The sequence below is a fragment of the Callorhinus ursinus genome, unplaced genomic scaffold, assembly GCF_003265705.2.
Source record: "Callorhinus ursinus isolate GAN/ISIS: 27379988/994484 unplaced genomic scaffold, GSC_fseal_2.0 scaffold87, whole genome shotgun sequence".
NCBI classification, from domain to species: Eukaryota; Metazoa; Chordata; class Mammalia; order Carnivora; family Otariidae; genus Callorhinus; species Callorhinus ursinus.
This window is the reverse complement of record NW_027397149.1, coordinates 300,316-405,624: the sequence shown is the minus strand read 5'-3', so window position 1 is coordinate 405,624 and position 105,309 is coordinate 300,316. Positions and strand designations below refer to the sequence as shown.

The 105,309-nt window shown below is 53.5% G+C and overlaps 9 protein-coding genes and 1 pseudogene across 17 annotated transcripts; 5 read left to right on the top strand and 5 right to left on the bottom strand.

The window, feature by feature from the left end:
• Window positions 1-11,115: 11,115 nt before the first annotated feature.
• STX4 (syntaxin 4) lies at window positions 11,116-16,258 on the top strand. The gene is made up of 11 exons (XM_025853896.2): window positions 11,116-11,403; window positions 11,592-11,693; window positions 11,807-11,906; window positions 12,042-12,116; window positions 12,627-12,697; window positions 14,253-14,361; window positions 14,434-14,510; window positions 14,732-14,869; window positions 15,607-15,717; window positions 15,813-15,911; window positions 16,007-16,258. The coding sequence occupies exons 1-10, from the start codon at window positions 11,374-11,376 to the stop codon at window positions 15,891-15,893; spliced, it is 894 nt and encodes a 297-aa protein (XP_025709681.1). The 5' UTR covers window positions 11,116-11,373; the 3' UTR covers window positions 15,894-15,911; window positions 16,007-16,258.
• A 5,381-nt stretch (window positions 16,259-21,639) lies between these two features.
• Window positions 21,640-22,417, top strand: LOC141371687 (10 kDa heat shock protein, mitochondrial pseudogene; annotated as a pseudogene).
• A 10,730-nt stretch (window positions 22,418-33,147) lies between these two features.
• Window positions 33,148-42,228, bottom strand: ZNF668 (zinc finger protein 668). 4 transcript variants are annotated; one of them, XM_025854144.2, is made up of 3 exons: window positions 42,114-42,228; window positions 35,136-35,805; window positions 33,148-34,585 (listed from the first exon to the last, which is right to left on the bottom strand). In XM_025854144.2, the coding sequence occupies exons 2-3, from the start codon at window positions 35,786-35,788 to the stop codon at window positions 33,373-33,375; spliced, it is 1,866 nt and encodes a 621-aa protein (XP_025709929.2). In that variant the 5' UTR covers window positions 35,789-35,805; window positions 42,114-42,228; the 3' UTR covers window positions 33,148-33,372. The 4 variants fall into 4 exon arrangements, with proteins under 4 accessions (XP_025709929.2, XP_025709927.2, XP_025709928.2 ...); XM_025854142.2 differs by lacking the exon at window positions 42,114-42,228 and adding an exon at window positions 41,765-41,893 and having other exon boundaries at window positions 35,136-35,810; XM_025854143.2 differs by lacking the exon at window positions 42,114-42,228 and adding an exon at window positions 41,765-41,878.
• A 285-nt stretch (window positions 42,229-42,513) lies between these two features.
• Window positions 42,514-51,060, top strand: ZNF646 (zinc finger protein 646). Of its 2 annotated transcripts, none has more exons than XM_025854064.2 (3): window positions 42,514-42,803; window positions 43,976-49,382; window positions 50,680-51,060. In XM_025854064.2, the coding sequence occupies exons 2-3, from the start codon at window positions 44,048-44,050 to the stop codon at window positions 50,799-50,801; spliced, it is 5,457 nt and encodes a 1,818-aa protein (XP_025709849.2). In that variant the 5' UTR covers window positions 42,514-42,803; window positions 43,976-44,047; the 3' UTR covers window positions 50,802-51,060. The 2 variants fall into 2 exon arrangements, with proteins under 2 accessions (XP_025709849.2, XP_025709848.2); XM_025854063.2 differs by having other exon boundaries at window positions 42,514-42,905.
• Window positions 51,061-51,483: 423 nt separating this feature from the next.
• PRSS53 (serine protease 53) lies at window positions 51,484-57,063 on the bottom strand. Its single transcript, XM_025854065.2, is given in 12 exon segments — window positions 51,484-51,618; window positions 51,919-52,135; window positions 52,371-52,516; window positions 52,600-52,746; window positions 52,749-52,843; window positions 52,929-53,079; window positions 53,848-54,067; window positions 54,233-54,387; window positions 54,512-54,777; window positions 55,120-55,282; window positions 55,388-55,408; window positions 56,344-57,063. Coding segments are annotated over 12 exon segments (1,659 nt in total). The 5' UTR covers window positions 56,402-57,063; the 3' UTR covers window positions 51,484-51,598.
• A 722-nt stretch (window positions 57,064-57,785) lies between these two features.
• Window positions 57,786-59,864, bottom strand: VKORC1 (vitamin K epoxide reductase complex subunit 1). Of its 2 annotated transcripts, XM_025853956.2 has the most exons (3): window positions 59,611-59,851; window positions 58,733-58,842; window positions 57,786-58,244 (listed from the first exon to the last, which is right to left on the bottom strand). In XM_025853956.2, the coding sequence occupies exons 1-3, from the start codon at window positions 59,781-59,783 to the stop codon at window positions 58,036-58,038; spliced, it is 492 nt and encodes a 163-aa protein (XP_025709741.1). In that variant the 5' UTR covers window positions 59,784-59,851; the 3' UTR covers window positions 57,786-58,035. The 2 variants fall into 2 exon arrangements, with proteins under 2 accessions (XP_025709741.1, XP_073744278.1); XM_073888177.1 differs by lacking the exon at window positions 58,733-58,842 and having other exon boundaries at window positions 59,611-59,864.
• Window positions 59,865-67,495: 7,631 nt separating this feature from the next.
• Window positions 67,496-71,707, top strand: BCKDK (branched chain keto acid dehydrogenase kinase). 2 transcript variants are annotated; one of them, XM_025854148.2, is made up of 13 exons: window positions 67,498-67,590; window positions 67,934-68,011; window positions 68,174-68,553; window positions 68,652-68,720; window positions 68,812-68,922; window positions 69,240-69,287; window positions 69,368-69,487; window positions 69,570-69,668; window positions 69,865-69,938; window positions 70,235-70,363; window positions 70,454-70,543; window positions 71,000-71,158; window positions 71,251-71,707. In XM_025854148.2, exons 3-13 carry the CDS (start codon window positions 68,359-68,361, stop codon window positions 71,393-71,395), a joined length of 1,239 nt encoding a protein of 412 aa, XP_025709933.1. In that variant the 5' UTR covers window positions 67,498-67,590; window positions 67,934-68,011; window positions 68,174-68,358; the 3' UTR covers window positions 71,396-71,707. The 2 variants fall into 2 exon arrangements, with proteins under 2 accessions (XP_025709932.1, XP_025709933.1); XM_025854147.2 differs by lacking the exon at window positions 67,934-68,011 and having other exon boundaries at window positions 67,496-67,590.
• Window positions 71,708-75,309: 3,602 nt separating this feature from the next.
• Window positions 75,310-85,570, top strand: KAT8 (lysine acetyltransferase 8). The gene is made up of 11 exons (XM_025854092.2): window positions 75,310-75,540; window positions 76,879-76,953; window positions 77,037-77,212; window positions 80,833-80,886; window positions 80,987-81,151; window positions 81,947-82,036; window positions 84,235-84,375; window positions 84,475-84,568; window positions 84,689-84,839; window positions 84,979-85,133; window positions 85,397-85,570. The coding sequence occupies exons 1-11, from the start codon at window positions 75,330-75,332 to the stop codon at window positions 85,459-85,461; spliced, it is 1,377 nt and encodes a 458-aa protein (XP_025709877.1). The 5' UTR covers window positions 75,310-75,329; the 3' UTR covers window positions 85,462-85,570.
• A 155-nt stretch (window positions 85,571-85,725) lies between these two features.
• PRSS8 (serine protease 8) lies at window positions 85,726-89,818 on the bottom strand. 3 transcript variants are annotated; one of them, XM_025854160.2, is made up of 6 exons: window positions 89,472-89,818; window positions 89,181-89,198; window positions 87,590-87,752; window positions 86,993-87,264; window positions 86,737-86,903; window positions 85,726-86,613 (listed from the first exon to the last, which is right to left on the bottom strand). In XM_025854160.2, the coding sequence occupies exons 1-6, from the start codon at window positions 89,554-89,556 to the stop codon at window positions 86,305-86,307; spliced, it is 1,014 nt and encodes a 337-aa protein (XP_025709945.1). In that variant the 5' UTR covers window positions 89,557-89,818; the 3' UTR covers window positions 85,726-86,304. The 3 variants fall into 3 exon arrangements, with proteins under 3 accessions (XP_025709945.1, XP_073744286.1, XP_073744285.1); XM_073888185.1 differs by lacking the exon at window positions 89,181-89,198 and having other exon boundaries at window positions 86,993-87,285; XM_073888184.1 differs by lacking the exons at window positions 89,181-89,198; window positions 89,472-89,818 and adding an exon at window positions 88,382-89,097.
• Window positions 89,819-92,578: 2,760 nt separating this feature from the next.
• On the bottom strand, window positions 92,579-103,676 carry PRSS36 (serine protease 36). The gene is made up of 15 exons (XM_025854039.2): window positions 103,580-103,676; window positions 103,239-103,274; window positions 102,997-103,032; window positions 102,611-102,773; window positions 101,902-102,182; window positions 99,229-99,395; window positions 95,904-96,144; window positions 95,666-95,795; window positions 94,962-95,218; window positions 94,715-94,878; window positions 94,110-94,347; window positions 93,836-93,977; window positions 93,297-93,562; window positions 93,099-93,220; window positions 92,579-92,857 (listed from the first exon to the last, which is right to left on the bottom strand). Exons 1-15 carry the CDS (start codon window positions 103,614-103,616, stop codon window positions 92,579-92,581), a joined length of 2,559 nt encoding a protein of 852 aa, XP_025709824.1. The 5' UTR covers window positions 103,617-103,676.
• Window positions 103,677-105,309: the final 1,633 nt, after the last annotated feature.

Here is a 105,309-nt window from a genome sequence, read left to right as displayed (position 1 = left end):
CCTAACCCATCCCCATAATGCTGCCATGTTCTGAGCGTCCACTGCATCCTAGGTGCCATGCTGAGTAGCTCCTAGAATCTTCCCAGTGGAGCTGCTACTGCCATTATCCAAAGTGCACAGATCAGGAAACTGAGGCTTGGAATGCATGAATAATGGACCTAAGTTCACAAGGTTAGTAAAGGACAGGGCTGGGGCTCTCGCAGGCAGCCTTTGATTACAAAGCCTGTTCTTGTAAAACCACAGTGTTATAGCTCCTCCCTCAACTGCCAAACCCAGAGCTGCCTCCTGGGTCCTCTCCCTCCTCACCACCTCGGGTCAGTCTAGGCCCTCATTGGCTTTCACCAGTAGCATCACAACAGCCTCCTCTCTGGTCCCCCCACCTGCAGCCCCTTCCCTGCATGTCCCATTTTCTCCCCAGGTGTTAGTGTGATTGTCCCCTAAACAGATGTGGTAATATCAGTCCCCTGCACCAGTGACTCCACCCGCCGGGCCATGGCCTCCCGGATTACACTCAGTAGCAGCTCTGGCATTTGAATCCCACCACCCTCACCTCATCTCTCCTACCACTTCCCTCCCTGGGCCACAGACCCCAAGCCTTAACCACACCACGGGATCCCGGACCCTGGACACCCTGGAGCCTTTCACCGTGCCATCTCCCCTCTGCCCAGGAGTCTGTCTTGCCCCTTCTTGGATAGTCAGACTTCCCACCCTTCAAGCCTCTCCCAGCAGTCTAGGCAAACAACCTCAGGAGGTGTAGGCTGAGTCAGCTTCTCCACGAGACCAGACTGGGCCTGACTCATGTCTTGCTTCTCTCCAGCAACCAAGGTCAGGCGCAAAGCAGATGTTCACTAAAAATCTCAATGAATAAATGAATGAATGAATGGCGTATTCCTTCACACCTTTACCCAGGCATAAGGACAAAGGAAATAAGTTCCACGAAGGCAGGGACTTTTGTGTATTTTGTTCATGGCTGGTTCTCCAATGGCACGATAGGCACCCAGCACATAGAAGGTGCCCAAATATTTGTGAAATAAAGGAATGAGTGAAAGGTGTGCATCTCAAATCTGGCTGCAGCTCCAAAGGTGGACAAAGGAACACACAGTGTGGTAACAGTTGTAATTCCTCTCGTTGTTCAGCGATTCTTAAAGTCCACCCAATAGGGGCGCCTGGGTGGCTCCGTCGTTAAGCGTCTGCCTTCGGCTCAGGTCATGATCCCAGGGTCCTGGGATCGAGCCCCGCATCGGGCTCCCTGCTCCGTGGGAAGCCTGCTTCTCCCTCTCCCACTCCCCCTGCTTGTGTTCCTCCTCTCACTGTGTCTCTCTGTCAAATAAATAAATAAAATCTTAAAAAAAAATAAAGTCCACCCAATAACCCTGTGAGATGGGTCGCCTGCACCATACCCCAGCCTCTCGCGCCGTCTCCCGGCCTGACTGGCCTTTCTAAAGCATCAGGACCAGGCCGGCCCCTGCTCGGAAGGCCTCCGCATGTTCCCACTGTCCATGAGAGAAAGCCCAGACCTTCTACCCTGCCTTCCCGCTTCAGCACACACCACCATCACTCACATACTCCGATTCCAGTGACACACCAGTCCCCGTATTTCCCCACCCCATGGTTTTCCTCATGTTCCTCCCGACCCCTGGAACACCCCTTCCCTCTCACATCCCGAAGCCCCACTCCTACCCTTCCCTCCAGTTTAGCTGCTCAGTCTTTCTTGACCCTTCTGCAGATGGAGGGGAGAGACTGTTAAATATGCAGATTACCAGGCACTTCCCTGGAAATTCTGATTTGGTAGATCTGTGTTGCAGCTCAGGAACCTGGGTTTTGAGCAACTACCTCTAGAAATTCTTAGGTTTAGTCAAGTTTGGAAACAACAGTGTATCTAGGCAGAGCCAAGGCTATATTATGCTACATAACAAACATCCCCCGAATCTCAGTGATTTAATGCGACCAAGGCTTATTTTTGCAGTGCGCTTGGGTTATTCCTGTCCTTCCATGAAGATTCAGTACTTCAGGTGGAGAAATTTCCACATAGCTTATCAGCCCAGTGGACTCTGAGGGCCTCATGTTCAAGGACCCCATCTGATTAATCTCTGCCTCCTCATGGTACCTGGCACAGGACCCATCTCTCACACCTGCTGTGCTCAGGAACAGAAGGATGAAAACCCACTTGACCTATTCATCCATTAACCAGTGAGTATTTATGCTCTTTTTTTTTTTAAGATTTTATTCATTTATTTGAGAGAGAGAATGAGATAGAGAGAGAGCACGAGAGGGCGGAGCGGGAGAGGGAGAAGCAGACTCCCCGCTGAGCAGGGAACCCGATGCGGGACTCGAGCCCGGGACTCCAGGATCATGACCTGAGCCGAAGGCAGTCGCTTAACCAACTGAGCCACCCAGGCGCCCACCAGTGAGTATTTATGGAGACCCTACTATTTATGGAGTATTTATGGAGACCCTACTATTTATGGAGTATTTATGGAGACCCTACTATTTATGGAGTATTTATGGAGACCCTCCTCCTTGTGGCAAGACCCTCCTCTTTGCTGTGGTGCTTCAGGTAGAGTGGTGAGCAAAACAAACATCAACCTGTCCATTTCCATGGAGCCAGTAACCTAATTTCTCTAAGTCCTAGGTCCCAAGTCCATAAAATGGGCCATAAGTTTCACCACCACCCACCTCCCCAAGGCACAGTGTGAAGATTTACTGAGAAAGCAGGCATGGAAGCCATCTGTAACTAGAAAATCTGAATTCAAGCAGATGTGAAAGAACATTGTTGTCCTGTTCTTCCACCCCTCACATCCAGCTTTCGGGTTTTATTCATCACAGCCCTGGAATTTGGCCGCACACCCTTCTCCCTATTTCCACTGCCCATTCGAACCATCGTGAACCTGTAAAATGAACCTAATGTTAATAACACGGATACTAGTAGTGATGGTAATAGTTCAATCTCACATGGTGCCGATCACGTGCCGGGCCCTGCTTTATGTGTTTTATCCGTATGATTTAATCTTCACAACAGCCATCTAAGGTTACTGTCACTATCTCCATCCACAGACAAGGAAACAGAAGTGCACGGGGTTTAAGTAATTTATTCAAGGCAGGAGCTGGGATCCAATCCCGACAGAAATCCTGGACTAGTGAAACATTCTCTTTGCCGGTTGGTATCCAGCTGCAGCGGGCCTCATTCCACTGTGAGACGCTTAACGGCTGAGCCACCCAGGCGCCCCTCTTTTGATAAAATTTTAAAATGTTCTGTCATGGGGCAGCTGGGTGGCTCAGTGGGTTGAGTGTCCGACTCTTGATTTCGGCTTGGGACATGATCTTGGGGTCGTGAGATCAAGGCCCACATCAGGCTCTGTGCTCATCAGGAGTTGGCTTGAGATTCTCTCTCTCCCTCTCTGCCCCTCCTCCCTCTAAAATAAGTAAATGAAATCTTAAAAAAAGTAAAATATTCTGTCATAAAAGACGTTAATGTATTTTTAAAAGGTTTACTTATGGGGCGCCTGGGTGGCTCAGTTGGTTAAGTGACTGCCTTCGGCTCAAGTCATGATCCCAGGGTCCTGGGATCGAGCCCCGCATCGGGCTCTCCGCTAGGCAGGAGGTCTGCTTCTCCCTCTCCCACTCCCCCTGCTTGTGTTCCCTCTCTCGCTGTCTCTCTCTCTGTCAAATAAATAAATCAAAAATCAAAAAATAAACAAATAAATAAAAGGTTTACTTAGGCACTATATATTTCTATAAATGGTATTTTTACACTTCTTAATAGTCTGTTGTTACGATTTATAAAGGCAGTTTATTTTAAATAATTTCTCTTATTCCAGCAAACTTGCCTCCACATATAGCAAGAGCCAGATATCCAGGGGTGATCTAGGGCCCTCCTACTCCCTTACCAATTTTTCCAATGGGCAACCATGTCTGATAGACTCTGTCTCTTTAATGGATGTTCCATCCCCAACTCCAGGCCTCATTATTTGCTAACTGATTTCCCAATCAACCTTCACCTGGCCAGGGCAACTGCCAACCCTAATTGTGCCTTTGTGCAAATAGAAAAAGATGTCCCCCTTCCTCAGGACACTCTACCTCCATCTGTCAGACGATTGTAATAAATATTCAAATATGCGGATGTCCACGATGTGGTTGGTGCCTCACTTGTGTGATAGCCATCTGTGGTGGCCCTGCACATGGCCACCAGCAGGATCCTTGTAAAATGAGTTTGATCATAGTATTCTGTTATGGGCTGAACGTGTCCCCCCCCCAGATTCATATATTGAAGCCCAAACCCCCAATGTAACAGTATCAGGGGGTGCGGCCTTTGGGAGGCAAATAGATTTAGAAGAGGTCACAGGGTGGAGACCCTGATGGGATTGGCACCCTTATAAGAAAAGGAAGAGACACCAGAGCTTCCTCTTTTTGCCATGGGAAGATGCAGCAATCCATCTGCAATCCAGGAAGAGACCCCTCACCAAGAACCAAATCTGCAGGCACCCTGATCTTCTTCCAGCCTCCAGAACTGTGAGAAATAAATGTCTGTTGGTTAAGCCAGCAATCTGTGGTATTTTGTAACAGCAGCCTAAGATGACTAAGACATATTTCTTTGAAATTATTCAAAGGTACCTTCTTTCTTTGATAGTTATTTAAGATAGGTAATACTTTCACCTGGTTCAAAAATCTAAATGACATAAAACATTTACAGTGAAAACTCTTACTCTTGACAACTGTGCTTACCCCCTTGTTCTCAGGAAACATCTGTAGGGAACCACTTTTATTAGTTTCTTCTGTAACTTTCCAGGATTTCTTTGAGGATACAAGCATACACTCACGCGCACACACACACACACACACGTGCATGGCCCACAGACACACTTTTCTTATACCACAGTAGCATGATATACTCATTTTACACCTTGATATTTGACTAACAATATATTTTAAAGCACTCTCACATTATATGTGATGAACATCCTCATCGTTTTTGACAGCTGCTTACCTGCTGATGGACAAATTTGCAAACAAAATCCAATGAGTAACACTGATATATATGTCATTTCATACATGGGCAGATATAGTGAATTAAAATTCTGTTTCTCCCCCTCCCCTTTGCACTGGCATGGACTTGGGACTTGCTTGGACTAATTGAATATGGCAGAAGTAATGTCATACAGCTTCTGAACAGGGCCTCAAGAGACCTTGCAGCTTCTACTCTTACCCTTTTGGAACCATGAGGACACTATGCTATGAAGAAACTCAGGCTGGGGGCACCTGGCTGGCCCAGATAGTAGAGCCTGCAACCCTTGATCTCAGGGCTGTGAGTTCAAGCCCCACATTGGACATAGAGCTTACTTAAACAAACAAACTGAGGGTGAAGTACCACATGGAGAGAGTGGCTCAGCCATCCCAGCTGACTCAACCATCAGAGCTAAGGTCTCAGACTAGTGAGTGTGACAGCCACGACGGGCCATCCAGCCCCAGCTGAGGTGCCCGCTGACTCCCATCACGTGAGTAACCTAAGATAAGATCAGCAGAAAAACCACCCGGCCATCCTTAGAATCTGGAGAAACAATACATCGTTGTTGTTTGATGCCAGTAAGCGTCAAGGTGGTTTCTTGGGAAGCAATAGCTAACTGATACAGGTAGCTTTTCAGATAGATTTTCACAAGTGAGAACACTGGCTTAAAGTGTGTATACGTGTATAATTTTGACAAATATTGTCTGGGTTGTATCATTTTGCATTCCTGCCAACAAGAGGTGAAAGTCCCTGTTTCCCCACAGTCTTGCCAAAAGAGTGACAAAACAAAATGTTTTGTCAGACATAATGGGTTATTGCTAATGCAATAAAGGAATAAAAGGTATTTCAGTATTTCTTTTCATTTCATTTCATTGTCTTTTCATTTCTCGCATTATGTGTGAAGCTGAACAACTGCATAAGTGTTTAAGGCCTTATGTATTTTTTCTTTTGTGATCTGTCATGTTCTTTGCCCATTTTTTAACTGAACTGTTGGTCTTTCTTATCAATATGAAGAAGCCCTTTAAATAGCAGAGAGATTACCCTTTGTATATAAGAATTGCAAATATTTTTTCCTAGTTTATTGCCTTTTGATTTTGCTTTGATGTTTTTTTGCCATGCAGATTTTTTTCAATGTAGACAAATGTATCATTCTTTTATAGCTTCTGATTTTTGAGTTGGAGTTGGAAAGACTTCCTCACTCTAAGAGTTACAGAGCATTTTGCCCATATTTTCTTCCAGTATTTTTAGGGGAGCTTATCCTGACAAACTGTGTGATCCATCACTTTTAAAATGAAGTTCAAGGGGCGCCTGGGTGGCTCAGTCGTTAGGTGTCTGCCTTCGGCTCAGGTCACGATCCCAGGGTCCTGGGATCGAGCCCCACATTGGGCTCCCTGCTCTGCGGGAAGCCTGCTTCTCCCTCTCCCACTCCCCCTGCTTGTGTTCCCTCTCTCCCTCTCTCTCTGTCAAATAAATAAATAAAATCTTTAAAAAAATAAAATAAAATAAGATGAAGTTCAAGGCCAGGGTTATGGCCCATGTGATCAGGAGTAACCCACGTGGAGAGGCAATAGGAGAAATCGAAGCTAGGTTAGGAGATTCTCAGGGGGAGACGATGCATCCTGTTTGAAACATGTTGTTGAATTTAAGGTGCCTATGGGACCTCCAGGAAGGGATGTCCGCGAGACAAGTGGATTCAGGGATCTGGAGGTCAGGAGAAAATGTGGGCCTGGAGATAGGGATTTGGGAGCCAGCATATTGCACGCCAGTTAAAGCCACAAGACTGTGTGTAGGGTCTGAAGAGGAGAGGTTCTCAGATGGAACTCCAGGGAGCGGCCAAAGTCAGGTCACAAACAAAGTCATGAGGAGAGAGCTGTGGGGGCTTCATCTCTGTGCGCCTTGGGGCTTGGCACAAAAACCGCCTCAGAGACTTGGATAAACAGAAGCCCTTTATGTGAAACACGCATGGATATCTTTGGCTCCTGGGGACAGAGCAAACAGGGAGTGGGAAGAAGACAAAGAACCTCCCAGCGGTCAGCCCCACCCAGCAGGTGTGGAAGAGAGACCCTGTGACAGGGGAGGGAAGAAGGCTCAGTCTTTTTTTTTTTTTAAGATTTTATTTATTTGACAGAGAGAGACACAGCGAGAGAGGGAACACAAGCAGGGGGAGCGGGAGAGGGAGAAGCAGGCTTCCCGCCGAGCAGGGAGCCCGAGGCGGGGCTCCATCCCAGGACCCTGGGACCGTGACCTGACCTGAAAGCAGACCTTAATGACTGAGCCGCCCAGGCGCCCCAAGAAGGCTCAGTCTTGCAGGCAAAGTCTTCCCCCTCTCCTCCCCACAGATGATCTAAAGCCGGGCATCAACAGGTGGCAGCAAGTTCCTAAGGGTAGGTGGACACAGTGCGCCTTCCCCCGGCCCACGTTTTCCTTGGATTATCGTGGAGTGGACAAGAGCACAGAACCTAGAGCTCCACTTTCTGGGTTCAAATCCCGACTCTCTCCTTCACTAGTGTGTAACCTTCGGCAAGTTACTTAATACCTCTGCGGCTCAGTTTCCTCCTCTGTAAAATGAAGACAGTAACGGTACCTATCTCATAGAACTGCTTATGAAAGTTGAATGAGTTAATATTTACAAAGTGCTAATATTGGTGCCTGGCACATGGCAAATGCTCTATAAATATTACATTAAAAATAATAATAATATTCATTCATTCATGAATATTTATTGACCAGCTACCATTTGCCAGGCGCTGCTGGAGGTACTGGGGACACAGCAGTGACTAATGCAGGTGAGGATCCCTGTCCTCGTGGAGCTTCCATTCTGGTAGGTGGAGAGGAGCAGTGAAGACAGACAATATATAAAATAAATATAAATAATATAAAAAATACATGGTGTGTCAGATCCAGGTGGAGACATGAGAAGCTGGCAAGGCGCCTAGCCTCGTACCGGACGCACAGTAGGGCGCAGGAGATGGAAAGCGGAAGGAGACCCTGGACAAGGAGCAGAGAGGAATCCGTGCAGAGACACTGGGGCTGCTCACCTCCTCAGGGTAACGATCATCAGCCATATAATAGCAGCAAACACTTACATACCATTCATTCCATACCAGGCTCTGTTCTATTCACTTCACATATAACATCTCATTTAATCCTTCTGGCAATCCTTTGAGTTTGGTACTGTTATTGTTCCCATTTCTCAAATGAGGGAACTGAGGCATAGCAGAGTTATGTAACTTGCCTTAGAGAGTTGTATGATGAGGTGAATGAGCTGGGATTCCAGCCCAGGTCATCTGGCTCCAGTTTGGGTAGGATGTTGGTAGGATGGATCTGCAGGTGGAGGGGACCGGACCGGCTGCCATGCCTTGGGACTGGGTAGGGCCTGACCTTCCCACAGACTGAAAGGAACACACATACACAGCCCTAATACCTACACATCCAAGACCCAATATACTTAACATTACACTTCAAGCTTGTTCAGAGGTCCCAAAAGGAATAACCCCCAAGCCATGAAATACAGATAAGGACTCAGCTCTGGAGAACTCCATCTCCAGAGCCATTCTCCCTATATGGCCCCTGCGCCCCACCCTCTCCACATACCACTCCATGAGGCTTTAAGCCCAGCTTCCGGTGACCTTAAGCCACCATTCCAAACCCTGTGATCCCACCCAGAGACCACAAATAAAATAATGAGTATCATAATCCTGGGAAATTTAACAAAGGCACCAACAACTCCAGGTCACAGCTGGGAACTGAGAAGGCAAACCATCAAGAGGCTAACAGAGAGGCAGGTGGGACTGGTGGTCCTAGAGAGAGCTGGAACCCACAGTCATAAAAGCCCACAGAGGGGGCAACCCTCAACAGTTGGCAAGGGCGCCTGGGTGGCTCAGTTGGTTAAGCGACTGCCTTCGGCTCAGGTCATGATCCCGGAGTCCTGGGATCGAGTCCCACATGGGGCTCCCTGCTCTGCAGAAAGCCTGCTTCTCCCTCGGCTTGTGTTCCCTCTCTTGCTGTCTCTCTCTCTGTCAAATAAATAAATAAAATCTAAAAAACAGTTGGCAAGACGCTTCCATAGTCTTTCTCACCTCATTTGATACTGTTCAATTCTTACCTTAGGCAAGGCAGAAATTACCAGACCAAGTTGTCAAATGGAGAAATTAAGTCCCAGAGAAGAGCAGTGAGTTATTCAAGACCACATGCAGGACTGGGAGTCAGATGTCCAAAAGCCCTTCCCCTGTCCCACTCAGAGAGACAGAGTGTGAGAGAGAGAGAGAGAAAGAGAGAGAGGGAAGTGGGGGGAGGCAGGGAGGCAGAGGCTGATATAGAAGACCCCAAAGTGGAGAAATCCTTCCTCATGATCTCCAGGAGACCCCAAGGGGCAGGGCTTGGCCTCCTGAAAACCCTCCAACCCTTCATTCCTCCTGTAGGTTGATCAGAGCTGCACACCATCTTCACTCCTTCATTCCCAACCCCAGGTGAGCTGGGTTCTGAAGGGAATAGAAGGATCAAAGCCCTTCGAGTAGAATGAGACAGCATTTTTATAGTTTCCAACCTCATAATCAATGAACTTTAGAGCAGGGAACACACATAAAGATGATCTCCCCATCCCTCTAGGCCACCCATTGTATAGATGGGAGGTTGAGGCCCAGAGACAAAGAAGTCACTTTCCAGAGGTTGAGGCCCAGAGACAAAGAAGTCACTTTCCAGCAATCCATACCAACTCAGTCACAGGAATCTAGATTTCCTTACCGGGGCATACTAGAGAGGGGCCATTCTTTCCTTTGTTTGAACCTTCATGTAAGTTCCTTGGAAAGAGCTTTGGGATCCAGGAGACCTGATCTTTATTCTGGCTATGCTGAGACTCACCGAGGGGCCTTGGGGACTCCTCTTACATAATGTAAGTTTCATAAGTGAAAGGTGTTTTGTCTCGTAGGCTCTGATTTATCTCTGACCCCTAGAACAGTCTCTGGTCCATAAGAAATGCCCAATAAATATCCACTGAATGAGTGACCGTCTAGAGGGCTAGGGCAGTGTCACCACGAGAGGCTGAAGCCTGAAAGACTAGGGAACCACGAGCTTTATCTTCAGATATATGAAAGGCTAAATTTCTGTCCACAGATATTTATTGAGGACCCATATGTGCTGGGTACTGCGGATTCAGGTAAGAACAGGACTGCCATGCCCTGACCTCAAGAGCTCACAGTCCACTATAATGTGGAATGTGTGCAGATTTTTTTGCGGGCTTCAGAGGGTAGACCCAGATGCTAGGTAGGGAGTTAGATGTAAGTGGCAGACTGCTCAATGTAATACAGACACTTTTCTCAGCTTTAGTTGCCCTGAAATGGTCTCATGCTCAGAAGGTGGTGAGTGCGGCGGAACTGCAGTGTTCAAGCAGGGCGCCAGCCGCCCACTTGTCAGAGGCTGCGCCAGGAGTATGCGGGAGAAGAGATTTCTGCCTTGGGTGAGGTCACTTTCCACCCCCAGATTCTCTGCCTACAAAACCCTGCAATTCTCTGACTCTGGATCTTATTATTCTCTGAATTTCAAGGTCCCATGATGCTGACAGCCGCGAATTCTAAGTTCTCTGTCTGCCCACACCCCCGGACCCAAAAGAAATGAAGCCGAATTCAGCAAGGGGCCTACCACCCACTGCCTCAAAAGGTCTCTGGGGATAGCCAGCAGCCCCCTCCCCGCTTCGTGGGGGCTGGAGGGGCGTAGCTTGGGCGCCAGGGTGCCGGAGACATCGTGGGGAGAAGGGTGTTCCAGAGACGGAGCTGACAGCGCCGAGACACATGACAATCAAAGCGTCACGTTCTGTGGTCCGCGAAGGTGGGACCGGGCTGGTCATGTGACATGGGAGGAGGGGGGCACCATGGGGTGATGTGAGATGCAAGGCCTCTTACATTACGCACCAATGACGCATTCCCACCCGGTTTGGCAACTAGATTTCCGTTGGAAGATGCGACAGTTCCGGCAAAGGGGGCGGGTTCTCACGTCCTGGCAGCTTTGCTTCCGTTCGGGGCGCTCCAGCTTCCGACCTCAGCCTCTCCCTCGGGCGAGGAAGAGACGCGACCCCGTGCGCATGCCCCGATCATCCCAGAGGGGCGGGGCTGAGGCTGCGGGAGCGGGAGGGGGGGGGAAAGAAAAGGGAATTCCAACCTGTGGAATCTTGGGGGGTCCCCGAGGTCGGCTTCTTCCCATTGACTGTGGATGGTGCCCGGGACAGAGCCTCTGGTGGCTCGTGGGGGGTTTGGGGGTCCGCAGGGTGAGGGTGGAGGGGAGCGTCAGTGTCAGAGTGCGAGTGGGGTACGGGAGTTCCAAACTTAGTCTTGAGGCCCTCGGGGCTTCGGCGCCGGGGAGAGGGAGCTCGGGCCACCATGCGCGACAGGACCCACGAACTGAGGCAGGTGAGAAGTGGGGGCTGCAGGGTTGGACACGGGCGGACGGGACAGGGTCTGGCTGGAATACAGGACTCCTGGTCTTCGGGGCAGGGAGGGGTGGTTGAGGGCTAGGAAGGAAAGACCCGGAAGTCCGTGAGTCCTGCGGGGAGAGAGCAACAGCAAGGAAGTGATGCCAGTGACCCCGGCCCTGGCAGGGGGATGACAGCTCGGACGATGAGGACAAGGAACGGGTCGCGCTGGTGGTACACCCGGGCACGGCACGGCTGGGGAGCCCGGACGATGAGTTCTTCCAAAAGGTAAGATGCTGGGGTCTCTGCCCTGTCTTCGCGAGGGGGCTGGATGACCCGAGGAGCAGCGCGGTCTGGAGTACCCCCATATCTCCTTCAGCCCTCTCGGTCACCTTCCCCAGGTCCGGACAATTCGACAGACTATTGTCAAGCTGGAGAATAAAGTCCGAGAGTTGGAGAAGCAGCAGGTCACCATCCTGGCCACGCCCCTTCCCGAGGAAAGTGAGTGAAACCCCAAGTGCAAACGCAAGCTCAGCCGGAAGGATTGTGGGGATTGTAGTTCCATGCAGGTGGTGGCCACGGAGGTTTGTTGAGGTAGGGGCTGCTGTTTGGGAGTCATGGCTTTCTCTTGTCCAGGTATGAAGCAGGACCTGCAGAACCTGCGTGAGGAGATCAAACAGCTGGGGAGGGAGATCCGATCGCAGCTGAAGGGTAAGCTCCTAGGACCTCAGACAGATCCTTCCCTGTGGTCCAGCCCAGCTCCTGGTATATCTGGGGAGTGTGTGGCCCAGAGAGGCCAGTGAGGTATCCAGGTCACACAGCAGGCCTAGACCTAGAATCTCTTTCTCCTGGCTTCCTACTTTCCACAGCACATGCCTGCCTCTCGAGCTCCTTTATTTGAAACGAAACTATTTACTCCTGCAATTCTTGCTGCCCAATGTGCATCCTTTGGACAGGCAGATGGGGGTTTCTCAAGAGGCCTCTGTATACCTGTGGGAATTCTCTGATGTACTGCAAAGAAAAATACACTTTCTCCCATCAGAGGCTCAGAATTAGTCATTTATGATCAATTATAATTCCCAAAAGAATCCCATGGAGATAAGCACCTCTCTGTTATATGGATGGGGTATGGCCCTGGCCCTGTGTCCTGGTTCCCACATGATTTTCCGAAATCACAGATCAAATCCCCTTCCCCACTAATACCCTTGTATCTTCCCACAGCCATAGAGCCCCAGAATGAGGAAGCTGATGAGAATTACAACTCAGTCAACACAAGGATGAGAAAAACCCAGGTGGGTTATTGTTCCCAGAACTAAGACATTTTGCAAGGCTTTCATAGATCATTAGATGGCCGAAGTAAGGAGGAAGGGCTCTTAGAGATCAAGTCCAACCTGATGGTTTTCAAATGGGGAAACTGAGATTGAGAGAGAAAAAGGACTTGCCCAAGGTCAAGACTCCTGATTCCCAGTCCACTTAACATCCTGTCACCTTCTCCATTTAACGAGAAGTTGCTGAGTCCCCAGATATGACCTGGGTTTGGCTGTGGAAGGCATGCTTTCTAGAAACCAAGATCGGGAGTCAGGCTTGACTAGATGACAAAGACATTACTCAGATAGGGTTTGGTAGCTAATATCCCTGCCCAGGGAAGAAGGGGGAACAGTCATAAGTGACTGGGAGGTTTCCTGCCCATGTGACAGGGACATCCTCTGCCCCATGGGTGGAATTCAGGAAGTCAGGAAGAGGAACTTCTCTGGAGGCGGAAGGTCACTGAATCAACATCTTAGTAAGGAGATTTGAGGTGATCTAACTGCCCCCCCCGGGGTGCCCAGTGAGGAGTAATTTGACTTCCTGGAGGTCAGAGTTGGAGTAGGTGGGCCCAGAGCTCAGCAAGTCCCCTAGATTGAAGGTAGAGCAGTTTTGGCATCTTGCAAGGGTGCAGCTGAAGGCCTGAGAGCAGATATGTCTCTGAGGAAGGAGCTCCAAGGAATGAACACATTGAAGGCGGCAGGGGGATGGACAAGATGAGAGGACGTTTCAGGGGGAGCCTGTGGTGGTCATTGGTGTGAGAGGCTGAGGGCCCAGCTGGACCTGTAAAATCTAGGCAATGGACTGACTTCCAGGTATACTAGCACTCCTTTAGTCTAAGCAGTGAGGCTGGTGTTCAGCAAGCATTCACAGGTATTTATTGAGTGCCTGTTGTGTGCTAGACCCTTTTCTAGCTGTTTGGGATCCAGCAGTGAACTAAAGAACCCTATCCTCATGGAGCTTATGTTCTGGTGGGGAGAAACAAACGCCATAATAAAGACGTACGTTATTTTAGAACATAGTTAAGCATTACGGGGAAAACTGAGAAGAGGGCTTGAGAGTGCTGGGAGAAGGCAGGTTGCAGTTTTAGTAAGGTAGAGAAAACCTCATTCAGAAGGTGACCTCAACCCAGAACGCGCCCGATCTCATCTGATCTGGGAAGCTAAGCAGGGTCAGGCCTGGTTAGTACTTGGATGGCAGAAGGTGACCTCTGTGGGGCATGAGCATTCTAGGCCCAGGGAGCAGTGAATGCAAAAGTCTGAGGTGGGGGTGGCTTTGGTGGGGGAGGGGGGAGGAGTCCACCATGGCTGGAGGGAGTGAGTGAGGGAATGGCTGGAGGAGGTAAGGTCACAGGGGAAATGGGGGAAAGGGAAGGTCATGCAGGGCCTTATAAGCCCTGGTAAGGGCTTTGGCTTTTACTTTGAGAGAAGGGTGGTCAAGGGGCAGGCACCTAGAACAGCTTACGCTGTTTGTTCACTGTACCTGTGGGGCTGTTGAGGCCAAATCCTTCCGGGGTGCCCAGCCTATATTCTCTACCGCTAGCACGGGGTCCTGTCCCAGCAATTTGTGGAACTCATCAACAAGTGCAACTTGACGCAGTCCGAATACCGGGAGAAGAATGTGGAGCGGATTCGGAGGCAGCTGAAGATCAGTGAGTTGTGGCGTCTGGCCTCCAGGGTCAGGTAACCTGACCCAGCTCTGAGCCTGGCCTTTTCCTTCACAGCGAATGCTGGAATGGTGTCTGATGAGGAGCTGGAACAGATGCTGGACAGTGGGCAGAGCGAGGTGTTTGTGTCCAATGTGAGTGGCCACAGCTATCCTCCCTCTTCTGGGACTCTCATCTTCTCTGATTGAGGGGATACGGAGGCCCGGGGGGGGGAAGGAGTTAGCAGGCCTAGAGTCACTCATCAGGGCCCTAGCCCCAGTTCTAAGCCCGAGGGCTGCCTGAGAGCTCAACAGGAACTTCTGACCTGCTGCCGGGTTCCCAGTGACCTGTCTGTCCATTCCTGTCCACTCCCCAGATACTGAAGGACACACAGGTGACTCGACAGGCCCTAAATGAGATCTCTGCCCGGCACAGTGAGATCCAGCAGCTTGAACGCAGTATCCGTGAACTTCATGAGATCTTCACTTTTCTGGCTACTGAAGTGGAGATGCAGGTGGGCACCCAAGAAGGCCGACTGGGCTTGACGTGAGACTGTGTTCAGTCAGAACCACCCCCCCCCCGCCGGGACTGTCGGCCCATCTCCACCCTCCAGCCTCTCTCCCCGAGGCTTTCATCCCCCCGCCCCCCAGGCTGGCCCTCACTCCTCAGAGGGCCTGCCTCTGCAAATCTGTATGAGGTTGGGGTGGGAGGTGGTGGTCTTCTGCTGCACCTGGTTTCATGGGGGTGAGGTAAGCTTCCGGCCCTGTCCTGGAACTGACCCCTAGTGCTGCAGCCAGTGGCCTTGGGGCCACTGGGGGAGGGATTTCATTCAGTAGGGGTACTAGGACCTGAAGGCTGGCGGTGCCATGAGGAGGCAGGGATGGGGAGGGCTTCACAGCTGTTGAGAGGCAGGCCTAGAAGAATGGGCGAATTCAGACAGATTTACGAAGGGACAAAAGTTCACCCTCTGTGAAAAGGTATGAGCACTTGCCTCCAAACCACCACAGCAAATGAAGGCTGTAGGGGGTAAGGGAGCAGGGCGGAAGGGACCACATGACAAAAGGGAGCCCGGAAGCCACCCTCAGGTGTGCGAACTTTTGTCAGATGTGGTCCTGCCCCACACCTTTGTTAGTGCTGTGTTTGCTGCCGGAAAACGTCCTTCAGGCGGCTAGCGTGAGCAAGCAGAGGGGCTGCTGGGCCCTCCACCCCCGGTCATCCCTACCTGCCTGAACCACCCCCTCCTCTGAGCAGGGAGAGATGATCAACCGGATTGAGAAGAACATCCTGAGCTCAGCAGACTATGTGGAACGCGGGCAGGAACATGTCAAGATTGCCCTGGAAAACCAGAAAAAGGCTCGGAAGGTGAGCCTCCCCTCCCCTCCTGTCCCCTCCCCTCCCTGGCCCTGGTGGCCTTCCCTCCCCTGCTGAGTGAGTTTCCCTGAACTCCTCTCCTGCAGAAGAAAGTCTTGATCGCCATCTGTGTGTCTGTCACTGTCGTCATTGTGGCAGTCATCATTGGTGTCGCCACATTGGTTTGAGAGCTTCGCACATTCTCGGTGAGACACTGTGGGCCTGCCCCCTGGCCTGCCTCATCCCAGGCCCCAGCCTTTCCCTGTCCCCTCAGTTCCTCTTCTCCTGCCTTCCCTTGCAGGCACTAAGAGCACCAGAGACCCAGGTCTGCCGTCTCTCCGAGCAGCTGAGGGGGGAGGGCAGGACAGAGCCTCCAGCTGGACCCCCTTCCTCACACTGGCCCCCGAGCAGAGGGGTGGACGGTTCTCCTGCGGTTGCCAGCCTCTCATTCATGGGGGCTTCCCCACTCAGGCCCCGGTGCCTGGGGGAAGGCCTGCAGCGTCCTGTTTGGCTGGGACACACGGTTTTGTAAGAAATTAAAAAAAAAAAAAAAGGTGCTTGGAGACTGCCGTGTGCATGTGTGTTCCTGGAAGGGGCAGCTCAGACCCTTCAGGCATCCAGCCTCCCCTTTTCCTGGCCATCCTTGGGGCCAGGCCCAGCCCAGGGAGACTCAAATCAGACCGTTCTAGGTGCTGTGGCCACAGCAAGCTGGCACTGCCCTTCTCTCCGTAGGAACAGGTGGGACAGGGAGGGGCTAACACCCGCATCTGGCTCAGTGTTGTCCTTGGGGAAAGACAACTGGGAGTCCCTAACCCCAGAGCAGTGAAGCTGGGCCAGGCCAGGCTGGGACATAGGTGAGGTGTGCGTGGGCTTCGGGTATTCCTGAGGCCAGGAAGAGGCACCGTGAGTAATGGAGGCTGTTACTTCAGATACAGTGAACAGGGAAAGGCCTGTCTCAGAAGGGGCAACATTTGAGTGGAACATTAAATGAGGAGGAGCCAGTATGGGAAGAAACGGGGAGAGTTGCCAGGCAGAGGGGAGCAGCCCTGTGCCCAGAAAAAGGCGTAGCCTTTGACCGAAGAGTCTGGCGTAGAGAGCCAGGGACTCTGGATCAACACACCCGGTTACTAGGGAGTTATGTGGCTGGAGCAGTAGAAGAGGCGGAGGAGCCTGAGCCCTGGTTTCTCTGAGGCACCTAAGCTCCAGGCCTCAACTCTAAATTTCTAAGAGTTCCGAGTCCAGAAGCCTGGTTTCCAGAGCTGGGTATGGCACCCGTCCCCGGACACCTGGTTTCAGGGGTAGGCTAGCTCCTGGCTCCGAAGCCTGGTTGGAGTGGGGCGGCGCCTGACCCCAAACAAGGTCTGGGGGCCGGGTTCCAGCCACCGCCTCGCGTCCCCCTTTCGATGCCACGGGCCCCTGCTGCTGCTGTCGCCGCTGCTGCTCCAGGCTGCCCTTGCCCCGTCCATCTGGCCGCAGTAGCGCTGGCTTCGAGTGCTGGGGTGCCGCGAGTCACAGAAGGGCTGGACGAGATGTCCTCGGTGCAGTCTCGGACCCCGCCCCTGGACCCGGCCTGGGGGAGGAGCCAGAGGGCCGGATTAGGCCCCAGGGACCCCGGCCTGCTTCGCCTCCAAGCACCTGGGCACCCGCCTGCAGCGCCTCCCAGTGGCCCTAGAGCGACGCTGGCTTGGCGGTTGCAAGGCGCCTGCGCCAGGTCCGAGCCTTTGCCCGGCCCCTCGTGTAGGGGGCGTGGCCTGGTCGCAACTGGAAAATGATTGGCCCGCGGAACAAATGTTGCTCCTAAGGAGCATCAGGATTGGTCTGTAGGACTTCCAGGGACCTCCTGGGGGAGCGAGCCCTGGGTATTAAACCACAATTAACCTTGCGCGGATATGGGAGGGGCCTCAGCGAGTCCTCCGTCGCACCCAAAAGTGATTGGATCACAGGGCGGGGCATGATCAAACCTCTAAATGACGAGGAAGGGGCACGGGCTTGAGAGCGTCTGACCCGGGTAGGTGAGTCAGGGACCTCACCCGAGAAGGCGTGGCTGGGTCCCCCCCTTAACCGCTGAACTTGGCAGCTGCACGAGTCTGGGAGGGTACGCACGCCTCCGTCCTGCCTGAGCTCATGTGCCTTATGTACAGATGAAGCCCTAGATACCTCAGGAAAGAGCTCCTCATTCTCACCAGTGTGCAAACACAACCTGGATGTCCACTCTCTGGGAAAACTGCAGGGCCAGACGGATCCTGCCCCACTAGAAGACTAATTTGGATACTGGGCCTCCGGGCTTCCCTAATTCTCCATCTCTTCCCCGGCGGCCTGCATCTTCCCCGGAATTCTGCCCTATTGGTCGCCTTTGTCCACCCCCTCACCTTTCTGCCTTCAGAGGAAAACTGCACAACCCACTGGCACCTACTGGGATCTGACAGAGATTATCAGATCTATGCCGGGACTGCGTCACATCTACGCACCTGGGTGTCAGTGTGCGGTATGTGACCTCGGATTGGCTTTGCTGGACGGCAGCACCCCTGAAAGCCTGCTTACCTGTCTGTCTCACCCAGGAAGTGGTCCAGAACCTCCTGACAGACGTAACTAGATGGCCAAGTGAGGCCTTGGATGCCAGGCCCAGTAGTTTGAACTTTTCCTGGGGGCTAGGGGACACAGGGAAGGTTTTTGAACAGGTGAGTGGCAAGTTTGGGGCAGATTTAGCCGTCAGGTGGACCCATGCACTGGAGATTTCACAGGCTCCCCTGTGAATACCCTTTCCCTGGGGGGAACTGACCTAAATGAGGAGTTAAGGGCAGGTTTTTCACTGAAATCCTGTCTTGGCTGCTGTCAGCCCAACTTTCAGGGAACAGGGTCTTGGTTGGGTGTGGCTTTTCCAAATCCATCTTGCATCATAACTTTTCAGCTCTAGCTCTCCCCGCTTATTGCCTCATTGACTTGATATTTTATGGTTCAAATTGCCAGGAAAAAGAACCTGACTGGTCTGGGTCAGGCTACTTTGACCAACCTATAAATTGTCTAGCTCAAGTCAAGACTTTACCGTTGACCACGATGTATGTGAAGTGTTTACATGGTACAAAACACTGCCGCAGAGTGTGTATAAAGGAGTAGTGGACGGCCTCAGTGATTGACATTTCTTGTGCAGCCCTGTGATAGACTGTATTATTGTTCCAAATATATACTGTCCTTTCTACTGGACCACTCACTATAGGATTATATCCATTCGTGTAGGCTTGGCTATATGTCTTGCTTTGGCCAATGGGATGTGAGTAGAAATGTAAAGTTATCACTTTCAGATATTTAAGTGTCAGTAAGTAGCCTGGCGGCTTGCCTTTTCTTTTCCCACTTGCTGCGAACCACTGATATTTGGAGAATAGTTTTTGCCACATCAGAATAAGTCTAAACCAACTGTCACAGAACTAGTACCCAGAAGTGGGGTGCTACCACGTTAAAAATGAACCTGAATTATGTGCCATTGGCTCTGGAGCTAGGCAGCGGCTGATGAGGAAACCATTAGTGGAAGTTGGAAAGATGGTGATGTGTGTTAGGCAGCGGTGAAGCATTTGGTTAAACGGTAGGCTGGAAATAAGTAAGAATATAAATAATGTCCAAATGAGCTTGGGGCTTTAGGGAAAAAAGAATTTGAGAAAGAATATTGGTAGCATGACTTGATTGCTTTGGGGGTGCATTTGACAAGTTACTGTAAGAAAGAGATGACTCCGAAAATAATTGGCCAGTTTTTAAGCAGAAATGGAAGAGATGGGCGCGTGGGTGGCTCAGTCGTTAAGTGTCTGCCTTCGGCTCAGGGCATGATCCCAGGGTCCTGGGATTGAGCCCCGCATCAGGCTCCCTGCTCCACGGGAAGCCTGCTTCCCCCTCTCCCACTCCCCCTGCTTGTGTTCCCTCTCTCGCTGTGTCCCTCTGTGTCAAATAAATAAAATCTTTAAAAAAAAAAAAAAAGAAAGAAAGAAATGGAAGAGATTATAGAAATCCCAGGAAGGTGATCTACATTTTTAACCAGTGAAAGATACAGTTGACAAGGCCCTTAAGCTGAAAAGTTTGAGTGAAATTCATCTTTGTGGCAAGGGTCTTATCAAGTGTATGGCTCTCATGCCTTTTGTAGAAACTTCTGAATTGGTCGGTGTGGTTCCCAGTAAAGCCTTTCAGTTAGTCAAGGTGATTCAGAAAAGCGAGATTAAGAGTACAACTCCCAAAGGAGTTAGTAGGTTCCATTTGCTTACAATTAAGTCTAAAGAGAGAGGCATGTCTGAAAAGAATTGTGGGTTTGGCAGTTAGCCCAGAGAACTGACTGGAATCAAATAGATAAGAAGCTTCTTTCCCTCCACACAAAAAGCCACTAGGTTGGGTTTTTAAAAGACCATGAATGTTCAAGACCTTGAGGGTTCCCAAATTTCTATGGGCATGAAGGAGACGGAAAGCTGCTTTGCCTCAGAAGGGCATAATCTCCAATGTTTTCTCAAATGTGGCCAAGGAGAATAAACGGGAAAGGATGAGCTACTCTATGGGAACTAGGGAACTGGTCCCAGGAAGCAATCCCACTCCCAGGTAAAGGTGGGGGGCCTTTGCAACATTTGCTCAGCAGGATGTTGCAATTACTCTGGACCAGTAAGTGCTGTGTGTCTCCCATTCTTCCTTCTAAATGGGAGTGTTTACTGCTATTATCCTGTCCCTGTTCCACTTCATCTGTTGGATGTGTGTGAGGAGGTGGGGGCAGAGATAACTTGTGATGATGATGATGGTGATGATTTTGGTTCATAGGTCTCTGGATCAAGAGAAGCCACCTCTGGACCTGATATAGAGACCATTAGTGGTCCTGGACTTGAGCCTAATGCCATGATTAGATGGGTCATTTGGGTGGTCTCCCTGGGGAAGGATATGTGTTTATTTTGCATGTAGAAGAAACACAAAGGCTGTATTTGTGACAGAGAAGGCAGACTAAGAGGATTTCACAATTGTTCAAAAACCTCATTCATTAACCCTCTCTGTGGGGCCCCGCCATATGAAAAGATTATATATCCCTACTCCACTGACATCAGCTTTGGGTGTGTGGCTTGCTTTAGGCCATGGAACTCGAGTAGGAGTAACGTGTACCACTTCCAAGAGGAAGCTTTAAGAGCCATCATGGGGCCTGACACCTTTCTTCTCTTCTCTGTCTTGAGATTGAAAATCCCAGATTGAAGCTGTTCCTTCAGACTAGATTCTGGAATGAAGATGATGTAGAACAGAGCCACAGCTGTCCCATGGAAGATGTTGGCTCATAATATCCTCAGGAGCTTCCCAAGTGAAATCCGAAACCAGCCCCTGTACACAGAGAGCACGGAGAGATTGAACAAAGAGGCAGGCCACTGCAGATCGGTACATGGCGGGGTTAAGAAGCAAGGGGACTTGAGGCGCCTGGGTGGCTCAGTTGGTTGAGCGACTGCCTTCAGCTCAGGTCATGATCCTGGAGTCCCGGGATCGAGTCCCGCATTGGGCTCCCTGCTCAGCGGAGAGTCTGCTTCTCCCTCTGACCCTCCCCCCTCTCATGTCTCTCTCTCTCTCTCTCTCAAATAAATAAAATCTTAAAAAAAAAAAAAAGCAAGGGGACTTACATGCAAGGCTTGTCTTGGGCAGCCACCAGATGAGTAGATCTCTGCACCTCCTCCCACCAAATCTTTTTTTTTTTTTCAGCTCCCACCAAACCTTAAAAATTTATATAGAGGCCTTGGGTGCCTGGCTGGCTCACCGGGCGTGGAGCCTTCTTAAAAAAAAATGTTTTATATAGAGCCTTAACTGGGTTCAGGCATGTATACCATCCAGATGGTCTCAACAGCACAGTGCTCTCTCAAAGCTGCATTCTTGGGGCAGTCTCTGGGTGCAGGGAAGGCAAGTACATTCCAAGGACAGGGGAGGGGTATGAGGAACCTTTGATTATGGGGGTGCTGCTCACAGGTCAACTGGCAGTCATATCCTCTCGGTGACCTCCCCCAACAGAGGACATGGAATATGAGTGAGAAAAACACATTTGGGGCGGCAGCTCCAGAGCAGAGTACAAACTGCGGCGGCTGGAGTCATGGCAGGGCAGGCGTTTATTTATTTATTTATTTTTAAAGATTTTACTTATTTATTTGACAGAGAAAGACATAGCGAGAGAGGGAACACAAGCAGGGGGAGTGGGAGAGGGAGAAGCAGGCTTCCCGCGGAGCAGGGAGCCTGACATGGGGCTCGGTCCCAGGACCCTGGGAGCACGACCTGAGCTGAAGGCAGACGCTCAAGGACTGAGCCACCCAGGCGCCCCAGGGCAGGCGTTTAGAAAGTTTCTTGCCCTCTTTGACCGAGTTTTAGTTGAAAGGAGTGCAGCTGAAACTGTAACCAAAGGAGGTATTATGCTTCCAGAAAAATCTCAAGGAACAGTGTTGCAAGCAACAGTAGTAGCTGTTGGATCCCGCTCTAAAGGAAAGGGTGGAGAGATTCAACCAGTTAGCGTGAAAGTTGAAGATAAAGTTCTCCCAGAATATGGAGGTACCAAATTAGTTCTAGATGACAAGGATTATTTCTTATTTAGAGATGGTGACATTCTTGGAAAGTATGTGGACTGAAATCATTACTAAAATGGCACGAAGTGAAGCTGCCCATTCCAGTGAAGTTGTGAAATCTCTCATCATGTAAATAATTTTCATTTCTCTCTTTTATAATAAACTAATGGTATCCAAACTAATGATATCCAGTGTCTCTAAAATTTAGTTTTAGTGTACTGATATAAACATTAGCAAATAAAAAAAATAAAAGAAAAACACATTTGTTGTGAGCCACTGAAATTTTGGGATGGTTGTTATTGTTATTGCAGTATAATTTGATCCTAGCTGACTGATAAAAGCTCCCTCCATGTTGCAGAGATTCTCTATTCAGGTCTCCTTTCCTATTTTTTTTTTTTAAAGATTTCATTATTTATTTGAGACAGAGAGCACAGAGGGAGAGTGTGAGGGAGAAGCAGATTCCCCACCCAGCAGACAGCCTGATGGCAGGGCTCGATCCCAGGACCCTGAGATCATGACCTGAGCTGAAGGCAGACGCTTAACCGACTGAGCCACCCAGGTGCCCCGTAGTTCTCCTTTCCTATCATCAAGACAATGACATACCAAAATGAGCTGCAGTGGCTCTCTAAGGTCTGAGGCTTGCCCCTTGTTTGGAGATATTTACCCTCAGGTCCAGTGAGCCTTCTTGATTCTTGCTGGTTCTTGGCAACTTGTGGTAGCTGCTTATGTGAACTAGAAAAACATCTGGGGGATGGGGCCCCAGACCTTCTAGCATCAACTTGGTGCCTAGTAAATGCCAATCTCACATATGTTCTAAGACCACCATGGCACCATTACAAGGGACTTGTCCAAAAGGAAAAACAATAGAACCCAAACTTGCCTTAATTGCATGGATGTCTGCCCTTCCAAGAAGCCCCAACATAATGGATAATAAGTGGAAATTCTGTATTTTTGCCTATGGGTACATCTGCATGAAATAGAGACCCAAACTAACCATGGCTTACACAAGGCAGGAGTTTATTTCTCTCTTATATAAAAGTCCAAATTAGTATGATGGGTCTTTGCATGAAGTCATCAGGACCAATGAATAATAATAAAAATTTTTAAAGGTTTTATTTATTTGACAGAGAGAGAGCGCAAGCAGGGGGAGTGGCGGGCAGAGGGAGAAGGAGAAGCAGACGCCCAGCTTAGCAAGGAGCCCAATGTGGGGCTCGATCCCAGGACCCTGGGATCATGACCTGAGCCAAAGGCAGACGCTTAACCAACTGAGCCACCCAGGCGCCCCAATAATAAATTCTTTTATTTATCTTGTTTTCGTTCCATCCCTGGGATATTGCCCTCACCCACATGGTCTAAGATGGTCCCTCACCACTTCCACAGTTTAGCCCTTGTGAAGCAGAAAAGTCAAGAGGGTGGCTTATTCTTTACCCTAAATTGCAGAAGTTGCACTGAGAATTTCTGCTGTAATCCTATTACCAGAATGTAGTCACATGGCCAAGAAATACAATCTTCACCCTGGGCAAGCTTTTTGTCCGGATAAAAGTTCTAGGGGACCTGGGGAACTACTCCCAGGAAACAAGCTAACCTTGGAAGGATGAATATTGGGGGACCATCAGCAGTCACAGCCACACACTACCTGTGTTAACCCATCCCAATTGTATTAATGTCCTATTACTCCTGTTACAAAGTACTACAAACGTAGTGGCTTAAAACAACACGCATTTATGCTTTTACAGCTCCGGAGATCAGAAATCCAAAATTAGTTTCACTGGGCTAAAGTCAAGGAGTTGGCAGGGCTGGCTCCTTCTGGAGGAACTGTTTGCTTGCCTTTTTCAGCTTCTGTTGGATGCCTGCATCCTTGACTAGTGGCCTCATCCTCCACTTCAAAGAACATTTTCCATGCTCAGCTTCTGCTGTCACATCACCTTCTGCTCTGATTCTGACCTTCCTGTCTCCCTCTCATAAGGATGTTTCTGATTACTTTAAGCCCATCCAGATACTCCAGGATAATCTCCCATTTTACAATTCCTAATTACATCTGCAAAGTCCCTTTTGTCATCTAAGACAACATTCTCAGGTTCCAGGGATTAGGATGTGGACATGGTTAGGGGGCCATTGTTTCGCCTACCATACCACCCCATTCCACATTTAAGTCATTCATTCATTTATTCATAAAATATTGAGCAAGAGTTATGTACCTGATATTATGGAAAGTGCTGGAGAAATAGAGGTGAAAATACAGACAAGGTCTCTGCCTTTCATGGAGTTTTTATTTTAGTGGAAAGGACAAGTAAAGAAATAACTAAGATATTCCAAAACCATGACATGCATGACAAAAAATGGCAAGGGGTTGGAGATGGCTGTGCTAATAGGTAGTCAGGAATGGCTTCTTAGAGAAGGTGACTAATCCAAAGGACAGACCTGAGAGCTCAGGGCAGAACAGAGCCATGGAGGAGGATTCCTTCTAGAACTGGAAACCTAAGAGAATTTGCTCAGCTGGATTTTGGAATTGCTTTGGATCAGTGACTCCTTTTTACCTTCCATTTCTCCCCATTTTGAACCAGAATGTCTATAACTATTATCCTATGCATGTCCCACCTTTGCACATTGGGAATACACGACTCGTTTAGTTTCATAGGTCCAAAAATGGCAGGAATTGTGCTCTAGGAAGGATTACACCCAGAGCCTCATCTGCATCTACTTTTAGGTAATGAGATTCAGGACTTTGGACTTGATAAGATTTGTATGAGATTTTTTTGGGGCTCTGACTTGATGCTGTAATGGGATGAGACTTTTAGGGACTTTGGGAGGAAGTGAATGTATTTTGCATGTGGAACAGACAAATCTTTGAGGGCTAGAGGGTGAACTATAGTAAGGAGAGTAATGGCCGCCAAAGATTACGTGCCCTAATCTCTATGAATATGTTACCTTACATGACAGAATGGACTTTGCACATGTAATTAAGTTTACTAATTGGTTGGGGCACCTGGGTGGCTCAGTCGTTAAGCGACTGCCTTCGGCTCAGGTCATGATTCCAGGGTCCTGGGATCGAGTCCCACATCGGGCTCCCTGCTCCGCGGGAGGCCTGCTTCTCCCTCTCCCACTCCCTCTGGTGTTCCCTCTCTTTCTGTGTTTCTCTCTGTCAAATAAATAAATAAAATCTTAAAAAAAAAAGTTTACTAATTGGTTGACCTTAAGATAGGGAGAGTATCCCGAATTATTCAGGTGGACCCAATGTGATTACATGAACTCTGAAAAGCAGAGAAGCTTCTCCAGCTAGCAACAGAAGAGGAAGACAGAAGTCAGAGAAATTTGAAAGAGGAGGATTTGATGTGCCATTGCCAGTTTTGAAGGGATCCCAGCCAAGGAATGTAGATGGCCTTTAGAAGCTGAGATCAACCTCTGAATGACAGCCAGCAAAGAAAACAGGGACCTGATTTCTACAGCCAAATGGGACTGAATTCCGTTAATAACCTTGTTAAGTCTGGAAGTGGACTCTTTGCGAGAGCCTCCAAATAAGAACCCAGACTGGCCAAGACCTTGACGACAGTTTTGTGAGACCCTAAGTAGAGGACCCAGCTGAGTCAGCCTGGACTTCTGACCTATAGAACTATGAAATAAGAAATGGGTGGGGCGCCTGGGTGGCTCAGTAGGTTAAGCATCCGACTCTTGATGTCAGCTCAGGTCATGATCTCGGTGCTGGGATCGTGCGCAGTGGGGAGTCTATTTCTCCCTCTGCCCCCTGCTGGTGTGCTCTCTCTCTCAAATAAACAAATAAATCTTAAAAAATGGGTGTTGTTTTTAAGATGCTAAGTTTGTGGTTATTTAATATGCAGGAATAGAAACCTAATACAGTATGACTGGAGCTGAGACTTGAATGAGGAGAAAGAGCATCATGGATGGGCAAATCTGGGGCAGTGTGTTCCATCCCCAGGGAGGAGCAAGTGCAAAGGCCCCAAGCCTGGGAAGAAACAAATTTGTTTGCTGGAGCCTGCTGAGTAGGAGTAGGTAGATGAGGTCAGAGCAGGGAAAGGGACTGAAAGGAAGTCAGGGTCCAGGTGGAGGGATTTCTGTTGAGAGGGGACTATGTGTAGATAATTGAGAACTGGCCTCCAAATCTTGGTTGAATTCAGAATCACTGCCCTGCCCAGAAAGCTTGCTGCCTTCCCCTATCTCATCCTCAGCCCTGGTCCTGGAGCATTCTCCTGTGAGAAGCCCGTAATTTATCCAGCCATTTGGCTGGGTAGGGGGTGATGACTGTAGTCTATAGTACAGACTGACGAGGGATACCAGCTGCTGCTCCAGCAGCAGGGCCTATGATATGGCATTCCCAGGATGTACTCACTACCTGGGACAGTCCTGCTAGAGAGCCAGGGAGGTAAAGAAGTTAGGGTGGAAGAAAAGTGAAGGTCAGAAGTTAGACCGGACATTATCCAGATAATAAAACTGGACAAAGACATCACAAGAAAAGAAAACTACAGGTGTATTTCTTACAAAAATCCTCAACGAAATACTAACAAACCAAATCTAGCAATATATAAAAATTATTATACAGCATTACCAAGTGGGATTTTTCTCAGGAATGCAAGGTTGGTTTAACATCCAAAAATCAATTAATGTAATTTTTTACTTTTACGTAACCTCTACACCCAATGTGGGGCTCAAACTCATGACCCTGAGATCAAGAGTTGAATGATCTTCCAACTGAGCCAGCCAGGCATACTTCAATTAATGTAATTCTGAATATTTTTTAAAGATTTTATTTATTTATTTGAGAGAGAGAAAGAGAGCACGAGCAGGGTATGGTGCAGGGACAGAGGGAGAGGGAGAAGCACACTCCCTGCTGAGCAGGGAGCTGGACCCATGGCTCGATCGCAGGACCCTGAGATCATGACCTGAGCCGGAGACAGATACTTAACCAGCTGACCCAGGCATCCCTAAATAGATTTTTTAAATCCCAAATTCATGGGTCAGAAGATTTAATATTGTTAAGATGGCAATACTTCTCAAATTGATCTACAGATTCAATGCAATCCCCATCAAAATCCTAGCTTCTTTTTATTTTTCGCAAAAATTGGCAAGCAGATCCTAAAATTCATATGGAAATGCAAGGAATCCAGAAAAACTTAAAATAGAGGAATAAGTTGGAGGAATCACGGGTCTCGATAAAACTTACTACAAAGTTACAATAAGCAAAATAGTGTGGTATTAGCATAAAGGAAGTAAAGAGATAGATGATGATAGATAGATGATAGATAGATAGATAGCTTTGTATATCTTCATGGAATACAATTGAGATTCTAGAGATAAACGATGTGTACAGTTAGTTTATTTTCAACAAGGGTATCAAGAGAATTCAATGGAGAAAGAACATTCTTTTTAACTAATAGTGCTAGGATAATGGGATATGCATGTGCAAAAGAGTGAAATCAGACCCCTCTCTCAAACACATACAAAGGTTAGCTCAAAATGGATCCAAGATCCAAATATAAGAGCTTTTAGCTATAAAACAATTAGAGTTTACAAAAAAAAAATTTTTAAACATTTTATTTACTTATTCATGAGAGACAGAGAGAAAGAGAAAGAGGCAGAGGGAGAAGCAGGCTCCCAAGGAGCAGGGAGCCCGATGCGGGACTTGATCCCAGGACCCTGGGATCATGACCTGAGCCGAAGGCAGACGCTTAACCATCTAAGCCACCCAGGCGCCCCTACAAAAAAAATTTTTATAAATTTTTAAAAAGGATTTATTTATTTTTAGAGAGAGAGAGAGAGAGAGCACATGGGGCTGGCGGGGAGGGGCAGAGGGAGAGGGAGAGAATCCTCAAGCAGATTCCCTGCTGAGTGTGGAGCCAGTTGCAGGGCTCCATCCCAGGACCCTGAGATCATGACCTGAGGCAAAATCAAGAGTTGGATGTTTAACCGACTCAGCCACCCAGGTGCCCCAAAAGTTTTCTAAATTTTAAGCTTATAAGTTTATAACTAGGTTGTAAACTTTATGTTTCTAACACTCTTAGATAAAAACAGGCACAAATCTTCATCATCTTAGATTAGGAAATGGTTTCTTATGTATGGCTCACAAAGCACAAGCAACTAAAGAACAAAATAGATAAATGAGATATTCTCAAAATCGAAAACTTTTGTGCTTCAGAGGGCACCCAGAAAGTACAAGGACAATCCACACAATGAGAGAGAATTTTTGCAAATCATAGGAAACTTCTATCTAGCATATAGAAACATTTTTGCCACTCCACAGCAAAAAGTCAAATAGTCCAATTAAAAAATGGGTAAAGAAGTTGAAAAGACATTTATCCAAAGATGATGTACAAATGGCCAATAAGCACACAAAAAGATGTTCAACATTGGTCTACATCAAGGGAATGCAAATCACAACCACAAATTCACACCCACTAGGATGGCAATAATAAAAAGAGAATAGGAGCTGTTGGTAAAGGTATGAAGAAATTGGAACAGTCATACCCTGTTGGTGGGAATGTAAAATGGTGCAGCCACTTTAGAAAACATTCTGACAGTTCTTCAAACAAGAGAATTGAAACACATGTCCATGTCCAGGAACACCTGGGTGGCTCAGTCGGTTAAGCTAATGACCTTCAGGGCGCCTGGGTGGCTCAGTTGGTTAAGCGACTGCCTTCGGCTAAGGTCATGATCCTGGAGTCCCGGGATCGAGTCCCACATTGAGCTCCCTGCTCAGCAGGGAGTCTGCTTCTCCCTCTGACCCTCTCCCCTCTCATCCTCTCTCTCTATCTCATTCTCTCTCTCAAATAAATAAATAAAATCTTTAAAAAAAAAAAAGCTAATGACCTTCAGCTCAGGTCATGAACCCAGGGTCCTGGGATCGAGTCCTACATCGGGCTCCCTGCGCTGCGGGGAGCCTGCTTCTCCCACAGCTTGTGTGCACTCTCGCTCTCTGACAAATAAGTAAATAAGTAAGTAAGTAAATAAATAAATAAGAAAAACATGTCCACATAAAAACTTGTACATGAATGTTCACAGCAGCATTATTCATAGTAGACAAACAATGGAAACCCAAATGTGCATCAAGTGATGAACGGATTAGAACATGTATCTCCATGGGGTGCCTGGATGGCTCAGTTGGTTAAGTGTGGGACTCTTGACTTTGGTTCAGGTCGTGATCTCAGGGTTGTGAAATCAAGCCCCTCGTTGGGCTCTTGCACTGGGCATGGAACCTGCTTAAGGTTCTCCTTCTCCCTGTCTCTCAAAAAAATAAATAAATAAATAATAAGTGAAAAACATGTATCTCTATACAATGGAATATTATTCAGCAGTGAAGAGGAATGAGTACTGACACGTGCTACAGCATGGCTGAACCTTGAGAACATTGTGGGAAGTGAAAGAGGCCAGTTACAAAGACCACATATTGTATGATTCTGTTTGCACGAATTGTCCACAAGAGGCAACTCCAGAAAGATAGAAGGTAGATTAGTGATTGACCAGGGCTGAGGGAAAGGAAATGGGGTCGGGGACAATAGGGAGTGACAGCTAATGGGTGTGGAGTTTCTTTCAAGCAGGTGAAACTACTCTAAAATTAGATTGCTCGAGGGGCGCCTGGGTGGCTCAGCGTCTGCCTTTGGCTCAGGTCATGATCCCAGGGTCCTGGGATCGAGCCCCGCATCGGGCTCCCTGCTCGGCGGGAAGCCTGCTTCTCCCTCTCCTGCTCCCCCTGCTTGTGTTCCTTCTCTCGCTGTGTCTCTGTCAAATAAATAAAATCTTTAAAAAAAAAATTAGATTGCTCGATAACCCTGTGAATATACTAAAAACCACTGAATTGGATATTTTAAATAGATTAATTTTATGGCATGTAAGTATTATCTTAATAAAGCTGTTAAAATAATTTTTTAGAAAAGTCAGACCATCTGAGTCCTTAAGGAGCAGGAACTGGGGTATAGGATGCCTGGGGTAGCAGAGAAAGGGAACCAAGGCATGGGTGCACTGTCTGGTCTGAGAAAGGGAACAGAGGCTGTGGATTCCTTCTAAACATCCATGGGACCCACTTCATCCTTCATTGTAGATAGATACCATGGGTATCTATTGATTAATTAGGGTATATGGATCTTGCTCAAGGTCACAAAGCAAGTTAGTAGTAACCAAAACCCCAGTCCAGTCTGTTTCTTTCCTGGACCCTGTCAGTCTTTGGTTCCAGCCTGGACAGGCAGAAAGCCTGGGGTCAGTGCTTGTCCTGCTTTGGGCAGTGAGTGTCCTTGGCCAAACTGGTGTCTCTTCCTGCAGCCACGACACCCTGCTCCCTGCTGTTGCCATGGGGCCCTCTTGTCCTGCAATGGAATGCAGGAATAAGAACGCTTTCTAAAGCTAATGTCTGAGGACCGGGCATGACAACTGTGGGTGAGGTCCCTGACGTCAAGGGAATACTTGATACTTCTGTTCTGGAGCTACTGGGGTTCACAGTCCTGACATTGCCAGCTGCAAAGTCCCCTATGACTGGCCTGTGGGCCTGGAGAGGGGCTGCCCAATGGTTACTTCCTGAGGCTGCCAGCTTGGTCTGGAGTTGGTAAGAGCAAGTCTAGAGATAAGAGCATGGAAAGGGGGATCTGGTTCACTCTGATCTTTGGATTCATTTTGGCTTATAAATCAGGAAGGCCCTAGTGGCTGGACTTTATAATCCAGCATCAGTTCTTGAGTATCCTTCTAAGAATATTCTAGAGGAATTTGAGCTACTAAGATGTAATTAAGCCCATACTAATCACACTGCCTTGCACTTTATTTTTTTCACTTGACATATTTTTGGGATATCTTTCAACAACATGGGTTAATAAGCCTCATTTTTTAAAAAAAATAGCTGCATAATATATTTTACAGCGGCTAGCCTTATTTAATTAGTCCTTTGCTAATGGACATTTAGGGTATTCCTGGTTATCACAAATTTTGCTGCACTGAACATTCTTTTTTTGTTGTTTTTTAAAGATTTTATTTATTTATTTGACAGAGAGAGACAGCGAGAGAGGGAACACAAGCGGGGGAATGGGAGAGGGAGAAGCAGGCTTCCCGCTGGGCAGGGAGCCCGATGCAGGGCTCGACCCCAGGACCCCGGGATCATGACCTGAGCTGAAGGCAGACACTTAACGGCTGAGCCACCCAGGCGCCCCTGCACTGAACATTCTTATCTTCGATTTTGCCATGGAACATGGAAGTGGAAAAAGAACTCTGTGGTGTAATTCTTTGACGCATGCTTGCCAAGTCCTAGGGTATATGCATTTAACTTTTTAATAAACATGATCAAATCATCTTCCCAGGTGCCTGGGTGGCTCAGTCGTTAAGCGTCTGCCTCCGGCTCAGGTCATGATCCCAGGGTCCTGGGATCGAGTCCCACATCGGGCTCCCTGCTCGGCAGGAAGCCTGCTTCTCCCTCTCCCACTCCCCCTGCTTGTGTTCCTGCTCTCACTCTCTCTCTCTCTCTGTCAAATAAATAAATAAAATCTTAAAAAAAAAATCATCTTCCCAAAAGGTTATACCAATTCACATTAAACATGGGCCTTTTTTTTTCTTTAAAAAGTTGTGTAGCCTTTCAGAATATGGATATGACTATAATTTAACAGCCTATCTTTCTCCACTGATTTAAATAATCACATTTATCGTAAACTAAATTCCCAGAAATAGGGCAGTTTCTAAACCTTTCTCCCCCACTCCATTGGCTAATGGATTCTTGTGCCAATAACTTATTTTAACTTCAGTGCATTGCTGTTTATCTAGTATATCAAATATATCACCTCAAACATGTATTACATAGAATTTTGGGTTTTTAAGTTGTGTTAAAAACCTTTTTGGGGGGCGCCTGGGTGGCTCAGTTGGTTAAGCGACTGCCTTCGGCTCATGTCATGATCCTGGAGTCCAGGGATCGAGTCCCACATTGGGCTCCCTGCTCAGCAGGGCATCTGCTTCTCCCTCTGACCTTCTTCCCTCTCGTGCTCTCTATCTCTCATTCTCTCTCTCTCAAATAAATAAAATCTTAAAAAAGAAAAAAGAAAATTCCATACTGCTGTAACTTTCCTATAAAAAAAACCCACAAACCTTTTTGGGGGTGCCTGGGTGGCTTAGTCTGTTAAGCCTTCAACTCTTGATTTAGGTTCCGGTCACAATCTCAGGGATCGAGCCCCAAGTCAGTCTTCATGCTCAGTGTGGAGTCGGCTGGAGATTCTCTCCTCTCTCTCTGCCGCTCTGCCCCCTCCCCACTCACACACACCCTCTCTAAAATAATAAATAAATAATCTTTAAAAACAACAAAAAACCTTTTTGGATGACAATGAATCTAAGGATTAAACTAGGAAGAATCAACATTTTTAATGTCTTTCCATTCAGGTACATGGTATGTCTCCATTCAGTTAGGGTTTAGAACCTTCAGGATGATACCATGTTTTTCATATATGTTTTGCATGTTTCTTGTGAGGTTTACTTCTTCATAGTTTATGGGTTTTGTTGTTACTGTGAGTGGAACTCCTTTGTCCCCCAAGTGGGTTTTCTAGTTTGTTATTGCAGTATGCAGGAAATATTCTAATTTTGGACCTCAGTGTATTATCTGTAAAAGGATAGAATTACGCAATAAAAGGTTTCCACGATGAAATAACTATGGGCTAAACAAAGATAAATAGATTTGTTCATTGTTGGACTTATCAATGACTTTAGTACACTTTTGATCACCAACAATCCCCAAGAAGAGCATACGGAATTTCCTGTACTTCCTTGACCAGGGAACCCTTTGTCAGGACATTCTGAAAATATACACTGGGAAACAATGCAGCCAAAGACCCTTCTAGTTTCTAATCTGTCAATCTAGGGGTCTCCACTGAACCTTACCCCATGCCCAAACTCCCACTCCCTTTCCCCCAACCAAAAAACAGAAGACAGCCCAGTGTCAAAGTGAAATGCTTTAATGAGTGTTACTCAGAACCACACGTGTCTCTCAACAGCGCTGCCCGCCTCCATTGTCCCCAGCTCTTTGTTGGCAAGGAGAGCTAGCTGCCTGGGGTGGGGGGGGGGCAGGGATCTGGAGTCTAAAGAGTGAGCTGGGGCAGAGAGGTTCAGGAGACACCCTGTGAGGTCTGGGCTCTTGGGAGTGAGGTGGAGGGGGCGATGGGCCTCACGCGGGTCCCTCTTCAGGCATTCCTAGCAAAGCCACAAGGGGCTCGAGGGGCGTGGGGGTCCCGATGGGCACAGGGTGGGTGCGCTCGTGCTTGCGCAGGTCGCTGGCACTCAAGAAGGCCTTGGGGCAGTGGGAGCAGGTGTAGGGGCGCACAGAGCTGTGGGTGCGGCTGTGTTTGCGAAGCCCTGCCCGGTCAGAGAAGCTCTTGCCGCACTGGGTGCAGGGAAAGGGCCGGAGCTCTGGGTGTGAGCGCTCATGCCGTCGCAGCAACGTCAGCGTGGAGAACGTCTCCTTGCACTCCCGGCACACAAACTGCGGTGGCTTCTCATCATTCTCCTCGCCCCCCACCTCGCCTGCTCCCCCCAAGGGACCAGGAGCCTCCCCAACCCCAGCATCTTGGCACTCCACATGTTCCACCGTCATGCCCACCACTTGCCACTGGGTGGCCATCACACCACCTGATTCCGGGGGCAGCCCCAGCAGCCCTGCTGGGGGGTCCCCTAGCCCTGCACCTGCTGCCGGGGCCGCGGGGCCCTCGCCTGCCACGCTGACTGGCAGTGCCAGCCCCACTACCAGCTCCTGCTGTGGGGGCGCCCCTGCGGCCTCGCTACTTCGATGGGTCCGCTCATGCTTCCTCAGGCTTGATGATACCACGAAGGACTTCCCGCAGGCGTTACAGTGGAAGGGACGCTCGCCCGAGTGCACCCGGCTGTGCTTAGTGAGACTGGCTCGCTCGGCGAAGGCTCGCCCACACTCCTCACAGCGGAAGGGCCGCTGGCCCGAGTGCACCAACGCATGGCGCTTGAGGTCCCAAGATGCCACAAACGTCTTGTCACACTGCAGGCACTTGAACGGCCGGTCACCCGTGTGCACCCGCCGGTGCATGGCCAGGTCTGCGGGCTGCCGAAAGTCTTTGCCGCACTTCTCGCAGCGATAAGGCTTCACGCCCTCGTGCGCCCGCTGGTGGCGCCGGAAGCTCGAGGGGTCGGAGAACATGCGGCCGCAACGCGGGCACAGGAAGGGCTTCTCGCCGGAGTGGGTGCGCTCGTGGCTCTGGTAGGAGCTGAGCTGCGTGAAGCCCTTGCCACAGGCTGGACAGCGATAGGGCTTCTGAGCCGCATGGATGCGCTGGTGGCACGTGAGCGAGGATGAGCGGGAGAAGCTCTTGCCACACTCTGAGCAGAGGAAGGGGCGCTCACCGGTGTGGGACCTGTGGAGGACGGAGGACCGGACGTGAAGGTGGCAGGCCTATCACCTGACCCCTGCTGCCTGTCTGCCCTGTACAGTAGGGGCTCCTAACATCCTCGGGGAACACAGGGCTGCACCCCGGAGTCAGAAACCTTCAGGCTGGGTGTCTAGATCCCAGATAAGACCCCCTCTCTGCAGACCAAAGGCCAGGCTCCACTCCCACCTACGGGCCTCCACCAGAGATCCTCTGGGTGGCACGACTTCCGGCCCTGCCCCCTATCCAGCTGTCCAGGGACCCAGGCCAGTTAGATCCCAGCAGAATCCTCCAGGGCTGGCTTCCAACACAGTCTGCCCCGCCCCCCGCCCAAGCTGGGGCACCCGCTTCTCGCGTTCTTTCACTCGGCTCTCCCTGCAGCCCCGCCCCCCTCACCTTCCATTGGCTCTTTTCACTCTGTGAGACTCAACCCCTGTTCCCATTGGTCACAGGGCAGCCTTGCCCCACCTCCGCCCCATTGGCCGGCTCTTCCCGAAGCTCTTCCCAGCCGGGATCACCCACAGCACAACGCCCTCACCGCTCGTGGTTGCGCAGGTCCTTGAGCTCCGCGTAAGCCTTGCCGCAGCGCTCGCAGCCGTATGGCCGCAGGCCCGCGTGCGTGCGCCGGTGTTTGCGGAACACCGAAGGGTCGGCGAAGCTCTTGCCGCAGTCGGCGCAAGCGTAAGGCCGCTCGCCTGTGTGACCACGCTGGTGAATCTTGAGCTTGGAGAGCGCGCCGTAGGCCTTGGGGCAGTGAGCGCAGCGGAAGGGCAGCTCGCCAGCGTGCGAGGCCAGGTGCACGCGCAGGCACACGGGCTGCATGAAGCGGCGGCCACACTCGGGGCAAGGGAAGGGCTTTTCACCAGTGTGGCTGCGGCCGTGACTGCGCAGCTCGGGTGCCGTCTTGTAGGCCTTGGGGCACAGCGGGCATGCATAAGGCCGAGGCTTAGCCGATGCACCTGACACCTTGTCCCCGCCAGCATCCTCTGCTTTGGGTTCTGTCTCCGGCTTCAGCTTCGCTTCCGCCACCTCCTCTGCGCAGTCTACAGGACCGTGTGTGGCAGCGTGACGTGCTGCCCTAGGCGCATTTGGAAATGTCTTAGTACAGGACAGGCACTTGTAGCGGCGACCCGAACGCTTGTAGCCGGGGGCGGGGGCGGAGGACCGGGCCTCCGTAGACTCCACCTCCATGCCTCCAATGGGCGGAACTTCTCTAGGAAAGACGCAAAGTTAGACTCAAGCCACATGCCTTTGCCGTTCTCCAAGGCCTCTCCTTGCTAAGGTCTCAAAGGGGGGCTCTGTCTTATCTGCATTTCTCTCACCAGGGATGGCTATATCTTTCCCTCTAAGCATTCCTGGCTCTTACACTCTGCCCTTGAGTTTCCTCTCTGGTCTGTTCATTGATGAAAGAAGTTGGACCAGGTAACCTCAGGGGGGCCAAGAGAGGTTGGCGTCATCAAAATGCCCCCAGCCTCTGGGCTTCTTCAAATGCTGTAGCATTCCCAGAAGGCCCAGGTTCCATCCATCTCACCATCTTCCTTCTTCAGCTCAGAGGCTAAGGCCTTGTGCCAGGGCACAGGGTCCTCTGCAGGGCTGCAGACACAGAGGCTATCTGGATGTGGGTCTGGCCTGAAGGTTGCCAAGTGCCCAGGGAAGACAGAGGTAGGTCCAGAAGAAGGCAGAATTAGTGGGCTAACTGGTAATTGGCACCGTCTGTCTGAAGCGAAAGGTCCCCAGTGTATGTTTTTTGTCTTTCCCCTCTGGTTAGTCAGAGGCAGCAACTGTTTGCACACAATTCTGGCCTTGCACAGCTGGAAGGGACTCCACCCCAGGCAGGAATCCTGGTCCACCCTCTGCTCTGGAATTGCAGTTGGGCTCATGTTCCCAAAGCTCTGGAAATGGGGAACTCATTACCCTCAAGGCAGCTTGGGCCACTGCTAGCAGTTAGAAGTGTCTCAGTCATAATATGTCTGATTTAGCCTGGCCTCCTGGGGCACCCGCTCTAGTTAGGCCCCTTCTTTCTCATTCAGTGCTTGGACACCCTCCACCCAGCTGCTCCTGGGGATCATGGCTGGGAGGAAATAGGATTAATGGCTGCATTAGTCTTAACACCAGCTCATCCTCCCAAGGGGATGAAAAGAAGAGGATTATGGGCAGATCCACTTAGGGAGTACTCAGCAGCAGCTGCTGGGGGCGGCCAGTGTGAGGGGGTAAGGACGCTGCCATAGGCAGGGGAGGGAGCCAGGTGGGTCCCGAAGCTAGGCTGGGAAGAAGGAGACCTGAGTCTAGTGCTCCTTTCTAGGCCTGTTTCTTCATCTGTATACCTCAGGGTTTGGTGGCTTCCAAGTTATGACCCACAGGGAGCCCTTGGGGTAAGTGGCAAGGGCTGCATCTTTAGAGTTAGTACCCTTATGCCCAGTGGCCCTGCCCCAGTCCCCTGCCCCTAGACGCATAATATGCTTTGTGTACAGGCAGCCAGAATCTTCTTCATAAAGTATCATGTCATACTTTGTCCCCTGCTCAGTAACTTTCCATGACTTGCATCACACCATGCAAGCTCCCAGGTCCCTCCTGGCTGTTACAAATCCCATCAATCCTTCCTTTGAGCCCCACTTCCCCAGGATGCTTTTCCTGCATCTCCCCTATGGTTTTTGGCCCCAATCCCACACAACTCTGTTCCCCCGCCCCACGCCCCCCCCCCCACTTTTCCCACCAAGTGCTGGGGCTGGAAGGTGAGTTAAAGGGCATGAGGCCTAACCTTCCCCGTGGCTTGAATTCCCCCTAGAAATTCCAGCGGATTCTTCCCTATCTCTAGATGAGGCAGTCACACTACCTCCTTTCCAGACCATCTCTGGATAGTCTGATAAAGTTTCCCTTTAATAAAAATTATAGCTCCTATAGCACTTGCTAAATAAGAGGCAGTATCCTAAGCTCTTTACATGTATTAACTCAAACTTCATGTCAACACCACGAGAAGAGTTCTATTATACAGATTCCTTTTCTACAGAGAAGGAAACTGAGGCCCAGAGAAACAATGTAGCACTGTAGTTAAGTGTCCCATCTCTGAGGCCAAACTGCCTGGCTTCCAGTCTTGCCTCATTCACTTCCTAGCTGTGACCTTGTGCTATGGTACCTCGATTTTCTCATCTGAAAAATGGAGGTAATAATAGTACTTACTTCACAGTGTTGGTTGAGTTATATGAATAACTGCCCTCAATTATTGAGAGTCTTCTTAGAGCCAGACACTTTGCTGAGCGTGCTACCTTATTTCTCTCACAGCTTCCTGAGATAGAGATTCTTGTCCTCATTTTACAAACAAATGAACTGAGGTTCCAAGAGGTTTAGTGACTAGCCCATGGTCACAAAGCTAGACTCACAGCTGGGACTTGAATTCAGGTGTTTAACTTGCCTTGAGTTACTGGGATCTTTATCAGCTGTCTGGGCCCCCCAGATTTGTCTGCTGCCTGGGCCTGCCCTACGCTGACCAGAACCCAGAGTTCAGGCCACATCTTCATGTTCTCTCATCCCTGTGGAACTGCCTTGAGACCAGAACCAGCACCCTTTATGTTTCTGTGTCCCTCTCAGAGGGCTTGACCCCTGGGTTCCAAGCTCTGGGCTTCAGTGTTCCTATCTGTGAACCAGAAATCAGAGAGCTGGAGGTGTACATCTCTCCTCCTAAAGCACTTCCTTGGGGGAAAAGGTAGGGAAGCACCAGGTTGGTTGCAGCAGGTGTCCAGCTCCATGAAGAGCAGGGGACCACGTAGGCTAGGCCCCTATCTAAAATCCCACCATTAGGTCCTCACTTCATGGTTTACCAAGGACTCTTCCACCCACCACTCTCTAGACTGATGTTTCTCCCAAGTCAGGTCTGTGAACACCCTGCGTGAGGATAATCACCCAGAGAGCATGGGCTGGACTCAGAAATCTGTACTTTAAACAGGCTCTTGGGGTCATGACAGCCAACACTTAACACTTAAGAACCAAAGACATGGGCGCCTCGGTGGCTCAGATGGTTAAGCATCTGCCTTCGGCTCAGGTCATGATCCCAGAGTCCTGGGATCGAGTCCCACATCGGGCTCCCTGCTCCTTGGGAGCCTGCTTCTCCCTCTGCCTCTCTCTCTCTCCTGCCTCTCTCTCTCTCTCTCTCTCTCTGTCTCTCATGAATAAATAAATAAAATCTTAAAAAACAAAAAAACCCCAAAAAGAACCAAAGACATATCCTTAGGTCTTCACAAAGCTTCTAGGAGAGAGGCATTTTTACTAGGCCTCTCTTCAGATACGGAGATTCACCCCCCCACCCCCCACCCCCTTAAGGGAAAACACTTGTATAAGGACACCAAGCTACTCAAGAGGCCAGACTCAAATCCAAGTCTTCAGGCCCCTGGGCTGGGTTCTTTCTCTACCAGTCTGTATTTACTTCAGGTTTATGAACCAAATCAGGAGATTTTCCACTGCTCCTAGAACAAAGACCTGTATCTTTTCCATGTGGAAGGCTACCTCACCTCCCACTCCTCTTTGTGGTCTTACGAGGCTCCACCCACACAGGCTCCCTTTCTTTTCTAAAAGAGCTATGGGGCGCCTGGGTGGCTCAATTGGTTAAGCATCTGCCTTTGGCTCAGGTCATGATCCCAGGGTCTTGGGATCGAGCCCCGCATTCGGCTCCCTGCTCACCGGGAAGCCTGCTTCTCCCTTTGCCCCTCCACCTGCTTGTGCTTTCCCTCTCTCTGTCAAATAAATGAATAAAATCTTAAAAAAAAAAAAAAAAAAAAGCGAAATTCCTTCCCACCTCAGGGCCTTTGTACTAGTGGCTCCCTCCACCAGGACCACTGTTCCCCAAAGATCATTGTGTAGCTATCTCTTTGATTTCATTTGGGCCTCAGCCCCCTGTCACCTCCTCAAAGTAGGCTTTCCTGACCACTTTTCCTTCTTTTTTTTTTTTTAAGATTTTATTTATTTATGTGAGAGAGAGAGAGCTTAAGGGGGTAGGGTCAGAGAGAGAGAAGCAGACTCCCTGCTGGGTAGGGAGCCTGATGTGGGACTCGATCCTGGGACCCCAGGATCATGACCTGAGCGGAAGGCAGTTGCTTAACCAACTGAGCCACCCAGGCGCCCCTCCTGACCACCTTTCTTAATGCTGTTTGTATTCTCGCTAATGGGCCAGGTCTCATTCTATGCATTTTGTGGGTACTCCTCAAGCTAAGCCTCACAACTGCCTAGAAATTTCTTATGGACTGAATGCACGCATGCACAGAGGATATAACAAGAGGGTGGACATCTACAGGCCAGGAAGAGAGTCCTCACCAGGAACTGAATTGGCCAGCATCTTGATCTTGGACTTCCCAGCCTCCAGAACTGTGAGAAATAAATTTCTGTTGTTTAAGCCCCTTAAGTCTGTGTGGGGTTTTGTTGTTGTTGTTGTTATGCATAGCCTGAACAGACTAAATTAAACAGCATTATTTCCGCCATTTTACAGACAAGGATACCGAGGCACACAGACATGACGTCGTGGCCACAACCAGTGTTCAAAGCCAGGTGGTCCGGCTCTCAAACTTCTGCTTTCTGTCCTGATTGTTGCTCTGGTGCACTTACACATCTTATGGCTGGATTATTAATTCTCTGTCTCCAGCACCAGGGTCTAGGCTGGCAAAGAGCCAGGAACCTTCATTTTTTTGGTATCCTCTACACCTAGAACTGTGGCTGATGCCCCAAAACAAAGTGAATGAATCAACCTCTGAAACAGAACTCAAACCCACGTCTATTGCCTCTGCCTCCTCCATAGTAGGAGTTTGTGAGAATTTCTGTAAACAATTATTTATTAACTGAATTTCTCTGCCTTTCCAAGTTCACAAGGTCCAAATATCACCCAGTATCCTACAGTGGGTTCATTGCTCTGGTGAGGGAGGCTTGTCTTTGCTTCACTACTGGCTTAGGAGGGAGATGCAGGCCTGCGGCCTGAACATGCCAGAGATGCACTGATTTCATTCCCAGACAGCTTAGGCTAGGACCCTGTGAGCTGGGATGAGGTAAAAAAAGAATTACTTTTTATCTCCCCTGCACCTTGGTCTCCCCATGTGTAAACAAGTAGACATCAGTAAGGCCTCACCGGCCATGAGACCTGGTGAGATGGTGAATGGGGAACTGTAAACCGTGCAGAAGTGAGGGCTAATCATCTCCTAGGCCTCCAAGCTGGTCAGTTCACAACCTAATCCTAACCTACTTTTTCAGCCTCAGCTCCAGCGGCAGTGTCCCCCTCCCAACAGCAAACTAAGCCCCAGCCTCAATTCTCAAAACTTTCTCACCTAAATGCATCTCCACTTGCAGTTCTCGCTGCCTCGGGAGCCCTTGCTTACCTTCTCCCATGGGAAAAACTCTTTTGCATCCTTCAAATACCCCCTTCCTCAGTGCCCTCAAGAATGCCTAATAGGCAGTAGAGGTAAGGACGCCACGGCGCTTTGGGCCTCAGTTTTCTCATCAGTAAAATGGGATCTCTCAGGTACGTGGGAGTTTGAAGGGCTTTAAGGCCTAAGACACGCTAAGGGGCCTAGAGCTGCAGAAACCCTGCGCCTCCAGTTCCCAGCAACTATCTACACGTCGGCGCCCCCACCAGACAGCCCCGCAGGGCAGATCCCTGGGCTGACTCGTCTCGGAAGGCTGGGAAAACGTGGCCTCGGAGAACGAGTCAGGAAGGAGTGAACGAAGAATGAGAGATGAACAAATGAATGGGCCAAGGGCCGGACGCTGGACAAAGGCCTGCAAGATGGCGTTCTCTAGGACCGCGGGAGGGGCGACTAGCACCTCGGCCGGGGAGGGGTGCCGCCGGCGCCGGGGACCTTGTGAGGCGGGCCGCGCGCCTGGGACAAAAGCCCGCAACATGGCGGGCTCTAGGACCCCCCAAGGCCCGCACCGTGCGAGGCTGGCAGCCGCGCCGGCCGAGCCCAGGAGTCCGCAGCAGACGGCCCGCGGGGACAGCCGGCGGGTTCTAGGACCCGCTGGGCCGGAGCCCGCCGGCGCCCTCCCGGGGCCGCACTCCTCCCGCCCCGCCCGCTCTGCTCGCGCCAGGCCAACTCCATCCGTCCTCTGCACCCACAGGGAAACTGAGGCCTCTCGGACTGCGTCCGCGCTGGGGCGGCCCGGGGGTCCCCGCGGCTTCCCGCCGGCATTTCCTACCTTAACGAACTTGGGTTGGCTCCGTGGCGTCAGCGGCAGCTGCTCTCGCCGACGGAGCCCGGGACACTGCCAGGGAGGGGCAGGCGCTAGGACCCAGTGGGGGGAGGGGGAAGGCGGGGCCCGCAAGCGGAAGTGGGCGGGAGCTTCTCCCGCCCGGGAGGAAGGCAAAGTTGACCCGAGCAATGCAGGCGAAGGTGGCAGAGAGACATCTTGCAAGGGTTCTCTGTGGGTGCTAATGACAGGGGACGCCACACAGGTTTACGGTATACACCGGGCTATTGCTAGCTTGGGGCCAAGTCACCAAGAAGAAGGCGGGAGGACAGAAGGGCCATAGCAAGCTTTGTAGTACCCAAATCCGCTTATATTCCACCACATTTCCCTCAGCAAAGAGTGAATGAAACTCCCTCCATCCGTCTTGGGAAGGTTTTCAGGGAGCTCCACGAAACGTGTCGCTAAAGTACCGAGGCCAGAGCAGCAGAACGCATTTTTTCCTCGTCGGCTTTCAGCCAATATGCACCGGAACAATTTTCGCAGCTCTTGCCGGAAGTGTGGCTAAGACTAGTGGCAAAACAACCCAGCGCTTTGACCCCCCTGGGCGGGGTCACAGTCCCGTTTCAGCTACCTCTCCCTTAGCCCCGGAAGTGTGTCTGTGTAGAACCGCTGCTTGGAGGCGGCACAGGAAGTGTTCTCGAGGCAGAGCTTTCGAGGGGAACCTTTTGCGGCTAGGACACTTCCTGTTTCCTAGTAACAATAGGAAGTGTCCGCGGAGCTGGGGGTGGACTCTGGCTCCGGCCAGCTGCGCCCTCTTTCCTCTCCCTCTTTCCTTCTCCCTTTTCTCCTTTCCTTCTTTTCCTCCTTTCCCGCCTCCCAGGAACCCTGGCGAAGTGTGCGTGTGTGGGAGCGCGAGAGCCCCCCGCAGCCACCCCTTGGGGCGCGCGGCTGCAGTTAGGGTGAGGGTCCCAGTGCGCAGGCGCGCTCCCGTTCGCGGTCCCCAACGGACTCACCCGCGGCGGGAACGAAAAGGGGCCACCCGAGCGAGGTAGGGGTCCTGAGAGGAAATTGGCCGAGGAGATGAGTGAGGCGAGAAGACCTGGTTGGTGGCTGATCAGGAGAAGGGGCTCGAGCGAAGGGGCTTTGTGAGGTGAGAAGTCGGGGAGCAGGTTCAGTGAGGGGGTTTAGATCCGGAGATATGAGTTGTGTGTATAGAGGTCCCATGGGAGTGAAGAATCAGAGTCAGCGAAGGCCAAGGTGATGGAGGAGGCATAGGGGCCTGCTAGGGAGAGAGTAAGGGCTTTGGAAAGAAGATTGCCCCAGTCACTGGGTTTGCTCCTGTGTAAGCTGGGATAACAGGCGCTGCAGTGTGTTTCGAGGATTCAGTGACACAACGAATATTCTTTACTTAACACAGTGCCCCGCACATGGTAATGCCCACTTAGCATGTGTTGATGTCACCATGCATATTTTGAGAGGAGATAGAAAAAATGAGAAGGGTAAGAAAGAAAAAGGTAGGGGGTGAAGAACAACCAGAAATGAGTTGGAATTTCCAAGATACAAGATAATTTGGGTTCAGGGGAAGTAGGTGAAGGAAGTGGCCAAGAGAGTCTTAGGAAAGAGACCTTGTGACCCTGAAAGGAATAGGGGAGGTGGGGGAACAAGCCAGCCCTTTCTTTGAAGAGGGTCTGACCCTACCTCTCAGGTCCTCAGCTGTCAACTGAAGAAAAAGACTGCTTTTCAGTGTCTCTAGGCCACTCTGTTTAGCGGAGGGGTCAAGGAGAGAGGATTGGACTTCGCCCATTTGAAGGTCCTAGAAAAGGTTCAGGTTTCCTTTTAAGAGGTCACAAGAGATAGGTTGGTTGGTTGTTTCCGAATTATACAGAGGAGAGGGTTAGGGACAGTAAAATTTTTTGGATTTGGTCTGATGAATAGAGGTAGGTAAGTCTGTGATCAGAGATGAGGTTGCATCGCTCTAGACTTCAATGTCCTTATCTCTATCTCTAGGGATGAGTTAGGCCTAGGGGAGCTTCCATATTTGGGGAGATTTTGTGCAGGGAGGCCTTAAATGATGGGTGCTTTCAGATCTAGCAGAAAGCAAGTCCCTGGGCATTACTGCTTGGGGACCATTTCTGTGACCTCTGATGAGCTTGTTGCTTGTAGAGCCAAGAGGCAAAGTTAACTCAGGCCTTCCTTCTGACCACCACCTCCTCTTCCTAGGCCTCCCAGAGGAAGATGCTGCTGCCACCTGCCTGGTGTTCCTGAACCTCCAGGTTTCTGCCACACTGCCCCATGGAGGACACGCCCACCTCACTCAGCTGCTCTGACTGTCAGCGCCACTTTCCCAGTCTCCCGGAACTGTCCCGGCACCGCGAGCTGCTCCATCCGTCTTCCCAGCAGGACAGTGAGGAGGCAGACAGCATCCCTCGGCCCTACCGCTGTCAGCAGTGTGGGCGTGGCTACCGTCACCCAGGGAGCTTGGTCAACCACCGGCGGACCCACGAGACTGGTCTTTTCCCCTGTACCACCTGTGGCAAGGACTTTACCAATCCCGTGGCCCTCAAGAGCCACATGAGGACTCATGCTCCCGAGGGCCGCCGTAGGCGCAGGCCTCCCCGCTCCAAGGAAGTCATTCCGCGCCTGCAGGGGGAAACAGCATCCTCTGACTCTAGGGACCAGAGGCTTAGCCCTGGGGAAAGCTGGACAAGCCAGAAAAAACATGCCGAAGAGACATCTGGCTGTGAGTCTGGGCCTGACCCCAGGGCAGCTCTGAGCGCTAGGGAGGATCCACCCACCAGACAAAGAGAAGGCTGGGAAAGACACCCAGATTCTGCGGAGGGTGCAGAGGGCTGGGGGCCCACTACCAGTTCTGCCAGAGCCACCCCGCTCCCCACCGCAGCCAGCAGCCTCCTTAGCAATTTGGAACAGTATTTGGCTGAATCCGTAGTGAACTTCGCCGGGGGCCACGAGCCCCCTCAGTCAACTCGTGCTGAGGAGGAACGGCGGTACAAGTGTGCTCAGTGCGGCAAGACTTACAAGCATGCCGGGAGCCTGACCAATCACCGCCAGAGCCACAGCCTGGGCGTCTACCCTTGTGCCATCTGCTTCAAGGAGTTCTCGAACCTCATGGCCCTGAAGAACCACTCCCGACTCCATGCCCAGTATCAGCCTTACCAGTGTCCTCACTGTCCCCGTGCCTTCCGGCTCCCCCGAGAGCTGCTGGACCACCAACAGTCCCATGAGGGTGAAAGGCAGGAGCGGCTATGGGAAGGGAAAGGGACGCCCGCCACCAATGGGCACGTGGAGGAGAGCAGCCAGGACCAGCTCCCGACTACACAGATGCTGAACTGCTCCGGGGAGCGCAGCGCCTCTGGGGAGCTGGAGGACGGTGGCCTAGAGGAGTACCGGCCTTTCCGCTGTGGGGACTGCGGCCGTACTTACCGCCATGCTGGGAGCCTCATCAACCATCGCAAGAGCCACCAGACAGGTGTCTACCCCTGTTCCATCTGTTCCAAGCAGCTGTTCAACGCGGCTGCCCTCAAAAACCATGTGCGGGCTCATCACAGACCCCGGCAGGGAGCTGGGGAGGATGGGCAGCCATCAGTGCCACCAGCCCCCCTGCCTGTGGCTGATACCCCCCACAAAGAGGAAGAGGTCCCTGCCACCACCCTGGACCACCGCCCCTATAAGTGCGACGAGTGTGGTCGGGCTTACCGCCACCGGGGGAGCCTGGTGAACCACCGCCACAGCCATCGGACAGGAGAGTACCAGTGCTCACTCTGTCCCCGCAAGTACCCCAACCTTATGGCCCTGCGTAACCACGTGCGGGTCCATTGCAAAGCTGCTCGCCGCAGCGCAGGCCCAGGGGCTGAGGGTCCCCCCAGCCACCTCAAGGGAGAGCTCCCTCCTGACCAAGTGGAAGCAGAGGCAGCCCCACATACAGATCAGGGGCGTGGGTGCAAACACGAAGAGGAGGCGGCTGCGGCCGATGTCCCCCCAGCAGCAAATAGGACAGCACCACAGATCTGTAGCGTGTGTGGGATGCTCTTTGAAGACCCTGAGAGCCTTGAACGTCACGGCCGGACCCATGGGGATGGGGAAGACAGCAGGACAGAAACCAGGGCGTCCCCTCCTCGGGCATTTGCTTGCCAAGATTGTGGAAAGAGCTATCGCCACTCAGGCAGTCTTATCAACCACAGGCAGACCCACCAGACGGGGGACTTCAGCTGTGGGGCCTGCGCCAAGCACTTCCACACCATGGCCGCCATGAAGAACCATTTGCGACGCCACAGTGGGCGGTGGGGCCGACAGCACGGGAGGCGGGCCAGCAGTGCTGGCAGTGGGGGTGAAGCCAAACTCCCGTCAGGCGGGAACTGGGCCCAGGACTTCGTGGGAAACAGCAAGGGCCTGGACTGTGCGCGAGACCCTTCAGGGGGAGGTCCTAATGGAACCGCAGGCAGCTCGGAAAGCAATGAGGGCTGTCTGCAGACTGAAGCCGAAAGGGCTAGATGTGGGCTCGAGCGGGCGGAGGCCCGTATCCAGGGTGATAAAGAGAGCAGGGGTACTGAGGAAGGGCTGGAAAGGAAGGAGGCCTGTTTCCTAGACAACTTGGACATCCCAGGCAATGAGGAAAGCAATGGGACTCGCTTCTGTGATGGTCTCCCTGGGGTGGACGAAGACCGGAAACGAGCCCCTGGCCAGCCCAGCTCCCCGCACCACTCTCCTGTCACTGGCTGGCAGGCGGAGGTCTCCCACACGTGTTCGGACTGTGGGCATTCTTTCCCTCATGCCACTGGCCTGCTGAGCCACAGGCCCTGCCACCCCCCGGGCATCTATCAGTGCTCCCTCTGCCCGAAGGAGTTTGACTCTCTGCCTGCCCTGCGCAGCCACTTCCAGAACCACGGACCCGGGGAGGCCGCCCCTGCACAGCCTTTCCTCTGCTGCCTCTGCGGCATGATCTTCCCGGGACGGGCTGGCTACAGGCTTCACCGGCGCCAGGCTCATGACTCCTCTGGCCTGACCGAGGGGGAGGAGGAGGAGGGGGAGGAGGAAGGAGCCGCAGGGGCAGCCTCCGCCCGGAGCCCTCCGCTGCAGCTCTCGGAAGCAGAGCTGTTGAATCAGCTGCAGCGGGAGGTGGAGGCGCTGGACGGAGCTGGTTATGGGCACATCTGTGGCTGCTGCGGTCAGACCTATGATGACCTAGGGAGCTTGGAGCGTCACCACCAAAGCCAGACTTCTGGGAACACCACAGACAAACCTCCCAGCCACTTAGGAGAGTCAGGCGATGCCATGGGAAGGGTTGCAGGTGACGACCGTGTCTTTGAGGGCACGGTGACCTCTCTCTCTGGGGAAGGTGGGGACACAAAGTCTGGAGAGGGAGTGGGTGCTATGGTTGTAGACAGCCTCTGCACGCGGGGGGAGGAAAGTCCGCCAGAGGCCCAGCCCCGCCCCTTCCGCTGCAACCAGTGTGGCAAGACCTATCGCCACGGGGGCAGCCTGGTGAACCACCGCAAGATCCACCAGACTGGAGACTTCATCTGTCCCGTCTGCTCCCGCTGCTACCCCAACCTGGCTGCCTATCGGAATCACCTGCGAAACCACCCGCGCTGCAAGGGCTCCGAGCCCCAGTTGGGGCCCGCCCCGGAGGCCGGAGGCAGCAGCGAGCCTCGGAACGTGGCAGAAGAAGGGCTGGGGCAGGCAGATGGCGGAAAGCTCCGGGAAGAACTTAAAGTGGAGCCCTCGGAGGAGGTGGCAAGGGTGAAAGAGGAGGAGTGGGGGGAGGCCACCGTGAAGGGGGAGGAGGTGGAGCCGAGGCTGGAGACGGCAGAGAAGAGCTGCCAGACCGAGGCCAGCTCTGAGCGGCCCTTCAGCTGTGAGGTGTGCGGCCGGTCGTACAAGCACGCTGGCAGCCTCATCAATCACCGGCAGAGCCACCAGACTGGCCACTTCGGCTGCCAGGCCTGCTCCAAAGGCTTCTCAAACCTCATGTCCCTCAAGAACCACCGGCGCATCCATGCAGATCCTCGGCGGTTCCGCTGCGGTGAATGTGGGAAGGCCTTCCGCCTGCGGAAGCAGCTGGCCAGCCACCAGCGGGTCCACGCCGAGCGGGGCGCGAGCGGGGGCACCCGGAAGCTGACGCGGGAAGATCGGCCCTTCAGGTGCGGGCAGTGTGGGCGCACCTACCGCCATGCCGGCAGCCTCCTGAACCACCGGCGCAGCCACGAGACCGGCCAGTACAGCTGCCCCACATGCCCCAAGACCTACTCCAACAGCATGGCCCTGAAGGACCACCAGCGGCTGCACTCAGAGAGCCGGCGGCGGCGAGCAGGGCTGTGCCGGCGGGCAGCTGTGCGCTGTGCCCTGTGTGGCCGGGGTTTCCCTGGCCGGGGAGCTCTGGAGCAGCACCTGCGAGAGCATGAAGAGGAGACCAAAAGTGGTCAGAGAGGCACGGAGGACAGTGAGGGGACCCTGGCCGATGACCAGGGACTAGAGGAAAGGTCGGGTGGTCCTGAGTCAGTTCTCCAGCTGGAGGACAGAGCCAGGAGGCTGCGGGAGCAGAGGCCGAGCCCCACCGGGGCAGCAGGTTCAGAACCCACCGAGCCGGGACCCGGGGACGTGGGGAATGCCGAAGGGAGGCAAAGAGACGGGGGGCCAGTGAGTCGCGGTGGAGATTGGGTTCCTCGGGGTCATGTACTGACCAAGCCAGCAGATGAGTCAGAGGATAGTATCCCCAAGAGTCCTTGCCATCTTGGCAACACCCAGCCCAACGGACCTAGTCTGAGTTCCGTGGCTGGCTGGCACAGTGCAGACAGCCGACCTCAGCTCCAGCCCGAGAGTCCCCCATTTTCCTGCAGCCGTTGGAAAGGCTGCCAGTCGGAAGGCCCTTTGAACCGCCACAGCACCCCCGAGACAGACTGCCACCATTGCCTGCCCTGCTCCAAGGAGTTCTCGAACCCTGTGGCCACTAAGAGCCACAGCCGCAACCACGTAGCTGCCCAGACCTTTGCCTGCCCCGACTGTGGTAAGGCTTTTCAGGCCCATCATGAACTAGCCAGCCACCTGCACACTCAGGCCAGCGGCCTCAGTCAGATGCCACCCCAGATACGGGAGGCCACAGGACCTGAAGGTGGGACTGTGGAGGATGAGGTAGATAGCCCCGGCCAAGGGGAAATCCAGAAGTCCCCACCGGAACCCCCCAGGGCCCCAGGAGAGAATGCTGGGAGAGCTGATGGGGGGCAAGGAGTAAAGTCCACAGTGGCTGAAGACGAGGAACGGCCCTTCCGCTGTGCCCAGTGTGGGCGGTCCTACCGCCACGCCGGTAGCCTGCTGAACCATCAGAAGGCCCACACCACTGGACTCTACCCCTGCTCCCTCTGCCCCAAACTTCTACCCAACCTGCTGTCCCTTAAGAACCATGGCAGGACCCACACAGACCCCAAGCGCCACCGCTGCAGCGTCTGTGGCAAGGCCTTCCGGACAGCTGCCCGACTGGAGGGTCATGGGCGGGTCCATGCACCTCGGGAGGGGCCCTTCGCTTGCCCTCACTGTCCCCGCCACTTCCGTCGCCGAGTCAGCTTCCAGCAGCACCAGCAGCAGCACCAGGAGGAATGGACAGTGGCCAGCTCTGGTACGGGGGCATGAATGGCTTGGGCAGAGGACGGAAAGGTCCCAGAGGAGGTGGGCACAGAGTGGGGGGGGGGGGGGCGAGGAATGAGAGGAGAGGGTCCTATGGCTTCCAAGAGGTGTCGGGGGGCAGGGGGGCTTGGATGTGGAGAAGAGTAGTTTGAGGATCCTGCCTTGTGAGGGCTGAGATTGAAACCCTGGGCCAGGCCAACAGCATGGTGGGTTGGACAGTGGGGTGGGATAGGGTGTGCGCAGGGGCAGAGGCAGCTGCTGTGCAGGAGCCGAAGAGGAAGGGGCTTTTTGTTTGGGGAGGGGAGGCGAGGCGAGGCAGCTCTCTGGCTACTACCTCTGGGAACTCCCCTGATCCGGCCAGTAAAGGAATGATTTCCAGAGAAAAATATGGTCTAGGTGGTGCTCTTTCCTTGAGGGGGGCAGGGAACAGGAGAGTGAGGAATGGGGCGTGGGAGGCACCCCCAGACTAGACTGCTCTGTGGCTTTTGTGCTGACTTGGCCAGGGAAACCGGGCCACCGGTTGGCCCCCAGCTCCCTGTCCCTCTTCCCTGCATCTTGTCTCTGGTCCCCCTCCTCATTTCTTGGAAACTAGACCTTTGGTCCTTTGCTACTGCTACTGCCCCATGTCTCTTCTTCCCCTTATTGAACCCTTTCTTTGCTGCGCATCTCCTTTTTAGGAGCCAACCAAACCACTCCTTCTACCTGCATACCCTCCTTCCCACCAACACACCTTTAACTGGAGAACTGAGTCACAGATAATTGTTTCTTTGAAGCCAGGCACAGCTGTAGCAACAACAGTCATTAGCCCCTATCTCCCGTCCTCTATCAGGGGGAATCTCCCTGGAAAGTCACTCCACCCAGCCCAGCTGGAGGATGAAGCTGCGGGGGAGTGGGGCGGCCTGTTGTTGAGCCCTGGGCTCACACCTTCAGCCTCCCCTAGAGATGTATAGGCCTTCTCCCAGGACCCATTCCATTTAGCGGCCACCAAGGGTGGGCGTCTCTGAGACGGCAGGTCCTTGACCAGAGATTGTCAGGGAAGGAGGGAATGGTGGGTGAGAGTCCCCTGAGAGAGCTGACGAGATAGCTTTCAGGGTAAAAGATTTCTTGTGACCTCAAGGGAATGAGCAAGAAGCCAGTTAATCAGGCCTGGAAAAGTAATTGGGAGTTCTCATGCAGGCCTCTGGGGCCACGGGGGATGGCGGCAGGATGGCCTGCAGGCCTAGGGAATGGGGTGCAAGCTGTGTGGGGTTTGCCACCCTCAGTCAGTGACCACCTCTCTTTCTCCCCAGGAGTCCCAAAGGCACCAGCGGCGGGGAGAGGGGACTTGTCAGTGCCCCCTCCTCCCACCCCCACGACCTCACTTCTGGATCCTTCACCCCAGTGGCCTGCAGACCTCAGCTTCTCCCTCTAAACTTCAAGTCTCCAAAGATCAGAATACGGGCGGGGTGGGGGGGGGGTGGCGGGTTGCAGGGAAAGGCTTGATCTCCATGTTTTGCTCAGGAGTAGTTAGGCATCCCCATCTCTCACTCTCCTCTGCCACTGTGCAGAGGGCCCAGATCTGGCTTCTTGCCCAAGGAGGGGGTAAGGTATTCCTCATGTCCTTGTCCTTGAAGGCTCTCCTTTCCCCAGCCTTTGTCACTATGCTCTTCCCTATGACCAGCCCTGCAAGAAACCCGGTGCCAGGCTCTGCCACGATGTGGGGCCACGGTCACCAGCCAGATTCCAACACCAAGGAGAGGCCGATTCAGAGAGCCACAGGTGGGAATGTTGCCTGTGGAAGGGGAGCCTTTTGCTACAATTTGTAACTTATTTTCTAAAGTCTATTTTGTAACAATTTATTTAAGTTTTAAAAAAAAAGGAGAATTGCTCCCCCACCCCCTTAAAAAAAAAAAAAAGAACGAATTTTCAAAGTAAGTGGCTGGTGTGATCATATCTGAGGGGATGAATAAGGAAGGCTGGGGACGCCTGCATCGCACAGCAGAGCTGGGTGTGGGGGAGCATCCACAGGCGACATCTCCCTGTGCTGCAGGGTGGGGAGTAAGGGCAGCTGCCGGTCCAGGCAGGCTCCTTCCCAGAGCCCGCTGGGCTGTTGGGCCCACCCCAGTGCCTGGGATCCCGGGGGGCTGCGGGGGGGTGAGGATGGGAGAGGGGCAGGGGCAGTGACGCAGGATTTGTCTCACTGTGTCTGCAGCATCCCAGAGCCACCTGTCAACAGCCCGCTGGTTTGCCTGTCAGGAAGAGGAAGGAGGGTGGGGTTGGCCTCAGCCTCAGAACTTTCCTCCCTCCCTGGAAGGAAGAGGAAGAAGGTACTACTTAACCCCCATGACAGATGAGAAAACTGAGGTTGGAAGAAGTTGCGAGGCCTGCTCCAAGTCACAATGATGAAGAACCAGAATTTTGTCCACTTACCCCCCGCCCGCCGCCCTCCGGGGCAGCTAGAGGTGGGTCAGAACAGATCTTTTCCCTGGATTGAGAGAGCGTGGGTCTGGAGAGGGACGGGTCAGCGGGGAGGCCCCAGGGCCACATACTCGTGTTGGCGGAGCAGCTCTCGGGCTCGGCCTCGGGCTCCGGCTCCTCAGCAAAATAGACCTGCCAGTCCAAACTGCTGACCCAGTTCTCATACGCAGGGAGCGCCACGAAGACCGCAGGCCTTGCGGGGCCTTGGCAGGCATCTCCAAAGCTGTGTAGCCCAGCCAGGAACCATGTGCCCCTCACCTCGTGCACCAGGGGTGCCCCGGACAGGCCCTGTCAGGGGGCAGGTGACACTGGGTGACTTCCTCTTCTCCCTAGGCCGCTGTGGGGGCAGAAGGGGCTAGGGGCCGGGCCGAGGCTCTGGCTGTTTGGGAGCCAGTTGGCAGAAAGGCCCCGTTTCAAGTGAGAGGCAGGTCTGGAGGCCAAGCCTGGCAGAAGGTCTGTTCGTGAGTTACAGGACAAAGATGCCAGGGGTTGGTGGGGTAAGGTTTGGGGGACCGGGGCTCACCTCACAGTGGGGCGGCTCACCCACAACACTGGAACACACCATCCCTGGCAGAATGGGGACGCTGTCGCTCCCGAGAGTTGCATGCAGCCGGTTGCAGGCCCTGGGCCCCAAGAGGGTCACAGGCACTGTCTGAGGGGATCTGGCGCCTGTAAGGCCAAGGGAAAAGACCCAGCTGCCCCAGTGGCTTCTGAGATGGATGGACGGTTGCTGGTGGGCCTGTCCTACGTACCTGCTCCTTGGCGGGGCAGCCCCAGGACCCAGCCACGTTCCCCATCGGGCAGATGGTGGTCGGAATAGGGCAGGCAGAGCGGCCGAAGGCTGGGGCCTAGTGTCACGGGTTGGGCCAGCAACAGGAGGGCCACATCGTAGCCCCCTCTGGGTGGGTGTAAGCCCCATGCAGGATGAGTTGCTTCAGGCCCCACTCCTCTGGTCCGGCCCCCAGCCCGATGCTCCATTCCTCTGGGGTCTGGCGCCTGGGCAGAAGCAGCATTGACGGCATCGGGTGGCAGGGCTGCCGACCAGGGCGGGGGACACAAAGGCAAGAGAGACATGGCTCACCCGATGAAGCAGTGGGCAGCAGTCAGCACGACCTCCTCTGACACCAGGGCTCCGCCACAGGCCAGCTTCCCCTGGTGCTTCAGCCTGGCATCCCAGGGCCATGTGGAGGGGGCTCCTGCCTGGGGACCTTCTCTCCTCAAGGATCCACAGGCTGGAACAGACGGGATGACATCACCTGCCTTCTTGCTAAGTGCTCCCTGCATGCCTGGCCCTGTGCTAAGCACCTCCCACGTACTATCAAATCCTCACAATATCCTTTTAAGTTGGATTTTGTTACCCTCGTTACTGAAGTAACCACAGTCCCAGAGAGGTTAAGTGACTCTCTAGCTCAGCAACCACAGGCAGGTAGCCCACTTGAGACACAAAAGGCGGGGCCCAAGCTTTTACACCCCGATTGTCTAGCCTCATGAGAGTGGCCCCCATCTGTCTGCACCCCTCCGGGCTTGGACTGGCCCCAGAACTCCTGGCTCACTGGTACTTCTCTTACCATCAAGACACAGCTCTGTCCTAGGAATTCTTTCGCATGCAGTTTGCGTGTCAGTCGGCCTGGCATCCCAGGGCGTGGCTAGAATTTTGAGTGGGAGCCCTGCCCTGTCCCATCTCCCTGGGTCCCTGCTTGGAAACCTGCAGTTTGCTCCCACAACCTTCAATTAGATCTCAGATCCCTCTTCTTACCTAAACTCTAAATGCACGAAGTTCTAAAGTATCTTCTGCCTCTCAGCCCTAAATGGGGCTGTTCCTCTCTTAAGGGCCGAAAGGGGCCTCAAAAGCCCCCTAATTAGCCCCTGACAGTATGTGAATGCCTTGTCCCAATCCTCTATTCTGAGCTCAAATTTCCTTCACTGTGCTGCCCAGAAGTCCTTATGACGCAGGCCTGGGCGTCCCCGCCTGTCCCACTGCTAACGCCCCTTGCTCATACCTACACAGCTGTCCTCGTCACTGATCTCCGGGGTCCCCGGGTTCTGGGACAGGAAGGCCGCCCCCTGAGCTCGAGCCTGCAGCCAGGAGCTGTGAGCAGCCGTGCTGGTCAGCAGCACAGGGGTGTCTTCTTGGGCACAGCTTGATGCGAAGCTGATGATCCCAGCCTGAACCCAGTGTCCGTCGGGCTCACGGCACAGCACGGGGCCCCCAGAATCCCCCTGGAGCCAGGCAAAGGAGTCAAGGGTGGACAGTTGAGCCCCAGCCATGGGCAGACACCCTGTCCTCTAACAGTGACAGCCCACCCATCCCTGTGGACTTGAGCACCGAGCCCACGGCTAGGCCCCCTCCCCTTCTGTTCCCTTGCCTTGTCTCCCGCATCAGACCTGACAGGGCCCCTGCACCCCAGGCTGGGCGCCCCCGCACAGCATCCCCGGCCGAGCTGGGTTGGCCAGCAGCCGCTGGTGCAGTTGGTTGTAGAGGCAGTTACACGTGGGGCGGCTGATGAGACGCAGGCGCAGATTCCGCAGAGTCCTGGGAGCTGGCACGAGAAGGGGGGTTGGGGGGGAGCAAGGGAGACAGCAGACGGACAGTTGGCAGCTGGGGCTGTGTGACCTTGGGCGAGCATAGTGCCTCTCTGGGCTTCGGGCTGGGCCAGCACTTACCACCATTGGTGTCCTGATCCCAGCCAGTGGCCCAGCAGGAGGTCCCAAAAGGAAAGCGATGGGTAGGTTGGGGCAGGCAGAGGGGTGTGTGGGCCGTGGGGTGGGCAAGTCGTAGCAGGGCCAGGTCTGAGCCCTGGCTGTAGTGGTTATAGGCCCTCGGCAGCTGCAGAGCCGTCACCCCCACCTTCTCGGCCCCTGGGCTCAGCCCCTCACGTTGCAGAGAACCCAGGACAACTGACCAGGAGTTCAGTTCTGTCATTGCTGCCCTGGAAGGGGAGGGACAAGGCCGAGGCACTGAATGCAAAGGGGGACAGTGACACCATGGGAGACACTACTGGGTAGGTGAAAGATGGGCAGAAATCAGCCCAGAGCTTTAAGCCAGGTCCTTCCCTCTCCCAAAACTCTGTTTTCTCGCTTGTAAGGCTTCTACCACAAACGGTTCAGATTAACTTGATAACGTGTACCGAGCACATGGCACACTCTCAGTAAATGGTACTTTGTTATTCTAGGGGCAGGGGTCAGTTTTACGGGGTTTGGGGACATATCACCCACTCCCCGCCCCCCCCCGCAAAAGCCGGAAACTCAGCTTGACCCCAGCCATGACTCACTTTTCAAAGCAGTGAGCAGCAGTGAGGACCCAGGTGTCGGCCACCAGGGATCCACTGCAGATGTGGACCCCCTGCCTCCTCACACTCGCTTGCCACGGCCACTCGCCAGGTACTGTGATGCCCTCCCGAGGCTCAGGGGGGCCAGGGCCACGCTGCCCACATACTGTAAAGAGGGGTGGATCAGACTGGCAGAAGACCCTGGTCCTGCCCTCACCACAGGCCTGAGCCAGATCCAAGAAAGGCCTGACCCCATGTCCCCAGAGCTTACCGTGCTGAGCCGCTTGAAGCCCTGGGAAGAGAGAGACACAGGTGAGACAGGGGAGCCTTACCTGCTGGGCCCAGCCTTGGTGGAAGGCAGAGGTTGGGGGGGATGGGCCCCAGGTCCTTGTCTATGACTGTGCGGCTACCTTCCCAGCCCCTCCCAGAATGAAAATATATGAGGTCAAGAAAGAGCTTTTATTAGAACCTATTCAGAGTGTACACTCAGTAATTAATTCTCCTCCTTCAGCTGTGCTCAGCACTCCTAGGCCTGAGAAGCAGGGCCAGGGTTCAGCTTGGGACGGGTCCAGCCCTCCTCCAGGCTTCAGAACCCCCAACTCCAGCCCCCGCCACTGAGTCAGGGAGGCGGCCTATGTATGTGCAGAGCATTAGCTTAATTGTGCCCTCAGCCTCGATGGCTAAGAGGAAGGATTAGAGGCCGACGTCATGTCCAAGGGGGGGAGGGCTCCAGGAGATGGAGACTCACCCCACCCCTGTTCTGACGACTCAGACTCCCCCACCTTTCCAGAATCTGCCAGAAACTCTACCAAAGGATCCCCTGCCCTGCCTGTGTCCCATCACAGGCACATCAACATCTGGGCCAGGAGAGGCCAGGAGAGATGGGACAGAGAGATGGAGAGACAGAGCCAAAGGGCTCCCAGAACCTGCCGAAGGTCATTCTGGAAGTAGAGAGGCAGAGAGGGACACAGGGTACACACAGGCACAGTGACTACAGGCACAGACTGTCATCTGGCCCAAGAAAGTCCCACCCGTTTTGTCACAGGTGGCCACATCCATTTCCCCTCCTCCACAGCCAGACAGAGGAACATCAGCGAGGGCCGACTGTCGCCCCACAGGCACGCGCCCTCACCCACACCGAGCTGCAAGGCTGCTGGGACAGAGGGCGGCTGGCCCCTGAACGCCCCCCATCCCACGCCCCTCCCCGCTCACACACCGGTGGCTCACCCTCGACGAGGACCACTGCTCCCAGGATGAGCTGCCCTGGTCCCCAGCTCTGCTGCATGCTGCTCCAGGCCACTCTGCCGCCCGTGGTGCTCCGCTTTTCGGAGAGGCCACCTGGGTCTCCCTAGCTCCACCTCTGCTCCGCCCCCGGTTGGCTAAGAGTCAGGTGTCATTGCTTTTCCTCAGGAAGGGAGCCAGCGGCTCCTAGCTCTGGGGCTGCGACTGTGTTACCCCAGGCTCTTCACCATCCCTCCGTGCGGCTCAGCCGTGGCCAGACTGCGTGGGTTCAAATCCTAGTTTCCCTAGTTACTGCCTGAGCGACCTCGGACAATTAGCCTGTCCGTGAACTCAGAATTGCTGAATGTGAAAATGCCCGAACCAGAGCCTGACATAGAGTAGACTTTGCCCCAGCGTGGAAGCTGTCCTCTGGGGACTGGCAAGGGCACTGTGGGCAGACTCCCAGGTCTCACTTTATTTCAGCTTCCCCACCTCTCTCCCAGGCCCACGTGCAGGTGGGTCCCACATACCTTCTCCCACCTTGCTTCAGAGGCCGCGTGTGCAGGGCTGGGGACTGAAGACCAGGGCTCTCTACCGGCAGCATGACTGACAAATCTCAGCACCTCTCTGCTGCCTTCCCAGGGCCCAGGGTTACAGCAGCGCCCACCTTTCTGGCAGGTGGTGGAAGACTCAGTTGGGAGGGAAGAACACTCAGGGCGCACCCTTCTTCTCTTCCCCACTTCTAACTCAGGCCGGCCCAAACTGCTCAGGAACCCTGACCGCAACACAGAGACACGAGCCAGATGGCCCCGATGGATCCGAATCCCGAGGGCTCCTTAACCCCCTCCCTGGCACCAGCTGTGTGATCTTAGGTAAATTACTCACCCTCTCTGTACCGCAGTTTCCTCATCAAGATAGGGATAAGGGCATCTACCTCATACAACTGGATATGTAAGGGCTACATGAGTTAACATACGTCATGTTCTTCAGCAGTGCTTGGCATGTGGGTAAGGTGCTTAATAATATATCAGGAAAAATAAAACAAATACTCAAAACGTGTCCCTGGTCCCCCAGGGTTGCCAAGGCTGGCTTGGGGTGGTGGATAAGGCAGCTGGAGGGGTTAAGGTTAGACCATAGGAAGAACTTCCCGGCTAGCATGCACAGAACTAGAAGGGTAGTTTGCCCTTGCAAGTGTGTGCTTGGCCCTCCCAGAAGAGAAAGCCTGGCTCTCGTTGGGCAGCAAGGACGAGCTGCCAGCCTGTTTTTTGTGGGTGGGGCTGATGGCGCCCCAAGTCTTACTCCACACCCCGGAGAGGGGACTAACCACCCTTTCCAGGCGGGCCCTCCACTCTCCCTCGGACTCACACCCTTCCAAGTCCAGAGGAGGCAAGACTGGGGGAGGCCCAACACTAGGGTCCCTCGCAGACAGATGGCTCAGACTTAGCCAGTTTATTTAAGAAATTTTATTGCTCAGAACCTTCCCTCCTTGGGCAATGGCAGGAGCTTCGGAAACCAGCCCTTGGGGACAGAGCCAGAGGCACTAGTGTGGAGGAAAGAGTGGCACATTTGGTCCATTGTCCTATGTGGGAGTGTGGTGGGGTCGGGTTGCAGACTCCTCTAAGGACCCAGACATGGCCCCCTTGGGCAAGGCTCACATGCCAAAGCAGGGCATGAGGTCAGCCTGGCTTGGGTGAGGGCTCAGTGCCCCTTGACCTTGCCCTGCGGTTCCTGGACCTTCCGGAAGCTGAGCACCACCAGGCCCACATTGATGGCATAGGTGGTGATGCAAACGATGCAGAAATCATAGAGTACGAAGAATAGGATCCAGGCCAGGTAGACAGAACCGACAAGAGACACCAGGGAACTCAGCACCAGCAGGAGAGATGCCCAGCGGGCCCGGAGGCAACCTGCAAGGCAGACAAGGCTCAGGCATGGGCTTCAGGGACTGGCCATCTCTGGAACACTGCCTTGACTTTATGGTACCACCCAGATCTCGGGGGCTGCTGGGGAAGAGGCTCTGATGGGCCCCTCACCAGGCCTTGGTTCTCCTATCTGTTCAATGATCCTTGGAACCCAAATAGTGAATTTTCCTGCTGAGCTCTGCATGTGATGAAAGAGAAGCAGTCCTTGGAGTCCCGTCAGAGAGTAACTTTTGAGATTTTTCCACAAAAGTGGAGTGAGTCCTAGGAAGTCTTTAAGGGCCCTTCTGGCTCTGACAGTACCGAAACCAAGGGAAAGACTCGTTAGTTCCCGCCCCCAGGAGGCTCAGTGATGAGCCGCTGGCTATCGGCCAGCTGGGTCGCCAAGACTGCAGGGGACCGGACTGGGCTGGCCCAGGGGGAGGTGGCCTGTCAGGAAGAGGTGGGGCCTGCAGGGAAGGGGCGGGGCCACTCACCCAACAACAGCTGTAAAGTGTAGAAGATGCAACCGAATATGCTATTGGATTGATTGAGGATGCTGTCCTGGCCGAGCACGTGTTCCACCAGTCCGAAGCCCCGGCCCCACCTGGTGGAGGGCAAGACCCAGGTTAGGAGTGGCAACGCAGGGCCTTGGCCCTGTCCTGGTGGGGTGATTTCCAAAAAGCCACCTAGGCTGGCCTTCCCCTTCCCTCCCCACGCCCTCCTGAGTCCAAGGGTCAGTGAGCTCCTGGCTGGCCTCCCTTTGGCCGCGACAGGATTCCATGTCACTGTCCCTGTCCTCTCCTGTCCCCAGGCCAGGCCAGGCCTGGCCATGGCTCCACCATATGCCCCTCTTTTCATCTTAGACCTTCAGTAATTCTTAAGATGGCAAAGTAGGTAGAACGGCTGACCTTCCTTTACAGGGAATCAGGTGCAGACTCTCTCTGCCCTGGACTCCTAAATCTCCAGCTCCCTGGCCGCCCACTCCTCTCCTCTGTATTCGGTCAACCCCAGGCCCTCAAGCATAGACCTGGACACCTTATCCCCAGTCGCGGCCATCCTCAAGACCTCAAAACCATCACCAGTCCCTATACGCTATCCCATTCCCCCTTCTACCCCGGTTACCGTTATTCCTTGGCGTCAGGATCTCCGTGCTACTCCCCAGAATAACCACAGCGCCCAGCACTACCTGCCCCACCGCGCCCCCGCCCCAGGCCCCACACTCCTATCTCGGACACACACCGTCTCCGCCCAGGCAACGCCCCCTCGAGCAGCCCCGCCGCCATGCGGCCGATCCCCAGCTCCAGAATCATCTGGCAACCTGGCCGCCAAGACGAGCAGCCCAGCCTCTCGAGCCTGCCACTCCCGCGCGCACCTGGAGGAGAAAACGCGCGAGCAGCTGATGGCGGTACCCACGTCGCAGAGCGCGCGGTAATCCCGGTCCCGGGCGCGCGCCGCCTTCACGTGCAGCGCGTAGAGAGACAGCACTAAACCCGCAAGGCACAGTGCGAGCCGCACCCATCCGGGGTTCCCCCAGGTAGCGCCCATGTCGTCTGGTCCCGCCCGAGGCACCCGCCGCAGGGAACCAGCCACGGAGCAGGGGCAGGGCAGGATGTGGCCACGCCTTCTCCCGCCCCTCTGGCCGGGCGATTGGCCTGCCGGGTCTCGCACTCCCTGATCCAATTGGTTGTTCCTACGACTTTGACAGGCGTTCTGTGGCAAGGTAGGAAAACAGAGAGGAACGCCGGGATTGGAAAACCAGATCAGGGACGGGTAATTACAGAGCACAGGGCCTGCCAGACATAATGGGAGTTGTAGTCGGAGCGGCCGCAATGCCTCGAGGGAAATGGAGTCTCCGAGGTTTTAAAAATTATATTAATGTAGCTAACAGCATAGCGTTTACGCTATGCCGAGCTCTGTTCTAAACTTTGGAACATCCAGGGACTGGGGACAGGCGGACCAGGGAATCCAGCGAATACTGCCATCCGATCAAGAACCAGCATTTTCTTTTCTTTTTTTTTTTTTAAAGATTTTATTTATTTATTTATTTGAGAGAGAGAATGAGATAGAGAGAGAGAGAGAGAGCACGAGATCCAAGAGGGTCAGAGGGAGAAGCAGACTCCCCGCTGAGCAGGGAGCCCGATGCGGGACTCGATCCCGGGACTCCAGGATCATGACCTGAGCCGAAGGCAGTCGCTTAACCAACTGAGCCACCCAGGCGCCCAAGAACCAGCATTTTCACTGAAATTATTTCAGATACTCTTAGGCTTCTAATCTCCAGTCGTCCTATCTTGCTCAGCTGTTCCCTCCTGCCTCATCAGCGCCGCCTGCAGGCCAGTCTCTCTCCCTCTCTTCCTCTCGCTGTTAAATTCCCCGCTCTATTAGCACCTCCACACCCTTGACATTATCCTAACCTATGTTCTGTCGTGGCTCTAACCTGGCAAAACCTGAGTCTGGATCAACCCAACGGTCCCTCTTTTCCAAGCCTTCGGTGGGCTAGCTGCGCGCTTTCCCTTCGCAGACATCCCATCTATTGATGACCCATCTCTCCTACACCTCTCCTTCCTTCTCATCTGCGTTGAAACTTGCTTGCTTCTCTTTCCCCATTTTAGAAACAGTAACAAATCTCCCTTCGCAATCAAGGTTTTGGGAAGATTTTTACACTTCCAGTCTGTACTTCCTCACTTCTTCCTTGTTGCCCAGCACACCATAAACTAGCTCCTCCCCCAGAGGGAGGAGCTGACGACTAACGACTGACGTCACCTCGATGCTAAATCCACTGGGTATGTATATGTGTGTGTATATGTATATAATCTCTACACCCAATGTGGGGCTCAAACTCACGACCCTGAGATGAAGAGTCACATGCTCCTCCTACTGACCCAGCTAGGTACGCCTCCAATGGATTTTTTTTTCCTACATAAAGATTATATTTTTAAACTTTTTGCAGCAAAAGGAAACTGTAGTATTTGTACAGTATCCAAGTGAATAAAGAGCGTGCCTAAGGCTATCTCTGATCTGGTTCTTTCAGGGCCCCTCCCTAAGGCTATCTCTGATCTGGTTCTTTCAGGGCCCCTCCCTGGAGTTCTGCTCGATTGGTGTGGGTTGGGGCGGGTTACCTTTCTTGGAAAGGGAGGTGTGGCTGCTCTGGCGTCTGGCCCTACCAATGGATATTTTTGAGTTCTTACCATGCTTGACCTCTCAACGGTATTAGTCACTATTGCACACTCCTGCCCAGGAACTCTCTTTCTCTAGATTCTGTGATACTTCACTTTCCTACTGGCTCCTCTCTCTCTGGCTGCTCCTTCTCAGACCCATTCTTTTCTTTTTTAAGATTTTATTTATTTATTCGACAGAGAGAGAGAGGGCGGGAGAGGGAGAAGCAGGCTTCCCCCCAAGCAGGGAGCCCGATGCAGGGCTCGATCCCAGGACCCTGGGATCATGACCTGAGCCAAAGGCAGATGCTTAAAAACTGAGCCACCCAGGTGCCCCTCAGACCCACTCTTCTTCCAGGCAGCATGATCAGCAGAATAATGGTTCCCAAAGATGCCCAATGTTCTAATCCCAGTGACTCGTGGATATGTTAGGTTTCATGGCAAACAGGAATTAAGATTGCAGATGGAATTAAGGTTACTAATCTGCTGGCTTTAAAACAGATTATCCTGTGCAACCAATATAATCACCTAAAAGTGAAAAAGGGCAGGGGAAAAATGAGAAAGGGCAGCAGAAGAAGGGAGTCAGAGGGAGGTGTGACTGCGGAAGGAAGACACAGAGAGGATGCAGTGTTGCTGGCTTTGAAGATGGAGGAAGGAGGTCATGAACTAAGGAACGTTGGGTGGCCTCTAGAAGAAAGAGAAGGCAAGGAAATGGATTCTGCCCAAAAGTGTCTGGAAAGGAACTGTTGATTTTAGCCTCGTAAGACCCTTGTCAGACTTCTGAACTGCAGAACGACAAGAGAATAAATTTGTGTGGTTTTAAGCCACTAAATCTGTGGTGATTTGTTATAGCAGCCCTAGGCCTGTGTCTCTTCTCCATTATCCTACGGGGTCACATCAGCCCTAGTCAGTGCTGGAAGAGACTACAGCGTGGTGCGAATACCAGAAGGCGGGAATCATTGAGGACATACTGCTGTTCAACAAATCATCACAAAAAAAGAATGGCTCGGGCGCCTGGGTGGCTCAGTTGGTTAAGCGACTGCCTTCGGCTCAGGTCATGATCCTGGAGTCCCGGGATCGAGTCCCACATCGGGCTCCCTGCTCGGCGGGGCGTCTGCTTCTCCCTCTGACCCTCTTCCCTCTCATGCTCTCTATCTCTCATTCTCTCTCTCAAATAAATAAATAAAATATTTAAAAAAAACAAAAACAAAAAAAGAATGGCTTGAAACAAAAGTGGTCATTTAATTTTCTCTTAACAGATTTTATAGGTTGGGAATTTGGGAAGCGAGTTTTGGCTGAGAATTCTGGTTCCCATAGTTGCAGTCAGATGATGGCTAATACTGGAACAATGGGAGATTGAAGTAGCTGAGGGCTAACCTAGGAATTCTTTCTCTTTCTCTTGTAGTCTCGGGATCCATAGAGTCTCTCTGTAGGGGCTAGTTTGGGTTTCCTCGCAGCATGGCAGTCTCCACGCTACAATAGCCAGCTTTTGAAATTGTCCTGAATGATTTCCATTTTCTGGCATCCATATCATTCATTGTGTGGTCTCTTTCCACACTAGACAGGGCTGACCTGGGCCCATAGAATAATCCAGAAAATATGGTGTGTCACTTTCATGGCTAAGTCATAAGGAGATTGTGGCTTCCATCTTGCTCCCTCTTAGATTGCTGGCTCTGTGTGAAGCCAGTTGCCATGTTAGGAGGACACTCAGGCAGCCCTAGGGAATGGACCACTTAGTAAGGAACTGAGGCCTTTTGCCAACAACCAGCATGACCTTGCCAGGCATGTGAGAGAGCCACCCTGGAATTGGATTCTCCAGAATCAGTCAAGCCTTTAGGTGGCTCTAGTTTTAACCAACATCTTGACTGGAACTTCATGAGAGGTCCTGAGCCAGAACCACCTAGCTTAGCTGCTTCCGGATCCCTGACCCAAAGAAACCGTGTAAGATTCTAAATGTTTATTGTTTTGAGCTGTGATGCTGTGGGGGTAATTTGTTACACAGCCATAGATGATTAATACAGGGCAGTCAGACTGCTTGCATGGCAGCTCAGGATTCTAGTACAAGGGCTCCAGGGAGCGAGGGGGAAGCCATATCATCTTTTATGATTTAGCTTAAAAGTCACACAGTAGGGTGCCTGGCTCAGGTGGTGGAGCATGTGACTCTTGATCTTGGGGTTGTACGTTTGAGCCCCACATTGGGCATAGAGATTACTTACAAATAAAGTTTTTTTTTTTTTAAAGTCACATAGTATCCCTTCCACTGTAACACAAACGTCCTGAGTTCCAGGGGGAGGAACATAGAACTCCATCTCTTGATTTGAGAAGTGTCAAAGTCGTATTCTAAGAAGTTCATGTGGCGTGGGCCATTTTTGGAAATACAAACTGCCACATGGGACAGCATTATTTTCTCCCCTGTCTTCTCTTACTCCCTACAGGTCATGGCTTCCAACCTCTGCCCTGAGCCTACGTCTCTCTCCTGGGCTACAAACCCCACAGTGGGATCACCTCTTGGCTGTCACCACCTGGATGCCTCACAGGCCATTCAGATGCAATGCAATGCACCCCAAAGTGAACCCCTTAAACTTCCCCAAACCTGTTCCTCGTCTGGGGTTTCCCATTTTAAACATGGCCCCTTCATCCACCCAAGCCACTCCTCCTGGATTCCTCTCTCAATCCCTTTAATCTATGCAGACCACTACCCTGGTCCAAGCTACCTTCACCTCCTACCTAAATAAATGTCTCCTCACTGGTCTCCCAGGTATACTTGTCCCTCATCCACAGATTGATTCTCTACACCACAATCAAAGTGATCCTTTCAAAAAAAAAAAAAAAGAATGATTGTAGGGGTGTCTGGCTGGCTCAGTTGGTAGAGCATGCGACTCTTGAACTTGGGTCGTGAGTTCAAGCCCCACTTTTGGCCTAGAGCTTATTTAAAAAAAAAATAATGATGTAGTTGTGTCACTTTCTGCCTTTCAATGGCATCCCATTTCAATAGCTCAGAAAATAAAGCCCCAAATTTCCTTCATTTTTTCTTTTTTTTTTTAAGAATTTATTTACTTATTTGAGAGAGAGAGAGAGAGAGAGAGAGCACAAGAGGGGGGAGGGTCATACAGAGAAGCAGACTCCCCGCTGAGCAGGGAGCCCGATGCGGGACTCGATCCCGAGACTCCAGGATCATGACCTGAGCCGAAGGCAGTCGCTTAACCAACTGAGCCACCCAGGCGCCCCTGGTCTTACATTTTAGAAGAGAAGAGAAAAGGGGCACCTGCGTGGCTCGGTCAGTTGAGCATCCAACTTTTGATTTTGGCTCAGGTCATGGTCTCAGGGGTCGTGGGATGGAGCCCCACAGTGGGGCTCAGGGCTCCATGCTCAGCAGGGAGTCTGCTTGAGATTCTCTCTCTCCTTCTCCTTCTGCCCCTCCCCCCGCTCTCTTTCTGTAAAATAAATAAATCCTTTTAAAAAAAGAAATGAAAAAGTGCGCAATTGGGGCGCCTGGGTGGCTCAGTCGGTTAAGCCACTGCCTTCGCCTCAGGTCATGGTCCCGGGGTCCTGGGATCGAGCCCCGCATCGGGCTCCCTGCTCGGCGGGAGGCCTGCTTCCCCCTCTCCCGCTCCCCCTGCTTGTGTTCCTGCTCTCGCGGTGTGTGTGTCTCTCGCTCTGTTAATTAAATAAATAGAATCTTTGAAAAAAAAAAAGAAAAGAAAAAGTGCGCGATTAATACAATCAATACATAAAGTATATAATATGTTGTTGGTGACAAATGCTACAAATAAAATAAAAAGTAGAGCAGAGTGGGGAGAATGGAGGTGACTGCAAGTTTAAATAGGATGGTCAGGGTGGTCTTCATTCAGTTGACATTTGCGCAAAGGCTTGAAGGAGGTGAGGGGTAAGCTATGTGGATATCTACGGGAAGGGTGTTCCAGGCAGAGAGAACAGCCAGTGAGAGGCTCTGAGGTGGGCTGTACCTGGTTTGTTTAGGGAGCAACAGGGAGGGCCAGTTTGGCTGGAGCCGTTGTGTGTGTGTGTGGTGGGGGGGTAAGGACGGAGAGAAAAGAGGGGGACAAGTCTTTTAATCTTTCTGTAAAGGGAGAACAATAACAGTACCTGCCTCAGAGAGTTGCTATGGAGAGAAAATTAATACAACCCAGGGCTCTTGGAAGAGTGCCTGACCTGCGGTGAGCTCTGCAGGAGTGTTAGGAAAGCCCTGGGTGCATGTCCACCCTCGGCCGCTAGGTGACAGCGACGGGTTCAGGCGGCGCGCCGCTCGAGCGAGCCGGGTTAAACGGGGTGAAGTCCTGCCCGACGTCTTCCGCCTCTGTGCCACCGTGACAGCTCCCCTCTCCCGGACACGCCGCGGCCACGTGAGCACGGAGCTCTGGCACACTGCAAGCACTCCCAGTCCTCTGCTTCTCGGCGCGTGCTGTCCTCCCCCCCGGAACCACCCTTCCCCTCTCCCTTCTCCCCACCGGCTCAAGCCGAGCCCGCCTCCGGAGCTGAGTCGCCGCCCGGCCTCACTCCAGGATATTGCCAGGATGCTGGAAAAGAAAGGGTGGGAATGGTGTGGGGATGAGGGGGCACAGAGGAAATCTAGAGACTCAGGGAGCCCTATCCTCATGGTCTACGGAGACCTTCCCCCAATTCCTCAGGCAGGCCAGCCATGGTAAAGGGTCCCACCTCTGCTGAAGTTTAAAGACAGCCTTTGGGCTCCAAAGATGTTGCCTGCTTCATTTAATCCCTTTTTAATTTAAAAATTAAAAAAAATAGGGGGCACCTGGGTGGCTCAGTCGGTTAAGTGTCTGCCTTCGGCTCAGGTCCTAATCCCCCGGGGCCTGGGATCCAGTCCCATATCTGGCTCCCTGCTCAGCGGGGAGTCTGCTTCTCTCTCTGCCTTCCACTCTTCCTGCTTATGCTCTCTCTCTCTCTCTGACAAATGAATAAATAAATAAAATCTTAATCAAAACATATTAAAAAATAATAAAACTAAAATTAAAAAATTTAGAAAATATATAACCATGGTAAAGAAAAATCCAGTACAAATACAAGTACACACACACACACACACACACACAGTAAGGTCTCTCCTCCATCATCTCCTGCCTGGAAAAAGTAAATTGTTTTTTCACTGGTCTCTCTGCATTTGGTCTCACCAACACCCAATCTCCCAAACACTACAGCCACAGGGTTGTGTCTAAAGAGCAGATCAAATTAAAACCCTTCAGTGACTTCTTACTATCTCAGGACAAACGCAGACTTCTTGCCCTTTATGATCTGGTTCTGGTCACCCCATTCGGCCCCTCTTCTTCCTAGACTCCATATGGCTGCAGTATATCCTCAGATTATCCAGGCTGTTCTCTGTCTTGTCATGCCTTTCCCACTACGGCTTGGGCACCTGGCCACGACCTACTCAAGCTGCACCTGTACCAATGTCCCAGACCCTATTTGATGCTTCCATCCCGTGCAGCCCTCATCAGGATTTATGACACTGAAACTGTCTTCCTCTGTGGGTCAGGGAAGAGTCTACTTAGTTGATTCAATGCCCAAGCTCCTCTTCTGGCACTGAAAAGTCACCCAATCAGAGTGACAGGCACGAATGAGTAATAATAACACACTCACATAGTGCTAATTCCATGCCTGGCACTGTTCTAGGTACTTTACATATATAAATTCATATACGCACACAACCCCAAAGTTGATAGATCCTAATTATACCAACACAGAAATTAAAGCATTGAGCAGTTTAAGTAAGTTGCCCCAGACAGTAAAAGTGGCTGAACTAGGGTTTGAACCAGCAGTCTGGTTTTTCCACAAATGAGTCAAGAAATGGAAGGAGAAGGATGGGACCGCAGGGAAGGGAACCAGGTAGGGTTTGGTCTGTGTGCTTCACATCTAAGGGTCTTCCCGCCCTCTCCCATTTCGCTCCCAGGAAGCCCATTTTATAAAGCAGGAGACAGAGACCCAGGGAGACCACAGATAACTCCGAGAGACCTGTAGAAGGAGCCGTGGAATTTATTTGGGGGTCCAGCAGCAGGGGCATAGCTGGGATGGTCCCGCTCCAAACTACAGCTCCCAGGAGGCACCGGGCCCCCAAGGCCACATGACGTCACGGCGGCAGAGGGCGCAGGCGGCTCGGCTATCCCGGCCGGTCGACTGTTGGGCCGTTCCGCTCGGCCCTCGGCCCTGGCCCTGGCCCTGGCCCCGCGGTAAGTGGAGCAACCGGCGCGGACCCCGCCTGCGGAGGCTTGGCGGCGCGGGCTCGTAGCCTCCGCCATCGAGCTGGACCGCGGAGTGCGCGTGGACGGGGATGGCATCTACCATATAGGGGGGATGCGGGCCGAACCAAGTGACCCTGCGGAGGGGGAACCCAGACGGCGACTCCAGGGACGCTACTTCGATGCAGCCGGCCCCCGGGGGCACAAAGCTGTGTGTGCCACACACGGGCAGGCCACGCTCCTGGGGGGCCCGGGTCTGAGGGTGTTGGGTAGGGGTCAGCCCCGCCCCCTGAACGAGGGTGCCCAGAACCACCGGGAGGGGTGTTGTTTTCAGGCTGGACGGGTCTGAGGATCCCCTCCCTTCCAGGCACCAGATAGAGCGTCAAGTTGAAGAATAGCCCGGGAAAACAAGGTTGTACAGGCTTGGCCTGTATGTGTTTGGGGAGGTGGTTGAATGGGTGGGTCGAGATTGCCCAGGTCTGATGATACCAGTGCCACGTGGAGAGATGGTGCGAATTGTTTGGATTCGGATCCTTACAACTCCCCTCTTCCCTCCCCCCCCCCCCCCCGGCAGATGGGAGCTGCTTCCTGGGGGCTGAGCTTGTCAGCATCCTTGACCTGCAGTCGCTCCTGAAGTCAGAAAAGAGCCCCTGCCCACCCAACACCCCCCTTGCTCCGCTTTGGGGTCGCCTCGGTGTATCTGGTCCTCTGCGCTAGCGGCCACCTAGTCCAAAAAGAAACAAAGGAGCAGAGAGGACGATGATACTGGCGTCCGTGCTGGGGAGTGGTCCCCGGAGCGGACCTCCACTCCGGCCCTTACTGGGGCCTGCACTCTCGCTCCGGGCCCGCTCCACATCAGCCACCGATACGCACCACGTGGAGATGGCGCGGGAGCGCTCCAAGACTGTCACCTCCTTTTACAACCAGTCGGCCATCGATGTGGCAGCGGAGAAGGTCCGGAGCTGGAGTGGATGTCCGGGGAAGGGGTGGGGCTGATGTGGTGGGGGCGGGGCGTTGCAGATCCAATGCTCAAAGCCCATCTGCCCCTCCAGCCCTCAGTCCGCCTCACTCCGACCATGATGCTGTATTCAGGCCGCTCTCAGGATGGCAGCCACCTTCTGGTAAGATTCCAGCCCCCTATTTCTGTGTTGGTTCCTGGAGCCCTGGCACAGCCACTCAGGCCCTGGCCCTGACTTCCCTCTTTTTTCCTAGAAAAGTGCCCGGTACTTGCAGCAAGAGTTGCCAGTGAGGATCGCTCACCGCATCAAGGGCTTCCGTAGCCTTCCTTTCATCATTGGCTGCAACCCCACCATACTGCACGTGGTAAGGTGGCCTCTGGGGGGCGTGGGTTTCTCTCGAGGGGACTGTAGATCAGTGTGCCCCCAACTGCCCAAGGGACATATTGGGAGACAGGACCAGAGTGGCAGAAACTTGTCTGCCAAAAGGTTTCAGGGCCAGAGGGCTCAGACCCAGGCCTTAAGAGGCCAAAGTTCCATATTCATTGAGGCTTAAAAGGCCATGATGGGGGTTTAAACCAAGTGAGTTGGGATGGATGGCAATCCCCATGGGTAAGCATGGGTGGCTGTTCTCTACCCAGGGGCCACGGCATCCCTGTGAATTCCTACACCTCTTCCTTGCAGCACGAGCTGTACATCCGTGCCTTCCAGAAGCTGACAGACTTCCCTCCGGTGAGGGCTGGGCCAGGGCAGGGTGAGGGGCTGAGAGGTCAGGGCTGAAACATCCAAGCTCATGACTCTGTGGCCTATAGATCAAGGACCAGGCGGACGAGGCCCAGTACTGCCAGCTGGTGCGACAGCTGCTGGACGACCACAAGGATGTGGTGACCCTCTTAGCTGAGGGCCTGCGCGAGAGCCGGAAGCACATAGAGGTCAGGGGCAGCACAGTGGGCACCCGGGCCTATCGGGGGGCCTGGGAAAGGCACGGGGTTTCTGAGGCCCCACTCTTCACAGGATGAGAAGCTTGTCCGCTACTTCTTGGACAAGACACTGACTTCGAGGCTTGGGATCCGCATGTTGGCCACACATCATCTGGCGCTGCATGAGGACAAGGTGGGGTGCTGGGATCTGAGAGACCTACCAGATGGGGCAGAGGGGACTGAGCCAGGGTCTCCCTTGGGCTGGGGACTGGACCAATGGCCTGGGAGAGGCTTGGGGCTGCTTCAGCGGTCCAGAGAGATTGCAAGCATTTGGTGGCCGAGGTGTGGGTCAAGGTACTGCTTAGTCCTGACTTTCTTTCTCCTGCCAGCCCGACTTTGTTGGCATCATCTGCACTCGCTTATCGCCAAAGAAGATTATTGAAAAGTGGGTGGACTTTGCCAGGTGAGGCTAGAACAGCTAAGGGGGTGGATGTCTTCTGGGTGGGAAGGCTTGGGTCTGAGCCCTTGCCTACGGCAGGGTTTCTCAAATGTGGCATTTTGGGTCAGATAATTCTTAGGGGCTGTCCTGTGCCTGTTAGGATCTTTAGAAGGATCCCTGGCTTCTATTCAATGCAACTCCCGGTTGTGGCAAGGAAAAATATCTCTAGAAATTGCAAAATTCCTCTGGGGGTGGTGGGGGCAGAATCACCGCCATCTGAGAATCACTGGTCTAGGTTTGAACTTTGCTCCTATCCACAGACGCCTATGTGAGCACAAGTATGGCAATGCCCCCCGCGTCCGCATCAACGGACATGTGGCCGCCCGTTTCCCCTTCATCCCTATGCCGCTGGACTACATCCTGCCTGAGCTCCTCAAGAATGCCATGAGGTGGGCTGGCTGGATATGTTGGAAGGGGGCAGACAGGAACTGGGATGAGGCTGGGGTACCACCACCTACTGGTCTTTCCTCCCCGCGTAGAGCCACGATGGAGAGTCACCTAGACACTCCTTACAATGTCCCAGATGTGGTCATCACCATCGCCAACAACGATATCGATCTCGTCATCAGGTTTGCCCTGAGTGGGAGTTAGGCTAGGATACGTGGGGGTTCCAGGCACTGTTTCTTCCTTGCTGCATGACCTTGAGCCAGGACCTGCTCCACTGGTCAGACAAGATACTCTCTGGTTCTGAGAATGCCATGAGCTGGATATGAATGGATCTGGGGCCGGCTGCAGGTGCCAGGGCCCTATCCTTGTCAGCAACTGAGGGGCCTAGAGTGGGGAGTTAGGATGTTGGGTTGACAGTTAAGTGTAAAATCCCGTGAGAAGGTATAGCAGCCAGTGGCCCAGGCAGAAGTGAGGATGGAAGGATGTTGCTTATAAAAAACAAGGCCCCAGGGTCTAGGTGGATCACATTCCATCTTTGGGTGGAAGGGGCAGGAAGGCAGACTTAGCACTGTTTGTTTGGGAGGTAGTGAGGCCCCCACCAAAGCTGAGCCCAGCCCATGTTATCACCATCTTGCCAGGATTTCAGACCGGGGCGGGGGAATCGCTCACAAAGATCTGGATCGGGTTATGGACTACCACTTCACTACAGCTGAAGCCAGCACCCAGGACCCCCGGATCAGCCCCCTTTTTGGCCACCTGGACATGCACAGTGGCGGCCAGTCCGGGCCCATGCATGGGTGAGGCCCCACCTGGCTAGGAGGGAGGGATGGGGGGGCCCCAGGAGACTCAAGCCTCTGAAGCCTCTGTCCTATCCCCCTGCCCATCCCAGCTTTGGCTTCGGGCTGCCCACCTCACGGGCCTACGCGGAGTACCTCGGTGGTTCCCTTCGGCTGCAGTCCCTGCAGGGCATTGGCACAGATGTCTACTTGAGGCTCCGGCACATCGACGGTCGAGAGGAAAGCTTCCGCATCTGACCCCACAGCCCTTGGCCTACTTGCCTGCCTAGCCTGGGCCCTCCACCCTGCCAGGACCTTCTGGGTGAGGCAGGGTGCCACCCTGCTCCACATGCTGCTGCATCTTGGGTCTTAGGGCCCCAAACAGATGGAATTACATGGAGCCCGGTGCCACCCCTCCTCTACAGAGGCCCACTGCTTCCCTGCCTCCAGGCCTTGGAGGAGAGGAAGTGGGGACCCTTGAGACCTCCAACACCAGCTCCGTTATTCTCGTTTCTGGGGAACCCCTACCTTGACCTGCTGTTTGTTATTAAAGTTCACATTTTGAATGCCCTCTTGGGCCCCGTGTGTGGGGAGGGCAGGTGGGCTTTTGTTTCCACCCTGTTCTGGTTCCCTGGGCCCTTGGGTTTAAATAGCTCGTGTCCCAGTCTCGAACTGTCCAGACAGCCTGTCAGGCCAGGTATAGAATTGCCCCCAAATCTCTTTTCATTTAGCAAATGCTAAATTTCATGTAACAGATGTTTCTGGGTCCCAGGCGATATCGAAGGCCCAAGTTGGCCCAGCTTCAGGCCTCAGTTCTGACACTTCCCTTATTGAGTCACAGGTTCTGGAGGTGAAGGTTACCAGACTGGGCAACCTCCTGAGCCACCTGATTCCTGAGCCTGAATGAGGTTAAAAATACTGCCTGCCAGTTGTGCCTGCTTCTGCCAAGAAAAAGGAACACACAAGATTATATCCCGGCATGCCCCAGGGGACAGTGGGGCCCTGGTAGGGGGGGCAAAAGGAAAGGGCTCCAGACAGCAGGTGGCGACCCAAGGGAGGGGGAAGAAAGGCCTGAAAGCCTGCTTGGTGGGACTGGTGATGGAAGTGGGGGGTTGAGGGGAGACAGGAATTGTATCTGGATGTCAAATGTGACTTACCAGGCTGAAAATCCTGCTGGCTCTGGCACGGGGGTGTTGAGGCTGGAATCTGGCCAGGAAGCATGGGCTTTCTCCTGTAGGCAGCAGGAATCCATGGACAGATCTTCAGCTAGAAAGGGATGTTTCCAGTTGGATTTCCCAGAAGAAGACGCTGAAAGGAGGGTTTGTGTCCATGTGATTTGTTGAGAAAGTGCTCCAGTTAGGGAGTAGGGGAAGCAGGAAAGGGAAGGGCAGGAGGCCAGACAAGGATGTCATCTCAGGCAAAAGTTCAGAGCCAGCTACTAAGTTCTGCCTTAGAGGTGGAGGCAGAAGAGCTAAGTTCCATAGTCATTGATGAACTCTGCTTGACAATCATCCGTTGGGAAGTAGGGGTGGGTAGGTACTTAAACTTTCAAGCTGAAAACTTCCCTTTGCAGTTTTTTTTTTTTTTTTAAGATTTTATTTATTTGAGCATGCGCAAGAAGGGGGGGCGCTTGGGTGGCTCAGTCGTTGAGTGTCTGCCTTCGGCTCAGGTCATGGTCCCGGGGTCCTGGGATCGAGCCCTGCATCAGGCTCCCTGCTCGGCGGGAGGCCTGCTTCTCCCTCTCCCACTCCCTCTGCTTGTGTTCCCTCTCTCACTGTGTCTCTCTCTGTCAAATAAATAAAATCTTAAAAAAGAGAGAGAGAGAGAGAGAGGAGGGCGAGAGGGAAAGGGAGAGAGAGACTCCCAAGCAGAATCTGCACTGAGCCCGGAGTCCAACGCAAGGCTCAATCTCACAACCCTGAGATCATGACCCGAGCCAAAATCGGAGTTGGACACATCACTGAGATCTTGACCTGAGCTGAAAGTGGGAGTCAGATGGACACTTAACCAACTGAGCCACCCAGGTGTGTGCCTGCCCCGTTCGACCCCCCCACCCCCACACCCACCTTTTCAACTTTTTTAAGGCAAAACGGCTCTATTAGCCCAAGGGATAGTTTGACAAAGAGCCTCTGGCTTTTGAAAGCACATCAAAGGTAATCTGGATCTGAAGAAGCAACAAAAAGAAATTCCAGAGGGTCTGGGTGAAGCATCTACACAGTTCTAGAAGTAACAGATTTGCACATGAGAAGGAGGATTAGAGGGAGAATAGTGAGGAGGTTGGTGTAGTAACCTGGATCAGGGATTTATAAAGCCCAGGCTAATCCTCAACTAGAAAGGACAGCAACCCTGTAACAAGATGTTGGGTGAAGTCAAAAGTGAGGCACCAGAACCCTGGGTGGAGAGAATAACAGTCTTGAAGATGGGGGGTGGTATGGGGAGTGGGAGAAGGCATTGGAATTTTTTTTTTTAAGATTTTATTTATTTTATTTGAATGAGAGAGAGAGAGCGCACATGAGAGGGGGGAGGGTCAGAGGGAGAAGCAGACTCCCCGCTGAGCAGGGAGCCTGATGCGAGACTCGATCCAGGAACTCCAGGATCATGACCTGAGCCGAAGGCAGTCGCTTAACCAACTGAGCCACCCAGGCGCCCGCCCCTGGAATTTTTTTTAAAGATTTTATTTTTTGACACAGAGAGACAGTGAGAGAGGGAACACAAGCAGGGGGAGTGGGAGAGGGAGAAGCAGGCTTCCCACCGAGTAGGGAGCCCCATGTACGGCTCCATCCCAGGACCCTGGGATCATGACCTGAGCCAAAGACAGAAGCTTAACAACTGAGCCACTCAGGTGCCCCTGGAATTTTTTTTTTTTTTTTTAAGATTTATTTTAGAGGGTGAGGCGGGGGAGAGGGAGAGAGAGAAACCGGCTTAGGCAGATTCTGTGCTAAGCATGGAGCCTCACATGGGGCTCGATCTCATGACCCTGAGATCATGACCTGAGCCAAAACCAAGAGTCCAACGCTTAACCAACTGCACTACCCAGGCGCCCCAGGGCATTGCAATTTTTTTTTCTTGCCTGACTTATTTCTTTGGATTCTTATGCAGCCAGACACTTGGCATTCACTGCCCACTCTCCCCCCAATTCTTTAATTTCCCCAAAGCCAAGTTACCAGTGCTTCCCACTGCCATCACCTCACCCCCAACGAACTCCACTATTTCTTGATCTGAAACCTGAGCCCCATCCTCAGGCCTTGAACATTCCACCCCGTTAGAATTGCTTCTAATCCCAGTAACCAATTTATAAGTCAAAGAAGATTCAGAGAATGGCCAAAATGTTTATTGAGCACCTACCGTGTTTGACACTGTGCAACACACTTATATACAGAAGAGACAGGTAAATATATGGCTTACCCTTTATATAGCTATATGGATTATACAGTTATATGTAATTTAACCTTTACGGTCGCTCCGAGGATGGACACCCTTGTACAATTTACCCGGAGTAGGGTCAGAACTCTGGATTCCTCATTCACTAAGCCCAAGACGCTCTCCAGTATGTCCCACTGCCTTTGACTAGCTTGTTTAGGGGATGTCTGTTGTAGGGGACCTGGTCCTTTCTTTAGAAAGGTTTCATTCTATGAGAGCAATTTACTCGCTATCCCTGGACAACAGACGTCCTGTCTCCCTCACCCTGAACAAGGAAGGCAGCTCCCTCAATCTCTATAAAAGGGGTGATCTGGGTTAGTCTGGCGGAAACGGGCGGCGCGGGGGTGGGTGTTAATTCCAGGCTCAAAGCCCTAATGCCAGGCAGCCAGGGAGGCCGCTCTGGCTCGCCCGGTACCGGGTATAGTGGGGGCAGCGCTTCCGGTAAGTGGCACATCCTGGCTTCCTCGGGTACCAGGCCCTTTAAAAAGATCGGGCTGAGTCATCACATCAGGAAAGTCTTCCTCCTCTTTCAACTCGGGGGTTCAGCCATATTTCCAGACGGAAAAAAAAAAATTCCAGGGCAATTGGCACAGAAAGGTCAAACTTGTCCGGGGGGCGGGGGAGGGGGCGGCTGGAAAGCCGCACTAACCAATGAGCTCTTCCCACATCACAGACCCCACCCTCAAGCCGGTAGCGGCCTCCGCCACGCGTCGCTGACCCGGAACTAAAGGGCTGCGTGGCGCCGGATTCTGGCGTCATCTCCACTACAGCGATGGCGGCACAGGGAGCAACTGCGGCGGTTGCGGCGGCGGCTTCAGGGGTCGCGGGGGAGAGCGATCCCGGGCCCGGGGAGAATGCGGCGGTCGAGGGGACCGCCCCATCCCCGGGCCGCGTCTCTCCCCCGACCCCGGCGCGCGGCGAGCCGGAAGTCACCGTGGAGATCGGAGAAACGTACCTGTGCCGACGCCCGGACAGCACCTGGCGTGAGGGCGGGGCCCAAGGCCAGGGGGCGGGGTCTGAAGGCGGGTTCTCTCAGGGGCTGGGCGTCGTGAGGGCGGGGCTTGAGGGAAGAACGCGGAGTTTCGGGATCTCCCGGGCGCCGCCTCGTAACCGCAGTAGTCACCACAGTCACCGAGTTCTTCTAATGCTGTGTAGGGCTCCCATTCCACTTGCTTGTCCAATCTTAGGCTTCATTGCCTTTTCAGACAAAACCGTGGTTCCTTGCTGGTGTGTCTTGTCTCTGCGACTTCCTCTTCCAGCCCTCTTCTACAACTGCCAACGGAGAGGACCTACGGAAACACAAAAACGAGCTTCCCTTTTCCTTCCCCGCCCCCTCATCTTCAGAATAAACCCCGAATTCCTTAGAATGGCGTGCATCTTTGTGACCTCTCTGGTTTCTAGCCACTCCTAGCAAAGGCCATTGCCGGAGCAGACCACATTGTACCCACTGAAGACCATATGCCTTTTACCGCCTGTGCCCGCTGCTTTGAATGCCCTTTCTTCCCTTTCTCCTGCCTGGTTCACCTGGCTAGCGCTTACTCAACCTTTTAACATACCATAACTCCTGTGATGCCATTGCTGATTTCCTTCAGGCAGAGTGAGTCGTTCCCTTTTGTATGTGCCTGCAACATTTTCTTCATACCTCAGTCAGCCATGGTATATGTGACATTATGTTGTCATTGTCAGTCTGCATCTTCCCCTATCAAAGTGGGAATTTCTGGAGGGCAGGGCATCTTGTGATTCACTGCAATGTCCTCTCTACCCAGCAATAACACAGCATAGGACCAGACACGCAGTGGTTGCCTTACTCATTTGTTGAATGGTCTGTCAGTTGTCAGGCACTATGCTAAAAAAGCTTTAGCGGCATTGACTCTCCCTCTGAGGTGGGCACTATTATCCCTATTTTGTAGATGAAGAAACTGAGGCTCAACCAAAATAATTTGCCGTTAAATAAAGGAAGTGGGGAGCTAGGATTATATATAAACCCAGAGCCAGCCCTCATGACTCCTGAACAAATGAACAACTGAGTATAACACAAGCATTGAATTTGAAGCCAGACTTAAACCCAGTTAAGTGTTAGCTTCTTAGCACTTTTCACATACGTGAGCCTGGGTAAGTCTCAGTTTTTCATCTGCAAAGTAAGAATAACAGCTCCAACCTGGCCCACTTCACAGGCAGTGATCGATGGAATGGCAGATGTAGGCAGGTGATGTTAGCCTATGTATGGCCCTGGCATCTGGAAACTGCTCCTCGGTGTGAAGGATCCTTCTCGTCCCATCCCTGTCTGCCTTCCTGATGATCCTAGCCTTTTTCTTTCACAGATTCTGCTGAAGTGATTCAGTCTCGAGTGAATGATCAGGAGGGCCGAGAGGAATTCTATGTACACTACGTGGGCTGTGAGTGACTTGGGGGCGTCGGGCCTGGGTGGGGGTTGGGGAGAGGGGTGGAAGGGCAGCACCCTCATGGCCCATCCTCACAGTTAACCGGCGACTGGACGAATGGGTAGACAAGAACCGGCTGGCGCTGACCAAGACAGTAAAAGATGCTGTGCAGAAGAACTCAGAGAAGTACCTGAGCGAGCTGGCTGAGCAGCCTGAGCGCAAGATCACTCGCAACCAAAAGCGCAAGCATGATGAGATCAACCACGTGCAGAAGGTCCGGGCCCCCTCCCCTTCTCCAAGGCCCCAGGAGGCTCAGCTGCCTCTGCCAGCTCCCTTGAGTCCCAGTGCCCAAACCACAGCAGCTCCCGTTTCTAAAGCTCCTACGGTGTGTCAGGGACTTTACCTGTGTTTTGTCAAATATTCTTCACAGAAGAAAAATGAGGCTCAGAGAGGGCAAGCACTTGGCTGCAGTCTCCCAGGAAATGGCACAGCTGGGACTGGAACTCAGGCCTCCTGCACCACTAGCCTCCTTTGTCTCCTATTTGCTGTGCCACCTTAGACAAAGAATTGAAGTCCAAAAGGAAGGAAGAGAATGAATGATATTGGGCACTTGCTGCTGCCAAGCACCGTGCTGAGTCCTGCACGTATATAAGCTCATCATATCCTTCCTAACAATTAAAGTGCCACGGGGATAATGGTTTCTGTAGGTGGGAAGGCAGGATCAGAGAGGTTAGGTAACATGCCCAAGGTTACGCAGCTAGTAAAAGGGTGGGCTGGAATTAGAATAATAATGGCAAACATTTATTGGCTTGTGAGCCAAAGTTTTAGGCTAAGTATTTTAATACATGATCTCCCTGAAGTTTCACAGCAACCTTGTGAGGTAAGCATCATTATTGTGTCCAGTTTATAGGGGAAGAACAGATAGGTTTAAGAACCCGGTCAGGAATTAGATTTGCCAACTGGATTGTCCGACTTCAGGGCACCAGCCCTTAACCATGACTTTGCCACGTCCTGGAAACTTGGGCCACTTGATCCAAAACCTGGAAGGATCCTTCTTGATCCAAAACCTGGGTATTTTTCCCCAACCCATGCCACCCCTGGGGGTTATTTCCCCCCACTCTGAGCCTCAGTTTCTTGATTTGTAAAATGGGGAGTGTAGATGAGACCGGGGTCTATTGAGTTCTCAAGCACTTAGACATTCATTAGTTTCAGCCAGTGTGACGTCTTCCTTCTGAGTGCTCATTGTGTGCTTTGGGCCAATGTTTTTTCCAGCTGTGGGGCATAGCCAAATTAGCTCAGTGGGTTGTAACAGGCTTTTAAATTTAAAAATGAAAGAGAGGGGCACCTGGCTGGCTCAGTTGGTGGAGCATGCAACTCTTGATCTCGGGGTTGTGTGAGTTTAAGCCCCATGTTAGGTGGAGAGATTACTTAAAAAAAATAAAATAAAAATATGGGGCGTTTGGGTGGCTCGGTCAGTCAAGTGCCCGGCTCGATCGCAGCTCAGGTCTTGATCTCAGGGTCATGAGTTCAGGCCCCGCGTTGGGCTTCACGCTGGGTGTGGAGCCTGCTTTAAAAAAAAAAGAAAGAAATAGGGTAAGATAGGCAATACCACAGTACGTTGCCCTTTATTAAAGGTAAGAATTATTTGTGAGAAGCTCTTATTTCAAGTACAGATACATGTACTGTGTATATACACAGATAGGTCAACTGGTTTACAGTGCTGACTGCATTTCAAAAGAAATTTGAAATACCCTAAGCTAGAAAGACCCCTCAGGGTCTAAGGCAGCAGTGTCCAGTTGACCTTCCTGTGATTAGTGGAAATATATCTGTACTGTCCGATCGAGTAGCCCCACTAACCATATGTGGTGACCGAGCACTTGCAATGTGTTTGGTGTGGCTAAAAATTCATTTTGTGTTCAACTTAACGAATTCACATAGCCACACGTGGCCAGGTCTAAGTTTCTCTTAGTTCCTCGACCAGGTTGCGCTGGCAAATTTAAATCTTAAAAATGTACGTCGAAGCTGGTAGTCGGCAGGGCGGATGACAATGGGCCAGAGGTGATAAAATCAAAGGATGGATAATCGGCGAGTTAATAATCAGCAAGGTTCTTCGGAGCCTAATTAATGTTTAATTCTAAATAAATTGCAGCATTTAAGAAAAGTAGTGTTTTTGTAGTTCTTTAATGCATTTGCAGAAGAGGATTGTCTTTTATGAGAGTTGGGAAGTGGGTTTTTAAAGAGGCACATGAGGAGGAAGATCTTTCTTCTCGCATCTTTGCAGGGGTTAGGCTCGGAGTTAGACCAACCAGGGGCCTGTGCTCAGTGGTGCTGGGTACCAGTTCTGTAACCTTGCCGCTCTTTGTGCAGTGTGGATAATGAGCACTCTTGTCTCAGGGGCTTTGTGAAGACTAAAGAAAATGCTGCCTGTGGAGTGTTTGGCACTTGGAATAAATGGCAGCTAGCTAGTCCCCAAGGGCAGGTGACCTCACCTCTCCCTGCCTATTTACTTCTCTGTAAAATCAAAATAAAAAGGCTACATCTCAGGGTGGCCGAAACGGTTACATGAGGCCAGACAAGCAAAGTGCTTTGTGGAAGGGGGTCTGGGTAAAATGCTGACTCCTTCCTCCCTTCTCAACTGCAGGGCGAGGCTGCTGTCTCCCCTGGTGTAGGTCATAGGCCTTCTTGGGCCCTCTCTCCATTATCAGGCTGTGCTTGGTTGCTCCTACAGAGTCTGGCTGAGGAACAGGATGTGCTGGGAGTGTGACATGGCTTTTAGTCTCTGCCTTCTAAGGACTTGGGAAAATCAGGGAAACTAAGTGGGAGCAGTCAGAGGGGATTGCTCTTAACCAGTGTGTTCCCGACTTGGAAAGGAGAGGGTGTGTTGTGTGTCGGAAGAATTCAGTCAGGTCTCCGGGAGGGGGCGGGCAGGGCGCGGGCCGGGCGCGAAGCCTTGAAGGACAGGAAAGAGCCCAGTAAAAAATGATTACACACGATGGCTCACAAAACTGCCTCATCTCACACTCCCCTGGCTCACGCTCTGCTCGAGGTTGAGTAAGTGTTTTTTGGCGGCGAAGGAGAGGGAACTGCATGCTCACAGCACGAAGGCCACAGAAAGAGGGGCCTTGAGAGTGTAGACCTGGAGGGGCTGCGACGGGAGGCTGGGAATCTGCGGAGGCGTCGTTAATGGTCCAGACTTGAGATGGTGGCAGTGGCTCTTTGGAGTTGGACAGAGGAGAGTTCCAGAGAGGGACCGATTGCAGAGACATCAGGGAGGTAGAACTGACGGACCGTGGCCCTTGATTGAATGCCAGGCTGAGAGGAGGAGGAGCTACACTGAAGGTGATGCCCCCAGTGAGACGGGGACCCCGGGAGGATGAATAGGTCTGCAGGGAGGACGGGTTGAGTTCCTTTCCGGACACCTCGAGTCTGATGTGGCTGCAGGAGGGACCTCGGGAGCAGGCAGCTCCCTGGACCTGGTGCTCAGGAAAGAGGTCAGGTCACGCTGGGGAGTCCAGCACCAGTTCCTGCTATGGGCACGGAAGAGAAGATCCATTCTTCATCTGCCTCATGACAATTTTGGCAGAGCTGGATTGATCCTTTTGTATAGCCCAAGGACCGGAAGCGGGCCTCCTGCTCCTAGCCCTGTTCATCTGGCAAAAGGTCCAAACGTGGGCATCAGGGATGTGTGGGTGGGTGGGTGGGAAGGCAGGAGAGGAGCTTGGCCCAGCCAGCTTCAAAACCGAGTCAAACAAGTTAGCTGTTCGTGCGGTTATTATTGTCATCCGGGGGATGAGGTCTGGAAGATAGGAGGGAAGCACCGGGCTCTGGTTCAGGGGAGGGACAGCTTGAGCACCACTTCTGTTCACCTCTGTTCCCGGCTCTGTCCTTGCCCAGACCTACGCAGAGATGGACCCCACCACAGCAGCCTTGGAGAAGGAACACGAGGCGGTAAGCAGGGGCCGGGCTCCTGCCCGCGGGCGCTCCCTCGGCCGCCTTCCCTTGCCCCGACTGAGCCAGCCACTGCCCTGCGCTCCCACCTTACTCACAGATCACCAAGGTGAAGTACGTGGACAAGATCCACATCGGGAACTACGAGATCGATGCCTGGTACTTCTCACCGTTCCCTGAAGACTACGGGAAACAGCCCAAGCTGTGGCTCTGCGAGTATTGCCTCAAGTACATGAAATTTGAGAAGAGCTACCGTTTCCACTTGGTGAGCCTGGGCCGGCTGGGCCCGGTGAGAGAGGCGGCCGTGGAGGCTGAGGGGCCGAGGCAGCAGGGATAGGGAAGAGAGACAGGTCCAGCGGAGTTGAGTCCAAGGAAAAGCTGCCCGTGGCTCAAGAGACCCGGGTTCTAGGCCTGGCCTTGCCTCGGCTGGTGTGACCTTGGCCAACTCGCTGCCTTCCCCCAGGCCTCAGTTTCCTCTTCTGTGGAATGGGGACGGTAATCCCCGCCCTTACCACCTCCTCAGGTCACCCCAGACACTACATGTTTATCGAGGCCAGCCCAGTGCGAGGTTCCTCGGGGCAAAAGAGGAAGTGAGCGTAGCCCCTGAGCAATGGGGCTGGAAGGTGGGGACGGATGGGAGGCGTTGGCAGGGGTGGCCCGGGGGTGGGGTGCTGGGGGCTCGCAGGCTAGCGCAGCAGGGCGTTTCCCAGAGGGCGTGACCTGAGGCAAATGTGTGCGCTTTAGGGATTGCCAGTGTCATGGATGAGAGCCCTCCAGAGTCCTCCAGAGCTAGGCTGGCCCGAACTTGAGACCATCTAGCTGTGTGATATTCAAGCCAGTTACTTAGCCTCTCTGCGCCTCGGTTTCTTTATCTGTAAAATAGGCTCTGTCTCCTCAGGTAGTTGGGAGGCTTACTTGATGTAGGTGAAGTACGGAGCCCAGGGTCTGTAGATGGGGAAACAGAAGAGAGACCTGTTGCAAGCCACACAGGGTGGGATGGGGGCACCTAGCAGAAAACCTCAAGGTCTCAAGCCTTTGTCTCCCCGTCCCCACCCCCCAGGGCCAGTGTCAGTGGCGGCAGCCCCCCGGGAAGGAGATCTATCGCAAGAGCAACATCTCTGTGTATGAGGTCGATGGCAAAGACCACAAGGTGAGTTAGGGGGCCGGAAGTGCTGTGGGGAGGTGGGGGGAAGCACCTCCTGGATGATCCTCATTGTCGCCGAAGGGTAGAGGCCAGCCTGAGGACAAGCCCCCACCTGGGAGAGACCTGTGAGGTCATGCTTAGCCTGGCGCTTGGCCTGTGGTTGGTGCCCGGTAAACACCCGGCTCTAGGGCGCCAGCCTGGGGGACAGGGTTTCTGTTCTGTCCCTGAAGACTTTCCTCCTGATGGGGTGGCTTAGGTTGGGGCAGTCCTGGCCCAGAGTAGAGATTGTCATGCCTGAGGCTGCTTCTAGAAGCGCTTTCTCTTTCTGCCTGAAGGCAAGTTTTCTTCCCTGGGAGGGGACGGCTTTTTGTCACTTGCTGCCAGAGAGCTGGGTAGCTCTGGCCGCAGAGTTCCTTGTTTCTGGCAGGAGGACCTCGGTGGGGCAGGGTGGGGCATTTGGGGCCTTGCTTTGCTGCCATTGAGCACCTGGCCTTTGCCTGGTCAGTCTGGGAAGCTCTGACCAAATGTCCCTGTTTCCCAGGGAAGGGGACGGTAGAGGGTAAGGCCTAGAGGGCAGGCTTCTGAGGTGGCTCTTGCTTCAAACAGTGCTGTCATTGACTAGCTGATTGTGGACAAGTGACTTAACGCTGTTTGTTCCTCTTTCCTCATCTGTCGGACAGGAGTCATGGTTATGTTTACCTAATAGGATTGTTGGTGGAACAAATGAGCAATGTCAAGTACTTAAGGCATCAAGTAGGTGTTTAGTAAACATAGGCCTTTGTTATTATTGGTGACCTCCTTGAGTTCAGCCAGCCTTGAGGTAAATAGCTCAAGGGGAATATTGGCTCTTAGCCTGGCCTGGGTCCCCCTGCTTTGCCTTTCATAGCATGAACAGGGGGAGTGGCAGAAAGGGCTCTAGCAGGAGACGTGGGTGTTCTCTCTAACTCTACCCTGTTAACTTTGAAGCCTCGGCCAGGGACTGCCTCTTCCCGGAACCTCAGTTTCCTCCTAGGTAAAATGGGCTAGCAATGCCGGACTTCACAATTGTTGGGTCACGTAAGAGTGGATGTAAAAGGTGTCATAAACCAGAGGGTCTCCTGATCTGTGCCATGAAGCCAACATCAAGGTCTCATTATCCGTCCTGATATTGGTCTCTAGCCTAGGTAGGTGTTTGGGCCTACAGCAAGGAGGCTGCTGAGGCCCAGCAGAAGTGTGTGGCCAAGTGGGCAGACCACTCAGGCTTGGGAATCAGGCTCAAAGCTCATCCATCCAGCAAACATTTACCAAGCACCAGGCTTCATGCTTCGCCCCGTGCTGGGTGTTGGGGATACAGCTACGGATAAGACAGAACGCACTTACCGGTTTGAATCCTGCCCCAGCACTCACCAGCCATGGAGCCTTACACCAGCCACTTAGCTCCTCTGAGCCTCACTTTCCTGATCTGAAACCTAAAAGTTAATGTCCCTGAAGATTGAACTCCTATTTAGCACTCAGAAGTGGTAACTGTGTGGGACGCCTGGCTGGCTCAGTCGGTGGAGCGTGCGACCCCTGCTCTCGGGGTTGTGAGTTCCAGCCCCATGTTGGGTGTAGAGAGGACTTAAAAATAAAATCTTTAAAACAACAACAACAAAAAGAGCTTTTCCTGCCCATGACTCCTGTTCCCATGCTATAACTTAAACAGACACCTTTGGGGCGCCTGGGTGGCTCAGTCGGTTGAGTGTCTGACTCTTGATTTTGGCTCAGGTCATGATCTCGGGGTCATGAGATCCAGCCCTGCACTCAGTGTGGAGTCGGCTTGGGATTCTCATCTCCCTCTGCCCCCCGCCCCGCCCCATTCGCGCACACACACTCTCTAAATAAATAAATAAATAAATAAATAAATAAATAAATAAAATCTTAAAAAAAACACAAAACAAAGCAACTCACCTTTCTGCACGGGGGTTGGGGGAGAAGCGGTCACTGATTAATCGAGCTCTCTGGTTTTTAGTTTCCCTGTCCATCCAGAAAATGACTGTAAGACTCCTTTCGGTTCTAAGCGCTCTTGTTCTGGGGCTGGGGGGGCACTTCTCAGCGGCTCGGCATTGGCTGCTCTCTGAAGGCGGGCGTTTGCAGAGCGGGTGGCGGCCGCTGCCCAGGCCTCCGAGAAGCTAGGTGGGGAGTTATACCTGCTCCCTGAGCCTGCTTCCACCTCCCCTGCCCCTCAGATTTACTGTCAGAACCTGTGTCTGCTCGCCAAGCTTTTCCTGGACCACAAGACCTTGTACTTTGACGTGGAGCCCTTCGTCTTTTACATCCTGACTGAGGTGGACAGGCAGGGGGCCCACATCGTTGGCTACTTCTCGAAGGTGCTGGATTGGGAAGCCCAGGTTGAGGGAGGGTGGGGACTTTGACCGGCAGAAGGGGCCGAACCTCCCCAGAGGTCCTGACCACACACATCCCTGTAGGAGAAGGAGTCTCCAGATGGGAACAATGTGGCCTGCATCCTGACCCTGCCCCCCTACCAGCGCCGTGGTTATGGCAAATTCCTCATTGCTTTCAGTGAGTGGTTCCTAGCCTATGGAGGAAGGGGCAGCTGTGGTGGGGGTGCCATGGCGGGGGAGGGGGAGAGGCGCCAGGGCGGGGCAGGGTCCTCCGAACCCTCCTTTCCACCGCCGCCAGGTTACGAGCTCTCCAAGCTAGAGAGCACGGTCGGCTCCCCTGAGAAGCCGCTGTCCGACCTGGGCAAGCTCAGCTACCGCAGCTACTGGTCTTGGGTCCTGCTGGAGATTCTGCGAGACTTCCGGGGCACACTATCCATCAAGGACCTTAGGTGAGGGCCCTGGAACCCTTAAAGAGGGAAGAACTCTTCCAAGATTGGCCATGATCCCATGTCCTTGTCCCCTTTTGCTGTCCCAGTCCGACCCCACAAGGGAACTCTCCCCAACGTCCGTGCTAATCCCTTTCTGCAGCCAGATGACTAGCATCACCCAGAATGACATCATCAGCACCCTACAGTCCCTCAACATGGTCAAGTACTGGAAGGGCCAGCATGTGATCTGTGTCACACCCAAGCTGGTAGAAGAACACCTCAAAAGTGCCCAGTATAAGAAACCACCCATAACAGGTAGGTGGGGGGCCGCCCAGGGTGTGTGTGGGGGGGGGGGGTAGGTGTTAAGATCTACTGGGAGCCAAAGCTACCTTTTGACTGTTACATGATCCCAAACTGGTCCGACCAGCTCCTGGGACGGAAGCCTGGGGCAGGCTCCTCATTCCCAAGGTTTCCCTGCCCCCTCCCCAGGACTCAGTATGCCCTTGTTCTCGCCTAGAGGTGAAACCTGGCCTGGGCCCAGAGGCCCAGCCCTGCCTCTCATGCCTCTCTCCCCACAGTGGACTCGGTCTGTCTCAAGTGGGCGCCCCCCAAGCACAAGCAAGTCAAACTCTCCAAGAAGTGAGTGGGCTGCGCCCCTGCTGCTGGACCCGTGCCTCCCTGCCCCCCTCCCCCCGCCTGTAAATATGTACAGACCTGTTTCGTCATTTTTTTTAATAAAGTAAGTTCTGCCAGTGGTTCTGGACTTTGGAGGTGGGAGGGAGAGGCCAAGAGCTGATGTTCTTCGCTGCACATGTCACGCACAGCCAGTTGTGCTCAAAACATTTCACTCCTGCTTGTTCTTTCCGTCCCTCACCCCAGGCCCAAGCCCACGCCCAGTTCCGGTGGGGGCTCAGTCCTCCGGAGTCTAGGAGTCGGGCTTCAAGGAGGGCATGGCAGCCAATGGGGCAAGACTGGGGCCTTTTCTGTTCTTAAGAATATGCTGCCCGGAGGCAGCCCCAGCTCAGGAGACAGGAAGAGGGTGAAGGGATGGGGCTCATCAGGCAGAAGGAGCACTCAGGGTGCTGGAGCCAGCCCTTCAGCAGCAATTAACTAGGCAGGTACCCAATCTTCTGGAAACAAAGCGGGGAGCCAGGGCTCATTTTCATCGTTAAGGGTCCTCAGGGGCTCCAGAGGAGCCCAGCCAGCGGGTGGAGGTGGCCAGAGGTTCTAGCCAATACCACAGGTAGTAAAGCCTCTTTGACTGTGGGTTGTAGTCCCAAAGAACGAACCCAGAAGAGAGGGCTCAAAGATCAGGACGGTGCTCTGGGCTCCCACAGGTCCGGGGAGGAAGGAAGGGGTGGCTCGAGCCAGTCCCCCAGGCCCAGAAGATGTCAGGGAAGGGCCAGCTCCGTTCCCGGGCCATGCCTCTGTCCTTGGGTGCAGTGTGGAAGTCCAGGAAGCAGGGTCAGCTCCCAGGATGACTAGCTTAGCAGACGAGGCCCAGGGTCAGGCCCAGTGGCAACAGAAGGACGAGCCCCTGTAAGCCCCAGGCTGGGGCCAAGCTGAAGGCCTGATGGTTGACACAGAGATGGCCATCGGGCTGGGACTCCTGGACCTGGGGCACCGCACGAGGCTGCAGCTCTGTCACGTGATAGTGAATCCAGGTGGCATAGCTGGAGGTCAGAGTGTACACGCCAGGCCTGTTGGGGGCCCCACAGGCATCGCCCCAGCTCACAATGCCTGCCAGGTACCAGAGGCCCCCCACGGGGCAGGAGAGTGGGCCCCCAGAGTCACCCTGAAGACAAAAGCCATAGAGTACTGTTAGGATGGGGCCCCGGGCCTCAGGTCGGCCATGCCAGCCCCTCTGGCCCTCATCTGCCAAAAGGCACTGGTCTCACTGGACCCCCCCTGCATTTACCTGGCAGGCATCCTTGCCCCCCTCCACGTAGCCGGCACACACCATGTCCTGCTGGATAAAGTGGGGCTCGTCAGGCTTGGCGTTGATGTTGTACAGGCAGTTACACGTCTCACGGCTGATCAGTGGTACCTCAAGTTGCTGTAGCTGCCGGGGGACCAGGAGGCTCACTGTGGGAGCAAAAGATGCTTACCCAGGGCCTCCTCCCCTGAGTCAGACACCCCCCCCCAATGCCTCTAGACGTCAGCGCCCACCTCACCTGAGGGCGCCACGTGGCCCCATCCAGTGACAGTACATTGGAGGCCATTGGGGAAGGAGGTGTTGGCTGCAGGGAGGCAGATGGGCCGGATGTAGCGGGAGAAGGTGACGGGCCTCCCGAGCCGGAGAAGCGCGATGTCGCCCTGGGAGCCCTCCTGGCGGTAGCTGGGGTGAGAAATGACCTGGGCCACGGTGCGGACCTCGGCCTCAGGGGTGTAGGAGTCCAGCTGGTGGGCCCCCAGCTTTACCTCATAGTCTTCCTTGAGGTGCTCCCTGCAGGCAGAGGGGCCAAGGCTGGGACCCAGGAGACCTCTCCTAGTTCCCTGATCCCTGTTGGGGATCCCCGTTCCATCCACCCCCAGGTTCTGGTCCCAGGCAAAGGGCCTTTTCGATCCCAAACTGCATATTAGTTTTATCCTGTGACCCGTGACCTCTGGCCTTCACTCCTCACTGATCCTTTCGGACTTAATTATTGCTACCCCTGGACCCAACCCAAGAACTCTAACCTCTGGCCTGGAAGATCCCTGAACTTTGACCTTAGCCCACTTTGACTCCCCCCCGGCGCCCCCCCCCTCCGCCCCCACCACCCGGCTGGTACCTTGGGAAGCAGTGAGCAGCTGAGAGCACCCACTGCTCAGACACGAGAGACCCGCCACACACGTGGGTGCCGTCGTAGGTGATGCTGACCTGCCAGGGCCACTGGCCGGCAGCTGCGCCAGCACCCCCGGTGATGCGTGCTTGGGAGGCCACACCACAGGAGGCTGTCCAGGGAGGAAGGGGAGAGGGTCAGGTCCCTCTGGGGCCCCCCGCACCGGGTTCCTCAGGCCTGCCGCTTCCTGTTGATCTGGTTTGGAGCTTGGGAAGTGAGCTCACGGGAGCCAGCCACCCTTCTGGCCCCATCCCACTGCTCAGTGGGCACGGCTGGTTCTGCCCCCTCACCGTCCTTGTTACCTAGCTCGGGTTTCGTCCAGCTTCCTCTCTCTCAGGTCCTCCTACCTTCCGTTCCGTCCACTCCTCACAAGTCAGAAGATCTTTATAAACCACAGATCTGATCGGGTCACACCTCAGCTTGAATCCTTTCCTGGCTCCACACTGCCCTCCAGATACATTCCCGACCTTCCAGGACGCTACCACCTAGTCCAGCCATCCCTCCGGACACTTCCTGTCACACACACTGGGCCACACACTTGCTTGCCTCTAGACCTCTGCTTATCCAGGTCACTCTGCCGAGCACACCTTTCCTCATCCCTACTCAGCTCAGCAAACCTATTTGCCTACGGAGGTGATTCCAAACGTCAGCCTCTCCTTCAGCTGCCCTCACGGGGCTGGCTGAGTTGGACGATGCTGGGGGCTCCGGCCCCCCACCCCCAACACCGCCCCCTCACACAACTGTTGTGCTGGGGTCTGTGACAGCACAGAATCCGGGCATTCCCCGCTGACGGGGCCTGGAGCAGACCTCCTAGTGCCCCGTGCCCAGCACACGGGGCTGGGCACACAGCCGGAGTCGTGGATGCGTGCTGAACAAACAAGAGGCCTCCCACACTGAGCATCTGGTTTCCGGGACAGCCTCACCCCCACGGAGGCTGCGGCCCTTGGGAGCAGGACCCGACAGCCCTTCCCAAAGTCACCTTCCTCGGAGCAGAGCAAACCGTCCGGCCAAGCTCCTCCTTCTGTCCTCCTAATAACGACAATAGCTACTAATGAGTGACTGCCCAAGCAACGCGCGGGGCCGCGAGAGGGCTTTCACTCACTGACTTTATCTCCCTGAGTCCTCACTGGGGCCCCAGGAGACAAACATTATCGACTTCATTCTGGAGGTGAGGGGACTGGCCAAGAATACACAGTGTGCGGTGAAGCGGGGACTGAAAACCAGACTCAGAGTCGCGTGGTGTGCCTTGGTTGGTTTTCCTCAAAGGTCGTACCTCTGGACTCAGACGTGGGTTTAAAATCCCAGCTATGCCTCTCAGTGGCTGTGTGCTCTTGGGCAAGTCACTTCTCTGTACCTCAGTTTCTTTCTCCAGAGAATGCCGGCTACCGTCCCCAACTTACAGACTAATGGGAGGATTTACACAAGGCAATAAGGATGGGCAAGTGGGCCCTACCGGAGAGAGGGTCAGGCACTCATGAAACACTCCGTTGGAATCTGAATCCAAGCCCCCTTCCTTTCCCCTCCCCCACACAAGCCTCACCTTCATCCCCATCTGCTCCTGGAGGAAGAGAGAAAGAGGGAAGGGTAAACAGGAAAGGCCAGAGTTCCCAGACCCCTGAGCACCTGCCACTTCTCCAGAGGACTGTCCCCCACCCCCACTCCGCACCCCCCAGGGGGCCAAAGCTGAAGGGAGAGGGAGAGGCCCAGAGCTAGGGAGGCTGAAGCCGAGATAAGGGATAAGGGATGTGCCCAGAAAAGGGTTATACCCTTGGCCTATGTCCACCACCCCTCCCCCCAAGCCCCACATTCTCAGACCGCAGCAAATACTCACCAAGTCCGGACCGGAATAATCCAAGTAAAAGCAGAATGGCCACAGCCCCCAGCCACCCAGGCCCCAGGCCTGCCCTGTGGGCCATGGCCCAGGACCAGGGCCCCTGGGGAGAGACACCAGGCACCCTAGGGAAGGTACCTAGGGCTGGTTTCAAAAGGCAAGTTCCAGGTATCGGCCCCAGAGGGAAGGGATCCTGGAATCGTGCTGGGAAGGGGGAAGAGACGTCCAAGGCTAGCTTCGAAGGCAGGAATAAGACGCGAAGGGACACGCTGGGGTCTCCGCAGTCGCCCGTGAGGACACGTCTCCAGCCGGGCCAGGCTACGCAGAGACCTTCCAGAGTGCTGGATCCCTGGAGAAAGGCACCTACCTGCCTGCCCCTCCCCTAGCCCCGCCCTCCTCGCTTAGCTCCGCCAGCTTTGCTAACACGGTCCTAAGTCCTTCCAGACCCCCGGGGGTGTGTGTGTGGGTGTGTGTGTATGTGTGTGTGTGTGTGTGTGTCTGTTCCAGGCGGGACTGGAAATCCTTGATAGCTAGACTCCCTAGAATGTGACCCCACCGCCCTCTGTCCCAGGTCTTGCAAGTCTCCCGGACCAGTAATGTCCCCCAGGTTCTGGCCCCGTCTTTGTTGTCCTGGGGCCGCTGTGCTCCTCCTTTCTTCCCTCCTTAGGCCGGGTGTCTGAGCCCAGGACACCTGGGGCTGCCCCGGACCTGCCATTTCAGGCCCTTCCATAGAGCCTGCAGCTGCATCTGTGTGTGGTGAGGTGTGTTGAGTGTGATGGCAATGCCGATCATCTCACAAATATTTCCCGAGTGCCTACTATGTTCCAGGCACAGGAGACAAAACAGACACCACCTTCTGCCTTCGCTGAGCTCACCGTGAAATAGGGCTGACAGCTCTGAATCAAATAATCACATAGCAATTACAGAATAATTTCAAGCTAGGCACTATGATAAAGAAGAATGGGGGCTCTGGGGGCCTGCTCACAGGAGCTTCGCATAGGCTGGCATCAGGAAGGTGCTATTAGAACTGAGGCCTGAGGGGCTCTGGGAAGGTGTTAAGGCAGATGGAGGAGAAGGGTGGTCCGGGGAGAGCGTTCTCAGGTGGACGGTGCAGGTGGCACAGGCTCTGGGGCCGGAGGCCCATGTGACCGGGTTGGGGGTCAGGTTCATCCTCTGTCCGTGTACGGGTCTATGGGCAACTGGGCATGTATGTCGGCTTCGAGCCTCAGAAAAACAGAGCCCCATTTCCCCACCTACTTTCCATAAGGCTAAGACCTCTTAAGCCAAAACTTCAGGGCCCCTCCTGGAGGGCAGGGAATTCCTGGAGTGGGTGAGGGGCTAGAGGCTAACTGCTGGGGAGGAGGGGGCAACATTGGACACTGCGGTGGGTTGGGCAGAGGGTAGGGTGTATTAAATGTTTGTGGGGGATGGCATATGGGTGACTGACTGGGTAGGGGACCCAGGTGGGGATGTAATATTCTCTTCGGGATCTGGCAGCTAATGATAAGCCTGGCTCTTTAAGAACCTCTGCCCATCGGGGTGCCTGGGGGGCTCAGTTGGTTGAGCGACTGCCTTCCACTCAGGTCGTGATTCATCAATCGATTCATCGATCGGGGAGTCTGCTTCTCCCTCTAATCCTCCCCCCTCTCATGCTCTCTCTCTCTCTCTCTTTCAAATGAATAAATAAAATCTTAAAACTAGTTTGTCTTTGAAAAAGCAAACAAACAATAACTTCTGCCCATCTCCTCAATCTCCCAAGAACTTCCTACTTCCCCTCCCCTATCCTCTGCCCACTCAACCCAGAGATGGTGACTCCGGCCCCAGAGGGGACCCCTCTGCTACTCTCATCAGCTGGCTTCCACCCCAAGCACTCCTTCCCCAGGTCTCCATTTGCCCCTTTTCTGTGCTCAAACATCACCTCTTCTGTGATCCTTTCCTAATCCCCAGCCAGGGGTGTCCATGTGTGCTCCCCATTACATTGGGAGCACTTCAGGGACTGATCTATCAGACCCCCGGACCCCCTGACTTAGTAGTTCGCAGGAAATGTGGTTGAATTCACGCAGGAAGGCGCACTACTAAATGGTGGGTGAGGGGGGCGCTTGGGTGGCTCAGTTGATAAAGCATTTCAGCTCATGTCATGATCTCTTGAGACCCCGGATCAAGGCTCCCTGCTCAGAGGGAAGCCAGCTTCTCCCTACCCCCCGCCCCGTGCTCGCTCACTCTCTCTCATGCCCGCACCCTCGATCTCAAATAAATAAATAAATAAATAAATAAATAAATAAATAAAATCTTAAAAAAAAAAAAGGTGGGTGAGGGAGTGGGATGTACACACAAGGACACATGTTGGTGCCCAAACTCTGGGGACACCAGGCAGGCTGTGCAAGTGGGGGACCGTCGAAGGTGTGTACTGGGGACACTGGTGGCACATACCCCGGGGCATTCATCAGGGTGTGCACGTGAGGGGGCAGCCATCTGTGGGCATGGGATATGCTAGGTCCCGGACTCCCAGACTGAGACCCTTCCCTCACCCTCACCGGCAGTCCTTGCTCCGAGGGGCGGCGGCGGCGGGGGGGGGGGGGGGGGGGGGCGGTGAGGGCAGGAGGTCTGAGCTAGGGCTGAGGTGTCTAGCAGGTGCTAGAGATGCCGATTCCGCTGGGGAGGTGACGCACGCCCAGCTGCCACCCCACGTCCCCCGCCCTGGGGCGGGAATGAGGGATAGCTGCCACGTTATCGGGGACACATTTCCTGGGAGCCCAAGGCCTGACTCACAGAAGCCCGGGAGGGATGGGCCCAATTCCCGGGCTTCCCCCAGCCCCTCGGCCTGCCCACAGCAACGCCACAAGGCCACGTGCCTGTGTTTACACCTTTATTATCCGCTGCCCGCTGCCCCCAAGGCTCCTGAGCCCTCAACAGCCGGGCGCTGAGGCCCGATGACCCGAAGGCCCTGCAGCCCAGGTGGGCGGGGCGCTGCGGAGGCTCCGGCAGGGGAACAGAGCCGGTTGGGCCACATTCCAGCCGCGCTGGGCGGGAAGTGGAGGGCAGGAGGGGGTGGGGGGGGGGAGAAGGACGAGGCCCCCCCCCCCCCCCCCCCCGAGACCCAGGCCCCCTCAGTCCTGGATCAGGGGGGTTAGTAGCAGCAGGAATACAGCAGCCTGAGGGGAGCCTGGGGCGCTGGCCATGTAGGGGGGGCACAGGTCGCTGCCTTCAGGGGGCCAGTGGGGGTAGCCACTGGGAGGCAGGAAATGGGCCTCCCCCACTGTCTGGGAGATCCAGGCCTCTTCGGGGCCAATGGCAGCAAATAGCTCCCGGCTCCCCGGAACAGCCATGCCCATGAGGACCCAGGAGCCTCGCGCGGTCAGGCACAGGAGCGGAGGTGCCGAGGTCACCTGCGTATCAGAGCCAAGCCCCAAAGGGTCTCTCACCCTTCCTCCTGATTCCCTGCCCCTTCTTAGAGTCCAGCCACAAAGCACTGCTTGTTCCCATCCTTGGGCCTCCTGGCCCCTGGTCTCTCTCAGGTCCGGCCAGGAAGCACTGCTTCTTCCCACTTGGGGCCCAGCACTCAAGAATTCCAACCCTGTTCTCTCTCTAGGGTCCGGCTGCCCAGCACTGCCTCTCCCCTCCCTTTACCTCACATCTGTCCTCCTGACCCTCCGAATACAGAACACAGAGAGTCCCAGGGGGCAGAATGCCCTGATAGAGACAGTGACAGAGTCGTGGCATCAAGATGGAGACAGCTACGGCCACCGGGACTAGAGAGGAGAGAGGGCTGTCGCAGGGATTCTGGCCTTCAGTCACGTCTCACCCCCCAGGGCCCCGGGCTCTCACCTCGGTCCCGGGGGTCCTTCCAGCCCAGCACCCAACAGCTGGCCCCCAGGGGGATACCCCCTGGGTGAAGGCAGATGGGCAAGGCTGATGGGGAAGGTTCCACCCGGGAGCTCAGCTCCAGGAGGGCCAAGCGGGGCCGAAGTCCCAGGTGCCGGGGCAGGCGGATGCTGATGACCAACCGGGATACCTGGTGGCCCTGTGGGAGGGGGCTGGCCCCTGCCCGGCCCAGGTACACTTCAACATAAGGCACTGTGGTAGAGCCTGGCCTGTTGGAACAAAGCCCAAAGTCACCTTCTCCTTCCCCAGTCGCTGTAAAGTCCTTCCCAGTGCAGGGGACAGGGCAGAATGAACTCCATTCATCAGGGGCAAGGTCACTCCATTCATAATTCCTCCTTCCAAATCTCTCTTCTATCTCAAAACGCTTGTCGCAGTTCCCTGCACCATAAGAGCCCTAAAGGGAGAATATCCCACTCTTTTAAGAGTCCTTTTGCCCATCTCTCCAAGTTTTCCTTCTTGTCCAAGAGATGGGTGAGACCCACCTGAGGACACAGTGAGTGGCTGCCAGAACCCAGCCTGGGGCCACGAGGATCCCAGTGCAGACTCGATCTCCAGCTACGTGCACCTCTGCCAGCCAGGGCCACAGGACCCCCATCACAGCGGGCTCTGGTCTCAGGCCACAGGCTAGGGAGAGGAGGTGACCACTTAAGTGGGGGCTCCACAGCTGACCCCTGAAGACCCTACCATGGATCTTAGCCCATGTAGGAGACTCTAAGTCCCAAAGCCCTAAGGAGACTTTAAGCCCTGAGCCCTCACCACCATGTTCTGTGTGGGGGGGGCAAGTCTGTGTCTCGGTCTCCTCCCCCTCAGGGCCCCAGTCCCAGTTCAGCTGGTCTTCGAGGGAGGCTCCCCCAGTCACATGGCTGATCCACCGGCCATGGCTCTGCAGGGGGTGGAAGACTCTGGGGCGTAGGCAGCCACTGGAGAGATCGCTGATTCCAGCCAGGAACCAGGTCCCCTCCTCCTTGCACAGAAGACTCCGATGAGAGTAGTTCTGCAGCAAGAATGTGTGCGCGTGGGTAAGAGGCTCTCAGAGGTCCTGGGGCTTTCCTGTACTCCACTCTCTCTCCATACTCAGACATAACACGTCCCACCGCCCGTACGGATCTGTATAAGTCAGCCCTCACTTTAGGATTCTCTTTAAACCTGGGGGTAGCCAGAAGGCCCGACAGGGCCCAGGGCCCATCTCAGGCCCCTCCCCAAAGTCCTCCAGGGCCAGACTCCGCCCCCAGCGCCTTCAGGACCCGCCTTAATCTCCGTCCCGGCCCCAGAGCCCTCGGCCTCATTCCCAGGCCCTCGCAGACCCTGCCCCCACCGCCCCCTACAAATTCGGTCCCGCAGGCCCCGCCCCCGTCGCTCACCCAGCAGCGGCCCGCCTCCTCCTCCTCCAGGTAGGCGGGGCAGAGCGCGTGCGGCGGGTCTCCCGGCGGCGGCACCGACGCCCCCTGGCGGCCGTACAGGCAGTGACACCACCAGCCGCTCAACAGCTCCGCCTCCAGCTGTGAGTTGGGGCCAGGCGCAGGCTCTGGAAGGGAGAAGGGAGGGAGCTGGCGCTGCGGCGGAGCCCCGCCCAGACTCCGTCCAGCCCCGCGCGGGCCCCCTGCTCACCCCCGCGACCCCAGAGAGCCAGGCGGCAGCGGCTCCTGGGCAGGAAATAATGTTCTGGGTGAGGTAGACACACTGGCCGCGGGGCCGTGCTCAGGTTCACCGGCGCTCGCAGCTGCAGCAGCGCCAGGTCCGAGGCGTCGTCCCACGAGGCATTCTCGTGCAGCACGAGGCGCGCCACCAGCTCTGCGCGCCGCCGCGAGGGCAGCAGCACGCGCCAGTTGTCCCGGTCGCGGGGCGGGCCGTCTGAATTGATGGGGCTGCGGGATGGTGGAAACTGGGGACGTGGGCTGGATCCTGCACACTCAGCTCAAAACCACGCACGTCTCGCTTGGACTTTGGACTTCCAGAGAATTGGGCACTCAGCCCGCAGCATCCTGGATCGAACTTATAATGCCCCCTACTCGCCCCCAGTAGACAAGGACCCCGCTTTGCAAGCTGGATCCTACACCTGCCAGTGAGACCCCGCACTCCAGACCGATGTGCCCCTCCACCACCCCGACTCCTACCCTACACAGGGGATTGTGCCTACCTTACCCAGAACACGATTTCCTGCCCAGGAGCCGCTCCACCCCTCCACCCCTCCACCCTCCTCCTACCCTATACAGGGGAAGGGCAGGGGACAGGTAGATAATGTCTCAGGCCGATGCGGGGGGGGGGGGGGGTGGTGGTGGCAAGAACATGTCTGAGACTGGGTTTTCACTCACTCCAGAAAGCAACTGGCAGGTGCCAAGACCCAGCTTTCAGACACCAGCGCCCCATGGCAGGGTCTGGATCCTGGCACCATCACCTGGGCCTCCCAGGGCCAGGTCCCTGGCCTTGGGGCCTTGCCGCACTCTGAGGGGTGAGAGGCCTGGGTCAGGGGGCCTCCCAGACCCCCAGCAGTTTCCACCCCAACTCAAATCTCCCATGTCCAGCCACCATCTAGGGGTCCTGCTCCCTCACCTGGCAGGGCAATGGTGCAGTTCTCATCCCAGGGACCTGACTGGGGCTCCCAGGACTGGGTGGGAAAGGCAGGCCCAGGCTCTGAGCCTATCACCTGTTCCCGTATCCATGCCTCATAGGGAGCCACCGCAGTGAAGACTCCAGGGCGGTTCCTTCGTCCACAGCCAAAGCCAAAGCTGGTGATTCCCGCCTGGAACCATCGGCCACCTTCCTCACAGACCAGAGGCCCCCCAGAGTCTCCCTGGTGATAGATAATTCAGGGTCAGGGATCAGCCCGGAGAGCCACCCAGCTTATACTGGGTCACCTCACAAAGGTTCTACACCTCTTCTTGTTGCCCAGCATAGAGCCACCTTCTAGAAATCTGCCCTGTCAGAGCCTTGTCCTCTGCATTGCCTACAACTGTAAACAGAAGAAAGCCTTGTAAGGCAGAAAGGCTGATGAGCATTAAAGGCCGTGCTACAGAGACCTGCAGGTCTCATTCAGAGCCAAATGATTCCTGTTCAATAAGGCTCAAATAAACCCCGTTTTGGGTTTCTAAGTGCACCCAATTGTTAAAGTAAATCAGAGATGCCAACATTCAGGAGCAAGAGGCTATTGTTAGAAATAAGCTGTTAGAAAAGCAGCAAGGGGGCGCCTGGGCGACTCAGTTGTTTGATCATGATCTTTCATGGTCATGATCTTGGTGTCATGGGATCAGGCTCTGTGCTCAGCAGGGAGTCTGCTTGTCCTCCCTCTGCTCCTCACCCTGCTTGCACGCTCTCTCTCACACTATCTATCTCTAAAATAAATAAACAAAATCTTTTTAAAAAATGCAGCAAGAAGGGATAGTTTGAAATCGAGTAAGCAGGAAGAACTACAATGAACAAACACTAAAACAACATTGTTCCTGGGCGCCTGGGTGGCTCAGTTGGTTAAGCGACTGCCTTCGGCTCAGGTCATGATCCTGGAGTCCCGGGATCGAGTCCCACATCGGGCTCCCTGCTCAGCGGGGAGTCTGCTTCTCCCTCTGACCCTCCCCCCTCTCATGTGCTCTCTCTCTCTCATTCTCACTCTCTCAAATAAATAAATAAAATCTTTAAAAAAACAAACAAACAAACAAAAAAAACATTGTTCCTAAGACATCTTCTGTAGCCGAGGTCAGGCATCTCTGTGACCTGAGGAGGTCCCAAGGAGGGCTCAGAATCATTGAGAACTGTGCTGTGCAATACGGTAGATGTATCCACATGTGCCTATTTAAATTTAAATTTAAGCTAAATAAAATTTAAAATTCAATTTTTTAGTCATACTGAAAACATTTCCAATATTCACTAGCCAATGTGGCTAGTGACTACCATACTGAACAACGCAGATATAGAATATTTTCATCATTGTAGGAAGTTCTAATGGACAGCACTTGGTTTAGAGGAATTTGAACTGTTTGCAACCCTGTTCAGGAAGGGAACCTCATAACTGGGAGGGACCCTGAAGACGATCTAGCTTGACTAATCCCCATCACCACCATGCATGCTTGAGCGCCCTCAAAAATGTGTGCCATTGGGGGTGACTGGGTGGCTCAGTCGGTTAAGCATCTGACTTTTTTTTTACAGAATTTTTTTAAAAAGCTTTATTTATTCATTTATTTATTTAAAGATTTATTTATTTATTTATTTATTTATTTATTTATTTGACAGAGCGAGAGAGTGAGAGAGAGAGACAGCGAGAGCAGGGACACAAGCAGGGGGAGTGGGAGAGGGAGAAGCAGGCTTCCCACCGAGCAGGGAGCCCGACGTGGGGCTAGATTCCAGGACCCCGGGATCAGGACCTGAGCCGAAGGCAGATGATTAATTACTGAGCCACCCAGGTGCTCCCATTTATTTATTTTAAGATTTTATTTATTTATTTGAGAGAGAGAGAGAGAGAGAAAGCCTGAGTGCGGTGGAGGGTGGAGCAGAGGGAAGGGAGAAGCAGACTCCCTGCTGAGCAGGGTGAAATGCGGGACTCAATCCCAGGACCCGGAGATCATGACCTGAGCCGAAGGCAGATGCTTAATGGACTGAGCTACCCAGGCTCCCCTATTTGTTTTAGAGAGAGAGAGCGAGCAGGGAGGGGGAAAGGAGAAGCAGACTTCCGGCTGAGCAGGGAGCCCAGATGCGGGGTGATCTTCCAAGGAGGAGATCATGACCTGAGCCCAAACCAAGAGTTGGATGCTCAACGCCCCAAAGCATCTGACTCTTGATTTTGGCTCAGGTCATCATCTCAGGATGGTGAGATCGAGTGTAGAGTCTGTTTCTCCCTCTCCCTCCCCCTGCTTGTACACACACTCTCTCTCTCTCTCTCTCTCAAATAAATAAATAAATAAATAAATCTTAAAAAGAATTGTGTGCCATTGGAGGAAAGTTTCTGGGGAAAATGGTTAAAATATACTATGTGTTGGCTTTCAGCAAGGTATCTGGAAACCTCTGTAAAGGATTAATCCTTCTACTTGTTTAAATTTTATTTTAAAGTAATCTCTAGGGGCGCCTGGGTGGCTCAGTCATTAGATGTCTGCCTTCGGCTCAGGTCACGATCCCAGGGTCCTGGGATCGAGCCCCGCATCGGGCTCCCTGCTCCGCCGGAAGCCTGCTTCTCCCTCTCCCACTCCCCCTGCTTGTGTTCCCTCTCTCGCTGTGTCTCTCTCTGTCAAATAAATAAATAAAATCTTTATATATATAAAAAAATAATATCTGCACCCAATGTGGGGCTTGAACTCACAACCCTGAGATCAAAGAGTCCCACGCTCTATGGACTGAGCCAGCCAGGCACCCCGGATTAATTCAATTTTTTAAAAAAAATAACTATTTGCTGAATAGCTACTAAGGAACAGATGCTGTGCTGTGGACTGGGATGTGGGATAATAATAACAATAGCTAATACTTATTTAAGCTCCTATTAAAGACTAGGCACTGTCCTAAGTATTACAAATTCATGTACTCATCATAACCACCCTATGAGGTAAGTAATTCTATCATCTCTGTCTTCCAGATGAGAAAGTCTGGACATGTGGAGGTTAAATAATTCAGCCAAGGTCCCACAGCTCATAAGCGGTGGTGCTGGACTTCTAACCAGGCTGACTCACTCTAGAGTCTGACATGTAACCTCTGCATTGGACTGCCATGAGTAACATAAGCCCTCTTGTTGAGCCCCGAGTTCTGTCCATTTATAATCTTCTCATCAGTCCTATCCACCGGCCATCTTGCCCTCTTTTTGCAGATACGAGAGAGATGAGCTTGGTCTATTCCTCTTGTTTCCTATTGGTTATAGGGCTCTGCCTGGCCCTGCGGGGCAGATGCGGTGGCCTCCCCTCACCTGGCAGGTGTCTCTGCGGCCCCCCGGGTAGCCAGCACACAGCATCCCTGGCAAGAGCTGGAAAGTGAGGTTGAAGGGGCCAGGCCGGCTATAGAGACACTGACAGGCGTCCTCTCCCAGCAGCCTTAGCTCCACTTCTTGTAGCACCCATGGGAGAGGCAGGTGCTCTGAGGGCAGAATGGGAGAGCAAATGCTCTGAGGCAAGTATGAAGTCCCCTGGTCCCCAGCTCAGCATTGTGCCCTCCAGGCACCTCCTGAACATCTGTTTAGATGTCCCATGGCACCCGAGCCTGCTACATCCCAAACCAGTCATTATCACCTCCTGCTCCTCTCTGTTCTTCCCACAACCTCCTCTCAGGAATGGCCCCACAAGCACCTAGTAAGAGCTTCCACGGATGGTTGTGCAGTGGAGAAAGGTATCCAGACAACAAATAATGCATGTGGGGGCTAAAATCACTCAGCTCTGGGCCCCCATAGGGGTTGTGTAGTCTTGAGAGGGCACCCTTTCCAACAAAGATGCCGTATAGACTAGCGTGGTCCCATACCAAGTTGCCAAGCATGGAGTCTGGGTGTCAGCTTTGACCTCTGTCTCAGCTTCCCCTCCCCAGTCAGTCCCCAAGTCCTGAAAACCTCTCATGTGTGACCTCTTGGATTTTCACTGCCACTGCCCTAGTTCAGGAGGCACACCTTTGGGCCTGGATGATTGGCCCAGGCTCCTCACTGGTCCATTCCCCAACCCACCCTTCAGTTGTTGCTGACAGAGGCATGTTCTTTTTTTTTTTAATTTTTATTATTATTATTTTTTAATTTAAATAGGTTCCATGCCCATTGTGGAGCCCAACGCGGGGCTTAAACCCACGACCCTGAGATCAAGACCTGAGCTGAGATCAAAGAGTTGGATGCTTAACCGACTGAGCCACCCGGGCACCTCATGACAGAGGAATGTTTTTAAAGCTCAGCTCTGATCTTACCAAGAACAATCAATGGATCCCACTGTCTACATCTGAGGCCTCAGCCCTTTCCTGAGGTGACCCTGCCTTTGATGGAAACCAAGTCTCAGAATCCAGGAACGGGTTGGGGAGAGTTGTGACTAGAGCTCCTTCCCTTCCCAGAATCCTGAGAGGTCAGGTGATGGTGAGGCTGTACTTAAGGGTCATCCAGGGAGGTTTGGGGATTGTCCTAGGGATCCTGGGAGCTGGTGGGCTACTCTGGCCCTCGGTTTGACCTTAAGGCTTTCATGGTCCACACCTAGCCGCTTTTGCGGCCTCTGTTGCCTATGCCCCTTCTACTCCAGCCCGGCAACCTGGCCCTTCTCCATCTAATATGTCTCATGTGGACCCCCAGAGTGGCCTCCATCTCCCCCCACCTTTCTGTAATGCTAACTTATGTCCTCTTTACAAAACCTCCCCAGAAATCTCCTGTTCTGGGTGCCCTTTGTCAGGATGGTCTGGGCCCATCTACACAGACTTCCTAGGTGCTCAGAATGACCCTTTCTTGTCATCCCCTGCCCTCCAAGCACAGGCTGTGGCGTCTCCTCCTCAAGCACCCTTGCCAAAGCCCTGGGCACTACACAGGTCTGATCATGGCATATGCAGAATAAATGTGGGGGCCTTGCTAACATGGAAAGGTAGCACTGGATAATGGCGATGATGGGGAATGGGAAAGTGGTCTACTTCCCCCCACACCTTCTAACATAGTGTTTGTTTATCTGCTGAATTTATAGCTTGTCTACCTACTAGAACTTAAGTTCTGAGAAGCCAGGGAGTTTTGCTGGTTATGTTTACTGGCATATCTTTAAGTCAGTGCCTGGCACAAGAGGCGCTCAAGAAATATCTGTTGAGGGTGGGGGATGGGTTAGCCTAGTGATGGGTGTTAAAGAGGGCACGTTCTGCACAGAGCACTGGGTGTTATGCGCAATGAATCATGGAACACTACATCCAAAACTAATGATGTGATGTACGGTGATTAACATAACATAAAATAAAGAAATATCTGTTGAACGAACGAAAGATGAACTGAATGAATGAGGGTGAGTTGGGAGAAGACAGGAGGTGGGTAAGTAGATGAGTGAGGGGAGGAAGACAACAGGGGAAAGGAGGGCAGAAGCTGACATTTGCTGAATGCTTACAATATTCCGGGCTTCAGTGCACGATTACCTAGGGCAAAAATTCCTAAAGTGCATTCGTGACTGCTCTCATAGGCACCGTGCTACAGACTTTACACGGATTTTCTCATTTAATCCACCCAACAACCCCATGAACTGGGCACTGTTTTCCTCAATTTTCAGAGGACGAAATGGATTGGGTGAAGTGCTTTGTCTGAAATAGCAGAGCTAGGATGGGAACCCCAGTCGGATCCTAAATCCAGGAAAGAGAAAAACTAGAAGGGAAGGTGAGGAGGGAATCGCGGTGTTTGAGTCAGTAGTCTTACCGTGCGAGCCCTTGCGGAGGAGGAGAGACGGAGATGGGCAGAGCACTTAGCCACCGCCTGGCAGAAATCGGCCCTCCAGGCCCCCGCCCGAGGCCCCGCCCCGTGGGTCCCACCTCCCGAGCCCCCGCCCCAGGGGCCCGCCTAGACCGGGCCCCGGCTTTTAGGCGTCGCCCCGAGGACCGCTCAGTAGGCCCCCACCTCTCCCGTAACCCACCTCCCCGGAGGGCCCCCGCCCTCACTCACCCGCTTCCTGGATGTCCCCCCAGCCGGTGGCCCAGCAGGCCGCGCCGTGGGCGAAGCGGTGCGAGGCGCGCGGCAGGCAGACCGGCCGCACCGCGGGGCCCAGCTGGGCGGGCGAGGCCAAGCGCAGCAGGGCCAGGTCGGCGCCCAGTTCCACGCTGCTGTAGTTGTCCGGCACCAGGATGGCGGCCACTGCGCGGACGTGCGCGCCGTCCAAGAGCCCGTCCTGGGAGTGCACGCCCAGCAGTACCGACCACTCGGTCGCAGGCTCCAGGGTCCCGTTCCTGCGCCGAGGCCCAGGCGGGAGGGGGTTAGGTCGACCCTAAGATGGGGGCCGACTGTCGTGGGGGTGTGGGGCTCAGAAGCCCGGGAGAAGGTGGGATCAGCGGGAACCCAGGAGGGGCGGAGTCGGATCCGGATTTGGGGCTGGGGCGATCCAGGTTGAGCTAGGTTCCCAAAAGGGGGAGGAGTGGATCCGATTTAGAGGTGGTTGATAGGGGACGTTAGACAGACGGAATTAAGATTCGGGTGTTTGGTGGAGCGGTGGGGCGAGTCTGCAGGCGGCGTCAACCACATTTGGAACCAGGATACCCCCGCAGAGGGGCGGAGAGACGGGCGCAGCTCGGTTCCAAGTTAGCGGTTGAATACACCGGGTCAAGCGGCGGGGCAGGCTTGGCTTTTGGAGAGGGGTCGGTCGTGGGCGGATACTCACTTCACGAAACAGTGAGCAGCCGAGAGCACCCAGGAAGGGGCGACGAGGGAGCCCCCGCAGATGTGGCCCCCACTCTGCTGCAGGCTCACCTGCCACGGCCAGCTGCCTGGCTGCGCGTCTGAGCCCCCCACGATTCGGGCAGAGGGCTCAGGGCGACCGCAGTCTGCGATGGGGTACCATGGAGGTCAGAGCCTGCCGGGTCCCTGACGCCAGAGGCCCAGGCAACTCCCAGACAAAGCCCCTGTCTCCCACCCGACTTCCGTTTGCCCCTCTGAACAAAAACAAAGAGGACCTAGGCACTGCTAATTTTCCCGTGACTTTCACCTCCCTCCTCGCCTAGCCACACTTAACTTCCTGTAAGATGAGGAACCCCCGCTCTTCCTTACCTAGATCTTCAGGTTCTTCCTGCGTGGGACTGAGAGCTGGGAGTTGGAGGGTAAAGAGAGGAAGGTACTGGTGACTTCCAGCCCCTGACACTGCCCAGCCCCCATCTTCCTGTTCTCCATCCTCTACCCCCTACCTTTCCCTTCCCCAGTTCCCTGCTCTTTCGGCCCCCTGCCAACACCCATGCTACCCCTCCTGTCTTTTCTGCCTCCCACGTGGCCTTCCCCCAGTCCAGCTGCCTTACCTGAGTCCTGGAAAGCTCCTGGGATGGGGCTGATGGCTGGAGAGAGGGAAGCAGAAAGAGGCTGGAGACTACACTTTGATATGCCCTCCCCGACTCCCCCCACCCAGCCCCCCCACAAGCTTTACAGCTACTCCATCTCCCCAGGACACCCGGGGTCCCTTTCCCCTCTCATACACTATTCTCTCCCTTCTGACCCCTCACTCCCTCCTTTTTCTGATGTTCTCCTGCCCGTCGTCCTCTGACACCCCACTACCCACACAGAACCCAGGAGTCCTGCTTCCCGGCTCCCCAGATACTAGGACCCAGGCCCCTTGCAGCCATCTTCTGTCCCCTGAAGTTACCGAGGATCACAAGCGGAAGGAGCAGGTGCTGGGACATGGCCCGTTTGAGTCAGCTGGAGGCACGGAGATGAGTGAGGGTCTGCTCCCGGCCACAGCTCTGTCACTGCCTAGGCAGCCTGTGACACCTGATGGTCCCAGGAGCAGCCCCACCCTCCCTGGCTGGAGCCCATCTCTGGCAATCTGAGAGGATCTGGGACTGGAAGGGGGAAGTAGGGAGCCCAAAGGCCCCACCCAGAGCCCTGTGAGCGTCTCACATCTCTGGAGGCCCAAGGTGGGGGTGGGAGGCAGATGTCCTAGCTCCAGGACACGGTTGGGTGGGGGACGGAGGAGTGGAGGACCCTGTGGGCAAAGGTGGAAGGAGAGGACAGCCAGGTGCTGGGAGGCTGATGTACGGGGTCCTTGGTGAGGCAAGGCTGTCGGTGAGCCCAGGCCCTTGGGACAGAGGAGGTGGCCCCTCAGTGGCGTGACTCACCTGAGACCTCACCTCTGATCGGGGTGTGGCTTACCCCAGTGGCTTGGCCTTTTCTTCTCACACAGCTCTAGTTACTGGAGTTGCTGGCCAGGTCTGGGAAGGGAGCTCTAGGGAATTCAATCCCATCCCAACAAAAGGATCGCAGATTCCGTCCGGTTGGACAGGGCCAAGGATTCTGGGAGGGGGCTGGGCAGGCTGGCAAAGCCAAAAAGGACACCACCCTTTTCTGTGTCAGAGTATTCTCAAGTGTGGTCACTCTTTGTGTGACCTTGGGAAAGTTGCTCAGCCCTTCAGTGTGTATCAGTAGGAGGCCACGAAGAAACATATGGTGCCTCAAAGAGGGGGCGTGTAATTGTGGGGCGTGTAATGAAGGAACTATTTACAGAGGTATAGGCAGGGTTAAGGGAAACCCACAAGGGATGGTGAAGCACCCTGGGGCTAGCAATAACGGAGAGCCCTGCCCTGCCCTGACGGGAAACAGAAAGGGAATGCTGCCCCTGGAGGAGAGGGCTGATCCGATCAGCGCTCCTTCAGTGGAGGAATGCAACCTTTTATCAACTTGTGGCTCAGCAGGGAGGGAGCTGGGGAATAAAAGTCTCCATCTCACTTTCCTCCTACCCTCTGATCACCTGCCAGTTTCATATAGGAAACTTCCCAGAAGCCTGAGTGATAAGGAGCCCCTGGTGTGAAAAAAAAAAAAAAAAAAAAAAAAAAAAAAGGAGCCCCTGGTGTGGCCCATAAAGGTCGCTCTGGGGGAACAGATTAGGATGGAGGAGAATGGAAATGGAGAGTCACAGTATAGCCACACACGGATTTCCCCTGCTACCCGCAAGTAGAGCATTTCTATGAAAACTTTTGGAAGTGGGAATGACATAAAGCAAAGAAACCATTATTATCAATTATATGGAAAATATTTTTAGCGTTCCCAGATTCAAAAAATCACCTCTCTTAGGCTCTTCTTTCTTTCTTTTTTCAAAGATTTCATTTTTAAGTAATCTCTGCACCCAAAGTGGGGCTTGAACCCACAACCCCGAGAATGAGAGTTGCACGCTCCACTGACTGAGCCAGCCAGACGCCCCTCTCTTAGGCTTTTCCGATACCTTAGGACATATCTTGGTAACAAATGCACAGTATAAATTGAGGTCAAGCCCAGATGCTCGCATAGTTCAATGGTACGACAGCTTGCTGCTGAGACGCTGAGTGTAGTTGCCCGGGGAGGAGATCTCAAGGTCCGTGCTGCCTGCAAAACGAACACGGA

Coding starts and splice junctions, on each gene's coding strand:
- STX4 (XM_025853896.2), top strand. CDS start 11,374: ATGCGCGACAGGACCCACGAACTGAGGCAG. Junction 12,117..12,626: donor GATCCGATCGCAGCTGAAGG/GTAAGCTCCTAG, acceptor ATCTTCCCACAG/CCATAGAGCCCCAGAATGAG. Junction 12,698..14,252: donor CAAGGATGAGAAAAACCCAG/GTGGGTTATTGT, acceptor CTCTACCGCTAG/CACGGGGTCCTGTCCCAGCA.
- ZNF668 (XM_025854144.2), bottom strand. CDS start 35,788: ATGGAGGTGGAGTCTACGGAGGCCCGGTCCTCCGCCCCCGCCCCCGGC. Junction 34,586..35,135: donor GACCTGCGCAACCACGAGCG/GTGAGGGCGTTG, acceptor CGTCCTCCACAG/GTCCCACACCGGTGAGCGCC.
- ZNF646 (XM_025854064.2), top strand. CDS start 44,048: ATGGAGGACACGCCCACCTCACTCAGCTGCTCTGACTGTCAGCGCCAC. Junction 49,383..50,679: donor ATGGACAGTGGCCAGCTCTG/GTACGGGGGCAT, acceptor CTTTCTCCCCAG/GAGTCCCAAAGGCACCAGCG.
- VKORC1 (XM_025853956.2), bottom strand. CDS start 59,783: ATGGGCGCTACCTGGGGGAACCCCGGATGGGTGCGGCTCGCACTGTGC. Junction 58,843..59,610: donor TCGCGCGTTTTCTCCTCCAG/GTGCGCGCGGGA, acceptor GCCCTCCACCAG/GTGGGGCCGGGGCTTCGGAC. Junction 58,245..58,732: donor CACTTTACAGCTGTTGTTGG/GTGAGTGGCCCC, acceptor TCTGCCTTGCAG/GTTGCCTCCGGGCCCGCTGG.
- BCKDK (XM_025854147.2), top strand. CDS start 68,359: ATGATACTGGCGTCCGTGCTGGGGAGTGGTCCCCGGAGCGGACCTCCA. Junction 70,544..70,999: donor GATATCGATCTCGTCATCAG/GTTTGCCCTGAG, acceptor CCATCTTGCCAG/GATTTCAGACCGGGGCGGGG. Junction 71,159..71,250: donor CAGTCCGGGCCCATGCATGG/GTGAGGCCCCAC, acceptor TGCCCATCCCAG/CTTTGGCTTCGGGCTGCCCA.
- KAT8 (XM_025854092.2), top strand. CDS start 75,330: ATGGCGGCACAGGGAGCAACTGCGGCGGTTGCGGCGGCGGCTTCAGGG. Junction 75,541..76,878: donor ACGCCCGGACAGCACCTGGC/GTGAGGGCGGGG, acceptor TTTCTTTCACAG/ATTCTGCTGAAGTGATTCAG. Junction 80,887..80,986: donor TGGAGAAGGAACACGAGGCG/GTAAGCAGGGGC, acceptor CCTTACTCACAG/ATCACCAAGGTGAAGTACGT.
- PRSS8 (XM_073888184.1), bottom strand. CDS start 88,541: ATGCTCAGTGTGGGAGGCCTCTTGTTTGTTCAGCACGCATCCACGACT. Junction 87,753..88,381: donor TCACAGACCCCAGCACAACA/GTTGTGTGAGGG, acceptor CTCCCTGGACAG/CCTCCTGTGGTGTGGCCTCC. Junction 86,614..86,736: donor GGGGCAAGGATGCCTGCCAG/GTAAATGCAGGG, acceptor TTTTGTCTTCAG/GGTGACTCTGGGGGCCCACT.
- PRSS36 (XM_025854039.2), bottom strand. CDS start 103,616: ATGTCCCAGCACCTGCTCCTTCCGCTTGTGATCCTCG. Junction 95,219..95,665: donor CCTGCCAGTTGCTTTCTGGA/GTGAGTGAAAAC, acceptor ACCATCCCGCAG/CCCCATCAATTCAGACGGCC. Junction 92,858..93,098: donor GTCAGGAGGACAGATGTGAG/GTAAAGGGAGGG, acceptor TCTGATACGCAG/GTGACCTCGGCACCTCCGCT.